Source organism: Coffea eugenioides, chromosome 4 (genome assembly GCF_003713205.1).
Source record: "Coffea eugenioides isolate CCC68of chromosome 4, Ceug_1.0, whole genome shotgun sequence".
NCBI classification, from domain to species: domain Eukaryota; kingdom Viridiplantae; phylum Streptophyta; class Magnoliopsida; order Gentianales; family Rubiaceae; genus Coffea; species Coffea eugenioides.
The window spans coordinates 2,009,183-2,139,935 of NC_040038.1; the positions used below are offsets into that span (position 1 = coordinate 2,009,183).

Genomic DNA, 130,753 nt, shown 5'->3' on the forward strand with positions numbered 1-130,753 from the left:
TCCTAAGGTTTGTAGTATTGATGTCTTGACATCCAGAAAAGAGAAGCTAAAGGCTTGTCTTAGATCATGCCATTTGTGCTGCGGGTTCCAAACTCGCAGGAAAAGGAACTATAAGAGAGGTTGCACGTTTTTGCATGCATTTCAAGAAATCAATTTTCTGCAGTAATCAGGAATAAATTGGATTGCAACAGAAGTCTGTGTAATGTATCAAGCATATGGGGAACAGATGTTATCATCTCGTCTTAGGAACATATTAGCCATGAATTATGGGAAACATAAAAAGATAGGGAAAGGATCTTAGAGCCAAGTGAATTGTCACTGAAGCATATATTAATATTGTTGTACAAGTTACAGCCTGCTTTGCAATGACTAGTTCCTAAGACAGCTAGCTTCCCTTGTAATTTGTTTAAAGAGAAGGCTAGCTGCTGAAACAACAAAGAGCTGTTTCATTAAGGGAAAAGAAGATAGAAAGCATCTATCTGTAACTAAATTCAAGGGCATGTGGCTGAAAGGTTCCGAATTCGGCTTGATCTCCTCACTGGAGTTGTTATTGCCTTCACATTTCCCTCTCTGCCTCCCTGTTTCAGCCAAAAATAGAGATTGAATACTTGCTCTTGTATCAAATTTTGCATCATCTGAAGTGTCTAAGAGATGCTTCAAAAACAGCTATGACAACTTCTCCCAGTATATATATATAAGCCTCATGGAGGCGATTTCCTTTTCGTAGTTGTTTTTAAGAATTTTTGTATTAGCAAATGAAGCAGTTATCTAAGCTCTCATGGGATCAAGATACATAGGAAACCAAAGTGACTGACTCATCCAGAAAGAAAATTGTAAAAAGAAACGAAACTTAGTATAAATAAATATGTTCAGATTTACCTCTTTCTTCTTGAGCATGATCTTTTCAGCTGTAAAGCTTCCATATGAAGGAGAACCTGTACTTGAAACATTGAGTGTCTGAGCTCGAGCAACTGGCTGAGCTCGTGACTGCCCATGAGAAATGGAATAAATGGTCTCTCCAGTTTCAATCGTTCTGCCTTTCCGATCCAAACTCCGCCTAACAGTGCTGAATTCTCCAATCACAAACTCTCCAAGCAACTCGACATCTGGTGCATGGATGTATGTTTCCTTGTGAGCTTTTTCAAATGAAAAAGTCACGGATGAAGGTTTCAAAATAGACTCAGCTCTCTCTTCCGCATGCTCAACTTGACCACAAACTTGTGCTTGAATCAGTTTCTCTTTTCTGTCAGCCGCTTCAAGCTGAGAATCATGCAGAGGAGCTGGTATTGCCCTTAAGCGATATCTGTAAACTAGACATGCCAAAAAAATGGAAAATATAGAGAACATTATCATAGCTATGGCAATCGGTTCAAGGTCCAGGAAGTTAAGATCCTTTATTGACTTGCCACCTATTTCAAACCTGCGGGCATGAGCTTCTGTGTCATCATCAATTTCTATCTTCGCAGGCAGAAAAATTTCATCTCCTACACTGCTAGTAGTAGCTTCAGATAACTGCAGTTCAGTCTCATTTGTTTCCTCTTCGACATAAATTCTGTCTAGTTCTTCAGCCTTGTCATAATTTTCACCATCCCTAATAGTTGTAGCATCTTCAATTCTCTCTGGTCTATTCCTTGTCATTTCCTCTCCTGCTTTAGCCCCCTCAATTTGATCAGCCTTGTAATCATTTTCCAATTGATCAGCCCTGTAAATTAGATTAGCAGGCTTTCTCTCCAAACTTGCACACTGCTGCAGCCCTTCAGAATCCTTCTCTACTTCATTCAGTTCTTGGTCAGTTGCTGCATCAGTTTGAGCATTTTCAAACACTGGAAACTGATCAGACGCCTCATTTGTTTCTTTCACCTTATCATTTATAATTTCAGCACTTTTCCAGTCTGGGCAAATCAATTCCTCATCTCTTTCATCATCCTCGCTGATATCTTCAAATTCACCAGTTGGCGGCTCAGGGATTTCAATTATCTCATCAGTGCTTTCATCCCATTCCTCCTCATCATCTAAATCTATCTGATATCTTCCAAGTTCATGATCATCATCCAGAGTAAATCCTAAAGTTCGCTCTGATCCATTTTGCCATGGACTACCATGCACATTTGTGTGGCACCCTTCATCATCCTCGCTGATATCTTCAAATTCACCAGTTGGCGGCTCAGGGATTTCAATTATCTCATCAGTGCTTTCATCCCATTCCTCCTCATCATCTAAATCTATCTGATATCTTCCAAGTTCATGATCATCATCCAGAGTAAATCCTAAAGTTCGCTCTGATCCATTTTGCCATGGACTACCATGCACATTTGTGTAGACAGCTTCAAATAGATGTTTCTGTATTCTGTGGTACCCTTCCATAAGACCTCCAGTAGCTTGTACAACTGGTGAAGGTCTAGGATTGTTCATAGACGATATGTAAGAAGTTGATAGCCCTATGACAACCAACAAAACTAGAAATTTCGCCAATCCTTTCAAACACCAGCAATTTGGCACCTCATCTTCCTCGCTTTCTTCATCCTCGTCACCATCAGCATCTTGACCATCATGATGGTTATCCTCTGCCTTAATCATCATTATCTGTGAAGAACCTTCTTGAGGAGAAGAATCCAAGAGCTCTTCTTGATCACATTCTGAAGATTTTTGTTCATCAACAATTTTCTGGTTCCGGGAAGTAAAAATTCCACTTCTTTGGAGTATCTCACGCCTCCTATTTGGTTTGTAACGCAGAAACTTAGGCCTTGGGGAGAGATAGTTAGTCAAAGGGTCATAAGGCCTCACAGAAGAATCAGCAAAACAATTATTCACCTCACCATCATAGAAAACAGAGGCATTAACACAAGCCGAATTAGCCCAGCTCGATGTTTGATCACAGTGAGGAGAGGCACCCAAACCTGTGTAGTGGAGGCCATTTTTTGCTTCAAGGATCAGAGATTTTGGGTAATGGGCATTATCACAAGAAGTTGTGGATTCAATTTTCTCAGCCAGAATTTTTGTTCTTGGAACAGTAACCTTAGATGTTGCAGAAATCGTAGGTGACATGAAGTGTTTGGTCACAGGTTTCTTGGGGTTCTGAGACTTGAAATTAGATCCCAAATTGTCATGGTTTACATCATTCTCTTTAGTTTCCCCTGCATTTAGTTAAAGAAAGCACTCGCGGTTACCCAAAATACAAGAAAACTGACGATTGAAGAAATTTTAACATCAAAGATCCTACTTTTTGCAGGCAGAGTGGACCAAAACAAGTTTGATTAACACAATAACTCCAAGAATTTCTCAGTTATACCCAAAATATACGAACAATCAAACAGATTAAAGGAAAAAAAACAACTCATATTACAAAATGCAAGTTCCGTAAATTAGTAAGAGAAAAAAGGGGAAAAGGGCTTACCTGATATCGAGAGTTTTGGGGATGCAGGAGGTTGTGATGAAAAACCCTTTCCAAAGCTGTCCATCAATGGCTTCAAGCTTGTTTTCCCTGAAATTCTATGCTCGTCTTGGAGAAATTTTCTCTCTCTTTTGGTGATCTTCTTCTTTGTAAGATTGAGCGGTTCTCTGATTTTTTGAACTGTTAGCACCAGGTGCTTTCTTGGAGGCAGTTGCACAGGCGGTATTAACTATCAACTATCAAGGAGGGAAAGAAAGGTGGTTTGTCTGGTTTTGGCAGTTGGGGATTTGAATTTTCAGTCTCTCTCTCTTTTTGACCGTTGGGAGCTGGAAGTTTGTAACGGCTATAAGGAAGGGTCATCCTTCGGATCTTGGGGATATCTGGGCGGGCTCTAAGTCCCATGATTGCATTGGCCTTGATCCATATCTATTAGGGAGGAGTATTCGTTCCCTCTGAGATGATGGGGACCCAAGGCCCATACGCTCTCAAGTATGTCCAATTTCAAGATTCAGCATTAGTGGGAACGTTAGTTAAATAAGTTTTACGGACATTCGTCGGAAAAAATTACGGCTTTCAAATTCTTTTAAAAAAAAATGGTAATTATGATAAAGGGAATTCAATCCTCAAACCTTCTCTTTACTCTTTGCCCTTGCAACGTTCGAAATTTTCCATGGACCAAAAAAATGAATAAAAAGGATTTCCCTTATAATAGACTAATAGTTAGTACTATTTTGGATTGAGAATATATGAAATTCACCATCAAACAGCAATTCTTTAATGAACAAAATATTTTAAACTTGCAAAAAAAAAAAATTCCTAAGAGCCCATTTAGATTATAATTTATTTTTTATTATACGTAATGTATATTGAGTCGTTGTTATGGTCCCTATACACCAGTTTTGTCTAGGATGAGTCCATGTCAAAGGGGCACATGGACAAAGTGGGTGGCATTCGGCTTTGTTTGTAAATTGTAATTGTACCTTTTCACTAGTTAGTTCACTCGAAAAGTTTTCACAAAATCAAAAGTTGAAAGTTTTACGAAGCTCACTTGATATTATTATTGGTATCGGATGCAGAAACTTTCACAAAAAGTTTGTATTGGTCAAATGGTTGATTATGGTATACTTTAATTTTTGGGTGAATAATTGGTTTATAAATGCAAAGTCTTTTTTATGTTTCAAAGTAACTTTTTTTTAAGTGGATAAGAAACAGTTTTGTTTGGATAGAAGATTATTTGAAATAATTACTGTATCACTTTTTTTGTAATGAATGTAATGTATGTGAAATAAAAAAATGATTGAAAATATACAAAAGTATGTTAGAAATTGTGTTTATGATGCAAGTACATAATTTGAAACCAAAATAATGGCTATTCAGACGGAATAGTTAAAAAGTAAGTAGCCTAATTGGGGAGGATGTTTGGATATACTACTATTGTTTGCCAAAAAAATATATATATATTTTTTGCATTATAAACACGTTTCTCAATTATCTATTTATTATTCACGATCATCACTTTATTTCACGTATATTGCATCACGAAAAGTACTGCAATGCAATGATATTCAAATTTAAAAAAACACGCAAATAATCTCCTACCCAATTATTTGCACAATAGTGAATGGCTTCAAAAGGTCAAAGTGACGATTTTAATTCAGCAAACTTACCGTTTGAATTGACCCACAAAGATGGTACTGCTACCGAGTACAATGAAGCAAACATTGGACTTAGACATAAATGCAAGCATTTTCTTTGACTTGAGGATAGGATGGTGAGCAAGAAGACGTCTTCAACATGTTGGGACTAGTAAATTAGCAAGTACCGTTAACTAAGAACAGCAAACCCATTACTTTGAAAAAAAAAAAAATTGACTAATTTTTTTTAGTGTATCTGTTAAGCAATTAATAAATCCCACTCACTCTCCCGCTTTTCAAAATTCAAAGTTTCAAACCCCATTAGCAGCCCTCCACTCTATAAGTTCATGGGCCTAATCAAATTGGAGCTCCTCGATTTGCATTAACAAATTAACCTCGTTTCTTGCGTTAATTAATCCCTAACAAACCTCCCTAGATCATTAGATGGTGTACTTATAATAGTAATTTTAAGTATTTTAGTGGTATTAGTACATCAGAGAAGGGGTATGATGACGCCGGCCATAGCCGTTGGACCAACCACAAAACACCTCCCATGTTCTCTCGTGAACAGAGATATCCACAGGAAAGTGTAAGACGAGTTCATATTTTCACACACTGTGTTTGAATCAGTAGAGACATGCCAGTTAATTAGGGTTAATGCTTCTCTAATCTTGCAAAAATTTTTTAAATACTAATAACTCTCTCTCTCTCTCTCTACGTTCAAATTTTGGCCCTTTATTTTAATGTCTTCCTTTTCTTGAGGGAAGGATTAGCAATGCAAATAGAAAATGTCAACTAATCAATTGTTCCTCTGTCCCATTTGCCCCATGGTTTTATAATCAAATGCGGATTAGCGAGGCTATATTATTATTTACAATGACGCTAAGGTGGCACACGCTATAGCAGCTGATATATAATACTTATGAAGATATTTAAAATGTAGGGATAAAGAAATAGGGCAATGATAGATTTCTTTAGCTCTCAAAGTCACTGAATTTGTCATTTTCATATTTTCCTATTTATAATTAGTTGGTTTAATGTGTTTATTTTAAGCTTTCATGTAAGAAAGGACTAAAATACATCCCATCAAATCTCTTAAATACATTTTTAATCACCATTTTATCTCATATATATCATATAAAACAAACACCACAGTATTTTTTCAAAAATTTATCCTAAATAATTTACCATCTAAACAGATTTAGAATTTAATACGCTGTATCCTGATAACTGATAGCAGTAAATAGTTGATAGTGTTCATTGGAGATTCTGTAATACATCGTATTAATATATTTTATGCTCGAATTTTTGCTTATATCATCTCATTAGCCATTGCTTAAATGAGCCAAGGACCATGCATGACTAGAGAACTCTTTTATGAAATTTTAAATACTAAAATATGAACGAATGAATTTACTGAAATAGTCATAAAAGAAAAAATATGAATGAATGAATTTACTGAAATAGTCAAAAGAGATAAAAGAGAAAAGAGGCATTTCTTTTTTACCTACAAATATGTTATTATCTTATTCTAACCAGTAGTAATCAAACTTAAACTCAGATATATGACGGTTAATAATTATAATTCAAAAGTCAATTCTTAGAGAATTATTAATCTAACAATATTGTGAAAAAAGAAAGAAGAATAAAATTTCCAATCTTTTGATCTTGGCTTTCCAAGTTGTGTTCCTCTTATGGGCAATGTGAAAGTTGACATTCATGAGGTTCGTGCAATATGCATATATATATATATATATATACATATATATATTTTTAAAAAAAAGAACTCTTTTGCATGTTATTTTCGCGTAGGAGTAAGTACCTTTTTTTTTCTTGTTATAAAAGACATAAATTCATTATTATAAATCTGCATTAGCGAGAGAAAATGCTTCAATATGTCACAGGTACATGAGATCAGAAAATCATAAGAGACAACAGTGAAAAAGCAAGAATCATAAGATAACATTATTGTAAGCTTAGTTTTGTTTAATACAAACAATTAATTCTCACACACTTATTTTTCAATTTAACTCTACTCTTTCTAAAATGTGTCATACATCATAATTTTCCAACACCAACTAAGCCATCCGAGATGATCATCAAGTGTTGTGTTGTGGTAAACATCTTGTGCTTGAATTCCTGTCAAGCCTTCAAAGATGCTTTGCGTCAATAACGAGCCAAAAGAAATAATCTGCATGAAAAATTGTGCCGTTATCCTTAACATTTCAAAACCTGTGTGAAAAGTACTACTACAACAATGCAGCAAAGGAAGGATGTTTCTCCTTTGACCTTTCCACCAGAGACGGTGGCACTTGTGTTGGGATAAGATACTAGGAGCAAGGGCAATTACGGGAATCAAATAATTGTCCAAGAGCAGGGCAGAGTAGAATCTTATCGTCACACTGCACGAAATATCTAATATGACGTCAGCGGAACGGAAGCTGATACAGTTAAAAAATTCTGAAATTACCGAACCAACCCTGAACCTGTGTCTTTTCTGGCTTCTTACAGGCGAATGAGTGATGCAAAGCAGCTTTCGATTTTCAAGAGATCCCCCAACACATCAATCAAATCAAATACTAATCATTACTGATAAGAAATTTAAGATTCATTAGCATATTGCAGTGACACCACCTTAATCACGTGCCTCCCACCTGAATAAAAATCAACCAATTTATTTTTTTTTATCCCTGTTCGTGTTTTTGGTTATGGAGTTGAGTCCCCATTTGAGATTAGAAAACCGCAAGTGTTTCTGATTTTGGATTTATTTAGATTTAGAATAAACAAAAGTTGAGAGAAAAATACGGTTGAAAATATAACTGGACGTGTACTGTGTATCCAAAAGCTAAAAGCATATCAAAAAAAAAGAAAAGAAAAGAAATCAATGGAAACATGTTCTATAACTTCAATTAAGTGATATTGTAAAAAGGCTGTTGTCCATTATCAAATACTTTAGATTTGGTGGGGTGGGAGGTTAAGGGTTTAAACCTTGCCTCCCAACAATTGTTATAATATGTGATTTCTTTAAAAAATTCATTCAGGTACGTAGTGTACCCGTCTGGTCCAATAGTAATTAAATCTCTATTGATCCCTGTAAGTCCAGTTGGATTTCTTTCTTAGATTAAGAAAAAAAATTAAGTGGTATTTTAGGTTGTTGTGGGATAGACGTAGACAAAACTACAATATCAACACTCGTGCCCCTTTAATAATTTGTTAAGACAACAAGGAATCAAATTTATGGGACTAATGCTTTATAATTCTTGCACTTTGCAAACTTCTTCATGGGACTAGTGTTCATATCTTTTGCTTAGCCGATTGAGCGAGCATACCCTCTCTAATAGCTAGTTTGGGAGGATGGAAATGAAAAGAAAAGAAAGGTTTTGAAGGGATAAGAAAGTTTTTCCATTGTTTGGGAGTTAAAATGAGAAGGAAAATAAAAGAATAGGAAAGATTCCACGGCCCTCCACCTTTTGGAAAACTTTCCGCCCAATGTTGGGCGGAAAGGTAAGGAACGGATAGAAGTTTAAGTAAATTTTTCAATATGACCAAATTACCCTTAAAATCTTGATACAAAACATTTTAATACCTGATGAATCCCTCTCACATTTGTTTATAGAAATAGCATATTTGTAAAATAATTTGTTTAAGTATCTTTTTCTTTCCTTTGCATTCAACTCCCAAACAAAAGAAAACTACTCACTTTCTTTTCTCTTTTAAAACTCTCAAACAACTTAGATAGAAACTTTGATCCTTTCTTTTCTTTTCTAACTTATCATTTCTCTTCTTTTCTTTTCTATTCTAAACTCCCAAACTAGTTATAAGAGTCAAAGTTTGTGTTGAAGACTAGTTGGAAGTTGGGACTTTGGGGTTTAAAGCCGGGACCCGAAAGGCATCCAGAATTTGAAAAATTTTGAAACAGCAACAGCTTGAGTCCATGCAATTATTATCATTACTCATTTTGCCAAGGAAGAATATTCTCCGACGTATAAATGGAATAATTTCACATTTGTCCTCTCCGGCTGAAAGCTCATTCTGAGCGTCTGTCTTTTGGCTTTAGCAAGAACAAGCATTAATGGGAGGGAAGAAGAGCCCCTCCTCAGCCTTGTGCACCCCCACTTTTCTGGCTTAGACTAACCACTTGCCTGCATGTAAATTTCATAATTCATACCAGAAAGTAAGGAAGGAAAAAGCATTGGGAAGAGGACGCCCACATTCCCCTAACACAAGACGGTCCTCCTCCACATTTATCCCACTTTCTTTCTTTTAAAATCAAGACGTTATCCGATTCCTCTCTCTTTTGGTACTAATTGTTACTTTCGAGCAAGGTGGAAGGCTCATCGATGATCGATCTCACTTTTCTAATAGCAGAAGAATATTTCTACTACGGACTTGCCTTATAAAGACGTGTGTACATGTCTATATTTAATTGTTTGGAAGTCGGAATTATATGCTTTTCTTGACCCGTGAAGAGGGGGTGTTGAACCAAAACCGGTTTTGGGATCTCTGGGATGAATTCATATGGCATGTATTGAAACAAAAAAGAAAAAAGACTATCAAGAAAGCTTGGAAACTAGTGCAAGAACATGACGAATTTGTAAGCACGAGGGGAATATTTACACCAACACTATGACAAGGGACGGAGATAGCTAACTTAATTGATTTCTCATTCATGAAGCATCATCCATCGTTGAGTTGAGTTGAGTCAAACTCTATCGATTAATTTACACCAGCGCTCTCTGTTCTAAGCTAGTAGTATTGCTAAGGAAAATCAAAGCATAGAGAAGTTAATGTTGGTTAGTTCCTCTTCTCTATTCAAAAACTCGTTACCCGTTGCAACACATGAAACTCTGACATCCCAAGATTCATCAGCTTGAATAAGATGGAAAGGAATCAGAAATTCAAATCTTCTTCAACTTGGGCACAGGTTCTCTGCATTCTAATGCCAGTGAAGCTAGTTCTTGATGCCATAATTTCATTCAGCGAAAGCCGCTTTTTTGGCCCTGGCTCTGGTCTTTGCTTTGGAGCACTGTAAGACCTCAACTTTGCTCTGAATGATTGTGTATTTGCCATATAGTTTGGATGGTTGGAGTATGGCCTAAAAAAGCTATCACCACAGACGCTCTTGGATGGCGTTACAGGGACATTGGAACGACCGGAGTTCATAAACCTGGGGGTGCTCTGAGCAGTGGCGAACCGGCATTCATCGCCTAAGAAGCTCCAATCGTAGTCTTGAAAGTGGTGGCAATCAGGGATCGATAAGCGAGCTGGAACTGGACAAGGAAGAGGCGATGACATAGCCTGGTAATGCTGATCATCACCAGAATCAGACATGCAAGTAGTAGTGATTCTGCGAGACCTTGATCTTGGCTTGATCGTATCGATTTCGACTATTTTTGGGCTGTCATCAAATCCAGAGAGCGAAGCATCATATGAAGCTGACAGTCTCTTGCTGTGAAATTCACTTCTGCACTCGTCAAATCTTTCCTGAGAAGGCATCAAAAAATGTTGAGCAAAACCAAGTTAACCTGAATCCATCAAATATAGAGTTCAGTTTAGTCATCATACAATGGATCTCCTAGCTCTCATTTCCGGTGGGTATCTGTAATCACTATTGGTAGAGCGACGAGCCCTCTGGGAGCGGACAGCTGCCTGAGCTCTAATTAGAGCTTGCATACTATGTAGAGTTGCTGCGGCTCTCTTTCGAACAAGGTAACCTCTGACCAGAGCCTGTAGTTTTACCAGTCCTTTCAGAGCTCTCAGAGCTTTTCGCGCCTGTCATAGTACCAAAATCAGTTCACCTTTCAAGAATATGCAGACTCATAAACTACAAGCTTAGAGGACTGATCTTTGGAATCCAGAAACGAACAGAAATAAGTCACAATAAAGATATATGCAAAACTGAAACCCTGCGGAACAAAACAGACACACTGATAATTCAAAACAACAATAATGAGGAGCACCATTTTTTTTACCCAGTTCATGCCATGCGGAAGCAACATTTTCAATTTCAAAATCCTACAAATAAGGGAGAGGCAACATCCCAAGTAACCGAAAAATAAAAAAGCACAAGATTATGATAACTAGATTAAAAAAAAAAAGGAAAGAGAAAATAAGAAAAGCATTTTTAAAAAATCACTGTTCAATCAGAACGTTGGGAGGTGGGACTACTTTGCTTTGCTGACATTCCGAGGCAAACAGTAATTTACACAAAAAAAGATAGCAGCCAAGTATGAAGGGTCGAAAATAGAGCCTGCGATATAAGTCCAGCATCAAACAATCAAGATTCAAGAGTCAACTTTAAAGGCGAAATCCAACTTTCCAAGTAACCTCTGAAGACATTCTCAAACAATCAAGATTCAAGAATCAGCGTTAAGGTGATACCCAACTTACCAAGTAACCTCTGAAGACATTCTGAATCTTGATAGCAGCCCACTTCTCCCTACTTCCTCCATTGAACATAGCTCCTCTGCCCTGGCTGGTAAGTCTCACAACAGCAACGGCAGCCTGAGCTGCGGCTACTGCAGCATCAGCAGCTGCTGCAGTGGCAGCAGCAACAGCAATGGCATGCTTGCTCTGCTCCTTCTCCGTCTGAGAAATGTAAGATCTAAGCCAAGCTGAATCACTAACCGGAATGCTCACCGGCCTCTGACCACCCCCAATCCCAGAATCCTTGCCGGATTTTGCAAAACTCCATCTTTTCTTCTCCTTCTTTTCACTACAATTTGAAGAATTCTCTACATTTTCCTTGTCCTTCTTCATTCTCAACAATCCCCTCAACCATCTTGTAGCTTTTCCCATCTTCCTCTTCTTTTCCTTTTCACTCCAATATGCTCAAAGAAAAGATGCAGTCTTGAGACAATGTAATCCTACAGACATGAAAAGAGAACCTGTCAAGATTGCAATCTTTAGAGCGTACTTGGGTGGCAAATGTTTTATGCAGGGTACTCTCTGTTAAGGGACACTTGAAATCTTTTACGTGTTGCAAACAAGCTGCGGAAGTGATGAGAATAGAACCAGGGGAGTGAACAGGAAAAGGTATTATAGAAGGCATCCGTGCTATAAGAATGGAGAGAGAAAGATTAGTATATTATTTTATTATTTTTGTTATTATCATTATTCTTTTATTTTTTAATTTATAGATTTGGTTATTTGGCCGAATGGCTCTGACACTACCTCGTGAAGAACTGTGTGTTACAAGACAAAAAGGCATCACTGAAAGAAACAGATTCAAAAAACAAAATAATTAAATCTGGGAGAGACTACTGAAACATCCCAACCAAACAAACAAGAAATTACGGACAAAATCAGTAGTGTGAAAAGTTTTGAATTACGCTAAAAGAGAGTAATAATTTCTATGAGAGAGATTGAGACTCGAGAGTGCTTCAAAGCCCCCACAATTGCTACCTCCTAAAATTCGAAAAAGGCATGAAACTTCCACCTTCAACCAATGAGAACTCAAAACAACTGCTTACAGAAAGCACAATCATTTCGCACTTTTCTTAGCCTTCACTCCACCAAAAACAAAAATATGTTTCTCTACCAAAAAGCTAGTCAAAGAAACAGAGAGAAATTACAGACAAAATCTTACTTACTGTATAAGTAGCAATTGCAATCACGAAAACAAGAGACAGAAGGGGAAAAAGCCAAGCTTGAATCTTGCTACTGAAACTGCACCTTCTTCTAAAATTCAAAAAAGCAATCAACTCTTCTACTTCCTCCAATGAGAAACTACTGGAAGAAACCACTCACTCAATCACTTTATCAAACAGTAAACAAACTTTCTGTAATACACTTTACAAAATCTGTCTCCCATCCCATCCCTCCAACTTTCTGGAGCAGCGTGTACCAAAAAGATGAACTATTTTTTAACAAAAAAAAAAAAAAAAAACTTTTACTATCTGGTTCTTCCCATACCCTGCTATAATAACATGCATGAAGTCTTGACCGACTCTATGAGTCTATCCTATCTTTCTTAGCCTTTTCTCATGAGCTTTTCAAGCCAAATAATAATAATGAGACGGGATTCTGATAAAAAAAGTACGTGATGCGAGAGTAATGATTTTTCAGTGTACCGTAGTAACTGTACTATCCTTCCTCTGAATCAACCATTAAAGCTACTATTTTCATTGATAGGTTTCTCTTGTGTAAGATAAGATAAGATGTACCAGAACAAAAGGGCTGATGAAGGAAAGATTTCTTTTGATATTTATTGGGTCCCCGTATCTCAATGGATTTTCGTTGACTTGGAGTTGGTTTGCTTAGAAATCTCTGCCATTTTTAGTGCAGAAAATCTCTCTGGAAACAAGATGATGGCTTTGGCTGAAACTGAAAACAGCAGAATAGTAGTGGGTAGTGAGTGAGCAGATCTCAGGCTGCGTTGAATTCGTATGGACGAGGACAATTTCCAGGACGATATGGTGTAATTAAGAGGACTACAAGAGTTTAGGTAAAGTTCCCGAGGAGGGATTTCGGTTTCGTAAGAGTTGTGGGGAGGGGGTAGTTGAGCAATTAATTAATTTAGCAGCATCCCACCATTACGTGAGCGAAAAATGGTAAGCTGAAAAGGCGCAGCACTCCACCGCTGCTGTGGATGGTCTTATACAAAATCCGACCACAAATGAATGAATGCTCTTTTCTTTTTCTTTTTTTTTTTTTGAAATTCAAATTAGTTGTAATTATTTGGTTCTATTTTTTGAATTCTACGCGTGGATTCCGGGGGAAACAATTATAAGTTGGTGTCGCAGGTTACCAGATGTATATAACTCAGTAACGCATAGCAGATTTTAAGTCAATTCTAACAAACTCCGCCGATCAACACCCAAAACATATACTATAATTAGCATCCTGGGTCTTTCTTCTTTTTTCCTTTCTTTCCTTTCTTTTTTAAAGTAAATAGAAGATTTTAAATCCAAAATTTTTTACTTATTTCCCCTCCCACCTTAACACCAACCCAAATATCGTGCTTGGTGATCGTATCGCATAATTCGCGAATTGCATGCACCCGCGAGAGAAGGGAAAAAAGTGAGAGCGTGAAAGTCGATTTTTTTTTTTTTATCTCATATACAAAATTGTAAAATATCATAATATGACGCTTAAAAATATTGTTTAAATTTTTCACTTGCTACCATGGAAATAATTATCTTTTATCTCAAATATGTCACATAAAAAAAAAGAGTTACAATATTCTTTTAAAAGAATATCCAAACACACTTATAATAAAAGTTGCTATTTCCTGGATATAATTCAATCCAAAAGAAATCCTAACGCACCTACCAAAAACGAACATGGACCACAAATGACACACAGAGGCCCAACTCGGGTGGGGTTTGTTCTTTACTCGCAACTAGTACGCCAACTTCGGGCCACACTATTCTTTGCGAAAAGTGGAAAGGATATGAGCATGAATACAACTACTAAATATAATATAAAAGGGGTCACTGTCAATTACTACTAGGATTAGCAAAAATTGGATTAACATATCTTTGGTAAGAATGAACATATCTTCTTCCTGGATTAAACCAAAAATTGGATTAACAAATAAAGGAAAAGATAGATATACATCCATATTCCAACCTTACCTATAATGTTGTCTGACACGAGGACTATAAACAAGATTTTTTAACACCAAATTCATTCTTACTGACATTCTTAAATTTTCCAAAATTTGATACAAAAGAAGTTCACATTAAATGCTGAATAAAGCTAGCACAGAAACGAAGAAGCTGATTAAAAATTGATAACAGGATTGCATATAGAAATCTATGTATAGTTCAACAATTAGCATAAAATCAACATAAAGGGTGCCAACAGTTGTTAGTAAAGCATTGATTCTCGTAGACACCAAGATTTTATCAATTCAATTTATTTTTATTGTTATCTTTATTTTTTTAAAGTTCTTTAAATGAAGTCATTTTTACTTAATTGGTTTTCTTTTGTAGGAAAGTGAAGAAAGGAAAAGAAAGAAAATGGAAGTGAAAAAAAATTAGATTTTTGGAAAAAAAATCAGAGATGAATTTTGGATAAATGAAATTTTTTGGGAAGATATTTGGGCCTAACGGGTACCCAAGTATTTCCCAACATTTTCCATCAAATAATGGGTACAATTGTGATGCATCCCATTTTAAACCCAATATCAAATTACAATATCCATCACGCCCAAAGTCCTTTTGGACATGAGTAGTCCATTAGGATTTGGGACAAATTGCCACCTCTAGGATTAGGCCAACGGCCGCTAGTTATTCCATGGGATTTTTTTTTTAATCGATTCTTGCTATTCCTCACCTATACTGATTTTTCCCATATAATTGACAGTGTCCCATTTTGTTGGTAAAAGTAAAACCAAAGAAGTGTGCTATCTATGACGGCTATAACATAAATAATATGACTCTTTTACATTTTTGCTAGCTAATATAATAATTTACATAAATACCACTCGTAAGATTGGGGCATTTCGATAATAACAAAAGCATTTTTCAATTTACCCCAAGGAGAATGCGTAACCACATGATAATTAATTAGAGAAAGGCTATATGTCGGGAGTCTGTCACTCTTGATGGGCTAGAAACATGATGTGTAGGCTCACAGTTTTGGCCCAGCTCAATAGACCGAAACCCAACTCTTAACTTGGAGCCCGTAAATCTGCCTATTAATAAATTTAGTTAAGAATAAATGTTTACTTTTTATTCTTTCATTTTCTCCTATAACAAAATAATTAGTCTAGTTATTTTGATCTCCTTCACCATTTAATATTGCGTCACCCGCCCTCATGTACCCTCTATATGTATTCGTGTATGTATGTATGATTTTACTTCTACGTAGAGTCGGATTGAAAGTTTTGGGCCAGGAATAATGGCAAAAGATTAAAGGAAAGTTCTTGCTGCATTTTGGATCATGACGAAAAAAAAAAAGGGAAGAAATTGCGAAATGTGGGTAGTCCGAAATCCGTGGAGCAACAGATTAAGATGCATTCGAAGAACCTTCTAGGTTGACCATCTTTTGATACTGTACGATGAACGAAATGAAATCGGACACGACGACTCCGACCTTCACAACTTTTGTGAGAGTCAATGAATATCCTCTTCAGCACACCGACGAATGCAGCTAGAAATTTCAAAGCACCGCCGACAAATGTTCTGTACACGGAGAATTTTTCACATGCAATGCAGCTAAATTCCAACGAGTTATTGACAACTCATGCGCCTGTACAAAGTTTGGCCAACGTACATTTTCCTTGCAGCTATGGAGTCTTATTTTCCAAGCCAATTTTGTTTGTCGGCAGCAAAGCATCATGAATCAGGCTTGAGTACGTTCCAAATTGGTACTGAATCTTGAAAAATAATAGCCATTTGAATTGTTATTTTTTGGAGTTTTTATAAAAGATTTTTATAATAATTTGATATATGTGAATTAAAATAAAAAATGATTAAGAAATATATTCATGAAAAATATAAAATAATTTTGGAAAAAAACAGCCGTTCAAACAAGGAAGAGGAAATCATCTAAGGTGCCCCTCAAATCACCCATCACACAAATTTGACTAAGTACTATTTCCCCTTTTTTCTTGTGGATTTTATCGTGAAGATATTTTTAAATATATCGCTATAGTAAAATTTTAAAAAAAAACACTCCAAAAAAAATACCTAATTCATATCAAAACCATGATTTGATTGTTACAAGTACTCATAAAACATTTCATTTTATCCCAAAAACTTGAAATTCATACTTAACTGCCCTTTATGGCTTTATCCAAAACAAACACAACGCTCCGTTGGGTCACAAACTTTTGCTATAATCAGAACACGTGTCAAAATGCAAAGATATATTTGTTCACCACGGATATTTTTTGTTAAAATATGGTTCTAATTATTTTGTAAATTAAGAGTAATAATCGATGGGCACGGATGTGCTGATTGGTTAGTTTAATGGCTAATTCATGACAAAAAATTATTGAATTGATGCGGATAATAGTTTAATGGGTGATCAACTATAGTATTGGACTATTGGTATAGTTATGTATACCTTACACAATCTAGTAGATAGTCATATAATAATTTTGTTATACGTTTCAAATCGTATTTGTGTATATAAATTTAATGTACAGCTATACATGTAAGTTACATCTTTTAAGAGAAAAATACAGCAACCCTACTTATCCCAACCCACTATTTTCCCAACTTTTTGCTTGCATGCATGCTCTTTCTCTTCGTGGTAGATTACTACGCACTTCTCCACCTTCACAACTTTTCCACCACCTGTCAATCAACGTTATAAAAAGAAAAGGTTGGATTGGGCGATGAAGTAAAAAAAATCATAAATAAGAGATTTTAAATTTAAAATCCTCTCACATAACAAAAAAAAAAAAAAAGTACAAAACGAAATTCCAATTTTTAATTCCTAGTTCCTCCAAGCACAGACACGTTAAAGAAAGGAATTTTAAAAAAAATTCGCCCGCACAAACAAAGGGATAATTTCATAAACCTTCCCTGAGGTTTGTCATAATATCACCGAACTTCCCTTACTTTTTTAAAATTTCACTTATCTCCATTGTCAGTTTGACAATACTAAATATTCATATCAAAAGTCAAATTGACAACATCACCCTTGCTCTTAATAACTATTTAACAAAAAAGCCAAAATAAAATAAAATTTTAAAAGCAAAAAATTTAAATAAAACAATTTTGCTAGCTAATAATGGTCCAAATTTCTTTACATTGGCGTCATGGTAGAATAGAAATTAAATATAGTCAAGATCAATCACTTAGGAGGATTTTAGAGAGTTAACACCTTAAAAAATTTCCTGCACAATTACAATTAAGGAAATCAAGATATTTTTTGGAAAAATATGTTTTAATTCATGGTGTAGTTTAAGTTGTATTGAAAATTAAAATAATCTCTTCATATGTGTGAATTTTTCAATGTGTAAATTTTGTTTTTTGTCAAATACAACTAAAATAAATAGTTTACCTCAAGAAATTTACACCTTATAAAAATTCAACCTTGTTTTATTTTTTATTGTTGTTATAAATTTCATAAGTAGGATAATATAAGGGTAGTATTGAAACAAAAAAATTATCGTTCTTGTATATCCTTCAAAGGGGTTAAAATGTTACAAAGAATATCAATTTAAGGGAGGTAAGTGAGATTTTAAAAATTTTAAGGGAGCTCAGTGATATTATAAATGTTACAAAAAATTATCCCCACAAACAAAATACTAGCATCATCCATCCCAAATATCCCCGAAGAAAGTACTGTACAATGATCCAACAAAATAATCACCTACACACTGTTGCTTCTAGACGGTCCCAATCCAATTTCGCAACTAAATATCTATTTCCTTTTCCCAATCTCTCTCTCTTTCCAACTCCTGCTCGGTTTAGGATGTGAACGTGCGGCATTCCGTGTCAAAGTCCCCTCCTTTTATCACCCCCCAACCCCAGAGGCCAAAGTTTCGTTGGACTGCTGAGGATTTTTTTTTCCCTTAAATTTTTTTTGTCCTAAAATTCGCAATCCTGGGGGATTCGAGTTTGCTTATGAATTTTCCTCTTATCAGATCCATAAATTGGGTCAACTCAATTCTTCTGTTTTTCGTTTTGCCCAATTTTGACCGGGAAACTTTTTACCAGCCCTTAGCCTTATTTTGTCTCCTGATCTAGGGTTTTGATTCAGCAATTCTCTGTCCAGTTTGAACGATATTTTGAATTCGGGGCCAATTTTGTGATTTTGATTGGGACAGCTTTTGATCTCAATTTTGCTTTTTGATTAAATTGAGCACCAATCCTCGCTGATTCTTTTTTTTTTTTTTTTCAATTTAAGTTTAGATTAGGTTTTTCTCGGATTTAGGCTTAGGGTTAGGGTTAGGTTAGGACTTTTTGTTGGAGATGGTGGGTTCAGATGGTTCGAATGGGTCCATGTCACCTTCGCCGCCGCAGCGGCAAACGCGGGAATCGGCCCCAAAGCAGTATGGCGTCACAAAACCCTTGTCTCAGTCTGGACCCTCAGAGGCGGAAAAATTCAGAACTAAGGAGTTGGAAAAGGTTTGATTCATAACGACAGCCTTGAACTTTTTCTTTTTGTGTTTGATATTTGCACGGTGGCTGAGATTTTGGTTCGGGTTTCTTCAATTTGTTTAGTTTTTGGACGATTCTGGGCTATACGAGAGTGCTGTAGAGGCTGTGAAGAGGGAAGAGGTTCTAACTCGACTCAAACAGGTATTCTCCTTGCAATGGCTCTCAGTAAAGTTAAGATAGGAATCTAAGTTATTTACAAGGTGGCTGTCGCAGTGAAATCATAACTGCATTGCAGCTATTAATTGACACTAAACAAGAGGGGGACAACTAAATGAGAGGAGGATTACAGAACATTAGACTCCTTTGCCGACTGTATATCCATAGACTCTATCCCTTTTGTTCTTAAGATGTGATTTTTATTGAGATCTTTATACTGAATGTGAAGTACAACGAGAACCATCTCAAACTGATAAGTGAATTTTGAGAGAATCCTCTGTTGCTAGTGCAGCATTGGGAAGTGAATTTGTTTAATGTCCTAGTTAGCTGATTATGAAGTGATCACCAGCTTATTATAACGTCATTGGGTACTTAATATCAGAGTCATCTATATTAATTTCAGTAAATTGCGGCTCATTTTGAGAACTTTAGCATCATGTAGATGGGTTGTTAAATGTTATAAAATTTAAGTATCTGTTAAATTAATTTAAGAGTTGGCTGGTGATTTTGTACATTGGCATCTATCCTAAGCTATAAAGTTGGGTTGAATTCTGGTGACATGCTTTTCTTGTTATGATGTTATCAATAGCAATTGATTATATCTTCTATCTGAATAGTTTCAGTGATATTGTCTTTTCCTCTACGTCCTAATTATCTGTGGTAATTTTCATGCCCGTTTAGCAAAATTGTGAGCTCTCTGGGTGGTATTCTTTGGTGCAATGACATAGCTTTCTCATTTTGATGTCTTTGTTAATTAGCCTGTAATCAATAATACCCTCTTTTACATTCTTTTTTCTTTTTTTTTAAACAGATTGTCAAGGATTGGGTGAAAGAGATTACTCGCTTGCGAGGTTATACTGATCAGATGGTTGAGGATGCTAATGCATTGATATTAACTTTTGGTTCTTACCGACTCGGGGTAAACAAACTTTATTTAAATTGGTCCCCTTCCTTCTGGATGATTTCACTATCTTCTTATTGGAAACCGGTGGGTGGTGGGTGGGAAGGGGTGGGAACTTTCAAGGAAAACAAGTTGCCAAGTTTTTGTTAATGTGTCATAGCAATATGTCTTGGTTATATGCCACAATTTTCTGTAAGGATTAAATGTCTTCGGAAAAGTTTGGTGTGCTCGAAAATAGTTATTTCCAGGTCTTAATCTTATTAGATGTTAATAGGGGGTGTTGTGCTTCCTAATCCACGTTATGCGTATGAAAAGAAGCAGCCATTATAAGTGCACTAAAAGATATTAAATATGGCATATATGCTACCTATTTCAGAAAAATCAGACGGATATATTGGTATTTGATAAAATACTGGCCTACCATATTTGCCTACCATCAAGATGAAGTACTTGCCCTTTAATTGAAACAAAGTCGTTTGAAGGAAAGTAGACAAATCTCTCTTTTTGAATGGTTATCACTATCTTCTTTTCTCGTGAAGATCTGGTTTAGTAATTTTTACTCTGGTTGAATGGTCTTTGAGATGGTTAGGGAGTTGGTCTTACATGCTCCCCCTCCCTTATGCTTGAAATCTAGATCTATCTAGATCTAAGTGGGGAAAAGCAAGAAGCAGCTGTCTAATTCAAACTTAATTCTTTTCTTCTGTTATATTAGCTGTAGTGTTATTGTGTTGCCATCTGCTTCAGCTGGCTGGATGCTTCTAGTGTTGCTTCTGCCTCCATGAATCCTTTGACAATTAAATTCTTTCCTTCAGTTCTATTGGAAAACATGGACATGAAGTTCTGTTAGATATACTTGATTGTGCGTACACTTTGTTACTTTTCTGAGATTCACTATCTTCTTATTGGAAATTGGGGGAAAAAAACTTGCAAGGAAAACAAGTTGTCAAGTTTTTGTTAATGTGTAGTTATATGTCTTGGTTATATGCCACAATTTTCTGTAAGCGTTTTATGCCTTCAGAAAAGTTTAACGTGGTTGACAACAGTTATTTCCAGGTCTTAATCTTATTAGATGTTAATAGGGAGAGTTGTGCTTCCTAATCCATGTTATGTGTATGAAAAGAAGCAGCCTTATAAGTGCACTAAAAGATATTAAATATGACATATTTTAGCTATTTTAGAAAAGTTAGATGGATATTTTGGTATTTGACAAAGTACTTGCTACGATACTTGTGCTAATCTTTGCCTCTTGCAATTTTGCCCTCTAAGGGAAACAAAGTCATTGTAGAGGAAAGTAATCAAATCTCACTTTTTAAATGGTTATCACTATCTTCTTTTCTCGTGAAGATCTGGTTTAGTAATTTTTACTCTGGTCGAATGATCTTTGAGATGGTTAGGGAGTCTATCTTACATATATATTATCACTAATTAGTACTTAATCCTTTTCTGCTGTTATGTTAGCTGTAGTGTTATCGTGCTGCCATCTGAATCAGCTGGCTGGATGCTTCTAATGTTGCTTCTGCCTCCAGAAATCCTTTGACCATTAAACTCTTTCCGTCAGTTCTATTGGAAAACAGGGACATGCAATTATGTTAGATGTACTTGGTTGTGCATACACTTTGTTACTTTTCTGAGATTCAATGGCATTGATCGAAACTAGATTGAGTATTCTGATTTTTTTTTAATCTAAAAAATGCAATTTGCATATTCTTGTTGATCAGTTTGTAACTTTATGAGCAGGAGTCATCTAATTCTATTATTTTAGGTACACGGTCCTGGAGCTGACATAGATACATTATGTGTTGGGCCATCATATGTGATGAGGGAGGTAATGTGGGCACTCAGATTCCTTTACAAGTAAGGCTAATAATCTTGCCTCCTAAAATTTAGCTTTATGTGGATGAAGGACTTCTTCTATGTGCTGCATGATATCTTGGCTGAGATGGAAGAAGTTGGTGAATTGCAACCAGTACCAGATGCGCATGTCCCCGTCATGAAGTTCAAGTTTGATGGAATTTCAATTGATCTTCTTTATGCTAGTATTGATCTTTTGGTTGTCCCAGATGTAAGTTTCTGTTAGCTCATTCTACTTGTCATCCTGGTGTCTTCTTGGTTGAAGTTGCTGAAGTCTTGCATCGCACACTGTATTATTTAGCATCTTTCGCTTTACGTTGTTATTTTTTTCTGTTTCTAATGGGACAATTTCCATTTAAAGTGGGACTGGACTGCCTATTGATTAATTTTTGTCTTTTCCCTTCTGACACTTTCTTCCGTCTGCTCTGGCCCTATCTTTGCCCCTCATCTTACTATTTAGCCTAGCCATTTCTGCCAGAAGTTATGGGTGATCTATATACCTTGTTTTCACTTTTTTTTTTTTGGGTTATTCAACAAAGATGATTGCAAATTGATTCTGATGGGTGTACCTGCTGTTCTCAATGCAGCAAAGCTAATGTTGTGATTTTCATTAATCAATTTCTTAACATTATCATTTTAAAAAGTTAAGAAACTATTGAGTCAATTCCTTTAGCTCTTGCTGATGTCAGTTAATAGTCCTCAATCTGAAGGTTGCCTGTTTCTGTTGGATCTTAGTGTATTCACTATACATAGCCCAAAATTCAATTAAGTTCTGTATGAATAGTCTGGTATTCATGAATAACTCCTGTTATGCTTTGATTGAATCTTCTAATACTTTTAGTTGCATTCATTTTTTTTGAGTCATGTAGTTAATTTTTGGAGCATCATTATCAATAGTCAGCTTGTTAGGGGATGAGATTGCTTTCCATATATTGACTTCATGGCTAATTTTATCAGGATTTGGACATCTCTGACGTCTCAGTTTTGCATAATGTTGACGAGGCAACTGGACGGAGTCTGAATGGATGCAGGGTAGCGGATCATATACTTAAGCTAGTTCCTAATGTTAAGGTAACTGTTTAGCTTTATGCATATTGCTGTGTTTATATTCTTAAGAGAAACTACGTTTTCTTTTTTTTGAAATGTCTGAGTGGTGTTTACTAGAATTTCCGGACGGCTCTTCGATGCTTAAAATTTTGGGCAAAAAGGCGTGGTGTTTATTCAAATGTAAGTCTGGTTTTAATTGCAGATTAATTTTTTTCATCTTTGTCTGGATTTGTTATTGACTTGTGTTGTTTTCTCTACCTAAGGTGACTGGGTTTCTTGGTGGTGTAAATTGGGCTCTTCTTGTGGCTCGTGTATGTCAGCTTTATCCAAATGCAGTACCAAGCATGCTGGTTTCCCGTTTTTTCCGAGTTTACACTCAATGGCGCTGGCCAAATCCAGTTATGCTTTGTGAAATAGAGGACAACGAACTTGGATTCTCTGTTTGGGATCCTCGAAAAAATCATTGGGATCGTGGTCATCATATGCCAATAATAACTCCTGCTTACCCATGCATGAACTCAAGCTACAATGTGTCAGCTAGTACTCTGAGAGTTATGATGGAGCAGTTCCAATTCGGTAACAAGACATGCGAGGTATATCAAAACTTCCACTATTTTGGTGTCTGTTGAGCATGCTGTTTGACAGCTTTTTGCTAAGTTCCTCCACCCTTCTCCCTCCAATTTTCAGGAGATCGAGCTGAATAAAGCCCAGTGGAGTGCTCTCTTTGAGCCGTATTTGTTTTTTGAAAGCTATAAAAACTACTTGCAGGTTGATATTATTGCAGCTGATGTTGATGACCTGCGGGCCTGGAAGGGTTGGGTTGAATCTCGACTAAGGCAGTTGACTCTGATGGTAATATCTGTTGGTTCTAAAAATGTTATCTGTGAACGAGGCTTCAGTAACTTTTAATTGTAGGCGCTATTCACCTGAAACTTGACAATTTAACTGAAGACTTTTGAAGCAAAATTAAATGTTCTTTTATGCTTTTTACTCAACTTTTTTGCAGATAGAACGAGACACATTTGGGAAATTACAATGTCATCCATATCCCCATGACTATGTTGATTCTTCAAAGCAGCGTGCGCATTGTGCGTTTTTTATGGGTTTGCAGAGGAAGCCAGGAGAGGTGATTCAGGAAGGTCAGCAATTTGATATACGTGGAACAGTTGATGAGTTTAGGCATCAGATCACTATGTATAATTTCTGGAAACCGGGCATGGAAATATATGTGTATCATGTGCGTAGAAAACAGATTCCTTCTTATGTATTTCCTGAGGGTTACAAACGAAGTCGACCTTCAAGGCTTACAAATCAGCAGCTGGGTGATAAATCATCTGAAGAAAATGGAGAGATTTACAGGTCTGGATCTACTGAAAGATGTCTAAGAAGGAAAAGGGAACTTGAAGGGTCGGAGAACAATCAATCGAGTCCCGAGAAAAGGCAGTCAATTAGTCCTTGGGAGAGGGATTCAATATCTCCTGAAAACGGAGATATTTACAGGTCAGGATCTACTGAAAGATGTCTAAACAGGAAAAGGGAACTTGAAGGATCAGAGAACAATCAAGTGAGTCCCGAGAAAAGGCAGTCAATTAGACCTCAGCGGCGGGATTCGATGTCTCCTGATCTCCTTGGTGTAAAAAATGGCATTGCACTGAATGAGTGCTCGTCGACAGTGCTTGTGAGGGGGATGGAAGGTGCTGAAGCCAATGGACTCTGCCTGAGTGGAAGCACCTCAGAATTGCTTTCAGACAATTTGACAAATGGAGGCACTGGCATACAAAGGAATGAGAGGCAACAGGTTGAGCAGCAGAAAGAGGTCTCTGAAGAGTTGAATAAGCTGAATGGTGATATGCTTTTAGTGGAGAATGGTAAAGCTGGATATATCTTAGACACCAGTGTATTAGCCCATGTAAACAGTGAACTCACCAGCAAGGATGTTGGATCTGTGTCTCTTGCAGGTAACTATGACAACAACCATGGAAGTCGTGATGGGTTTAAACTCCAGGAATCTTCATGGGTTGATTCTCACAAATCAGATACCAAGTTGCTTGTGAACTATAATGGGGAAAATAGTGCACAGTTATATGGAGATGAATTGCAGGAGTTAGAGGTTTTGGATTTAAGTTTTCTTTGCTTATGCGCTTGAGATATTTTATTTTTTTTTACCATACTTTCTATTCACTCTTATCCATATCCCCGACTTTGAGAGCAGGACCCTTTTTTTTTTTTTTTTTTTTCTTTTCTGGTGAGGCCTTTTTTTCCCCCATTTTTGGTTGGTGGATAATTTTTGTGCTTCAGCTTGTATTTTGTGCATTTGTTTACCTGCATGGGCTTCATTTCCTGTGTTTATTGATTTGTGTCTTTCCTCTCTATGAAGCCAAATGCTGCCCATCATGAAGTGGTGCTGAAGTCCAGGGATGCAGTCAGCTCGGAGTCTGTTCAGAAAACAGTGATGAGGCATGTTCATCAGTTTTTGTTACTTGATTCCATTATGTTTATATGTTTTCTGGGCCATTTTTGTCTTTATGCTGCTGTTTGTCGGTTGTTTTATGGCCATTTTGTAGCCGGTTGAGTCTTACATCAACAGCTTGAAAGATGGTATGGTAGACCTGCTAATAGCCAAGATGGTAAACAAGATTTGATCATGGATGAAGAGGGAAAGCCAGCACGTCGGGTAAGTCTAATGTACATTGCTGGCTTTCATTTTCTTCTTTTTTTCCAGGCGTGCGTTTTCTTCTCGCCCTGTGGAAGGAAAATGGAGGCAGGAATACGAAGAGCTGGGTTGAATTTCAGTTTCAGTGGCTTGTGTACAGTTTCATCTTTAGTCTCCTCTAAACACCCTTACAAAGATTTCACTGCCGGTTGAGCAGGCGTAGTAGCTATAATATAGGTTCTCTTCCACCTGGGTATTTAGGGAAATGATACAATATGTTGGATCAAAGTACCGGGTTGTCTGTCTAGTGGACTTTGTTTAAGGTTAGGAAGTTGTAGCCCTCATCCCTGTGTAATCTTTAGCTAGAACTGATACTGTACATGAATGATTGACAGCAGTGATTGATATTATTAGGTGAATTAGAGATTTCTCCCATCTCTGCTTGCTTGCGCGCGCTCTTCATTTACTTTTTATATGTTATCGCAAGTACTAATAAATAGTGACGACTTACAATTCATGCATGTACAGCCGTAGGAATTCCTAACACGTTTAATTCTCTCGCGTGGTTTCTGATGCTAAGCTTTTGTCGATCCTTTTTTTATTTTGGCAACTCGGGAGAGAGGGTGGCCGATGGAGAGTAACTTTTCATATTGGAATTTGATATACCGTTGTTAGTAGTTATATTGACTGAAGTGGTTTTGTCGACTAAAAACTTTACCTGCACTTTGGCTTTGGAAAGTTCGTTTCTTCGGCTCGATTCGTTCGTGGAGTTGCCGAGTCAAATCATTTTTAAGCAAACTTGGATTTGGTTGTAATAATTCTCGAGTCAACCTTGATCAGGACGCCGGAACTATCATCGATTCAATTAACTGAATTTGATTGACCGTGCATGTGCATATATCGCCAGCTAGAAAGAATTGAACCCAATATCGCCGACAGATGCATTTTATCAACTGGAATTGACTCAAATAAAATACACTATTTATCGCAGTGAACTCTACCAGATGACAAAAAAAAGGGAGAGGTTGGTTGAAAGTTGGAGGCTTCTTTTGTAGGGAACGTACTGTAGGGATTTTAGTACAAATCGGAAGAAACGTAAAGCCGAAACTTGACACCTCATCAAGTTTCTTTCCTCGTTACACCGGACTCTCAGCTACACTTCAACCAAGAATCGGATTTTACCTTCTAATCTTTTTTATCGATAACCATATCCTACCCAAACTATTAGAAGAAGATTCTTTTTAAAAGAAAAAGGAAGAAGAAGAAGAAGAAGATTGAAACAGGATCAATTCCCCCATCCCAATCCCACTTTTCCTCAAAAACTTTCAGTAGCGTACATATAATAAATGTGTGTAGAATAACGAAGTCAAAAAATCCACTTTCTAAAACTGGTCCATCTTAAAAATTTCCTCTTTTTCCGTTCTTGATTTTATCCTCCTCCTCCTCCTCCTCCTCTTTCTTTCTTCTGCGCATTTAACATTCACAATATCAGATCCCGTTTCTGTTAATATCTGAATTCGACAATTGGGGCGAATAGAAAAGCGTTAGGGACCAAAGGCAATAATTAATTGTAAATGGGAAAAGTTGCTGTGGGAGTGGCGGTGATAGGCGCCGCGGCAGTTTGCGCAGCCGCGGCGTTGATAGTGAGGCATCGGATGCGATGCTCCAGCCGGTGGGCCAGGGCTATGGCCATCGTCCGGGAGCTGGAGGAGAAGTGTGGCTCGCCCGAGGCCAAGCTTAAGCAAGTTGCCGATGCCATGACGGTGGAGATGCATGCCGGCCTTGCCTCCGAGGGTGGCAGTAAGCTGAAGATGCTCATCAGCTACGTCGACAATCTCCCTACTGGGTCTGTAAATTTTTTTCAACCCATTTTGCTTGTTTAAATCTGTAAAAATGTGATCTTTTTTTTTTTTTTTTTTTTAATTTCAAGTTTTACATCGCTTTTAATTAGTGTTGTTCTTGTTTCCATCCCTTTTACTCTATCAAGAATATTGATGCATGAAGGATGAAGGATGAAATAGTATCTATCCCCTGGACATGTTTTTGACGAGATGCATTATTTGACCAAATTTGACGACATGCATTTTTTGTTACCAAATTCTTGGTTCGGAGAAAATGAAAGCTTTTTGTCATGCATCGTTCTTTTCTGTGTTGAAATTAGATAAGATTTTTGAATGTTTAGGAACGTTTTTATTAGTTTTTAAGTTTTTGTCATTCTTCAGTGATGAGGAAGGAGTTTATTATGCACTGGATCTTGGAGGCACAAATTTTAGAGTTTTGCGGGTTGAATTAGGCGGGAAAACTGGTGGCATTGTCAGTCAAGAATTTGCTGAGGCATCAATACCTCCTGAATTGATGGTTGGGACTTCAGAGGTGAGCACTTTGTGCGAGTTCTGCTGTTGGTTGATTGTTTATCTTGCTTTATGATGGTTTGCGCAGATATGTTGTCTGAACTGTTGACATTGATTTGTTTTCAGGCTCTTTTTGACTACATTGCAGCAGAGCTTGCAAAATTTATTACTGAAGAAGAAGAAAAGTATCATCCGCCTCCTGGTAGACAGAGAGAATTGGGATTTACTTTCTCTTTTCCTGTAATGCAGAATTCTATAAATTCTGGTACCCTTATGAGGTGGACAAAGGGATTCTCAATTGATGACATGGTAATTTTTTCCCCGTTGTATTTGTGTGGACCATTCTTCTAGAAAACAAGTTGGTATCATCCTAAGATGCTATAGGAAGTCAATCTTTAATAATGCCTCAATTGCTGGACAAACAATGCGATCTACATTTAGGAAATTATTGTAGCAGGCTACATAATCACTAATTTGTACATCAAAGATCAAGTTTTGTTGAATGAAATCTGGAATTATAACCGATCTACTGTTTTCTGCTAACATACCATGTTTCTTTTATTGTGTGCCTTAGTATTATTTTCCTGGACTTTCATGCCAGTCTTAGTATTTCATTCCTTATGGAAGATCTTGATTCTGATCCTGAGTTCTTGCATTTTCTGGAAGAAAGGTTGGCAATGATGTTGTCGCTGAATTGTCAAAGGCTATGCACAGACAAGGTGTTGATGTTAATGTGTCCGCTCTAGTAAGTCATATGATGACACATAAGCTCATTTATCATTTTTAATCGGGGCACGATGAGTTCAACTTTAGGGTTATATTGCAGGCTGCAGTAGTATTGAAGTCTACCCTATGATTTCTAAGCTTGTGGTGTATAATCATGATTGCAGGTTAATGACACAATTGGAACGCTAGCTGGAGGTAGATTTTCTAACAAGGATGTGGCTATTGCTGTAATCATGGGTACTGGGACCAATGCAGCATACGTGGAACGTGCTCAGGCAATCCCAAAGTGGCATGGTCCCCTGCCTAACTCTGGAGAGATGGTCAGAAAAGCTCTCAATAGTTAATATGTTCATTAGTTAGTCTTCCTCGTCTTGCAAAATATATCACACTCAACACTGTAATCTGAATTTGGATCTCTACTAAGCGAATATCGATTAAAATTAAGCTAGTTTTTGGTCCAACCCTACAACTTCTGAAAAGGGTTAATAAAGTGCTATTCTATTCAACTGTAGGTCATAAATATGGAGTGGGGGAACTTTAAGTCTTCACATCTTCCCTTAACAGAGTATGACCATGCATTAGATGCAGAAAGTTTAAATGCTGGTGAACAGGTAGGTATCTTCCTAAGTGCTATTGCCCATAAACACGTGGTAAAACCATCTGAGAAACATACTATTCATTCTTACAGGTGTTTGAAAAGCTAATTTCTGGCATGTACTTGGGAGAAATCTTGCGCAGAGTTTTACTTAGAATGGCTGAAGAAGCTGCTTTCTTTGGTGATGAGGTTCCACCTAAACTGAAGACTCCATTTGTATTAAGGTATTCCTTGAAGTTTTTTGTGGCATTCTGTATTTTAAGGTATCATGTCTAGGTTTGGTTATACATTTTTTTGTGGATTCAATTAATAGCCTTCTTGTTAATTCTATGCATTGGAGTTCTACCCTTCATGATAAATCTTAATTCATATGTTGAATAAATAAGATAATTAGGCTAATTTGATATTTAATGGAAAATTATCATATTTTGTCTATTGAAAATCGACTCACTACCAGTTTTGAATACCTTGTCTGATTGGGAATAGAAATCCATGAAATGGTAAGCCCTTTTCAGTTGGCTATGTTGCGTATTCCTGATATCCCTAGGAGCAGATTATGTCACTTGAGACAGCTTTTAGAACTTGCATAAAGCTATAATCCTTGTGAATGCAATACTGTCGGTGTTTAATGCACTTGGATCAGGTTTTTCAACTTCAGATGGTCCTATTCTGTCCTCATCTTGTCTGTAAAACTTAACCAGTTCCTGTATATGTACATCTCTTTCTTTTCAGTTTGACTTTTGTTTAATAAATTCCTCTTGCTCTTTAGACTCTTCTCCTTCTTTGTGTTGTCTCTTTTTTGCCTTTTTCTCTAACGTTTTACTTGCCTTCCCATCCACATGTAATTATCCAACGCATTCATTTTTAGCTCAGAGACTTGGACTACTGTTAGCCTCTAAAATTGCTGCCAAGATTATTTGATGGAGGTTTTTTTTCCCTTTTTCAGTTGATAAGCCATATATTCTGATAATCATTATATTCTTTTCTTGTGAGTGATGAATTATATTGTCTAATAAGTAGTAATGCAGGAATTTAGAGAAATAGATAGAACAACTCAAACATTACAACTGGAATCTTGGAATGTAGGAATTGATGCAAGTGGTTCAAACAACATAATATGGGATAAAGACTATTTGAGTGTGTCCTATCTCGGTGCAGTGTACAATTATTTTCCCACTGTTCACTTTCCTACCTATTCTCAGTGTAAAAAAACATGTTAATGCAACATGACTAATTTTTTGCATTGTTTTCGAATTTTATATTTAAGGGTACTAGAACAAACTTATAGCTAAAGATTAACTAACTATTATGGTTCATTTGTTACTAATGTAAAATTATGGCATTAATAACAATTATGCACGAGTTTTTTTCTCTAATTTATTGCTTCTACTTCTGTTGATCTTTTCAAGTCTTACATTTTAGCGCTGTAATTTCTGGATTGTTCCATGTCTCTTTTAGACTATCTGTCATGTTTATTGCATCCCATTGATCTTCCTGAACGATGCTCATTAGTGAGCTTATGATATGCAGGACACCTGATATGTCAGCAATGCATCATGACACATCTGCTGATTTGAGGGTGGTGAGCAACAAATTGAAGGACATATTTGAGGTATATCTATTTAAATGAAAATTTGGCTGTTGTAAAATTCTGAGTTTGTATTTTGAATAGCATGTTTTCCTCTCAATCAGGTGCATATGTGTAAAATTTTTGCTGGATTGCTTAAGAAAAGAAATTTCAAATAGACCAGGCATCTTTAAGACTAATGACCCTACAGCTTGATGACTCGTATAGAACAAACTACGATTCTGACAATTATAGGCTTTTTAGAAAGCTATTTCCTCTGAAGTGAAGTAGGGCCCTTGCTCCAGTATTGGGGAATAGCAGTGACATCCTTGTATAGAGGAAATGGCAGTATGTTTTGTACAGTTAAATTTAATGGAGGGCGAATTGTATGTTCCTCCACAACTCCCCTGATGTATATCTCATTTTTATCTTCTTCTTGTGCCTCAGGTGTCCAATACCACCCTGAAAACAAGGAGAGCTGTGGTTGAACTCTGCAACATAATTGCTACACGTGGTGCCCGACTTGCAGCTGCTGGGATCTTCGGTGTCCTTAAGAAAATGGGAAAGGACACTTCAACAGGAGCGGAGAAGACTGTAATAGCTATGGATGGTGGATTGTACGAGCATTATACTGAATACAGGAAGTGTTTAGAGAACACTCTGATCGAATTGCTTGGAGGGGATAGTTCAAGCAGCATTGCTTTTGAGCACTCAAACGATGGTTCGGGCATTGGTGCTGCCCTTCTTGCTGCCTCACACTCCCAGTATCGAAACGAGAGCTCATAATTAATGGTATAGGCAAGTTAGTCCTCCTTAACCTTGTTTAGCCTCAATTACCCCATATACATTATTCTGGGCTATTTTTCATCCTTTTTGCTCGATACTAGGAAGATGTTACTTGGAATTCTGCATCTTTGCCCATAATTACCGGGAAACAAATTCTGAGGATTTGCGCGGTATAATGAGGACCTGCAACTTCCTCTTTCTTCCACGCTGCCCAGCCAAATTGGCCCCTTGCAAACCTTCTGCGAGCTAGTGCAACGGTAATAAAGACTCAGAATCTGTCCTCCTCAAGCCTATTTTAGTTGCTATAATGCTGAGATTTGTGGTTATTTGCTAGTCAATCTTCTTATTGTTGATTTTTGGCTATCGGGAACTACGCTGTAATTGACATACGGTTACTTCTCAAACTGCTTTGTTCTGTAACCAATAAGATGCTAAATAATCATGGTGGAGTCTCAAATTTTCAGATGCAGTATCAATGAAGCTATCATAAACTTTTTTAACTATTGCACCCCTATTTTTAAATTATAAGTGGACGTCTCGAACTCGAGACTTCTCACTTACAGTCACTCCTCCATACCACCCAACCCTCCGTCCCTCCTCTCATGAAACTGTTATTACCTTGTTCATGAAACAATCCTAATACGACTAAGGAAGCTTAAATATCAAAGTAGTAGGTAGTTGATAATTGAATTTCACGATAGATATTAATATTGCTAGTTTCACTAGTTTATGTATTGTTCCCAAATTGGTTACTGCTTTCAGTCGCACAAGTACACACTGCATGAAGAGAGTGCAGTCTTGTTTTTGACCAAGGCACGGGTGAGATATCAACTATGCATTACGGAATATACACACTTTGATTAGACCAAGAGATTGCCACTTTTTTCTGGGTCAGAGATATGATCCAGAATAAAAATTACACGTTCCATTTCCATGACCAGAAAATAAGATAGAAAGATACACGCAAAGATACAAAAGTCAATCCCAGCAGGAAAAAAAACACAATTGATTAAGCTTCAGAAGGGCCTTCCTTCATTTCTACAGAATCCAAGAAGGCAATAGCAACAATTTACAGGAAAGGAAGTTCATTTGTCCTTCCTAACACAACCACCACCTGGAATTGTAATAATTACAAAAATCAACTTCTTCTTCTTCTTCTTCCTTTTTTTCTTCAATTAATGACGTAAACGTTAATAGTAGTAGCTGTTCCACCATCCTTATCAAGTCTGCAAAATGATTTGATCCCTTCATTTCAATGAAACATCAAGCGAGAGCTTTCCTTGCTTGCTCCCACCTGCAAAGACAAAAGGAATATATCCGCATTTAATCACCTAGCACTAGTAGCAGAGGCTTGAACAGAACAGCAACCTAAGAGAACAGCCCCATAAATTAAAGCTTACGGCAGAGTGTTGCGATCTCAGAGCTTTTCAAGACTCGCAGCCTCTTCACAGTAGACACAAACATACTGCACAATTAAGAAAGAAAGAGGAGTTTAGCTAACGCTCTCGAGTAATTCTACCAAAGTATTCTAAGAACAAGCTAAAAGCTTCAAGATGGCACTTAATTATTTCTAGTATATCAAGTACTAAGAACAAGCTAAAAAGTATACCACCTGCACTTGTGGTTTTTTTTTTTTTTAACTTATCAGAGTTGGTTGAGAATAATAACATGTTCTCAACAGGAAAACATCAATTTCTTGGATCTCAGGAGGGGTTATAGTAAACATGAAAGAATAACGCCATTACCACATGGGGTTACAAGCGGTCAAAGAAGAAAGCATATAATATGCGAAAAGTATGCAACTGATTAATTCTTTCCTTCTTTCTTTAAATTACTAGTGACAAACATGCAAGAATATAATAGTGCAATTGATAATAACAACATCAGATCCAGAGTCAAAAGAAAAAAATGCTTACTGCCACGGAACATCCCCAACAAGCATCCTGTCTCCTTCATTATCTTCATATACGAGGGTATATTCTCCACTTCCATCCAATAAACCACTTATCACTTTCTCTCCCTCTCCCTTGTTCTGAATTCCACCAGCAGAGGAATCCCCTTGAGCTAAGCAGAGAAACAAATGACAAAACGAATTCAGACAATTTTCTACATAAATATTTACATGCAACAAACTCGCACGATGCAGATAGTTATTTATTAAGGATGAGAAGCCACTATAGCAGCCAAATAGCCCTGCCCCCTTCTCAAAGAAGCTTTATACTCAAATTATTGCAAAATAAACTTCTAAAAAGCTGAGTAAAATACACCTATATTAGCAACAAGTCGCCATTTTTCACTCTAATGATCAACTTTAGCGCATCTTTTATGTACTAACAGAGTGTATACGATATTAAAGATTCCTTTAGCATACTCCTGGAATAGTTCAATCATGTTCCACCCTCATTCAAACAGAAACAATCCAAAAGCAGAAATTGGTAAGCAATGAAACCTGCAAGAAGGCCTCTGAAAAGTTCATCAACAGCAGAGGACAGCTTCTCATAACTGTCATATGCTTTGAGGTCCACTTTTCTTCCGATAGGAACTCCATCCATATTGATCTTCACGAACAAACCCTTCTGGCAAATTTCAACAGCTTTTTCATTTGCAGTCTTTCCAGAGATCCCATTTTGTGATCCAGAAGTTGACTTCAAATGGCTGCCGCTAGCAATATTTTTCCTGAATGAACGAATTGGAGGCCAGCCCACAACTGCAGCAGGAGCGGTTCTGTTTTCCAATCACAAATTTTAGTGGGACCATCTACGAGGAGATGATAACACATGCAATTACGTAGAATACAATAATCGGTGAATGTCAAAGATGATTAAAACGTAAAAAAGAAGAAGAAAGCAAGTTGAAATTCATGTATCAAATCCATCCAGCTATTTTTTCCAGTATCTGTGTTATACTCTACAGGACAAATTCATTCTTCAAGGAAACAGGGGCTATCAGAACTTACCAAGCCACACGTCTGCAAATTTGCTGCATTCCACCACATATACAAGCATTATTGCTATTTCCGAGAAACTCTATTAATTAACCACGATTTTAATAGTGAAATGTTTATGTACAAGTGGTGAAATGGACAGTTGCAGAAAAGTAATTTAAATTTTTATTAGTAAGATTAATGAGATAAACTTCAGGACTAACACGTAAAAGGAGAGGATAAGGCTCAAGACACAACCTGCCAAAGAAACGCCAGCCATGACTTTTCGTTTACAGCAATGAGCAGGTGAATTATAAAATACAAAACTAATATGAAAGAAGTATAAGAGCCAGAAAAAACCAGTCGAGGACGTACTTAAAAGAAAAACTAACAAAGTTTGTACTTTCACCAAAACAGATGGAAACTCCCAAACAATAAAGACTGGACCCTGCATGAATCCATTTCACAGGACAGACATCAAAAAAGTGAAAACAATATGCCGCAATTCATGGACCACAAACATGTAGTAACAATGTGTAAAGTATAACACAGACTCGAGAAGATCATGTGAAATAGTGAATATCCTCTGTCCAAAAGAAAAACAAAACATACAACAAGGGAACAATAACCAAAGGCTGAGGGTACCTTTTCTGAGCATTAGTAGAGCTGTTGGGCACAGCTGTAGTTGTGGCAGCAGCAGCAGAAGGCGGTGAAAATGCCTTCTTTTCTGCGGTATTCTGCAAGTCTACTGCTTTGGTGCTGCAACAGTGCTGTGAAGAATCCTTTGACATAACTTCTGCAGGCAGAGGACGCTGTGTAGAAGTTGACTGAAGCTGAAGAAATGGAGTAGCCTTTGTTTGCTGTTGCAGTAGTTGTTGGCCTTTTCCTTGGTAATTAGCTGATGAAGATGACCATGGACATGGTTTTAATAAAACATGGGCTTGATTTCCATTCGCAGTGGTATCCGTAAAACCTCTCTTTGTACCAGCACTAGTACTGTTAGAGAAGCAACCACGAGAGAGATTAGAAGACTCAGGTCCTCCGGGAGGACCAAGCCTTAGCTCAAGTTTCTGCTCCTCTGAACAAGCTCCATGGCCTGTATCTTGCTCCATTTTCACAACCCACTGTCTTTCTTGTGGGATCAAATCAAGTAATTTAGGACATCCCTCATCCTTTCCAGGATATCCCTCCATTTCTTCTTTATCGAATATGTATATATATACAGCCTTTTCTCACACCAGAAGAGAGTAGTAACGAAGACAAAATATATATACTGCTGCAGAAACAAGAAAATGAAGATAACGTCCTGGTTAGGGGAACTGCTAACACAGAACAATCTGGACGTGGGGGGAAACAACACAAGGGACTAAACAGAGTAAAGAGTCAAACTTTACCTTGAATGCCTAACCGAAGCTCAAAAACATGGAAGCCCGCATCATAAATACACCTCAAAAAAGAAGCCCTTTTCCTCTAAGGCGGCCAAGCTAAAGGAGCAAAGAAAAACACCGGAAGGAACAATACAGCTTCAAGACAACTATACTAGTAGTAAAGCTCCAAGCTTGGACTCATGCGGAGGACATATCATCCCTCAAGAACCAACCCCACGAAAGCAAAAGAAAAGGAGAGGTAATAATAGCTGTGGGAATTGCAAATCTACTAGTACTGGCCTTATTTAATAGATATAGGATGTGGGATGAGGAGTCCTAGCCAGTTGGGATGGGGTCTGTTGTTTTTTTGCCTTTTCTAAAGCACGCTGAGTATGTGTTTCTGCTCGTCTTCTATTTTTTTTTCTCTCAGTTATCACTCTCAAATTTTCCTATCTGGTGTTGCAACCTGGCTTGTGTAAACGGACGGAAGCAGAAAAGGGGTAAATAAAGAGCAGTAGTAGCAGGAGTATAATGGAGTAGCTAGAAGCCAGTCGACAGATTCCCTTCACTCGACAGAGCCTAGCAGAGCAAACTATCCCAAAAGAAGGAAAGAAGCGAAGAACGTAAATTAGATGACAACGCACGCAACCTCACAAATCCCAAATGCCAAATATATGATGGTTGGTTGGTTGAGGAAGCAAAGCGTGCTGACCTTTCTCTTCTCTCTCTGAAATAAAAGGAGAGATGCTTTGAGTTGAGCAGCTGCTGCTGCTGCAGCTGTAGGGGGGCTATATACTTTATATGCTGCTACTTCCAGCAGACTACGACGGGTTCCACACATCCAGCCCCCACAGGCTACTGCTAATATAGTGTAGTTTTTGCTGTGGGAATGGACCGCTGGAGTGGATCATGGATGGACTTAAATTAGCACGGTACCCCAAATTTTCGCTCTAATTTATGTGAGTTGTTTTTCAAGAGACAAATAAGTCAAGAAAATGAAAAGGACATCTCTGTTTAGATAAAGTAACTATTGTGCCCAGTTTAATTTATTCGTTATTCAATAGCAGACCATTCATATTTATAAGTTTGTATCAGTCGGATAAAATTGGACAAAGCAGAGACTTCACTTCATTGACAGATAGAAGAAGGCTCTCAAGGACAACATCACATGCTAAACTAAAGGGGCTGTTAAAATCAAAGAGAGTTGGTAGTTTTAGTATTGCTCAGCACAGAGTTTTGGCAATTGGCCGATTACTTCCCGAGTGTTATTCTAATTAGGTGTGTGTGTGTGTGTTTATTCCTTGGAAGAAACAGAAGAGTTTTGGCAATTGGCATCTACAAAGCGTGAAAGTTTTTAGAAGTTTTTTTTTGTTTTCTTTCCTTTCTTTTTTTTGACCTTCCATCCCTCTTTACAAGTTACAACCCTCCAGTTGCCGAGAGAGAAGATAAAAGAGAAGACTTGAGGCTAACTAAACTCAATTGCTGCAACTAAAGAAAGAACTCAGTATATGATTGCATTAATTTAAAGGGGAGAGAGAGAGAGAGAGGATTTGCATGATCCGTTCTTGCAGGTTGGGGGGGACAGGGGATGTGCAATAAAAACATGCAGATCCCATGATCTTGTCTGCTTCCTTCTCTACTCTCAATCTTCAATCTTGCCGTCCACAGTGAGTCCACGACAGATCTATCTACCCTGCCCACACCTGAGTTGGAGAAATAAGAAAAAGATTCCCTGTAAACACTTCCTCCTCCGCATGATTCAGCTACAGTTGCTGAATCTTCACGTAACATGATGAAAATGAGGTTGCTTCTACTGTGCAAAGTGCGAATTTCTTCCTACCATGGGCAGAACCACTACAATCACAACAACTCAGCCTGGGACCATTGTGAAAAGCTTACGAGTCCACATAGGCTTTGGCAACCGGCAATCATAGGTGAATTACGTAGCAGAGGAACGTGGGCCTTTCTAAAGGACTTTTTTTTTTGAAGGACTTTCTAAAAGATTAAAAGGGGGGAGAGAGAGAGAGAGAGAGAGGTCATTTTTTTTTCAAAAAATAAAAATAAGAAAGAATTAAATATTTTTATTATTTTAAAATCATTTTACTTTTTTGTTTATCACTCAATTCCAATCCTAATACCGACAATTTTAAAGTAATACGATAATGTTAGAATCTTCTTTATTTTTTTTCTTTGCAAAATCTAATTTTCTGTTTTCTTCTTTCCTATCTCTTTTTCTTTTCATAATATTAATAAGTGTAAAAAATAAATTTGAAAAATTTTAGTTTTATGTTTTGGGATCTTTTAAAGTGAAAAAAAATGATGACTAACCATTCCAACTTTTTTATTTTTAATTATATATAAAAAAAGGTAAATGCATTTAAAATTTTTTTTACTATACTAGTTAGATTAACAACGAGGTAAAATACCTAGAAAATAATGTTAGGAATTAAAGCGACTGTATCACTATAATTTAAAGAAATAAAGTAACAATAATAATTAATAATGCTATAGAATAAAAGGGTATTTTTGTTCAAGATTTATTGACATGTTGAGTTGAATTATTTATGGGGTTAAATGACCAAAAGATCACGTTAAGGGGTAAACTGATAATAGTGATATAGTTTAAGGGAGGTAAAGTGATAATAACCCTTTTAATTACTTGCATACACTTATAAATGTCATGTACACCAGTATAATATGAAATTAAAAAAAATACTAGAACAAATTGAAAGAGAAGAAAATTTTGAAGAAAAAGAAGTAGGAAAAAGGGAAAAAATGTAAAAGGTATACGTGTATTTTTTTAGTTACTACCAAACATTTCATGGGTTCAACAAAAACCCATTATCATTAACTAATAATAGTGAGAGTGAATAATAAACTTTCAGTAAATAATTAGTTTTAGATTAGTTTTAGTTACTTGGTTCAGCAATAAAGTTGGCCATCATAAGAGAAATTGAAGGAATTTTTCACAATCATATGCACAGAAATTAAATATTATTAAAATTAGAAAATGATGGCATCGGATTCATGTTTTGAGAAAAGAAATTTGGCATTTAATGTCTTATTGTCTCTTGATTCTTTATGTTCCCCTAATTGAGCATTTACCTAGATGATGATTAATTTATCAACCCAATCTAATGCATAGACATATATGCAATTTAGTCCTTTAGAAAGTCCTTCAAAAAAAAAGTCCTTTAGAAGGTCCCATGTTCCTTGCTACGTAATTCACCTATGATTGCCTACCGGTTGCCAAAGCCTATGTGGACTCGTAAGCTTTTCACAATGGTCCCAGGCTGAGTTGTTGTGATTGTAGTGGTTCTGCCCACCGTGCATAGGCAGGTCAGCTTTCCACCATAGATGGAACCATGAAAATGAAGGGTGGTTCGAAGACAAATCGAAAATCAGAACTAGATACGCATGAGATGAGAGTACAGACATGCGGGAATTTCACAAAAATGTTGCACTCTAGTTTTGGGATTATCTTTTGTACTTTTAAGGTATATCATCTTTGTGATAAGTCGTTTTTATTTAGGAAATGGAAATTCATGTCTCTGAAAACAGCTAGCGTTCTTGTTGGGATAACCATATACTAAATGGAGTGGTTAAATTGACTAATCCGATTGTTCTAAACAGGTGCTACAAAACAAAAGTGCTCGTTCCTACACTGCACCATGTTGTTATTCTCCTTCCTAATGACTATATGATTATGTATTATTATGTTCTGTAATGAGACTCGAATGATAAGCAACGAACATTAACTTTGACTTTCCAAAACTGAACACCATCATCAATGGAGACCAACAAATGTCTGTCTACAATCTCTTTTATCGCCATTGAGGAATTGAAAGCTGAAACCGTTTTTCCCTCGACAAGATTGTCATTCTTTGACTAAGATCGGGAGTGTTGCTGCAAAAGGTGCACCTAACAAGCAAGCTATTTTTGGTCCATTTGGTGGTTTCTGTATTGTTTCCCGGAAGTCAAGCATCTTAGGACTAAATATCCCGCAATCAGAGTCAAAAGAATGCATTAGGGCCCCAATTATTATCCTTAATTATGTGCTAATAACACACGCACACACACAGTAGTACGTTGGAAATTTCTCTTCTCCCGCATTAAAAGAGGTGTTTCAAGGTCAAAGAAGGTTGTTTTCCTGAATGAATCAACCGAGGACGACAACATTCACTAGACTGCCTCACGTGTGCTTGCCAACCTTTTCACGTATTGGTGAAAATGATACCTGTATTTGGTCCTCGATCAATCTTGGAATTCTTTGTAATTTGTAGGAGAGTAGGTGACATTTCCTTCTTGCATTGCCCACAGATTCCATGCATGGGTTTGTTTTGTCCAATTTAGTAGGTAACATTTCATTTTTAAGGGGGGGTATACTTCTTTAGAAAGTTCATAAAGACTGTTCATAGAGACCATCATAGTCTCATATATGAAGTGCATTATTGAATCTTGATATGTGTCATTTACAGTCTAGTCAAAAGTGCTTTAAGTTACATTCTTAGGTGATGTTTGGATTGCTAGTTTACGTTGAATTTTTTTTAGATATAATTCTTGATACTCCCTCCCTTTTTTTATAACTGACGTTTAAGAAATTTGCTCTTAAGTACTTTTATTTGTCGTTGTATTATCCCATGCAGCATTAATTATTTTTTCACAATTTTACCCTTTTATCTCTCTTTTCCAATACATGATTCTTAATTACTACTCCTAGTAATTATTGCTTCTCTCTTTGCTTTTGGCCTAGTAAAACAGCACCATTTAGTACTCTAGTGAGAGAAAACATGGGTGAATTGGACAATTGATGAGGGTACAAAAGAAAAGTAGTGTATAGATTTAAACAATGAAAAACTTTTCTTAATTGGTGTGCAAAACCTTAAACGTCAGGTATAAAAAAAGGGAGGGAGTATGTTTTATAGTTATTTTTTTAACTCACGTACATCAAATTACTATGACACTTTTTTTAATAAAAATTCTAATAAAATTAGCAATTAAAACTAGGCCTAATTACTAGAGTCATTTCTATGTAATGGCAGGCCTTAATTAGAGTTAGCGCCATTATTCTCATATTTTCATTTATAAAGAATAATTAATTTTTCTTACACTGACAGTGCATACACTATCAGCAGCGTTGGATGAATAAAATCATGCAAAATTAGAATTTAGAATTTAATTTATATATATATATCATGAATCAATCGATGATAGTGTATATAAGGTTTACTCTTATAATAAACAGAAAAGGAGAAAATGGAAAAGAAGGGAGCGAACCAAAATACTAGTAGGAAAACCATGGGGCCTGCCAAATCAGGAATTGCGGAAATCAAAAGAGTATCAAGATTTTTCCAATTTGGCTTTTTTTTTTGTATGGATTTAATTGGACGATCACACGAACAAAGGGCGATGGAACTCAACAGCTAAACACGTGAAATGGGGTGCAGTTTGGAAGTTTGTGATTGGGTTACTGCGGTACGCTATTCCCATTCCCCATTTCAACAGCCCGCTTTACAAACACTAACGCGTGTCTAAATAGGGTCACTTTTGGGTCTGGGACCACTTTAGCCAACCTCGCGCGTGATGATAAGTAGCCAACCTCACACACCTAATTAGATTAGAAACACTCAAGAAGTTAGCGGCTAAACGATCCAGTTAAAAGTAATTTAAAGAAGATTCACAAAAAATTCACGTCCGGCCAATTAATAACTAAGCGAGATTTTTATGGACCTTAAACCCAGGTTAAAAAACTCACATCTAGTCGATATGGGAGGGATGCCCCTTCCCTCCTCCCTCCCCCTAGCACACCCTCACCAACGAAATGATTTTTGTTTGTCAAGAGATAGAAACTCACACATCCAATTAGATTAGAAACACTCAAGAGGTTAGCGGCTAAATACCCAGCGTTGCTTCACTTATGGAGTACCAATTATGACTAGTGCCCCAGTTGCTCATTTTTTTTTGCCCCATTTCTCCGGCCTCCAACCAACCCAACATGCTCTACCTGCGAAGCCACCCTGCCCAAGTGGGCGGAATTATGACAAACAGCCCCTCTGATTCATACGCAAACCACCACTCGCGCATTGACGCGTCAGGTTCAATAATTACCGCTTCTTCTGTTTGCTTCGTTGTTTTAGCGTTTTAATCGATGGTGTGTACTGGACGTGTGGTCGTTTCGGTAGGAAATAAATTGGCGTCTCAAATCAAGTTACACATTTAGAGAGTTTAGTGAATAGAAGAAAATATGACCCTGCATTTCTAGTATGAGTAAGTTCACATAATTCACAGCTTGTGAAACTCTAAATTAGTGTAAAGATTTCAAGCTCTTAAAGTCAATTTGTCAAAAGCAAGCTGTGAGAACACTCGAGATATTAATGCATATTACTTCTGTAGATAAATACTCCCTCCGTCCCACCTTGATAGTCATGTTTTCCTTTTTCGTCTGTCCCAAATTGTAGTCCACTTTTCAATTGAAGAATGTAGTTGTATTTTAATTTTCCTAAAATGCTCTTATTCAATGTAAGTAGTTGTTACTATAAACCTACCCCATTTAATGAGAGTTGATTCTTTTTTTACCATCAATTTAAGTTCCCATAAAGTTGTACTCTATTTAATGTGAGGGTATTTTAGGAAAATAGCAATCTAAATTTACTTTTCCAACAAAGTTAACTACTTTTTCTTAAACTGTGTGAAAAAAGAGCCAGGACTATCAAAGTGGGACGGAGGGAGTAACATAAGTCCAGTATTTGCTCCTCAAGAGTGCACTTGAGCACATCATGGATTAACTGCAAAGGCCGGAGATTTGATTCTCGGACGTGCATTTTGCAACAACTGAAAAAAAGTAAGACCAAATCGATCTGGATAGTTCAGTTAAATGAATCGAACTACGCATCTCTAAATTGATTTAAGTGCTTGATCAAGTCAACTTGAGTGATATGCGTCTGACAGGTCACTTTTACGATCGTCGAGATCTCAAGAGATAGAATATTATCACCACTCGACCTGTTAAAATGAGATGGGATGAACTGTGTTTGTCCGAACCAACGTAAAAGAGGTTGAATGAACTAATGTCTTGATGAGCTGTTGAATACAAAAGGAATTTAAGGTTTCTATGGTGGCCAATTGCCTGGACGTGTTGGTTGCATAAACTCTAGCAAGAGCCGTGTGAAAATTTTGAGATGCTCCCAGAGTATACGAGGGGATGTCCTTGGCGAGGAAAGGGCTACATGGTGGTGCTGCAATAGGTAGTCGGGCGTAGAGAATTTGGGGGAACAACTCGTGATAAAGAGGTCAAATCAAGAAAGCACTTTGGGGAGATGTAATGTAAGAAGAGCCGAAGAGGAGGGAATCCTACATGTAATGATGCGTTTTTCTATCGCACTGGGGACGTGAATGCATATTGGAATTTGGACATGGCGCACTAGACCAAAGTAAAGCTACCATTCCCGTCACATTAAGAATGAACTCCAATTTTGCACACCGGATGTGACACCATATTTCATTTCGGAAAAATGATTCTCTTTTTTTTTTTTTTTTGGGGTAACTATGCATCACCGTAATTGTCGCCTTAATCTTTAACCGAAAATTAACAGTAGTCTCTCATATGACTCATCAAATAAACTCCAAAAATTCTGGATATGTGGCTAAGTATATGGGGTAGGAGGTTACGTGCTTTGCACCATTTAACAAACTCTAAGATATAATAATATAGGACTGAAAAGTTCCTTATGACGACATGCTGATTACTGAATTACACGCTTGGGCTGGGGTGGATTTGATGTACGAGTGCAAGGAGAAGGTTTACATAATGTGTTGAAGAATTAACTTTTAATATATCTTTATCTTATACATGTTATTATATCCCAAAAATATTACAGCATTTATTCTAAATATTATTTCAAATAATCTGCTATTCAAACACACTCCATCTATACTCATTATGGTATTCACTTCCCTTTCAGAGTAACAAATCATAGCTCCAACCGAAAATGTTGACAAGCAAACCTTCCAATTGAAGAATCTTATAAGAGCATGTCCCGTTTGAGTTTTAGTGAAATTGTCGACTCCTTGTTTCAACTTTTGGAAATTATGAATATGGCTTGTAAAAATTCTTAATTTGATTACTTTGCATCCCATTTACATCGCCTAAATTTTTTTGACAATTACCTTTACTTTTAACATCGCCCCCTAAATTATTTCAAAAATTTTGTCATTCTTTATATCGCCCCTCAAAGAAATAAAAACTCTTTTACTTTCATCATATTGAAGGCTTACCAGAAGTAGACAACTAAAATTGTAGTGATATGCACTCACTAGAATGTTTGTTCTGAACTTCTAGTTTTGTCTTGGCCACGGGCTTTTGGAGTTGTCTGCTGTGAAATGGCCATTGGCCAATAGATAGCCCACGATGAACATTTACTAATTATTATTTTAGGAGTCTCCGCTGTTTCCATGGAGGCTGCTCCATCCCTTTTCCCTTTGGTGGAAGAATTTTCCACGTTTTCAATAACACGATCTAATTAGCAAGACATCAATTAATTGAGAAAACACTACTGCTACTATCCTTTGTTGGGGGGGACTTCGCACTTTGGTTCGTAGGTCCCTCCCTCCACTGATGTAGACTGCTAGTACTACTTGTTTTGATGCTGTCCATTCTTATCTCACTTTTGATTCCAATGCTCATCCTTCTGCTCATTCAATTCACTTCACCTCACCTGCCCTGCATTATGGTCCGAAACCTTTTCAGATTTCCCCCTCTTGAGTTCTCTTTTTCAAGAAATTTCTTCATTCCACTGATTGCCTCCATCAAAATGTCTTGTGCAGATAAAGAGCTTGGTGTCCCTTCTCTTTTTCCCTTTTTTTTTTTTTTTACTCCTTTTTGGTGCTACATTTTGGTGTTACACAACACTCTGGCCCGCATACCGTCTATATGTGTTAATGCTCTGCCCTACTTGCAATCTGGGATGGCAGTAACGTTCATATCTGGAACTAGATTCATGAGAACTAAACTAATTTAAGATGTTACTGCTTCTAGAAAGTTGGTGAAAGTGCATAATTCATCGCTTGTTTTGTTCTCATTCTCACGTTAAGTTCATGAGTAGGATTGGTTTAAGAGATAGAGACAAAGCAGAAAGTGCTTAATATCTAAAGCAAGGATCCGGAACATATCATCCTAAACTTTTATGTTGAAATACTCTCTTGGGATTTTCCGCCCAAACATATTATTGTCTCTGTCAAATTACCAAGAGAGTTTGGAACTTTAAATAAACGTGCTATCAATGTGATGCATCCGTCTGATCTGATGGTGATTCAGCCTCCGTTAGGTTTCCCTGATTCAGTTGGGCCTTCCTATAAAGTAAATTCTCCCCTCCCCCACCCGGAAAAAAAAAAAAAAAAAAAAGAGGCCCTTTAATGGTGTCCTTCGTCGGAGTCCTTCTCTTTGGCAGGGTACGAATAATATCCTGCCCTAAAAGGAGCATGCAAATTACTACTGTAAAACATATGCAGGTTTGCAACTGGCTAGAGTGTTTGGCCCAGGGGAGCTTAGGCGTCGGTAGTTGTGTCGCCACGACGAAGGCTAAAGCAAATACGCAATTTCTTCCTTTTCCATTTTCCCACTTTCGAATGCCACGTCGATTTAAAAAGAAACAAAAAGTTGTGATAGAAAATGGAAGCTAGGGCACGAAGTAATCATGGGATCTTTGAAGGGGAGATACAGATGCAGGCATTGTGATAATTAGAAGCATGGGTTGCTTAATAAAGAAAGGCGTTGATAAGAACCACTCTTAAGACTCTTTTTCCACTTCTTCAAAAAGTTCATTACTTCCACCCAGGTAGGATTAATGCAATGTATCTGGAAAAAAAAAGAAAGAAAAACAGTTGGGCAATATTTTGTAGGCACAAGGTGTTGTTGCCTGTGTATCTTTTGTGGGTCTTGCCAAGTCTACTTCTTTCTTTACCACTGATTATGATTATTATTTCTAGAGAGCGTGTCAGGATTATGCACTCAATCATATCTTCAGTTCAACTTCTTAATTAGCTTTTTAGTCTCCTTCAAAATTCAAGCTCAAAATGCTGCATGTTTCAACTCAAATTCGGCTTTGCTTGACTATAGGCTTCTATTCACACAGGTCAAATTTTCCTGCCTTAAAATCACGCGTAATCCTTTTGAAGTTCCATCTTAAAGTTTCCCAGAAGCCAATTTCATAATTCGTTTAGGTTGGATTTAGCGAGCGATTGCTCGGTAGGGCATTTGTTAACCTACTTTCAAATCACGTTCTCACTCTATCTCATTGAAAGTGTCATGCTTTCTATTTTAGAATGTTTCAATAATAATTGTCATGTAAGAAAAGTCAAAATACCATTTAGTCTTTTTTTTTTCAATATAACCCTTCTTTCTGATCATATGCACGTTACCAATCAAATTTATATTTTAAATTTGTGGGAGTAAAATTAAAAAGAGAAACATAAACATTACAATCAAATCATTATTTTTAAAAAGTTTAATTCTCCGAACATGACTAAATAAATGGGACGGAGAGAGTATAACCTATTCCATAAATGTACAGACAAGGTATTACGTACTCTATTTTGTATTTATAAGTTTTCCTAATTAGCTCTACATTTTCTAAATATTAACACCTGAACTATGTATTGACACAGCGGACGCTCCTTGGACCATAGTTCTATTTCGATCGAGTCAAGTGAGTTAGCTAGTGAAGGTTAAAATTGGAAAGTAGAACTCGTGAGGGGTGAGCAACATGATTCTCCGTTCTTGAATAGCTGCTATGTCGAACTTCCTGGACTTGAATAGCTTGCTTAATAACCGTTGAGCTTGGCTCAGTGGCCACCGGGGAGGGATTAAATCCCCCCTTGGACTGTAGATGAGGATTCAAACTTTACCTGCAGTAAAAAAAATTTAAGGATCGTGATATAGCACTCTCTTGATTTAGTTGGGTCTGTATACCCACTAATTCCTAATACACAAGCCTCCTTAGGCTCCCCCTCCCCCTAGATTATGATAGAATAGGTTATACAATGTATCGTTGCTAAAAAAAAAAAAAAAAGCTTGCTTAATTATTCAATTGCCTACCAACTCATGACGGCATCGATGATGATCAGTGTGGCGTTCTTCATGGTGCCACCATAAAGATAGAATATCTATTGACTGAAACGGCTATAATCTGCACAAAAGTAGAAGTAGGTCATCATCAAAATATGATTTTCTTTCATTTTCTGACGAGTGCTTTTTTTTTTTCCTTTCATTTTCTGACGAGTACTACTCCAACCTAATAATAAACGACGAAAAAGATACACTTACATTGCATGAACGGATTTTATAGGGTCCCATTTCAATTCTTTTTGAAACGTGGGAAATTAATTTTGGGCAAGAGTCAAGAAACCAAAAATATTAACAAAAAAAAATAAAAAAATTCAATTCTTTCTGCTCTTGCAAAACCCAACCATCCATATCCAGAGATGAGAGAATTTTTATTTTTATTTTTTTTAAAGGAAAGAGATGAGAGAACTAAAGCAAGTTCGTTCCCCACATTCCACCCCCCAGAAAATAATCAAATATGACATTCATAGCTCATGGAGTCTAAAAGTTAGTTTATGCCTTTTTATGGACCAACCAACACAAAAGCAAAAGCCAAAAGGTTCCACCAAATGCGTTGACCTCCATCTTAACTTAACCCTTCCTCCCTCCTTCCCGGCAAGGGAAAATTATGCAGTGCAACGACTGGTTTACTACAAAGTCTGGGTCAATTACCCGCCCTTGAGCTCATGTCTCTCTGGTGTTAAGAGTAGTAGTGTTTCTGTGGCCAAATCACTCAATCTCAACCATGAACTGTAATCTACATATTGTTTTCACTCTTCTGAGGAAAAAGGTATATCAAGGCTAAGCCAAAGTCATTATTATTTAGAAAGGATCTACCCCCCAGCTCACCAGTATGACTTCTATTACTTTTCAACTTAATTTTCTTGGAGATATTCAAGAAATTCACCAGTTCTGCGTTTTATCTTGAGAACTGAGAAGGTTACTCCCATAATTAGGAGGTATGCAATCCCAGGCACGAAAACTCCAGATGAAGACCGTATTATCAGTTTTAAAACACAAAGCCCACCAGCAATGTTTTGAAAACCGGACCGGACCGGCCGGTTCGACCTTTGTAATAAAAGACCAATGTATTAACCGTTGCACCATCACATCTTATTAGTTTTTTTTTATAATTTATTTATATAAAGCAAACACTCATATTTCTTTTTTCCATTTTTCTTACAAAATCTCATCCTCTCATGGCTCTTTCTTTTTAATTTTCAACTCTCTCTCTATCCTCTTTTCTTTTGTCACTCCCTTTTTAATCAAACCTCTTTATTTTTAATTTATTGATGTTTTCTTCCATCTTTTAATTTTGTTTTTGTCCATTAAATTGAAAAAAGTTAAAAAAGAATTTTTTTTAACCCAAATTATTTAACCCAAATTAAAAAAGCCTTTCTTTTGTTTGTTATTTGACTTAGGAACAGCACGATCACGATCATTCCTTGGATGATCACTGCCCGACTCTTTGTTGTTGCCACAAATTTGCCTTTTATAGAAAAACGAACGTAAATTACAACACTGTGGGCTTTTTGTCATCATACATAAAATTGGCCTGGACCAGGGAAACCCAATTTAGTGGGCAAGTTCAATACAATCAAACAACGGGGCCCCAATATGCTACAACTCACGGAAAATGTTTCTATCAACAAAATTCGTGTGCTGTTAGCTGATCTGCAACACATAATTATATACAAAAATAAATTTTGGCCCAATGACAAAAGTTAGTTCTGTAAAATTGAGAAAGCCCAGACCTCCTTCTTGGACAGCAGCTGGAGGGCTTAAATGGGAGAAGAGGTGTGGGCTTTTGGATTTTAACCGGAGAGGTGTGGGCTTATGAAATCTTGAATACATTCATTATACACAGACCTATTTCCACGGCCAAAAACTGTATACAATCCATAAACTCATCTGAGTAATATGGTTGGGGCTTTTGGATTTTAACCGAAATGGTGGTGGCAACTGTCAAGAGAAAAAGTTGCTGCAGCCACATTGTACTAATGCAAAGTGGTAATAAAAACCCCTGCAAAAAAATGCGGAATAAGGTTAAGCGGGCAAAATGGAGATCGTAGCTAGCTAGCATAGCATAGCACGAAGATGGATATGGGGCAGGAACATTTGCAGGAAGCAACCATTTTGAAAGGTTGATGGCCAAGATTTGATAAAAAAAAAAAAAAAAGATACATTTTATCATCCCAACCATGTGAGAGTCGGAACAAACACGATTGGGGTTGTGGGGCCTTGTGCAAGGAAAGCAAGTTTAGCACATTCTGTACTATGGAAATAGAATCCAGTCTGGATAATTATTTTAATTTTGTGTGCTAAAGCGGGAAGATTGAACTACTACTGTCTCACATCACACATGATCCAACAAAAATCCAAAACATGATTAATTTTTGGATAGCCAATGTGACGTTTTGCGTTTTATTTGCTGGTGTCACACTACCTTAAGCCCTTACATGTTTGCCAGCAAAATTCCACATGCAAGATTGGTCCCACAAATGCTGCTTCAAAATTTCTATGAATTTGGATCAATTCCACATGCAAAATTCCATCTGTGATTGCCTAATTCGTTTTTCTTTTGATTTCTTATGTCGTGTTCCATCCTCCCCGAGGTTTTTCTTTTTTTCCCGCTTTTCTCGTGCAGCGTTTGCCTTTTTTAAGATGCTAACCGGTCTTTCTGTACTTCCCCTTTTCGGTTTTCTTTTTTTAGAATAAAAAATTCGGGTGATTTCGATTCTAATTATCATAACGAGTTAGGATATGCATGCATAATCGTATGTCACTTATAAGAATTCTTATAAATTGTCCTCCTCTTTCTTTTGTCTGGACAAATTTTACTTCGATCATCATTATCGATTAGCATATATTTCCAAAATCATAAGTCACTTATAAATATTTTTATAGAGCATAACACCAGCATAACTCTCATATCAACGGTATTTAAACACATGATTTTTTGTGAAAAAATGACTCATACCTGGCGTGTTGTTCAAGACATTTTCTATGCCTGTTTGTTTCATCTCCATTAACCCATTTTCAAGATGAATCAATGGTGCAAAATTCTTGTTCGAGATTTATATGTCATGTGAACAAGAAAGATTTTCACAAAAGTTGTTGCGTGACATATAAGTTGGGCCCTCTGAGGCAAGTAAAAATTTCTTCCAGGAGAATTGAATCAAACTTTCTCCTGTGATTTACCTAATGCTTTCATCAGCCTTTTGAAATGCCATACTGGACTGCATATTTTTACAGTTGTCTTCAGTCCACGTGCGGACCTACATGGTCAAACGAGCTCCGCACTATTTTATATGCACCAAACACAGACGATTTTTCCTCGGCTGAATATGACTCGGAGCTTGTCTGTTTCTGTTTCTTCTTGGGTTAACTTTGACTTTCCAGTCAACGTTTATTTTGTTATTGAGGTTCAGGTCGTCTATTTCCTCGCCAAGCCATCGGCGATTTTTTAAGCTATTGGCGCCATACCGCGCCACAACGTGGGTCCCAAACCAACTGTCGTTTCCATTTCTTCTCTCAACCTAGGCCATCAAGAGAACTTTAAATCTCTATTTAGATTTGGACGTAGGTTAAAAGATCAAATTTATTAACTTGCATTCTATTATTCAGAATTTTTGAAAATATTTCTCTAATGAGTGCATAGACATCTATTTGGATCGATGATGATTCATCGTGTTTCCCTTAATCTATTTAGATCGCCCTCCTCCCAGTGTAGAGTAGAAGTAGTTGTTACATAGAATTTATTGTGCCGACAAATATTTCATAAGCGGGTACATAGGCACTCGTCTGGATCGATGATGGTTCACTGGATTTTCCTTGACCTATTTAGGTCCTTCTGCCCCTAATGCAGAGTAAGAGTAGTTATAGCATATGATTTATTGCGTGTACAAAAAAGAAAAGACAGTCTCGCAATTGGCAACTCCCAACTCGTGCTTTGCTTTTCCCAAAATTTATGATCCAAAATTCCCAATTATGGTCCCCTTAGCCCTTAGGTCATTAAATTTCCTTCAATAGGATCTTTTTATTTTCTTAACAACTCCACAAATAGTTAAACAAGACTCATCAAGATTATAAGATTGTATAGTAGTAAGATTTTCAGCTCGACTTACAGTTTATTAGTTATGTTTCAAGTATTATGGGTCTTTTTTTTACTGTTGACATTTTTTGGATCGTGATGATTCAGGTAATGTGGTATTTGGCAGCATAAAGGGCATATAAGTTACTATTTAAGGAAAATCTTGAAAAAATATATATCCACCCCTCCAAAGTCCAAACTATTGCCCCTTGCCCTCGGGCAAGCCAGACGCATAGAGATGTCCCTACTACACGTGCTTGGGTCTTCAATAATGGTTGCTTATCAAACTAAACCATTTTATTTTAAGCAAAAACCTGCAGTTTGGCCATGGCATGAAATATTAAAGAAGACAAGTATTTCATCCAATCCAATTTTACCATCATAAATTTTGGAATGATTGGTACATAATTTGAAATTTGAGTAAATCTTTTATATATATATATATAGTTACAGTGCATATATTATTATTGTTGAATCTATGGTACATGTATAAAAGTTAAATATGAAATTTAAATTTTACATAACTATCGTTCATTCAAAACAGATAAGTCATACACAGTTAATATATAGAAAATTAATCCTTAAAATTTTAGCTTTATATCTCATTGGTTTGGTAACTTTTCTCTCAAAAAAAATTTAAACATTTCTTATGCATATACAAACGGTATATATATTGCCATCTTTACATGCAAGACAACTTACTATGTATATATAAATAAGATATATTCAGACATTCAACAGTCACATTTCAACATCAAGAGTTATTCATTTGCAACTTCTGTAAAGCGTAATTCCTTATGGTGATTTTTTGAGAGATTCTTTATGGTAATTATCAACAATCCTTTTCTCTAACAGCCAAAAAGAACTAGAAGGCAACAAAGATTATTTATCTAAAGCAAAAGCTCTAAATATCTATGGATGATTTTGTGTGTCTCCTTGATCACAAATGTAGCCATCCCTTGCCCTTTTTTACTGTCCTAGCAGTTACCGCTCAGTCAGTCCCCCCTCCCTCTAGCCCAAAAGGAACAATCCAAAATGCTCTGTACCCAGTCCCCTAGTTCCTTCCTTCCCTGCTTCTTCAAGCCTCCTTAGCTTCAGCATTACCATTAACAACACCCCTTCTTCCAACTACACAAAGGCTTAGTCAATATAATTAGCAGAATTATCATGTTTTTGAACAATTCTGCATTTTTAGCTTACTCTTGATTGAATATACTGCTATTCCATCAATATCTTGAACCTGGATTGATCAAAGATTCAATCTTTTTAGTAAATGGATTGTCTAAATCAAAGAACTCTGATCATTTTAGCACTGGCATTCATATCACGATTAGTCCCTCTTTGCTCGGCATATCCAGTTCCTCTCAACTGCTCGGACCCCATTAGGCTATGTACCTCCTTCCTAGCCTTTAAGCCCGCCTCAGACCAGACTCTGCCGGTGATCCAGAGCATGTTTGATGTATTGCCTCAAGATATAACCATTGAAGGTAATGGTAGAGACTACATATTCATTAGAAAGAACTGTTCTTGTCCTCCTACTATCAAGAAGTACTTGAGCAATACTACATTCACTGTGAGACAGAACAATGGATCTGTTTATGATATGGTGGTGGAGGCCTATAATGGGCTGGCCTATTTCTCTTCTAATTTCACTAGGGAGGCAAGGAAAGGTGCAGTTGTGTCCTTGAGGCTTATTTGTGGCTGCTCCAATGGTTTGTGGAATTACTTGATGAGTTATATGTTGAGAGATGGGGATAGTGTGGAATCTCTAGCTAGTAGATTTGGGGTCAGCATGGATAGTATTGTGACTGCTAATGGGCTGGATAATCCTGATAATGTCACTGTTGGACAACTTTACTTCATACCCTTGAATTCAGGTATGCTAATTGCCTTTTCTTTTCTTTTTTTGTGTTGGTGATGTCAGTTACTTAATTTGAAAAAGTGTTTTTCGTTACAGGGTTTTAGTGTTGTCGCTTCATCGATTTCAATGATCTCTTGAATTTTAAGTTGGTGAAACGAATTGTCCTGTATGATTGTGTGGATAACTTGTGCAAAGTGGCATTGAATTTTGTGCTCGAGTTCCTTTTAATGCCTATTTCTAAAACATATAGGGGCTGCATGATTCAAAGTATTTTGTACCAGTTATTGTAGTCTTGTACCAAAATTAATCGTTTATTGCCAACAATATCTGTCTAATAAGGTAGGATTAAGCTGAGGTTACTTGTAGAATTTGCTGCATGTGGCAGTGTATAATATGAACTCTGCATTTAGTCATACTAGCTAGAGTGATATGACAACTGGTTGAGAGATGTGACATTTTGGAGTTTGAATGCCTTAGGATGTGCATTTTTGAGTCTGAATGCCTTAAAATTGTCTATCCGTTACTGTCCCTTTCCCCTCGAGCAACCTATCTTGGCCATTTGATGCTTCTGACTTTCTATCGCAGTGGGGGATACGGTGGACATTACTTGTAATCCCCTTCTAGCACCAAAACTCGTGCAGTTATTGTTGTTGGAAAATCAAGCTTTCTGATATGCGTTATTGTTAAAAGCAAGTTTAAGAGAGAATGGATTACAATTGCTTCGTGATTTCATGGGTTTCTTACGATTCCAAGTATAAGGTTAGGGATCCTGAAGTTTCGGAAGGCATGCACATTTGGACATAAATTAGCACTTTGAATTCCAAATTGGTAAAACTCATATAGCAGAGACTCTCTCTGTCCATCAGTAATTATGGACCTGAGGTTCTTGTTTTACCTGTAGCATCTTGTGTTACTCGTGATGATGCAATATCTTGTAGGATATGGAAATTATTATCACATTAGAACAATACATCTCAACTATGCTGAATAATTTTTCAACAGTCTTCCTAGAACACAAGTATTGATCTTCCTCTGGCAACTACTGTCCATCTCTTCTGATGCTTTTGACAAGAACAAGAGTTACATGAATGAAGCATCTCAATTTAATGATTCTGCATCCAAAGTTCATTTAGAGCAAACCCCCTCGGAGAGCACCAACATCTCCCTCATCTCCTTTTGATGTGCATACCAATTTAGAATATTATGACTAACCTGCACCGGTAGAGTGTAAATGTATCTAGAGTCTGGTATATTCTGAATCTGCAAAGTCTATGTAGCATGCTTGGAAGTCTACATTATTGTGGTGTAACTTCATGAACAATATTTAGTGGATCAGTCTTGGCTTGTATACAAATGCACATTAGACATCCATCAGGATATCTGTCTTTCTTGGAAACATTGGAGAGTTTTGTATGCTGAAGCAAGTGAATAACTTCTAAATGAGGACTATGCATGCTAGTTTGTGAAAAAGCTGTACTGGTGCAGTTTGCATGTAATTGTATAGTCTCTTCTCAAAATTAGCTTTGTAATGTGTCAGTTTGTTTTCTATCTTGGTTTCCTATTTTGATAAGTTAGAGGTCAAATATTTTACCTTGAACACATATTTATGAAATTATTTGGACAGTGTGTTTCTATTCATCTTGAAACGGAAATGGGATTAGTACCATCTTCTTGTAATTGGTCTTTTTTTTTTTTTTCCAATTCTATTGTCTCTTAGTTCCTGGTGAGCCTTATCATGTGGAGAATCCCATCACTCCAGCTCCAGTCCCAGAACCATCTGATAGTGATATTGCAGGTACAGTTTTTATTCACAGTAATTCCCATACTTTCAAGGAAGTCTTCAGGTTCCTTAACTCCATTGATATGATTGATTAGCATGGTTAACTATTCTCATTCAATATGTCTTCTATTAATTGGTGGCTGTTGATGAAGAAGTCAAGAATGAGTGAAATGGAATTCTCTTGGGATTTTAGCAACAATGCATTCTTGGTATATGCATGCATTAATGATCGTTTGATACATGTCAAGACGGAAATTCTAGCTGTGGTTATGCTTGTTTACTAGCTGATTGGAGGGAAGTGCCTTTTATAAAGGGCTGTGTCTGGTCCCTTTTATAAGTTAAAAGCTTCCAAACACAGTCTCCTGGTGAAAAGACTACTTTTGACCAATCAATTCTTTCTTGTATTAAAGCCCCTTATTTGGGATTTTGGGAAAACTAGTTACTAGTTAAATTTACTTTTGGCAGCTACACAGGTAAATCACAAGACTCATGTGCCATATTGGTGGATAATTGGAAGTTTGGCAGTTGGTCTGGTGCTTGTCGTCATCCTTGTAGCTGTTTTTATTTCCTTAAGGTCGTCAAGCTGTTTTTCTGGAGCTCTAGTAGGTCATCCTAAAAATTCTAATGAAAAAAATTCTCATAAATTTCATATTCTGCGGAATACGAGTTTCTGTTGTGGTTCGGGGAGGTATATCTGTTGCAAATCAGGGGACTGGAAACAGCCTAATGGTGAAGCTACTGACCGCCAGATGAATATTCCTAAAGGTTAGTCTTGCAAGTGGCTCCATTACTTATGTTACAACTAGGTCTTCAGTTAGTAAGAATTTTGTAAGTCTATTGTGCAAAGTTTTTTTTTTCCTGCTAGAGGATTTTTTCACTTCATTAGCTCACATGGCCTGAAGTAACTTCCTCTCAAATTGGTTTTCAATTGGGAGCAGAGATCTAGTTTGCATCTCATGCACTCACATAATGACATCTGTGACATTTTCTTCATGAAATTTTGCAAATTCGATTTGCCTTCTTCTCTTGATTTCTGCAGTTATAGGCACCGATGTCTTTGACATGGAAAAGCCCGTAGTTTTTACATATGATGAAATTTTCTCTTCCACTGATGGATTCTCGGACTCTAATCTTCTTGGGCATGGAAGATATGGTCCTGTGTACTACGGCCTTCTTCGCGACCAGGTTCTTGACTCTTTTATAGTGCTTCTGCTAAAGTTCAATTCCAGTTGTGAGAATATTTTCCTAGTCCCTCTATTTCATGCTACAAATTTTCAGGAAGTTGCAATCAAAAGGATGACAACCACAAAGACTAAGGAATTTACAGCAGAAATGAAAGTGCTGTGCAAGGTTCATCATACCAATTTGGTAATGATTTTGCGGATTATTTTCCTAAGAAGTGTAATTTTTGGCCTTTTCTAAATGATCTTTTGGCATCATCTTGACCTTCTTTTTTTTTGGGGGTATCAATTTGTATTGTGAAGGTAGAACTGATTGGTTATGCGGCCACGGATGATGAACTCTTCCTAATCTATGAGCATGCCCAAAAGGGTTCTCTCAACAGCCACTTGCATGATCCCCAGAACAAGGGTGGGATTCCATTTTATGTAGTCTTTCCTTTTTTTATTTTGGTTTTTCGCTTGTAATTCCTAGATCATGCATTATCCATATGTCTTTCCAAACAAAGAAGTTAATACAGTTGTAGTAACTTCTTAACTTCTTAGGTAATTGAAATCCCTTTTGTCTTCTGTGTAGTATATGGTCATTAGCATTATGCGTAAAGAAAGTTTGGTATGATTCTGATCAAACAGCTGAATATTATTTCTTCATAATGTCTGAAACTCATACCTCAATGTTCCATTGGTATTTAGAGTCTCCGGCAGGATGTCATTATTGTTCTTATTATATCTAGTCACTTGCTGCTACTGTTGTTGGAGCTGGCTGGTCTGGAGACAATATTTTCTTGCAAACCCATTCTGTTTATATGGCAGTTCTTCATTGACTGGACAGGTCATACTGCACTTTCTTGGAACATGAGGGTTCAGATTGCTGTTGATGCTGCTAGAGGCCTGGAGTATATACATGAGCACACAAAGCCTCATTATGTGCATCGAGATATCAAGACAAGTAACATCCTGCTGGATGGATCCTTTAGGGCAAAGGTTTTCAATCATTGCCCTTATCATTTCATTTTGTTTTATGTCCACTTTCTTCAGTTGTTGAATTCCTTCCTCAAATTTAGATCTCAGATTTTGGTTTGGCAAAACTTGTTGGGAAAACCAATGATGGAGAAGCATCAGCGACAACTGTTGTTGGAACTTTTGGTTATCTAGCCCCAGAGTAAGTTGATATGCCATGACTGTAAATCACTTATAACAAGTTTTAACAATATTGTTTCAATGTTGTCACTGCTGCTTCTTTTGCTTCTGCAGATACTTAAGGGATGGACTAGCAACTAATAAGAGTGATGTGTATGCATTTGGTGTTGTACTTTTCGAGATGATATCAGGAAAGGAAGCCATTACCCGCACCCAAGGCATTGCACCAAAAAGTGCCGATAGGAGGTCATTGGCATCTATTGTAAGTTCTGCTATTCCACTATTAAACATATTGGTCTTATAAGTTGGTGAACACAATCATGTGAAAATTGCTTCTCCCAGGAAGAAAGCATTCTCAAATTTGAGTAATGTAGTGCACTATACTGCAACATTGGAAAAAGACCACTAATGTACTGTGCAAGAGAGAAAAAAATATGGCTCCGTTTGGATTTGAGAGTTTTTCATCTACAATGCTACAGTAAAAATTTTACAAAAACAACTTCAAAAACACCATATCCAAAAAAATATTTTAAAAACAACTCCAAATATATATAAAATATATTAATATATAAATATTGTATAAAAAAATATATTTTGTTTAATAAATATATAAATACATATATAAATATTAATACAAAAATTAATATACAAAAATATTTATATATATAAATATTATATACAAAAAATATATTTTGTTTAATAAATATATATTTATATAAAATATTAATACAAAATATAAAAATATATAATTAAATATATTTACATATATTTTATAAATATATTTATATTTATTTATTTATATTTATATATTTATATAAATAATATATTTATACATATTTATATAAATTTATAAATATTTTTATTTCAAATATTTTTATAATATGCAAATTAATATATATATTAATATGTATATTTTGATATTTATATTTCAAGTATGAATATAAGATATATATAAATTATAGTAATATTAATATATTTCAATTATGTATATTAATATGTATAATATATATATATTATTCCAATTGAAATAAATATTATATTTTTATATATAAATATTAATATTTTGTTTAAAATATATTTATATATATTTATATAAATATGTAAATATATTTATTTCAACTTTGTTTTATAATATGTATATTAATATATATTAATTTGTATATTTCAATTATGTATATTTTATTATATATATAAATTATATTAATATTAATATGTAATTTAAATTATGCATATTAATATGTATATTATATATATTATAACAATTGAAATAAATATATCTATTGATATATAAATATTAATATTTGTTTAAAATATATTTATATATATTTATATAAATATATAAATATATACATATCAATTTTGTTTTATAATATGTATATTAATATATATATTTTTATATGTATATTAAATATATAATAATATACATATTAAAAAACAAAATTGAAATAAAAATATAATATATATAAATAAATAAACATTAATATATAGAAACAGAGCCAGTATATATTTAAAAAGAATCTCAACAAAATTCTAAATTATAAAAGTATTCAAAAATATATTTTAAAAATACCTCTAAAAACAATCCAAAAACATCTACAGTAAAAGTTTTTCATATACAAAGCTACAGTAAAGTTTTTAAAAAACACCTCCAAAAACAGCTAATCCAAGCGGAGCCGATACATTTCTTTCTGTCTATTCATGTCTTCTTCATCAAGCTGTTTCTTTTTCCTGAAAAGATTAATATGATTTACTAATTGACATGCACATAAAAGCAGCATATTCTTTGCTTAATATGCTTGACACTCTGTGTAAATATGGTGTAGTACATATTTAACGGATCAACCACTTAGTTTAATAAGAGAGGAAAAGTTGCTTCTCTCCTTCCTATTCTGGAAACGATGACTTAGTTGCATGGATGTTGGCAGCTACAGGAGAACCTGGTCTGTATTATGCATGTTTGCATATCTATGGCTGGAAAGACAGCTGCCCAATATAATTTCTTAAACTTGTTCAGTGATAACAACTTTCCTGCTTGCAACTAAGCTTTTAAACTTAAATTGATTTTGAATCGCCTTTGTTAATTTCTTTACATTTATATCTGTTATGCATAACATGGTCCTAAGGTGCTGAGAGACAAGTTATGCATGAAACTTCATAACAAAAGCTACTGCATTCCCCTAAATCTTCTTAAACTGCAGATGCTGGCAGCTCTGAGGAACTCACCTGACTCCATGAGTATGTCAAGTTTAAGAGAACATGTTGATCCCAATCTCATGGATTTGTATCCACATGACTGCCTTTTTAAGGTAAATGACCAACATATTAACCTAAAAATGCTGTCTTTTGGGTTCAAAAATTTTAGACAATGACACTAGAGACAACTTTCAGTGAAATTTGTTTAGAGTTGGGGGAAACTAAAGCTGTCTCCTCCTTGGAAGAAAAGTCCCGACAGATTATAACAAAATGAATATGAATACATATTTTACTTGAGGGTGTATTTGATGGACCATAGTCGTACTGTGCAAACCAGTATAACTCACCTTGTTATTTGATCCCAATGTTGTTTAGATGGCTATGCTGGCAAAACAATGTGTGGATGATGATCCCGTTCTTAGACCAGACATGAAGCAAGTTGTGATATCACTATCTCACATCCAGTTGTCCTCTGTTGAATGGGAAGCAACTCTTTCTGGAAATAGCCAAGTGTTTAGCGGCCTTGTTCAAGGTAGATAGGCAGCAGAAGCAGAGTTCCAATATTCCAGTTGTGCTACTCAAAAACATTTTCCTGCATAGTCTCTTCTCTGCTACTCGCTGCTTTGGTTTGTATAGCTGCACAGTTCATCCGCCTCAATTATATATGGACGGACCCTCGTGCTCTTTTTCCTGTTTTCAAATCCCTTTTCATTGTAGCATTCTTTTGTAACTTTGCCTCTGAAAAGGAAAGTTTTGTATGTATAAATGGGAAACTGAAGAGGAATGCGGCTTCTGTTGGTTTTGAAAAACGAGTGACATGAACAAATGGTTATCAGTTTGAACACCTCCTCCTGTGGTCATTGGTGTTATATTAGTTAAATCCATTAATCAGCTTCTGTTACGAAGGTTTTATGGATCTGAAATAAAGTAAGACCCCGATTGTGACTCGACTTTCTAAGACTTTTTTCAGAATTGCTTTATTAGATGGCAAAGCAGGTTCAGACGCGAAAGTCTTCATCTGCGCTTTGTGCTTTGTCTTGCTTTTCCTGGCCGCTCCGTTGATTTATATCCTGAAATCGTGCTCTTTTGACTGCTATTGCTTATTCTTCTTTCCATTTTAACCAAACTCATCAGTAAAATATCGACTTATAGAGGTTAACATGGTCTTAGAAAAGTGGTTCGTATTTGCAGTCGATACTTATTGGTGATTCGCTCACACATCAACTTGGGCCATCTTAATTCCTCCCTTTAATAGGAACAAATCAAAAAAAGTCAAAAAAAAAAAAGAAAGAAGAAAGAAGAAAGTGGCCGCCTTTTTCAAGAAAACTAGGTGACAGGACCAAAGTTCGGAAATGGGGCAGGAACGGTTGTCAGATAACAGCAATTTATGAAGGTTCACGGCCACGATGTAGCCTCAGAAATTTGTGCGGCTCAGATAACAGCATGTAACTCGATTTTCACGCCATGTATGGGACCCATAAAAATTTGTTCTAAAGTTACTCCGTCTGTAAAGAAAGTTACGCGACGTGCAAAAAATGTTACGCGCTGTTGGAAAATGCACAAACCGCCACAAACGGTTGCAGGCCCCTTGTCCACCAAAGTTCATATCTTTCGGTGGTGCTATTCAAACATCGTGATCTTTGCCTTTTACGGCCTAGCTTCCTCTGTTACTTGACATTTAAACATACGATGACGGGGGTGCAAGCAAGCAAGCCAATGTAAATGCAACATGCATGGCGTTTATTTTTTTTCAGGTTATATAAGAGCTACTAACAATTATCCATAGTGCTTGATGATACAGCAGGAATTGCACTATTAATAATAGGTCATATAAAGCTAATTCTCCCTAACTGTTGAAGCTAGTGTGCTTCAGAGCTGTTTGTATTTTGTTATCTATCTACAAAGGCAGAGCAGCTTCAGCAAGAGAAATAGTACTTCTTACTGTTGTATAATAGCAAGAGAAATAGGTATCTCCAAAAAAAAAGCAAAAGCTCGTTGTTCTGCGAGGACATAGAGCAAGCACTCTTACTTGTACAATTAGGCACCTGCAAACCACAAGAAAGACTCTTTCTGCAAGTCTTACTTGCATAATGAAGCAAGTATGCGGCGAGGAGGATTGAATGGTCTTCGAGAGTGAAGAACAGCTAAGTTATCAATTAGTAACACATCCCCTTTCTGCCATGGTATGGCAACACTTTCCTCATCTAGGATTCTCAGGCAGTCATAGATGATATGAGCCGGCAAAGGTTTCCCATCCCCAAAAGTGACTGCCTTTACAGGATCATTTCGCTTATCTTCCCAACCTGTATAAGCAGCTACCATGCTGTTGAACCATATCTTGCGCTCTCTTGTTTTGTCCAATTTAATAGCAGGAATAGGGCCCATTATTGTCTTCACACCATCCTCTGTCCATTCCAGCTTCATTCCCAGCTTAGCAGCCCTGTCAAATATGAGCTATTTGTTGACTTCCAGATCAAATTCAAGAGTTCAACGACACAAAATATAGATGAAGATGAGATAGTAGAGGAACTTTGTAATTATACTAACTCATTTGAACTTTAAGGAGATTAAAGATGCAAGCCTTTGATGGTGGGAAGAGCAGATATTGCATTGTTAACAACCAAAAGGAGTAAACTTAGCATTATCAGCAACAAGCAAAATTCGCGTTGTTGACGGTTACTTCCGCAATATGTACTTCAACTGAGGTTCTGTAAGACGTATGAATGTGTTGAATTGTATCCATTGATACACCACTGTTGGCACTTAATCCACTCCAAAATACACCGAAGATCGCATGCCAGCTCCTTCTGCTCTCTAATGAGAGATAATTCTAGTTGCATAAACTGTCGTTTTCAGAATTAACAAGATATGCAATAGGACGCCTTTATTACATGGCAGTGCATCTGCTACCTGATGTTTCATCTATCAGTCATGACCACAAATAACTAGCCGGCAACAGCAATAGTCTATGAGATGTTCCTTTTATCTCTACACTTTCAGCTCCCCGGGTGTGTTTTTTTGGACTTAACTAGATTTTGCAATATGTGCTTGCGGGGGAAGATTGGCTTGATCCAATCTTTACGCTTTCATCCAATCACAAGCAAAATAAAGAAAGTGCAGCAAGATACCTAAGCAGAACAAGTGATTTTTACATCCAAACAAGAGACAAAACACAAACCTTTCCTCAGCAACAGACTTGTCCTTGGTCAAAAATGTAGACTTCCAACCGCGACCAATTGGAGATGATGGATCATCCTCCTCTCCTAAAACACGTATATATATCAACCCGTGTTCTTCTAATTTCTCAACAAATTCTGGATGCTTCTCTTTCATTCTCTCATATACAATATGACTAAGAACTATTGGAGTTTCTCCCCCAGTTCCAGGCTCAACTTCACAAAAGAAGAACAATTTGGATGGATACTCGGGAACCTGGCATACCAAAACAACATGAATATTAGAAGGGAATACCAAACTTAAGTCCACCCCACCAGTGTCCATGCAAGTTCACTAAACCACATGTGAAAATGGAAAAAAAAGAAAAAGAAAAAAGAAAAAAGAAGCACCTGGAACAAGCTCAATATATGCTTAAAAATCCAACCTTTACCTTGTAAAACAAGGTCAAATCATTACAGAGAAAATTTCGAGAAAAAATAAAGATCACCAGATACCAAATTGACTAATCAGACCGAAAAAGTTGAAGCAAAATAAAAAACAATAATATCTCAAATAATGGCCTAATAAGAGAAATTTTGACAATAATCTTCTTCAAAGAGTAAAATTTAGTGAAAGTAGTAACCTGGGCCATTTCATGATGAAAAGGGATTTTCTGATCAGGAGGGGATTCATTAGCCGTGAAAACTCTGCCAACAACATTAGTCCTGGGGGCAGCACCACCAACGTAGGGCAATTCATCAAAGCCAAAGGCTTCAACACCGTTGTTGAAGTCTGAAGCAGTGGTCAGAGGAAACCCCCTGAAAAGAAGAGCCCCGGATTGGTGGAGAAGTGACTCTAGCCATGGCTTGCTTTCTTTGATGGCATCAGTCAATAGTGGAAGAGTAGGAGATGAGGATGGTAGTCCATTTGGGTTCGGGGATAGAACTCTTGGAAAAATGATTTCTTTGTAATTTTTCTGTTGAGGGACTTCAACTTCTTTGAACAAGCTTTCTACAGGCATGGTGGAGCTCAGATAATTGCTGATAAAAATCCTTCCTTGTTTTCTTACTTTTTCGGAGTCATTGATGAATCCTACGGTTAACAGTGTTGAATATAAATATCTGTAAGAGTACACACGGCACATGCAAACAAACTATGGTGGCACTACAATCACAAACTGATTTTTGTCTGTCTCGGGATTACTAAGGGGAGTTTATGATTATCTTGTCCTTTGACACTGGATTGCGTCCAGGTTCAGAGGATTAAATTAATAAGAGTTTTTTTTTTTTAATGGATGGGAGTGGTTTTTAAATACAATAAAAGTTTTTAAAATGTACTTTAAAAAATAATTTAAATTTTTTTAAAATTTTAAAAAATATTTCAAAATATATTGTAGAAACTCTTCTACTCTTAAATATTTTAAAATATTTTTTAAAAATATCTCAAAATATAATCTAAAAATTTTGTTACTGTATATCTTCAAAAACAGCTAATCCAAACGGAGGTCGAGCATCTGCGCATTATTTAGGGGGAAGGAGACCCGTCTTTCTTTCCAATTAATGGTTCTTTCAAACATTTTACACAAAGTTAAAGCTGGGCTAGCTTGAGAAATTGTAGGCGGGCTTTGGAGTGGATAGACTTGCAACGTAAAATGAGGCGGGCCAGCCAATGCAAGAGAGAATTGATTGATTAGTTCTATACACTAAAGTACTAACAGGGACGTCACTTAAAACTCACGAAAATAATTGAATGAAAAAACTAATAATTTGGTGTCGTATTTTAAAAGATGATAAAAAAAATAAATTTAGCGTATTGAACAATTCATGGTTGAAGTTAGCATGTCAAGTACGCCGTTGAGATTAGAACGAATTGTAAATTGGAATCCTTTTGACGTCCTTAGTTGGCGAACAAAGTGTCAAAAGAGAAAAAAAAAGATACACATAGACAAGCAAAGGAATTGTACCCTTGATAGTTTGGACCATAATAATAAATTAATTTATTCTGAGTTCATGTTCTTTTTTGCCTTAATAATAGTTTAAAAATGGTAATGTTTAGGATGTTTTTAAGTTGTTAATCACGTGTAATTTAAAAGAAGTACATTATGATGAGAATATCAAAATAAAAGATGAGAAAGAACTAAGTATTTTTATTTCATTTCAAGGAAAAAACACGAGAGAGTACAATACAGAAAAGAAAAAATATGAAAAGATGTCTATTTTTTCTCTCCATTATGCAGGCTATTAAATCCCACGGGTTTATTGGAATTATCTTTTTCTTCCCACCCAAAAACACCCTTATTGCAGGGGTATTGAAAAAGAAAGGACAGAAGTCAAAATTATTTTTCTTCCAAGAAAAATAAGAGGGCTTGTGCTCTAGAAAGTTGATAATTCGAAATTCGAGGCTATATATATTTTTTTGAAATTCGAGGCTATATGAAAAATAAAAAATATTACGTGCCACACTCTGGTGAGAAAATTCAAATTCAGAGGAAGAGAGGCAGCAGCAGTGACCGTTAAGAGGTAGAAAGCACCGAGAGAGAGAGAGACGAGACGAGAATGCCGAAGAACAATAGCGGCCTGACCACAAAATCGAAGCCGAGACCGAAATCAACTGCTCGGAAGCCGCTGCGAGATGTCTCTAACGCTGTTAAAACCTTCTCTACTTCAATTGCGACGAAACTCCCCGTCAAATACCAGGAAGATGAAGAAGGGAATCAACTCCGACAAGTCGGAGACCATGACGGGGCCCTTGACCGACTCCTTCTCATCCATTCCGACATCTCATCCATCATTCATCAGGTAATTAACTAGTATATCGTAAGTAATAACTCCAATCTGTGGAATTATTTTATTATAAAAAATTTCCCTTTTTGTTCGTAGTAATTGATTGGTTACTTTTCTCGACATTGGAAGTTTGCTTGAATAATTTGATCGGCTAACCTAGGTTTTCAAATTCTTTTGATAGCCTCGTTAGAATAATGAAACCCCCCCCCCCCCTTCTCTCCACACCCTCCCCGGTGGTGGTTTCTGGCTGTACTTTACTGAATTTCTTTGAATATTTCCATGATATTTTTTATATTACTTTTTCCATTCATATTATAATTCCTAGTAAGACTTAAATCACCTTTGTTTCAGATTCCTAGATAATATAGTTAGGAAACCTATGTGGAATTTTTTTGTTACTGGATTAAATGGAACAGATATACTAGTATACTAATATTTCTTGAAAACCTTCGTTATTTCTATGGTTAGAGTAGGTGGTAAGGTGAAAATGCGAAAAAAAAAGCCAAAATTTTGTGAGTATAAATGGCTATGTTTGGATAGCAAATTTTTCCAAAAAATTTTTTCGCTTGCATCATAAACACATTTCCCAATTCACCTTTTTATATTCCCAATTACCTTTTTATCTCACATACATTACGTCACAAAAAGTGCCTTCGTTAAACCTTCGTTGGATGTTTCTTAATATCTGAAAGTGCTCGTTTACTGCTTCTTTGTATTGATGCCTGAGTTTGTTTTGTTGTCTTCTGCTTTTGGATGTATAGTGAAGAATTTCGAAAGCATAAAGATCTCAAATCTTGGTAGTTCATTCTATTGGGAAAGTGTGAAAGCAGCATTGTCCACAATGCAATTGGACATACAAATGAGGAAATGCTTTGAAAGACATTTTCCCATTGATGTTGTAGTAACCTTGCTATACTACTTGACTGTTCTGTCCTCTCTTCTTCTTGGTGTCTCGGAGGAAGTCTTGTTCACGGGGCAATTTCTTAGTAATGTACCTCAGTTTAACATGGTTTTGAACACTTATTTGTTTACAGATTGATGGACTTGTAGCCCAAGCACAGAAATTTCCAAGCAAGCAAAGGATGAAGGAAATTGAATTGTTTGCCAACGTTTTGTCTGAAATGCAAACTTCTTTGCAGGTTGATCTCAAACTTCATTGTGTAATAGTGTGAAAATTTTTTGACCTTTGTACTTTTCATTTGTTGAATTTTATGTCTTTCTAATCTTTAAACCTGCAGCCATGGATTCCTAGATTCCAAGAAGTACTCTCCACAGAGCCTGTTAATCAGTTGGAAGAGCCTTCCACCAGTAGGAATGTTACCTATGTCAAGAAGGATACGAGCCATGTTGTTGAGAGCCCTCGACCAACCAAGTTGGATTCACTAGTCTCCCCATCCCCCCTAGTCTCCTGGCGTGCTGGCTGCACTACGGAGGGCGGAAGACAACTATTTTTACTCACCCCTCTGCCAAGACCAAAAGCATTTTCAGTGAAATATCAGGAAGAACCCAAATCAGTCTTGGAAAAGACTACGTCAAGCACAATGGTACAAGCCCCAGTTATTTTTGATGCAGTTGGAGAGAAAAATGATGATTTGCTTGAGGGTATTGCGGTAAAGCAAACTCCAAGGAAAGTTTCTGATGATATTCTCAAACGAAGATGTTCTTCTCCTGAAAATTTGTTGGGAAGGGAAGGGTCCATGCTTCTCATGACCCCTTATTTGAAATTATCCCCTCCCAAGTCCTGTGTGTTACTTGAACCTGTTCCTGAGTTTCGGCAAAATGTTACTCGTGGAGTCTATCAATCAACGCCCTACCCAACCAGAGTTAAGATTTCTGAGGGATCTCAAGATTCTGAATCATCTTTGTGTCAAAGTTCAGAAAAAATGTCTTTTCAGTATACTGAACACCCAGGAATAAAACTTAGTAACAACTATGGCAGCAGAAGTAAGGTGGTTGAAGAATCACCTTATAGGATGATATCGCCTCCTAAAACATGTGTCTTAATGGAGCCACCAGATGACAAGTTGTCGCTACCTGATGAAGCAGGTTCTGTCCTTGATCACGGAGCAAACCTATTGTCAGTGACTGAAGTTGATCTTCAAGGTGGTCATTCATTGGCCCATGAAACTTGCAAGCAAGGTTGATTGTTTTTGCTGTTATTTAATTGACTTGATTAAAGAGATCGTCTCATTTGAAGATTTCTCATTCTCCAATTCTTCTGACAGGACTCTATAGGAGCTTCAAAATTGTTGAAAGTACTCCTATCCAAATTGGAAAGCACCCCGGAGAAAACACTTTGAAGAAAGAACTTTGGGAAAAGTTTGAAGCAGCATCCATTGATGGGATTGATTTTGATGTTGCTGTTGTGCAGCAGAGTGCTCAGAAAGGATTCCTTGACAGATTAGACGAGGTTTCTTGAATTGAGAAAATCGCTGCGGGAATAGTTTTGAGACGGGAAGAAGCATTTTCAAGGTCTGTAAAGTGTAAAAATTCAGATATTCTGATGCAGGTGTCTGTGAAGTGCCCATATGAAGTATACTCCTTTTAACTGGTATTCCCTTTGATTTTTTTGGGGGGGATCGCGAAAGTTGGTTGAAAGAAGGCTTTTTGACATTTGTTCTCTCTGTTTTGTACAACATTTGTACATGACAATGGGTAAAGTTTTGACCTTTGTATCAAGCATGTATTCTGTTTCTTTTGGTGAGGCATGGGATTTAGAATGTGTCTTCCCGTACTAAGAACATTAAAAGCTAAAATAGGGCCGTTGGCGCTTGCTTATTCTCATTTACCAAGAGCGTGCGTATACGTTACATAGGTCTACGGAAATTAACTGAAATCTCTTATCCTGTGTTTTAGTGCAATCAGTAGTATTTCTACATACTGAAATAGTTAAGCAAAATATGATGATTTCTTAGTTCTTCATAGATCATGTGAATAATCATTAATTACAACGTCAAACGCAATTGAATTAGTAATTTAGTGAATTTCATCTTGCTAGTTCAGGAACAACTAGCTATTTGGGTCCGCCAGAGGCCATAGTTTTTCATTGCCCTAAATTATTTTTTAGGGCTGTATTACTTGAATGATTAAAAGGAAAAAAAAAACACAAACACACACGCACTTGAATTGACAAAGTTATAGTATAGAGCTACGGCGTCGTTTCATTGGGTTCTTCGGTTCTTCAATCTTCCACAAAAGAACTAGAAACTTATTACAAAACCCTTGGCCATGGGGTAACTATATATAAAACCCCAAAAACACAGCTGCAAAACACCGCAACCTCTTCTGGCGTTCTCTCTCTCTAAAACAATGGCTAAGCCGACGGAGTACGTTAAGCATATCGAGTCGTACGTCGACTCGTCCAGCTCTCCCTCCCAACAGGTCCACTTACTACTACCAAAAGCTCTTTTCTTTTTCTTTTCTTGTCATTTTTTTCCTTCTTAATGATCAACAAGAACTGTTGCACCATGAATTCAATCTTTTCGCCGTTTTTATCTAGCCCCAACAATGAATTAGCAAAACAATGTCTTAGCACAAATAGATTACCATTTTTTTTAGGATATTCGTGCTGAATTTGAACTTTCATTGGTTGCAGGCTGCCAGTGTGGATGCACTTGCTATTCTTTTGAAGAATGACTTATTAACCTTAGAAGCTTTAGTAAGTTCTAGTAGAAAAAGTTGGAATTTTTATCAACGCAGGATTGGCTATTTGGAGTGTCATGTGATTGTTTATTTCCTAATTGTATAATATTGTAGGTTAGAGAATTGGACTTGTATTTGACTACTACGGATAGCATCATTCGCTCAAGAGGTACTTTTCTTTTTCCCCCTTACAATTCTTCAGAGTTGGCCTTTCTTAAGAATGTATTTCGGAGATTCGCATGAACCAGTCCAAAAATTGGACTATCTCATACTGGTTAATGACGAGCTATGAAACGTTCTAATAAGCATTGCCTATTTAATGTGTCCACTTTTTGGCAGGCATACTTCTCCTCGGGGAACTATTGACACAATTAGAGTTGAAGCCTTTAAGTGATGCTGCGATACATTCCTTGATAGGATTCCTTACAGAAAGACTGGTAAGAGCCTACTGCAACAGAAATGCACAAAAGAAAATGAACTGATTTTCTTCTGACCGTAATCCTGTTCTCTCTGTTGCAGCTTAAGACATTACCTGCGATACATGTTTTGCTTTTTACTCTTATCAAAGTTCAAGTTTTTTGAGTAATTTAAGGATGCTGGTGTTTGCACACTGATAAATGTTAATTTTGATGTTCTTGGAATTGTCCAGTTAGAGTTAACGTGTGGTCCGTTAGTGATGCTTCGGCTACTTTCACAGTTGTACAATGTTTACTAGTTATCTCGGCAAAACTCTCTTGCTTCTCCATTTTTCCTTTGTTTAACTCCAAAAAATCCAATCCCGTAAGTGGATCAAGAAAGACTGAACTCTAAGGACGCTTTGAAGTCGTTTCTGCTGTCATACATAGATGTTAAATTGCAGCTTCCAGTAATAGTAGGTCTACATTTGGGTGAATTGTTGTTTAGTTGGTTTTCTCTGGCTTTAGAGTCCTATTATACTTTCTTGAAATTCTGTAAGTGTAAGAATTTCAGAAGGGAACATAGATATTGTTTAATAATTTTCAGGAAGACTGGAGAGCTTTGCGTGGTGCACTTGTTGGTTGTTTGGCACTGTTGAGGAGAAAAACTGATGTTGGTGTGGTAACTGAAAATGATGCAGAAGCTGTGATGAAATCATATATGCAATATCTGCAAGTGCAGTCCATGGGACAGCATGACCGGAAGGTAAGATTAAACGTGATCCCAATGTTAATGATGTTATATGACAAATTGTGTAATGCTGGAAAATGAGCTATTTAGTAGACTAGTTTTAGGAAGGTTAATCAGATATTTGGAGCTATGGATATAAAGATACACATTGGTATTTCCTTGCAGCTCTGCTTTGAACTTCTGGAATGCCTATTGGAGCGGTACCCTAATGCTGTTCAGCCACTGGTATTTAGTTTCTATCAATCTTACTCCATTTTTGTTTTCTTACTTCTATATTCTTCATGTATAATTTATGGATTTGGGTATCAAATATATGAGGTAGAATAAGTGCTTCCTAAAATCCATCATTTGATTCCTGACTTCAATTGCTGTTTGTGGTTTGAAATTTTTGATCCTTGAATTAGAATTTGCAAACTTTATATGATCAGGTTTAGTAGGTCTTATTCGGCTAACCTCTCAACTAGTGTCATTTTGGACCTTTCCTCGTGTCATGTGTGTTTAGTTGTAGGTTGTGCATAATGTTCCTTGCTTAATTTGTTAAGAGATGAGTACATATGGATTTTGGGTAGCTCAAACTTCAATTTTGGACATTGTTATTGCTAAATAACGTGCTTTCAGTTAAACTTTTGCACTTCTATCTATTTCCTCATGTTGTGTTTGGCTGTTTGCTATGTCATGGCAATGGGTTAGCTCCTCTGCTCTGGCCTTGTTATTTGAATCTCTATATTATTGAGTCACGCCTGAATATGTTGTTCTTCATTTGTAGGGCAATGAACTTTTCTATTCAATCTGTGAAGGTATTGATGAAGAAAAGGATCCTCAATGCTTGATCCTCGCATTTCATATTGTTGAAGTTGCTGCAAAGTTGTTTCCTGATCCCTCTGGTCCATTTGCTAGTTATGCTGCAGATATTTTTGAAATTTTGGGCCGTTACTTCCCCATTCATTTTACACATGTAAGCTCACTTAGCGCTGCACCTGCATTTTTCTGCTATGTTTAATATAGTGTATACTAGACCAACTTTCTAGACTATTCTTTTTTTGTCCTTTAAATAGTTTCTGAACTTGATATTGCATGGGTGGTATTTTTAGAGCTGACTGATTAAGCATAAAGATTAAAAATACCAGAAAATCAAACACTTGGGGCATTCTTGTTGTTTAAAATACGCTGATTCTAGCTTTTTCCTGTGCTAAGTTGCGTTGAGGTGTTTTCCATTGCTTTGCTCATCTATCTTGTGACAAATAAATTTTCTTTTCAAAAATTGTTCTGAAGAAATGCCAATTAAAATTTCTTAAACCTTTCGAAGAATAACTTTTTAAGCACATTTGGATAGCTTAAGAACACTAGAGTAGGCCATTAACAGTAAGCATGAAGCCTGATTTTAAACTTCAAACTTATTAGTGCATATAGATGCTTGGTAAGCTTTCACCAAGTTGATTCAATGTGGTTGTCTCCCTTTAGAACCTATTATCGGCAAAACAGAACTTGTAAACCTAAGATTCTGTAATAGATGCTATTCTGTTATACTACTTTTTTCTCTGAAGCTTCTGAATGTTTGTGGAGTTTTTAGTTGTGTATAACCTCATGGATAAAAAGATAAAAAAAAAAAAAAAAAAGCCTCACATTTGGGATTTTCTGATGATAAGAGTCTTGCATCAGCACGAAAAATTGTGATACTGACTTTTTAAAGAAGGACCTGGAGGATGGGGGAAGGCTATATATTGGCTCTATTTTTAGCAAATTTTTTATAAGTTTTTGTAGATGTTAGTTTTCTTCTGAAACTACTTCCTTGCTAGTTGCTGATGTTGCTAATACTATAGAATAATGTAGTTGGATAGGTGTATATATTTGTTCTTGTGTTTGATCTTTTTCTGAATCTGTCTTCCATTTGACTTTTTTTGGGTTATAATGTCCAGCCAAAAAGTGAAGATATTGGGGTCAGCAGGGATGAGCTCTCCAGGGCATTACTGGTGCGTGGCATTTTTAGGCCTTAACTACTATGTTTGTGGAATCTCTTATAAGAGAACATTCTGTTTTGATGGGTGATTTTCACCTTCTTTTGTCTGGATAGTTGATGTAACATAGAATATACTGACACATAATACAAAACAATTAGTTTCATGGATCTTCCCTAGGATTTAGTTTCTTCTCTTAAACCATAGAGTTGAGAGAGATTTCTCTTGGAATTTGATGAATGTTGAATAGTGCATAAGCTGCTTGAAACATGCCATCAGGCTAATTGAAACATCTCAATGGGAATGCTTCTTTTGGTGTATCTTTCAGTTAATAAATGGAATTGCTGTGTATAATATATGGTTGTTTGTATTTTATCAGACATTAGCTGGAAATTAATTACATGTTGGATGTTTTGGTGGAGGATCCAGCAAAAAAGCTACTGTTCTCCTAATAATCGAAAGTTATTTATCTTAATAAATGCCCAACAGTTGAAGAGAAGACACCATTTACTAAAAGTACAACCAAATTCTTTGTCACCTTCTGAGTGGTGAACTCTTTAAGCTTTTAATCCAATAATAACCTTTTTGTATTTTTAAAGTGTACCTGTCGAAAATCAATGCGTTAAATGTGGAATGAATCATCCGTCATAGCATTTTCTTAAACTTTGTGCCAAATGCAATGCTGACAATGTTCATGAGTTGGTGAGATCTAGGGGAAGACATGTTAACTGGTAACAATTAACCTTTTCAGCTGATGCAGCTTATCTTTTGTGTCTTCCAGCTGGCATTTGCTGCAACACCACTTTTCGAGCCATTTGCTATTCCATTGCTGCTTGATAAACTCTCTTCTTCTCTGCCATCAGCAAAGGTTTGCTTTATGTAATATAGTTCCCTTTCTACTTTCGTTTACACTGACAGTCTCTATTTCTGAATTATCACATTGGCTGATATTGCTTACAGGTTGAATCCTTTAAGTATCTTGGTTACTGTGCTCCGATGTATGGATCAGACAGGATGGCCAAACATGGTGGAGCTCTTTGGTCTTCGGTGAAAGATGTTCTGTATACCTCACCACAGTCTGCTTTGTCTGTGGAGTCAGAGTCAGATGGTGGTATGATTTTTGAGGAGAGTGATATTATGGTTGAAGCCCTGATCCTTTTGGAGGGGCTTATCGAGCAAAATAGTGATTTGCTCTTAGATATGATCCTTGGAGATGAGGACATCAATAACTTCATCTGCTCATTTCCTAAACCTTGGGATATTCATGATACTCCATTGCAACTAAGACAACAACTTCATTCAGTAGGTCGCCTTCTTGCTGTCTCTGCCAAATCTTCCATGGCTTCCTGCAATAGAGTGTTTGAAAAATTCTTTCCCCAAATTATGGAGGCTTTGGGCTGTTCAGTTGGAAATCATTCTGATGAGAGTTTTGCAACTGAAGATCGTGCTCTTTCTTCTAGATTTAATTATGGTACCTTATACCTTTGTGTCGAACTCCTTGATGCATGTAGATGTTTGGTTTTGGGTTTCAAAGAATCTACATCCTTTCCTGATTTTATACACGAGAAGTGGTGTTGCATGCTGCATGGCCTTTGCAGATCATTAATCAACATCTTCTTTTCTAACTTAGAAGTTGTTTCTGGAAATGCTCAAAGCTCTTTCGCTTATACTGGAGGTGAGATTTGCTTGCTAAAAGAGTTAATAGTGCTGTGTTAGATATTTGTCCAAAAACTTCAAACTTGTGTTAGGGTTCCTGTGTGCTTGTTTTTAGTTTGCGATATTACATAGTCCGAGAATGTTATCCAAGATAAACTAAATACACTGATATCAACAAGAACTCAGCTTAGCAAGAAGTTAAGCATGAGAGGAGGTTTGAACTCCAACCCATTTGGAGCACAAGTAAACAAATGCTTTTCTCGCACTTGTGTGCATCCAGGGACGTCAGCCTGGCTGCTGACAACCCTAAATGGATTCTTATGATTGGGTTTGAAGGATAATATATATATATATAACCATGTTAATCATTTGCTGTGAAATTCGTAGATTCAGATTGTTTAAACTTCATAAATCTCCATTTTGGTTACAGCTGTTGATGCAAGCTGCAGTTAAGCTGCAGTTATTCAGGGGGATCTATTATGGAACCTTAACAAAATGCTTAATCCACATTGAAAGAGTTAACTTTTGCTGCAAACTCAATTAACCCCTTTTTAGACTACTAGGATCAAATTCCAAATCTTTGAATGGAGACTTCTAATTTGACTTGTCTACATCATCAAATCCTACTTATTGAGATAATGGAAGAGTTGTTGACCTCTAGTTCGTTACCATCATTTGTACATGGTTTTCTAGCTACTCTTGGATGTGTAAACAAGAAGGATAAAGTTGAATGCAAAAGAAAAGGAAGACAATTGTTGTACTTTTGAGCAGTGTCTGTGTTTTCAACTGAGTAACATTTTCTTTCCTAACAAAGAAATCTTTATTGTTTCAGGAAAAAGGTGGGTGGGGGGATTGTGGGTTTTATGGGCTGACATTTATTCTTACCAAATTAGAAAAGTTTCAATTAGAATGCTGAATGCAGTAGATTTTTGCTTTTTGATAACTACCAATTGCATAAGTTGTACTGTACTGTTACAAGAATTATTTCAGTCACTATTAGCTAGTTTTATCATTAAATGGTTTCTTGTAGTTAATCTCAATTTCTCTTTCTTTTTAATGTTCGAATTGCAGTAAAGGGTTTGCAGCTTTTGGCTACATTTCCTAGGAGCTTCGCTCCTGTCTCATTGTTGCTGTTTGAGAACATTCTGTTGAAGTTGGTGTCAGCCATCACTTCTAACTTCGACAAGAAATTCTCATGGGGGCTGGAATTAAAGGCATTAGTGGAGATTGGCTTATATATTGAAGGGTATCAAGAGTCTGAAAAAGCAGCAACTTTTGCTAGGATTGTTGTAGACAAGTTTGTGTCTTGGATATCTTCTGATGAGCCTGCTATGCCGCTATCTCTCAAAATGCAAGCAATTTGTGAAACTGGAATGACAGGAATTAGCAATATGCTGAGAATTGTCCAAGGGATGGAAAAGGCTATATCTGCCAAATTCACTCAGGCTTATGTATGTAATTGGCTCGATTCCTTTGGTAGTATCTTTTTGTGGTTAAGGTGTTTTAAGGAAATTCTCTTTAATATGGATGCTGCAGTGCATTGTGCTACTTTTTGTTCTGTTGTTTCTATACTTGTAGTGCCATTAAATTGGACATAGTAACAGTTTTGCTTAGTCGTTGTGGATTACAAAGTATTCATCTTGCCTTCATACAGGTTGATGGTAATTTTGAGTCAGTGGAATTGGTAATCAAGGTTCTGGAGTGCTATAGTGCTAGGGTACTCCCATGGTATGTCTCTAAATTGAATTGCCTCCAATCTCTTAATTACTTGGTTTCTGCTGTCTTGCAAAATTTTGTTTTTATTAAACAGCATTCTAGATGAAGCTATACATTTCACTTGACTATATTTTAATGATTTGATAAGTTAAGATAATGAACCTATCTCTTCATGTTATGTTTGATTTCCGTACCAATTGGATTTATATTGTGGTTGCTGAATTTAATTTCATGATCAGCACATCCAAGACCATGTTGGGGAACTTGACTCTTGAATTCACAACTAATTGCTGGTGGTTGAGATAGTGGTGACCTTCCATAATGAGTTAGGAGCTCTTTTGAAAGCAAAGAAGGATGAGACTTTTTCCTTTATCTTTTTATTTTTAAGCACACCAGATTTTGCTCTTTGAATCTTTCTAATTTTCTTGGCTTAGGAATGGGATATTACTTACAACTTCAGCTTTTTTAGTTGTTATTATGTTAAATGTATGCCGGTCCTTAAGATTAATCATTTGTTATGATTGATAAATGCATCTTATTTCATTTTCTCACTGACTTTGATTTAAGTTCGTAGTTTATTTTGTTTACTAGGCTAAATCTCCTGCAGGAGGAAATATTGGAAGTGGGATTAAGAAGCTGTTTTCTTGTATATTGCCACATTCTGATATTTTAAGTTTAAGCTACCAACAATTATTTCCATGCAGATAGAAACACAAGCTTACAATGGTGGTCATGACTCCTGAATATAATTACAGTAGCAGTTCCAAGTCGAATGCTACTGTAGCTGGGTCCTATGCTTAGCTTGCTAAACTTCATTGATTGTAGTCATAAATGGACATATTTAAGGTTATTCAAACATTTAAGTGGAAAAATCTGTTAAAATCACCTGATACCTTTGTTCAGAAATACTCACTCACTCATTTATTTTGTCAGACTGCAACTATGTGTTGATCTCATTGGCAGATATTTGTCTCAAATGCTTGTTTGCGTTCCAGGTTTGAAATGAATGGAGGTTCTGAGGAAGTTGCTTGGAATTTGGCAGCTATTATTTGGGACAAGATTGACAATTCTAGTTCTGTCAATCTCACTGTTCAAAATTACGTAAGAATGACTGGCATATTTACTAATGATTGATGGTTCTCATTGACATCCGTTCAGTGTTTGAATAAAGAATTGCCTTTTTGGTTCCATAATCATATGTAAAAGTTTAGGAAGTTAATTTAAATAAAGCACTTCCTGATCCTGACTAATGAAAATTCCTGTTTGAAAAATAACAAGAAAACATGTGTGTGTACTCAGGAACTTCTTGGTGCAGCTATGACAGCAATGAAACAAGCAGTTCGATGCTGTTCACAGGAAAGTCAGGAAAAGATTGTCAATAGAGCCTTTAGGGTACTATCAGCAAGCACCTTGTTTCCTCTGAAAGATTCACCATTTGCCACTTCCTTGTCCAATTCAGAAGACTTATACCTTAATCATCATGTTGACAGAGTTTCATGTAGAGATGAATGGATCATTTCACTGTATGCTTCAGTTGTTATTGCACTCCGTCCTCAAACACACGTCCAAAATTTAAAGGTGGTTTTACAGTTATTCATATTGGCCCTTACAAAAGGTCATATTCCTTCGGCTCAGGCATTGGGTTCTTTGGTTAACAAATTGCCTTCAAAAACCAATGAAAGGCATTTGTCACAAGAATATGGTGTGGAAGAGGCAATAGATGTGATACTAACAAGTAGCATATGGAATTTCTGCCAGAGTAATACTCTCAGAAAATGCTCTTTGTTTGGTGGTGGCAATGAGATACATAATACCAAGTGCCTTGCTGGTTTAAATCATACCTCGGTTCACATTTCTGCAATTGTTGGACTGGCTTGGATAGGAAAGGGATTGATTATGCGAGGTCATGAAGGGATAAAGGACATCACAATGACTTTTTTAGGTGTCTTACTTGAGAACACCAATAATGGGGATTTTCCAGAGTCATGTGATCCAATTGAAGGCAAAGAGCAAGAAGTGATCCCTCTAATGAAATCTGCTGCTGATGCATTTCATATTCTCCTGAGTGATTCCGAAGATTGTTTGAATAGGAACTATCATTCAGTGATACGGCCACTTTACAAGCAACGGTTTTACAACTCTGTTATGCCCCTTTTATTATCTTCGACAAGGCAATCTAATTCAATAATAACTAGGTACATACGGATATACCTCCAAATTTCCTCTCCTTAGTAGTCCAATGTTCTGATTTCTTCTAGGTAAATGTTGCCTCAAGCCCCTTCTGTTCTTATTCCTTCGTGGATCTAAAGCCATGTATTGTTGGCATTGTACTCCTTGATTTAATTTTTCTGGTTTAAGTTTGAAACTACGAAGCCTGCTACTTCTCCGTTGTCCACCTTAATAGCTTTTTATGCCTGCTGTAAGCATCACTAGTAGAAGATTTTCCTCTCTCCGGTATGGTGATACTAGCATGAGCTCAACTTTCTTCGTAGTTAAATGTCATGTTTCGAACAGTGAGATTTTGCTCAAGCACCATTCACCAGTTCCCCCCAAGATTTTGTGTTTTGCCCCCTTTTGTTCAGTAGCAGTTGCATGCTTTTTCTCTTCTCTCTACTTTCATGTGCTTGAATCCTTCTTCCTTCAGGGTTGTTAATTCTAAGCATTCCAGCAGGCGAGGTACAGGCTGGCAACATGTAGTGTTCAAGTGTGCATTGCAGTGTCTAGATTGGTAGCATCAGTTAGGACTTGAAGAGTACTGCAGGCTTGTAATTTTGTTGTATTTATACCTATCAGAGAGAACCACGTTGGTCCCCGAAGGAACTAGAAGATATTCATCATAACTTTTCTTTAAGTACTTTGGAGCCATGGTCTTAAATGTCTATCGCTAAACTCTTAAATCGTCATTTTGGATGATGGAACTGTCCTGTCAATACTTTTGTGAATTGTGGCTTAACAAAAGCTACTGTTCAAATGTTTAGAAGCATAATACAGTAACCTTGTTTGTGACTGATATTGGAATTGATGGAATAGAGTAATGGAATAGAATGTGCTCTTCATCAATCTTAAACATATGTATGCACTCAAGTACTAAAGATTGTGGTAAACAACCTGTTACAGATCCATGCTATTCCGATCATTTGCACATGTAATATCAGAGACCCCTCTGTCTGCTATGATAAGTGAAGCTAATAAGGTTAGTATCCTAGAACTTCCTGCCAATTCTATTTTGTTCTTGTTTGGGTTTGGGTTGATAAATCTACTGCAAAATTGGGCCCTTGTCTGCAGCTCATTCCCTTGCTTCTAGATAGCTTGTCCACCTTGACTGAGGATGTTATGCATAAAGATGTCATCTACAATGTCATTCTAGTCCTATCTGCAATTTTGATGGACAAAAATGGTAAGGGTGTTGTTCCATTGTCTGATAGAATTTAATGTCCCTACTGAACGATATTACAGATTTTCTTTCATGAATCTGCAAGTTCTTTGATTTATGAACCAAGTTTAACCTCTTGGTCCAGGACAAGTAGCTGTTTTGGAAAATGCACAAGCCATAATTAACCAGCTTATTGGGCTTGCGGCGTATCCTCATATGATGGTACAAAGAATTTTTTAATTGATATCTAGCTTTTTCTTCATGATGGACAAATCCAAAAACTAATTTGGTACACAATTAATGTGGGTAACAAACACTTGTGCATATTTATGTCTAAGCAAAAATGAATTTGATCAGATGTGCTTCCTTTATGAATTCTGTAAAATTGTTCTCGTAATGTTTTAGGTAATTCGAGAGACAGCAATTCAGTGCCTTGTTGCAATGTCTGAACTGCCTTATGCGAGGATTTATCCATTGAGAACAAAGGTAGCAGTTAGTTATGTTGCATGTCTACGTGAACTCAATTATGTGTAACCAATGATATATAAACATTATTTTCGTGATTTCAAATATTTTGCCATATTGTCTTTGTCAATTATCAATTACTAGGAAAGCTGCTTTTGTTGATGCACTCTCTCATTTCTCTACTTTTTGCGCAACCCAATTCTGTCCATGTGCATGAATATGCAGTTACATCATTTCATGCATACTAAAGAATGTTCTCTATATCCTTATAAGGTTTTACAAGCTATATCAAAAGCCTTGGATGATCCAAAGAGGGCTGTCAGACAAGAAGCAGTCAGATGTCGCCAAGCTTGGTTTGGGCAATCAAATAAATGATGATGTTCTTTTCCTTCTTCAATAGTGAAGGTTATAATTAGATTTTGCTCACTGGCAGCTGATGTTTTTGGACAGGGCATCAATTGCCTCAAGAAGCCTTCACTTTTGAAATACTAAATAACATCGAGTTCCAAGGCTTGTGAGATAAGGTTTACTATATTGCATCAGAATTAATGGTATTAGAAGTACTGCAGATGGGAAATAATGATGATCTTTGCTCATTTGTTGCTCTCAGGGAAGATGAAGAAGTACCATTGTCATGCTATACTAATCTTTCTTGGTAGCTGAAACTGGAAACTACTCAGTCATGCATCTCAAATTGCAGGCATGCCCCTTCTATCTCGTAGTATTGCATTGTGTAACAATAAAATGTTACCTAAAAAGTTTGCAGGTTTACTTTAGAGAAGCTACCTAGATACCTGGAAAGAAGGGATAGATTTCCAATGTGTTATTGTGATCACTTAACTGCAATATAAAGATCCATTGAGGCATATTTACCATAAGTACACGAAATGATATATCAGCAAATTGAGTAAAACTAGTGGCACAATAAATTATCATGGAATTGGGTGTTTTCTATTTTAAAGCGATGAAATAAATCATGTTACTGAACCATTTAGCATGTCGCTCTTGATGACTCAATTGTGTGTTCCTTTTCAGCTTTCTTAAGCAAGTTGGAGTACCTTCTAGTCAACAATAGAGGACTGCAGGGATAACGCATTCTTCATCTTGCCTGCTGTTCGGAAGTGTAGATGATTTTTTGCTTTCAATTGAGGCAGACAAGTGATTGTCCTAAATTGTTAGCTAGTGTCAACATTGCCATTTCTTGGTCACCCTTCGGAGTAATTGGAGGATTTACCATGTCCTTGTAGTTTGAGACTGACATATATTGCTCTGATAAAAGTGTTTCAAGAGGTCTCCAAGTTTCTGAAGCCGCTATATATGCAGCTTTGTTGCTGAATAGTTCTATTGGAGAATGATATCTCACCTTAAAATGTGAGTTTGGGAGTTTAGAGCATTGATATGTTTCATTAGGATGTTAATGTATATAGCTTAATTAGTAGAAGTGTGCTAATTGCCTTTTGTTCATGGGGGCATTCTGCTTGCAGTCACACAGGTACAGCAATCATGACCATGTAAACTTATTGCAATTCCTCGACCAAACAGGAAACAGCGAAAGAAGAAAATGACTGCATCTTATTCAGTTATGTTCGCAGTGTCAAAGTTCTTTTCAATATTAACTTTCAGTCGTCCCTCTAGCTTTCCATGGTCTAATATATTGGACATTTTCTCTTGCCTCTGATTTTTTTTTTCTCGTGACGTTATCCAACACGAGGAATTCCAAAGGTGTTATGAAATTATTTTGCTTTTCCTTGGTAGTTCCAAAATGACCGACTTTGAATTTCAATCTCACATTCGATCGTTCTTGTTGATACTTAAATACCTTCCTTCTTGGGTTAGTTATGGAAATTCAAGAACAAATCTTCTATATCCATTTTAATGATAAGGTGAAAATTTGCCCAAATCCAATTAATTTTTGGTTTCATAACTTCTTTTAGTTTTTGTGTGTGTGTTTAATCACGAATACTATAAAAGCCAAGATACAGGTGAATCATGTCCAAATTTCAGGCAAAATTTTGTAAGTTGCAAGCAACATAAAAAGAAACGAGGGAAAAAATCCAAAATTTAGAAGACAGGAAAATTTTCGAGTTATCAAAATTTTCACAAGAAGCAAGGCAAAAATCCTATATCCCATTATATTTCTGCTGTCACTAATTGACTCTTGCACCCTCTGACTCTGTATAGTATCAGTTGGATAATTCTGTATAAACACATTCAATCAGACATATCATATTCGCCTCCACTGGACTGATCTGGCTCCATATCATCCACACTCTTCTGTGATTGACCAAGGCCATCTTCCATGTCCAATCTTGCTCTCTTCGAATTGAAACCACTCCCTTTTGATGCTGAATAACCCTGCAAACACGAGGAACTCAAAGATCAGCTAGATGTTCTTGATATTTTTCAAAAGAAAGAAGAAAAATAAAGGTTAATTGGCATACCCCAACTTCCTTCAATTCTATTGCGGCTACGGTTGATCTCTTCCTTACAGTCAATCTCGAAGGTACAGGAAAATGTTCAACTTCTTCGCTTGATTTCCCTTCTCTAGCTCTCTTTTTTCTCAAAATTAGCTTCGTCGGTAGAGGCTGCATCAAAATATACTGTGTGTTAGCAAAATCCTCATAGAGAGCGTTTGCACCCCTCAACGATAAATGCCAAACTTTAAGTACAAGTAAATAAAGTAACACTAAAGAGCTCAAATAACATACCATATAGTGCGCCTCTGATTCGCCAAAGGTCACAAGATATGTTGCGGGGTCGTCCGCATCATCCCCTCGAACCTGTCCATACATGAAGGATGTCTCAGTCAGCAGATGCAGTAAAAGTATCTATAGAAAAACTAAAGAAAGCATACATACATCCCAATGATATTCACGAATCCAGGAGTATGAAACATCTTCACTTTCGTCATAGATATCCTTTGATAGCTGGAACGATAAACAGATATACATTGACGATCATACAAAACTGAGAGAAAATCAGTCACGCTGAAATTATATTGCCCTTTTTCCTCGAGAAAAAATTCAACTACCTCATTAGGTGAAGGAACCATATAAGCCAAAAATTTATCAGGTTTTGCCATATCAGAGCTGGTAGCCACAAAACTTTTCATAATTGCCTGCAATCATGAACATACTTGTCACAAAACTCTCTCTTACTATGTTTAGTAATTATGATTGAGAAACTGGTAATATAATCTGGAAAAATTACAGTATTCAGTGACAAGATAATCAATCCACTTTTTTTGGGTACATAATCAATCCACTTAGAATTGTTGAGACTTCATAGAAGTAATCAATCCACTTAGGACTGTTGAGACTCACGGCAATCGGTGACAAGATATTCAATCCACTTAGAACTGTTAAGACTTCATATGAAATAAACAATGTGTACAAAAATTAAAGGTGCTAGAAGAATTTATGAATTTCATAAGGGTTAAACAGCAGTAAATTCTTAGTCACATCACAAAATCCCCCCCCCCCCAACACCCTGCAAAAAAAATGATATGAATAAATTAGTATGACAAATGTGGGGGCCAGGAATGAGAAAATCCCCTTGCATCCCTCCCCTCCACACAATCACTAAAGGCTGCGATAATACAACTGAAAAATAGAACATCCATATTAAAATCTCCTCCTTTCCCTCTAACTCTTCAACCTGTAAGAAAAGGTTGTATGATTTGTGTCTCGGATATACTAATCCTCCACGAGGGAACTCAAGAGTAATCAATGGTGGGCCAGTGAACTAACTCTTGACAGTCTGACTTAAATGTGCAAAATGATGTAGTAAATACTTTGATGTATACAAACACGAATTAACAGATTTTACCTGAGATTCATGTGAATCACGGATACATTTATCCAACTTGCTGTAAATTTCTGAGTCAGCAGTAGGAGCGCTATCAAAGTTTGCTACAACAAACTGGTCATCGTACCTGCCAAATCAGCAGTACTACATCAACTTTCACATAAAACCAAAGCCAATTCACTTGAAGAAACAGTCAATCAGCTATAAGAATCAGAGCCCAAAAAGCCATTCTTGCAGGTAATACGACAGTTCTTGTTTCCTTATGGGGTCAACTAAAAATATTTGAGACCTTAAACAGGTAATGTGAATCTAAAATCATGCCTGCGCATGAATGAAATTTCTAATTAGACTCCAACATTATATCCCATAAACAGATGTACCACTTCTGGACAACTGTCCAGTTTCAGCAAGACATTTTTTTAAAGTGAATTTACTAAAACATCATATCCTTCCAGTTCTCTTCAAACTCCCAACAAGAGAATAAAATTTGTTTCCAGAACTCCAGAAGAAGACAAAAGAGCATTATTTAGTATGTTTTCTCTTCTCATCTTTTCTTTTCTTCCCTGCACTCCCAAAGAAGGCCTAAATGACTTTGTTCCCAACTGAGTCTTAGATACAAGTAGAACTACAGTATACAGTAACTAGACAGACCTTTTAATAACCCAAGGACTTCAAAGGGTTGTATAGTTACCCATACAAGTAGAAAAAAAAATAAACCCTAAAAGACTGTGTTTAGAATACAAATTCTAACCAAAAGCAAGGGTGCAATATGTAGACACTTCCCCTCTTCCTGTACATAACTGCAAATATAAGTGCTAATAGACAATTACTGGCTTAAAAATTATGCAATGAAGATGAAAAATGAAGAGATCTACCGATCAAAATCAGGAAAAAGCGGGAGAATATCAACAGCTTGTAATCTAGAATTAGTTGCATGAATAGGCCTGGCCTTGCATGCCTCAAATGAAGCCTGAATTTCCTGGATCTGTCTTTCCCTGAAAATTACAATTTATCATTTTATATGGCCCCAACAATCAGAATGTTTTTATATGCACCTCTTCACATGGAAAATAGTATTTAAGCTCACAACTAACCTGCTATTAAGATTCTCCAAAAGATTGCGACCTTCTCGCAATTCTTTTGCCTGCTTTTCAGTGAGAGACTACAAAGAGAATCCAAGTTGTAACTTCCACCCCCGCAGTTCACATTAAAATAAACATCTTCAGACCAAATCATGCTGAATGGTACCTGTTTAGACGACTCCATGCTAAGAGGAGAAATATATTGGGTTTTGACCAGCCAAGAAACACCTTGGTCGGTGGGCCTTTCTTTCCTTTTTATGCCATCTTTCTTAATTGGGGTTACAGGATCATCATCACGTAATAATTCCTCATCCTCGGGATCTAGTTGCAGGCTTCTGCCTTTGGGTGGACTAATCGAGAAAGAAATTATGAAAGATCACCATTTTCATGCTTTAAAGATTTGTAATTAATTTTGGGGGAAAAGAATTGTCAAGGACATACTTATACACGCTGAGATCAAGCAAATCCAGTGGTATTCCAAGATCCGGTTCAACATATAGTTCAGGTTTGTGCATTTTCTCCAGAGAAGTGATGGCATATTTTGTAAACCTGCAGACTTGGTTACCAATCTAACAAAGGAACTAAAAACTAGAAACATTGAATGGAAGGCAAATATGAGGCAGAATCAAGTAAGGGATAGATATTTTCTTAGTTATTACTGCACAAGTTTTCTGCAAAATCAGAATCAAAATTTTGCAGAAGTGAAATAAAAGCACCTCCGATCATATCTAGTAAGCTGGGCAGGCGTACATTCAGTAAAATTGTATACATAGTAATTATTCATGGTTGCAATTTATAATGCATGAATATGATGTGTGAAAAGTACTTGACACATTCCAAATAGATCTAAATCTTGAGGTTCTAATGGTAGAACTGTTATCAAGGGTTGATGACACATTAAGCGACACAAGTGCTAGAAAGATTAAATTTCCCAAGAAAAAGGTTAGTATTGGAAATTGGAAATATAGAACCCAGCCATGCAGTGACTCTCATTGCAAGTAAATCGAGCATGACACACAACTATGCTGGAACTCAAAGCAAACATCAACCGTTCTAATGAATAAACGGAATAGAGAAAGGGAAGAGAGGCAGATGTTTCCACTTTCATTGAAGTTGCAGGCTGCTTATTGGATGATTCACTTCTGTCATAAGTCATCTTCATAACAACTTTTTTTATAAAACTTCAAACGGCTTGACATGTCATGTAGAACCGTGTTCCATGCTTCCAATTAAATGAGCAATTTTGTTAAAGTTCTCCACCAATTAAACAGAAAAACTTGATGGTATTCCTGAGAAAGGTTTAATCTCACTCTAAATGGTAAAGAGTAAATGATCACGTCCAATTTCTACAAAGTTTTGTTTTCATAATCAGTTTCCTGGACAAGGCTACAATTTCGATTGATTGATGATCATCTGCGACAATCCTACATTTCCCTTTACAATTAATCTGTTAGGAAATTATGCTGCATAGCCTGAATAAGGCTCACATTCACTCCCCATCAAACCACAATCTCTTTAATAAAATCAGTACTCAAGCCAGCCATTTCCATCCTTCAAGGTAATATGCCAAAACTTAGTTCTCTCACATCAAGACCATTAAATTTTTCAAGGAAAAAGAACAAAAAACTTCTTGCCCTACAGGTCACATTATCGTGAATTAAGATTTTAATTTATTGACAAGCTTATGATTAGTTAGCATACCGACTATATAAACAGAGCCACTATTACATAATTCATTAAAAGGAGGAGAAGTGAGTGGCAGGAAGAAAAGCAGGAAAAGGTTTCTTACCGATCTTTATCTCTCCTTAAAGAGGTAAGCTTTGGTTGTGCTGTCTGATCAGGTAATTCATTCCGGAATCTGCAAAGATTACAAAATCAAATCAATGATATTCACACAGCAAAAAGTGAAGAGCAAAAGGAAAGCTTTTTCTTTTCGTGGGAAAATATAACACAATTAGCAAAAACGACAAAAGTGAAACATCAATTGAAACAGGAAGTGATGTGTAGCATCATCAGATACAGAAAGCCCTGCAACTTGTTCTTCCTTTGATCATAAAAAATGCACGACCACATTCTCTTCAAGGAAATGAAATGTTCTTTGCAAGTTCAGAATTCTTATAACAGTTTCTTTTTTCCAGAGAGGAAATAATTCCCTTAAAGTGGTGACCTTGGCCAGAGACTGGAGGCAGGAATGAATAAATCTCAATATCTTTAAGTTTACGTGCAGCAGATATGCAGCTAGGGCTAGGTTGGATTGTATTTGGGTTGGATCTACTGTTTATGGATCGTTAGCATGGCAAAAGATGACAAGCAGTTTTAAGTTTGAGATGGGTCTCCAGGAGTGGGCCGGTGAAAGTAGGCTAGGCTTGATGCAGAAGAGAAAGTAGAACTCTTAGCATCATGATTTTTCACTTCTTTGAAGTCACCCTTATGGGTTAGGTCAACAGCTATATTTTTAACTTACAAATCCAACACAATAGCGAATTTATTTCAGTAAAATGCATTTCTCAAGAAAAATAATAAACAGAAAGTTATCTGCTTGTTGGAACTTATTATTTTGTATATGTCCATGGTATTCTTTTAAAGACATCATAGCTTAGTGACCATTGACAACCCAATTTAAGAAGACACTAATGGATTTTGTTAGCTTTAGAGAAAGGATGCCACCTGTCAAACTATTGATACTACAAATCCACAATCTACCTTGCTAATTCAAAGTTGGATGCACACCAAAATTAACTTTTAACTTGTTTGAAAATTTTTAATGCCATTCTTATGATCATCCTCCAATCACAATCAACAAGTGTTTAAGGGAAAAACAAAGAATAAACTTTTAAGCAATTGAATAGCATGGTATATGTTTTGTGTAATATGTTCTCTCTCGAACGTTAACTCAAAATGGTCAAAAGGAAGATTACTGCTCAATAGGTAATAATTTGCTCTATATCAGTAAAAATTTCACTAACATGCGCACACAGAATTCACATATGCACGCAATAAATGCTTTACCAAAATCTAAAGTGCACCACTCATATCGCTAGTGTAAGAACAAAACATTTTTAGAAATTACTGTCATAATGGCATGCTATAAACATCCTCATGTTGGTTAACAAGATAATGTCTAACCATCTAAACTTTCAGCACTACAAGTGTGTCACAATCAAATCCACATAAACATGTGCCCTTAGAAGGAAAAGGACAAATCTTTAAGCAACAACACAGATCCAATTGATGTTTCAACATACTCACTTTAACTTGCAAAGAAATGTCGTAGGCTTCTTCAACCGGTTCTCAATCCTCTCACCACTTAACAGAGGAGCAGTCCTCCTGTCGCCAATATGTGAGCCAGTAATTGACCCATGCGCTTTTGTTCCAGAAGATATCATTTGGGTCTTCTGCAGCACTCTACTCTGTGATTCTTTAATGTGCTGCCTATGTTTTTCTTCCTGCCGTTGCTTCTCGTATTCTCTCTTCTTCCTCAACCTCCTCTCCTCCTCTGTCTCAACCCTCCCTGGAGGCCCACTGGGCTTTCTAGCTGGAACTTGAGGAACAGGAACCTTCTGCTGCTTAGCGTTCCCCAAATCACGCCACCCAGAATCTCTTCCTTCCCTTGATGGCCTTCTCTCCTCTGCATTCCTGTTTTCCTTGCTCTGACCAGGAGGAAGTGACGAAGGTGGTGGCGGAGGCGATAACGGTGGCGGAGGAGGAGGTGGAGCGACAGAATTAGGGGGAGGAGAGGAAGGGGGCGGCGGAGGTGGTGGTGGCTGCAAGGGTTGCAAAGGCTGGTGCTGACTGTACTGGGAGTACTGACCAGATGGATAATACCCTGGAGCAGGCGGGGCAGGGCCAGGCTGCGGGGGCAAGGAAGTCGGAGGAGGAGGAGGTGGGAAGGACTTATCCTGGAGAGGCGGCGGAGGAGGATACTGATATTGTTGCTGTGCTGGCTGCGGCGGAATTTGATTCCGCGGAGGAGGATTGTATGGCTGCGGATAATTCGAATTTGGCGGCATTTGAGAATAACCCCAATTCTGAGAATACTGATTCCCTTGAGATTGTTGCTGCTGATGAGGGGGCAAGGCAGGAGGTTGCAAAGGATTCTGATTCGCGGGCCCCGGCGGCGGCGGCGGCGGCGGTGGAGGTGGCCGAGGAGCAAAAGTTGACTGAGGTGGCGGAGGAAATGGCCTATACGACGCCATTACAACTACTCCCCTTGCGCAACTCTGCGTTAACTACTGAACTGAAACCCTAAGTAACATAAATGACAGAAATTTGCAGTAACTCACAAATTTACCGAGTTTTAGTTGTATGCATTGCATTCATAGCCCCGTATTAGCACGAATTTATATGTATACTAAATCGAAAAAAAAAACCTAGCAATTACAAAACAGAACGAACAAAACTTCACAAAAGTTGACAGCTAAGTGCGATTAAATTTGGAGAAAATTCTCCGTCCGAGGATCGAAGAAGTTAAATTCAATTGCATATAATTCGAGATTGAGCTGAAAGGACAGCTAAATTCCAACCCTAGAGCCAAAAAATTTTTATTATTAGAAGGAGATTGTTTATTTCGGGAATCTAATCAAAACTGAATCATCAAAGAAAAAAGAATGTAGGAGAAGGAGGAATCGAACAGCGAAAGTTAAATCAGAAATACACGAAAAATGTTATGAAACAGAGCATCTGTACGAACAAGTGTTTGATCGGAGAAGACGGTCGGAGAAAAAGGGAGCGGTGGAGAGGGACGCTGGGTATTGGGAGTAAAAGGGCGGGGGTATTACTTGAAGTTTAACTCGCTGGCGACTGCTACTTAAGAACTAGTGCAGGTGCACGTGATAAAAATCTATAACGCACAGCCTTTTTTCGGCTGTGACTGACCGCCTTGTTTGGACTTTGGATTGTTAGTTTTCACAGATAAATTTTTATATTTTTTATAAATACATCTTTTAACCATCTTTTTGTTCGTATACATTAAATCGCTCTGATATATTTTTTATTATCGATGACAAGTGCTTTCTCTGTGAATTAACCATTGAGGTTGGGGAAAGGGTAAAAAAAAAAGTGTATTTAGTTAATGCTGACTCAAACCTGTGCAGGAAATCCAACCTTTTGAATTTGTTAGATTCTTAAAAGATATTTTAATGCTAAAGTGGGAAATATAAATTGTAGTATATGGTAAAAGTGAAGTACTGGACAATATGAGCAGCTGTGTACTAGGTGGGGTTTCATGTTTATAAAACAAATTTTGGTTGAGGAATTTAATTTAGAGGATTATAAGATGATCTAGAATAGGAACGTTTGAATTTTCATTAAGAAAGTTGCCTAAATATAATGTTGTCATGTACCCAAATTGATACTAACATCATGCATCCTTAGAATCTCCAAACTGTGGTGGCAAGTGGAAATTGAAAAGATTTATTGTATAAAAATGTATTGTAATGATTTGATTTATGTGAATTAAAAAAATGATCAGAAAATGAGTTTAGGAGAAAAGGTAAAATTTTTTAGTTGAAAATTTTGCAATCCAAACAAAGCAGGAGCTGTAACCAAAGAAAATAAAATATAGCAGCTGTTAGATACTTTCTAAGATTTATTTGCAAACACCAATTTTCTAAAATTTATTTGGGTGATAAATATAATGGAGCAAATTTAGAACTAAAAAACTTTGCATCGGGTGTAAGAATTAATAATGTTTATAGCAGAGCATTTTTGCTTTTATAATGGCTTTAGTCAATGACAAAGCATAATTTAGCTGGTCCCAAACATATTCGAATTCTCATTTTGGTCCTTAAACTTTAATATAGAATACTCTAATATTTAAAATATAGATTTTATCGTATTTAAGTAAAACAATTAACGAAAATGTGCCAGATTTTAAATAGAAATAAGACAAATTTTATACTTTAGAAACTAAGGTTTTACATATTTTATATTTTAGAAACCATAGTCGAATAAATTATGTATTTTAGGAACTATACTATTCTACTTTGAAATCAAGTAAAAAAATTTAGGTATAGTTAAAGGATACAAAATGAAATTAACTCACCAAAAAAAAAAAAAAAGAGGAGTTGACGTGGCTACAACAGTCATTTAGCATTAACACTTACTATTAGAGCTCACATTAGTAAATGACAATGATCTTTAGAAAAGAATAACTTTTTTACACATTATCAGTAGCCATAAAACGTGCCTAATATAGTAATATGTAAGGAATCATTCACCTAACAAGCAGTCTTCATCTTCTTGGCATTTTATTGTCCATTGAATCATGGTACGTAATTGCTTTCTACTATATAGTTTCTATACAACAGTACAACACTACACTCTTTTTTTTTTTTCCATTTTATCTTAAACATTGAATAAGATGTTTTATGTTTACTGATGACTCAAATTTTACTAGGTGAAATGAAAACAACCCGTGGGGAGCCGGAAAGCACGAAGCGCAACTTGCTTCGATGGGCTTTTACATGTGGTCTGAGTGAACATGTTCAAAGAAATCTTCTTCGGCCTTGTCCACTAGTTAGGCCTTGTCACAGTTCGATGTACGGCAGCACTCTATTGATTTTGCACGCAGAATCATTACAACATGAAATCTAGTAGTAGTACATTCTAGTTTTGTTAATTGGCATTAAACTCTGTTCTAGAATTGAAGGCCTGCGGCCGGATGGGGAGCACCGATATGTTGTCAAGGGAAAAAGGCTATTCATACAAATCAGAGGTTGCGGCAAATAATAATAAATGCAAGCCACAGACAAGAGTACGAGAACCAGCAATGACTGCTGAATATATCAAAAGCAATTATTTGACAGAGCAGAAGTAGCAGTAGTAGTAGTAGTGTCTTCTTCCTTTTAAGGCGTCTGGAATATTATAGCAAAAGGGGCGCATAATATATCCACGATAGTGCAATGCATCATGCACGCATACAGACTATTACAGACTACAGAGATCATACTCCAACAATTTGCCTGAACACTCTCCTGATCACCAGCTAGCTAACTTATATATTTGTCCGCCCACTTCTGCTAAGATTCTTCACAGATTACTTTGGGCGACACGCTGTCTCATCTGGTCCAGCTTGTCTTGCATACTGGAAATTTTTTTTTTTAAAAAAAAAAGAAAAAGGAAAGAGGAATAAGATTGAGGGAATACTCGACGTATTGCTGTGGGCTTGTGGCATATCAACGAACAAGTTTAAATGGTAAAGTAAGTTTAGGACCTGAAAATAAAGCTCCAGCTTCTTTTTGAGTGCAGCATATTCTTTCTTTAGCTGGTGGAAAGTTCTCCTGCATCTGCTTGTGTTCATGCAGAGTTTTTGAAGGATAAAATATACGTGTATATAATAGTTTTATGTAAATCTAGGGAGTAATAGTGTACAGTAGAAGTGTTGGAGGAGATGACTAATTACCCTTCTGCATTTCCTTCTTTGCAGTAATTCCTGAATTGCGTGCTTTCACTTTTAACCTTCACGGCTCCAATGCTGCATGCGTGAGAGATCGAGGGATAGAGGTGATTTTGAAGCCAAAAGAACATATACTAGTACTACTTTTTGCATCCCAAAAACCAACACTAGAGCCACTTATGTTACGTCTTTTTTAGCGTAAAACGTTACAAAGAGCTAAAATTTTAAGTTATTTGCAGCCAAAATGAGGGAAGCATGAATAATTAACTCTTCTCTTACATCTTCGGGTCATTGTTTTACCTTGAACAGCTTCCTTTGAACTGGTGCATGTAGCTATCCAGTTGAGCGAAATCAAGAGGGTTCTTCTCCCTGTACATATACAGATGATGAAAATAGAAAATTTAGTACTCTGTACCCGGAGATGGACCCTCCATTTCTTTTTCTCAAAGTCAATTACATGCATGACAACAATTACTAAATGAGCTACTTTTATACTATATGTATTAACAAGCAAGCTGTAGAATTGACTCACAGTGCTTGCTCAATATTTTGGATTGTTCGGGCTGAATCCCTATAGAACAATGTGACAACTTCTTCTACAAAGTTAGGATTAGCATCATCCTGCAGCTCCTCCAGCTGAGTGAATTGTTCGTCTAGATACCCCTGCAGGCAGGATGCCACAAAAAATGCACAAAATTGTTCAACAGAACAGAAGAACGCGATTAACAAGGGGTGAGACTTCAGATTTCATATTCAATGCACTTAGGAATCTTCCTTATTCCTCGATAGCGTGTTTTCCAAATTTCCATGCAATATGTGGCGCTGCTGCTGAGATAGTGATGTGGGAATAACTCCAAGAGGGCAACATGTTAGTTTGTATTCCCAAGAAAGTTTTTGAGATGGCAACATGTAACAGAAATACTTAAAAAATATAACAAGGAGCTAGGTTCTAAAAGAACTGAAACAAAATTTGAAGTATTTAACTTCACAATTGGAAATGAAAGGAGAAAATCAGAAAAACCTGTTCAAAGAGAGATTGTCTCATATTAGCAAGTTTTCGTCGCAGTTGATTGCGTTCCATATTCGGCCCTAAGATGTGCTGAAGGTGATATTAAACGGGAGGGGCGGCTGTTTTCTCCTTCTTTCTTTAATATGAAGAGCCGAAGGGGAGAAGGAGAAGGGAATTTAATTGGGATGGAACCATGCAATACATCATTACCAAGGAGGGTATATATAGCTGAATCCGGCTCAATTTTCAAGGGGAGAGGGGGGGGGGGGGGGCGAAGGTTAACGTGGGAAAGCTAAAGGACAAGGTAAGGAGCCAAAAAGAGGTTCATCCTAACAAAAAAAATTCCAATGCACTTTCAGTGACATTATCAGATTTTTTTGGTAAAAAATGATTGAATGGATTAGATTTCGATCATCACTACCGTCAAAACATGTTCTCGAGACCCAATTGCCCATAAATATAATCCTCGCATCTACAATGAGACTTGATGACATTTTCAGATGAGTTTTAGTGATGCTTTAATTGGAAGCCCAACCATATGTTTGGTAGCACATTTTTTAGTTAAAACAAACTATACCTATTTCACTTTATCTACAAAATGGTAAGTTTACTATCATTGACGTGGCAGAGAATATCTATTTACCAAGGCATTTGGTTCTCATAAGTGGGTTGAAATCGCGAAGATAGCTGTTAACTTCATAAAACAATTTCCAACATGCGAACTTGATCCTCATTAGTTTACTCGTTGAAATAGAAAGATCAAGGAAAGAAAAGCATTGATAGGTTGTACAGGAAAGTTGAGATATACATTCCTCCACATTATTGAGGTTATGGTCTTCTTTTGTTTTGTTAGGAAAAAAGAAAGAGTTTTTTTTTAAAAAAAAAAAATTAAGAGCTAGGAGCCATATGGTAAAAGTTCATCAATCATTATCACTTATCATTCATCAATAATTATCACTATTACTATCATTAACTGATTATTGATATTAGATTTTTGTTGAAGCTGATAGAGCGTTTGATAACTAGAATTTAGGTATAGGTTTTTACATTTTTTTTTCTTTTTTCCTACTCTTTTTTCTTCTAAATTTTCTTTTCTCTCTCAATTTTTTCTAGTATTTTTTAGCACATACAGTAGGTCTAGTATACTTATTAACTCATTATGATTGACTTTAATCAAATGATATGTATCATTATGATTAATTTTCAAATCCATTCTATAGTATGAAAACACACTTACCAAATACCCCTTATTTTGACAAGTGTCACGAGACATATTAATTTTTTTGAAAAAAGTAAAATTGAATAGAGAAAAAAAAGGCGAGTAAATGCAAAAGAAAAGCATTTTCATTGCCTTTTAGAGTTACTATTTTCAAATGGGTTAATTCCCCTTTGCACCCAATAATCATATTTAGATTCTCACTATGGTCTCTAAATTTCAAAGCGAGGTACTTCAATTCTTAAATTATAAAAATCTATTCCACTTAAGTAAAATTTCCCCCATTTTCATCCTCAAAATATAAAATCTATCCCACTTAATTATAAAATCTGTGTCCCACTTTAGGGGTTAAAGTATAAAAAGTTTTATAATTAAGGGAGTAAAATGGGATGAATTTTACTTAAGTATAATGAACTTTACACTTTAGAAACTAAAATGTCACACATTAAAGTTTAAAGATTAAAGTGAGAACGTGAGGATAGCTAAAGGGTGCAAAGCAGAATTAACCCTTTTAAAATTGTGGCGGCTTATGGAACCAAGAGCTCCTTCTATAGTCCGAAAGCAACAAAGTTCTAGTCAAGGATCACTGAAATGGAACGTACGGTGAAGCCGCAGGAAGAAAAAGAGAATGCAAAGGATGAGATTTTCTTAAAAGTAAATCCAATCCTGCTTTTCTTGATCAATGACTCCAAGAATAAAGATATCCTTCGAGATATGCTGATCAAATGTTCATTATCTATTTGGTGCTACATGTTTGAATAGAACTTTCCTGAATTTCATCTGTTTAATTTCTTGATTTGGCAAGATCATTTCGATAGTAAAAATGGAGAGGCATGCATGTGGAGAGGTAAGACATAGATAATTAAAACTGAAAATGTTGACGAAAAAGAAAACTTACACAACTGATTTAAGTTATAGGGAGGACATGTGCACCTTTTTTTCCTTCATCCAAGTCTGAAGAGGATATTGAATTGTTATTGTAAATGAAAAATGGCAAACCATGTATCTAAATTCGCGTTCAAATATCCAGTCTGTGATTAAAATTCGAGTCTAGAGTTTCAAATTTTGCTGATGACATTACCCACATCGATTTCGTTGTTGCTTTCCATTAGCATATTACACAGCGAAATGCAATGGCTGCCCTCAAATTAATATACTATTCGATGAATGAAGACTCTGATAACTTAAAATCTCCAAAAGAAAAAAAAAGGTATATATCTGTATGCTTTTTCGGCTGCAACCCTATTCCCCTTTTGGCAAACAAAGCATTTCTTCAGGACAGTAATGACGTGGTAACGCAAACAGTTCTGTATGCAGCAGCAGACAGAATCTGTTCAAAACAGCGAAAAGTGGGATGGAATGGTGAAATGATGGAAACTTGGCCGCCGAACAAAAGAGTTCAGATAACAACGTTATCTCATTCTAATTAATTAGTCTGGCGTTTATCGATCATTGGAGCTTGTAATCCTCAAATCGCCCGAGTCTCGTATTCTAGAAAAGACAGGCCACTCATGGAACTTAATATATCGATAAATGGTCTCCCATGAAGAGAATACGATTACACATCCTTTTTTTTTTTTTTTGTGAGTTACAAAAGAGTGGTTCTTCCATAATTTTGCTTGATCCCTAGGCTCTTATCATAGCAAGACAGGCATATATATGTATAACACCAAAAACTACTTGTCATACATAAATAATGATGCATCATTTCAATAAATAAACATTAGCTGAAGTGTAAAAAATTGAAGGCCGTACAATCTCATTGCGTTCCACAAATTGGATTCTGGTGCATGGACGATTGTGTGCGGATAAAACACGCAGAGGGTTACTGTTTTAATTTCCTGAGTCAGCGAGGCCTTTCATTTTACAAGCTTTTTTGTGGAGATTACAGGGTGTTATTCCTGATTTTTCAGTGACAGCGCCCATGATTTCACTTTCAGAGGTCCATACTCTCGCACTCATGCTGAAGATGACAAATTTTAATTTCATGGATCGCTGGCCACGCCAAAAAAAAAAAGCTCTTTCATGCATCATGCAATGGGATAATACAGGCTTCGGCTTGAAACTTATTCTTGTTGAATGGTTAAAAAATCTGTTCCTCTTTTGTGGAACATATATGCCTGGTGAATATCTATCTATAAACACCAAAACATTACTATCATTTGTAAATCAGACACAAAACAAATCTTGTATGTTAAACAAATCGAATAATTCGTGCTTGAACCCAAAAGAAATAAAAGGATAAAAAAAGAATTTCTTTGATCATTTGATCGAAAGAATTTTGCCGGTGGGGAAGGGAAGTACGAGTATCTTTAAAATTAGAGCACCTATCCGTAACGGGCGTGACATGGAGCAACCAATTAAGGAAAAGGGAAAAAGAGCAACTGAGACGAGAGAATCTGTAACATGATCGACAAACGATGTTTAAACTTTGCTATGCTGCCGTTCTTGCGGTTGTGTTTCTCTATCATTCGTTCATCCTCCCAGCTACAGCTGTGGCAAAAATTGCAAGGAGGAATATGACAGGAATGATTAACTGTTGGAGAAGGGATTCTCTTTTTATTCTTCTGCCCTGCCCTGCCCAAGTGACATTGGAGGAACTTTACATCTATCCATCTCACCAATGATTTTGTTTTTCACGTCTTGATGTGCAGTCACATCTGCTCTCTGTTGCAAGTTAAGGGATCAGAATAAGTTTTTACCACAAAGCGTAGCGTTTTTTCTGGCCCAAATATTGATGCTCTTGACCTATCACTATCTATCCATATCCTTTGTTGATAAGAATCTCGACCCATGATCACTTAATCAAGCATGGACGATAGTGGAAAAACCCTTCTAGTGCTCTCTCTTAATTTGTGGAAGAATTTTTCGCATCAGCAACATGAATGAGCAAAATGGTCAGACTGGTTGTTTTCTTTTTCTCTGATCCAAAGAGAAGAATAACATTAAAGAACAATATTTTTTTCAACGTATTACAATATTTTTTTCTCTGTTCTTCTGATGTTGGCTATCACTTTCACATCTTTATAAACTTCAAACCATTCCTCAGGAGCTTTATTTTCGGCCTTGACATGAATGCTGTTAATCCCATCTAAACAATAATACCGATTTATTCTTTTTTGGGATATGACAATACCCATTTTTATAATACAATTATAGATTTCATGAAATTTCAATGCGACCTCTCCGTTTCTTTCCAATCTGCAAAGGTGGGCTAAGCTGAAGATAATAAATAAGCAACTCCAGAGTAATTCAAAGCACATCGAGACGAAAAGCATCGACTTGAATGGAATCCTGTCCGGTTTAGTGATTAATTTCTCGAGAGGATCCAGCTTTCCTGATTACGGCTTCTAGAAAATCGCCAATTTTCCTTTAACATGGATCGCAAAGGAAAAAAGGTAGACTTTTATTTTGTATTCTCCATCATTTTCTGACTTTAAAGAGAGCCAGACAAGACGAATTATGAATCTTCCAAAGGCAAAATTGTGCCGAGCTACGATTAATTATGTAGTGGTTCTACTTTTGGTCCTTCCATCCCTGTGTTTTGATATTCCCGTACTAAACAAGTTTTGCCAAGATATTAATTATTTCAATGATACACTTCTATTAATCCTCTAAACAAGTTTTCAACCCATGGTATTTTTTTAAGTCTAGCTCTATAAAGTCCTGCATTCGGCCTGTTTAAGAAATCCCGCATATAGGCCTAAACCTAATCATCAGAAGCACTCAAAGAAATGAACCCAAAAAAGAAAAAAGGAAAAAAAAGAAATCCTCCATTTTTACAAGCGATAGGATTTGATCCTTCCAAATTGGTACATAATTTCGATCAAACAGAGTCAATGATATGGAGATGCATGGTAGCAGCACCGTAGCAGCCGTGCAGGAGCATGCTCAAATTGAAACGACGCACTTGTGTTAAAGGCAAAATTCGGAGGACAAAATGCCTTTTGTGAATTGATAGCATTGCCGGACTTGGGTTCAAACATATCCCTTTCCTCCTCCTCCTCCTCATCCGCAGTCCTCCCATCCATAATGCGCTCACGAGACGAGAATAAATCCATATAATTGTGATCGCCAAGGCAACCAAACAAATGTTGGCTTTTAAGGTCGCTCTTCCTTTCCAGACGCCTTTTTAACTCAGATATTCTCCTCGCATGGCAGCAGCATCTATTCTGATCATCTTCGAAAAAGTCCCTGACTCGTTAGACTATTCAACAGGTTTTATCAACACATGTAAGCGTTGAGATGCACTAGTGCCTCGTACGTGGGTTAAGTGATTTTTTCCCCTTTTTCTTTGAGATATTACTTTTAAGAAATTGTGTTGTCCGTTTGAATTAGCTATTTTTAGGGGTGTTTTTGAAAAATTTTATTGTAGCAGAGTTTTTATAGTATATTTTGGGATATTTTTAGAAAATATTTTGGGATATTTAAGAGTAGAAGAGTTTTTAGAATATATTTTGGGATATTTTTTAAAAAATTTAGACTACTTTTATATTTTAGAGTACTTTTTAAAAATTTTAATATAATATTTAAAAAACTAATTTTTGAAAAACTCTTGAATCCAAACAAAGCTGTGGGTTTTCCTGATATTTCGTGATAGAGTAATGTTGAACCCAAGCTGAATGTGGCTAAATAGTAAATAGTGGCCAGTCTTCATCCCGACCGTCGAGCATAGTTATTAAATCTGGTCTGGAAATTAACTTGGAGAGATGACCGGATAATCGAGTCATTGGTTCAACTACTGATTAAGCAGTTCAATCGCGGATTGCACAATAGTTATATTATATACTATAATACTATAGTTTAAATTATAAAATAGTCTTTATTTGGATTGCATTTTTCTGGATTTTTTGTAAAAAAATTATTGTAACGATATGATATATGTGAGATAAAAAGATGATTGGAAAATATGTTCACAGAAAATGTAACAATTGCTTTCCAAACAAAGCCTTTTAAGTTAGTGGTTCAACTGGCCATTTAACAGACAACTTTTTTTTTTTTTTGATTTGTTGATTGAACCGTCGAGTCATTAACGGATCAATGAGTTTGTTGCTTAATTGGTTTAATTAGCAATTCAATCCAATCCTACGACCGATTCATTGAGTTAACCGATTCGACCATTGAACCAGCCCAAGTTTTATAGCTGTGCCTGTTGAGTCATGTGAATTTATGCACCTTGTATAAACGCAGAAGGAGAGAATAATGGAATTGAATGTTGTAGACATAGATTCTCGTTAGCAATGGACGGTTGCAGATCAACGAGTTTGTTCCTTAATTGGTTTAATTAGTAATCCAATCTAATCCTACGACCGATTCATTGAGTTGACCGATTCGACCATCGAACCAGATCAAGTTTTATAACTATGTCCGTCGAGTCATGTGAATTTATGCACCTTGTATAAACGCATAACAACAGAAGAAAAGGAGAGAATAATGGAATTGAATGTTGTAGACATAGATTCTCGTTAGCAATGGACGGTTTCGGTGGATCTGGAGAGTGATCGGAGTCGAAACTACTCAAAAACCAAAAGAATTCTCATCTGCCTTTCTTAATACCAGCAGGTAGTTTCTTCATAATCATAGCCCACTACCTACTCTTCACACGAGCTAAGGGCCCTATCAGGGCTATGAAAGTTTTATGCGACGGGCTTTTGAGAACTGGGCGTGAACTATAAATTGGTAATCTGGTTTATATTTGACGGTCCTTCAGGTTGAACCTGCTCATGGTAGATGGTGCACTACACACTTTCAAGATTACAGAGGCGTTTTTCCTGCATCCAAAAAAACGAAAAAAAGGAGATTGCGGTGGTGTTTTAACGTTTGCAATTGGTACTATTATGATCTATCCATGTCAAAGATTTCTTTGGTTCAACATTATTGTTAACAAGGAACCTCAAAAACCTTGAAACCAGGATCAGGATGTATACAGATTGCGAATGCAATTTTGTCTGCTAATAATAATTGCAACCCGCATGGTAACCTTTTAATTTTCGTCAATCATGTCAAGAAATTGGAGCCAGAATTCCTGCTTGCGGCCTCTTCTTTTCATGAATCATTTCGAATGAAAGCTGACGATGCACATGTATTGTCTTGTAGCCCATTTGATTAAATCGGTTGGCAGAAAAAAAAAAAAAAAAACCTTCTTTTTTTCCGAGGGCACAAATCAAAGGACAAGACAAGATGTGACATGCAATTGTTTAATGGTCATTATGTCAATCCCTCTACGACTGTACGGCTACTCGATTGGATTAGATGAGATTAGATTAGATTAGATCAGGAACCCCGGAAAAGAAGCCGTAAAGCAAGATGGAGATTGGAGATGCAGCTGCCAGTCCTCCAATTATTCTCTATCCATCCATCCTGAAACCTCAATCTCACCAAAAGCAAATCTAAAGATGACCACCATCAGCATCCCGCATCATGATCCACATTTTTTTTTTTTGTTTTTTTACATCATGATCCACGTTAATAACTCGGAAGGAAGAAAAACTTGCCCACCGGCCGCGGCACCGCCCGGTAGTGTACGGTGTCAAAGACAAAAGGGGAAAAATGCCGCAAGGAAGCAAGGGAGACTTGCCTAAACTCCAAATTTACGCCACGTGAGCAGGACGCTATCCAGTTCATGACTAAAATGGTCATTTCACTCAAGGAGAAAATTGAACCGCGTGATCCTATTCCTACTACGGTCAAGTAATCATCTCCTCTGACTGAAAGGCTTAAACCGAAAACCTTATCCGGTCCCTTTGATTTGCCTAAACTAAGCATAGGAAACTAATCTTGATCTTAGATTGTGCTCTCACTATTTTCAGCTTCCTAGAATTTCTCAATTAAGAACTGACACATGCAACCCCACAACTCTTCCTTTTCATCACCTCCACAAATTTCATCTCTCCTTCCCTCTCTCTGCCTGTAACTCCGTATATTTATCTGTTTATCTTCTTCTAATTCTCTTTTAGATAAAAGTTATCTCAAAAAAGAAAAGATTGGATTTTTTTTTTCCAATTGAGTTGAGAAGGCCGAGTCAGCAAGATGACTCGGCGGTGTTCTCATTGCAGCAACAATGGCCATAACTCCCGGACGTGTCCCACGAGAGGTGGCGGTGGTGGAAGCGGCGGCTGTGCCGGTGGTGGGGTGAAGCTTTTTGGAGTCAGATTAACAGATGGGTCCATCATGAAGAAGAGTGCCAGCATGGGAAATCTATCCCATTACCATTCTTCCTCGTCCGCCGCCGCGTCGCCCAACCCCAGCTCGCCTTCCTCCGACCCCTTTCATGACCCGGTTCATTTGCCGGATGGGTATCTCTCCGATGATCCCAATGATGCATCTTGCTCTGCTAATCGTAGAGCTGAAAGAAAGAAAGGTTTTAATCTTTTAGTCATTTAATTTGATTATGATTGATTTTTATGTGGATTTAGGCTCTTGCTGATTTATGAAGTGAGATTTTAGTTTTACGTATTTTGTGCACGGTGCTAATTATCTTCTCTTCGATGAGTTTTCTGTAAATTAGTACTCCTAGCTTTCGTCTCTCTCTCTTTTCTTTTTTGGAGTGGAGAAATTGATATAATGTGGCGCTGGTGGCCTTGTTTTCTCATTACCTTCCTTCTGGATGGGTGGCTATAGTTTGATTGGGGACTTTGACTTGGTCTAGTTGTGTTTTTGTCCCATGTCTACCCTTGCTAATTGCTAAGAATATTCACTTGATCTTTATTGGCTTCTGAGATTTCTTATGAGCCTGCAGATTCCTCCTTCCAGCTAGTGGCACTTACCCCTGTTTCTAACAAGCAAGCTAGTTTACTGTGCCAAAATTTAGCCTTTCGACCTACATCTCTTGAAAGTGCTGGGAGGGGTTGATAATTGTTATCTTTTTCCTTCCCCAGAAGTAATAAATAGCTAAATTAAACAAGGTCAAGCTAATTTAGTATAAAAATTTAAACTTTATGAGTCTCAGTTCTTTAATGCTATTGTTGCCCTGTTAGCTTGTACATCCCGAAGCTTACTGTGACCATCCTGTGACTTGGGTTTGTGTTTTCTGGTGTAGCCTCTGCATATATTTATTCTATTTTAAATGAGAGCTTGATGTGATACTACCACTAAGATGGTCACTGGGATATGTGGCTTTTCTTATATACAAGGCTATATTACCTGTCCTCTGCTTGCAAGGACAATGCTATTTTGAAAACTAATACTCACTTTCCCTTTGCAGGTGTTCCATGGACTGAAGAAGAGCACAGGCTCTTCCTTCTTGGTCTTCAGAAGTTGGGCAAAGGTGATTGGCGCGGTATCTCCCGCAATTTTGTGACATCAAGGACTCCAACACAGGTGGCAAGCCATGCACAGAAGTATTTTATCCGGCAGAGCAATGCTAATCGGAGAAAGAGAAGATCCAGTCTCTTTGACATGGTTCCAGATATGGTAGGTCTTATTTTGCTTAAAATCAACGATTCTCTTAGTTGCATCATTATTGAGTGGAAAATGCTATATGGATTTCTGGACAAGCAAATGCAGAAATGCAGCTCCTGTGAGCAAAATATGACACTTGTGTTGGGTCTAGGTCCCCTCTCATCCGGTAATCCATGCTTAATAAGGGGTTGATATGTCTTATTTCTAGAAGTTTCCTGACTTTTCTTGATGATGCAATCAGAATAATGAGCCATCCATTCTGCACATTCCCACTGACTCATTTCAATTGGCATCATCCTTTTTTGAAGGCCAAAAGGCATCTTTTTATTTTTAAATAACCAGACTGATCTGTAACATGTATAATATGATTCTTGCATGCAATGTGTCTTTTTCATTGTGTAGCCAATTATTTTGTGGTTTATTAGTCTACAGATCCACTAGCTCCGCCGGAAGAACAATTTGTGCTCCCACCACAAGTTGTTGATAGCAGCAAGGAACAACTTGCAAGTCCGCATCCTCTAGCAATTGGAGATGATAATGAAAAGTCTTTGCCTTCTTTAGATCTTTCCCTAAAGCAAGAGTATGAGCCCATGGAAGCTACCCTCAGTGAAGTAGTTGAAGAAACCGAAGAAAATGTTAAATCTCCACCCGAAATTCCTTCATTGTTCCCATCATTTTTTCCAGCATTTATACCTATTTCATATCCACTATGGCCGTCCAATATAGCCCCTCAAGAGGAAGGTAGAGGAGCAGAGGCATCTCATCATCAGATCCTCAAGCCAATTCCAGTTATTCCAAAGGAACCTGTCAATGTGGATGAACTTGTGGGCATGTCTCAGCTTAGCTTAGGTGATACTAGTTCTGGCCTTGTAGAATCTTCCCGACTTTCTCTCAAATTGACAGGGGAGCCATCGAGGCAATCGGCATTTCATGCAAGCACACCAATCAAAGGATCGGGCATAACCAAGAGTGAAAATAGTTCATTTCAAGCAGTATGAGATAAAGGGTGCTACTTGATTAACATCTTAGCAGATGCCTTACTCAAGCATCTGGAAGGAAGCAAGGCCTATTTTCCTTCATTTCTGTCCTCATAGCTTTTGTTGTATTCCTTATTTATCTAATTTTTTCAATGTAATATAGTGCAGGGCCCCTCCAGGTTTAGGTTATGGGTTAAGCTAGTGAAAATTCTGATTCTTTTTAACTGTAAATACTAGGATGTTTAGTACGTGGAGGATTTGGCAAATAGCCTGAAATAATTTGTCCTGCATTTCACTGTTCTTGAGGGGGGGGGGGTGGTGGGACTGCTTTTTTTTACGCCTTGAATGCAATTTTGTTGATCAATGTTTAGGGTTCTTGAAAGGTTCTTATTGTAGGGAGATGCACCATAGTGCGAGGAGGTTCCATGTATGCATGAGGCACCATCTTCAAGGGGAACCCACAATTAAAATGGTGCAAAGGGGGGTTTCGTAAGTCTCGATGACTCGCCCTACTTGTTCAGGGCCTTCAAACGAAGGAGACGCAGGCGCTGCTTTTAACAGTTCAAAAGTTAGCAAATTTACGCCTTTTAAAACTTAAACCGGAATATTAGTGAGGTTTTCCCGCAGCAGGAATTTGAAGGCGTTCGTTCACTTGGTCAGGCAGCAGCCAAAACCAAGCCTCAATGGTAGGACAATAAAAGGCTCAACATTCACTCACAGGCTAACGGCCAAATCACAGTTTTATTGTACGGGCCCCAGAATTGAAGATAACCTCGTATTCTAATTTCCTCTTATGCATATTATTCTTTCAAATTTAGTAGGCTTCTTCTACTACAATTACATTCCTTTCGCAGTCCAAAGGGAATGCAAACACTTCCTTCCCCTGCAATATTATGTGCCCTCGCGTCACCTGAATGTCCAGACGCTTCTAGCTGAGGCTGAAATCACAATCACTTTCACCATCCCCCGGGCAAAATGTAACATATTAAGGTTCAAAAGAGGAAATAACAAAATAGTAATTCAACAATCTGGTCTTGGGCATGGTTTTAAGCAGAACTTTTGATTTCATTTCTTGTAACGCACAACATTTAGCAAACTACATTTATACCGTGATACAACATTACAGAACGCTTCCCTTCTAATCACCCTACTTGCATCTACCTGCCTGCTGTGACTGGCAGGAAGAAGTAAACAATAAACAATTGAAATAGGAAAACAAAAACATAAAAAGTGGTAAAACGTTAGGTGAAGAATGACAACAAAAATTTAGTGATCTACTCAAATCATGGATTATAGAACATTTCACTGGTTCAGCGATAGCATCTATAAGCGGGACTATACATACAGCTCTCAGCATATGCAACTAAATTTTCTGGTTGAGGCAGACGAGTAGCCAAACCTGTACAGCAACCAAGAGTCAAGCTATAGATCGCAGAAAATGCACTCAAGCTAAAACATATGGTCCCATGGCAGGAAATCTTACCTAGCTCATATGCTTTTGCAGCTACATCAGCAGCAATTTTGGCAGAAATTTTTCTAATATTAGAGAATGGGGGATAAATGAGACCGCTCTCAAGATTTTCTTCAGTGACCTGTGCAGCCAGAGCTTCAGCTGTTTCAAGAAAGCAGAAATACCAGAGATTTTGAGTAACAAATAATTTTTTTTTCAAAACAAGTAATGTTCAAACTATTCAAAGACAAACTAACAGAGATGCTGGATGATCCTATGACTATAACATCTGCATTTCAATATGGTTTTCATACATGAACTTTAGCTATCGTCCAACTTAGGTCCTAGAGAGTGAGAGAATTGGTATCAAAATCCCGAAATATGTAATAAAAAAACACACAAAGCATCTGAAAAAATTTAAAGAATTGGTATCAAAATGAACTTTAGACAGTGTGGAAAGACAAGTACGCAAAAGTGCAGCATTTCCATCCCATTAAAACTCATGTTGCTCTCAGATTTATTTTAAGGTTCTCTCTTTTGGCTGACCCCAAGCTGGGAGAGAGACACACACATTAAAATTGAATACTTACAAACAAATGGCATGGTGGTTAGAATTATGACTAATAATTACATATGCAACAACTTACAGGCTGCCAGGAGCATATCATCATGGACACGGATGGCACCAGAAATTATCAGACCCAGACCAAGACCAGGGAAGATGTACGCATTATTTGCCTAAAAGATATGTATGTATTATAGTTAGTCCAAAAAGGCACATATCCTGAGGATAAGATTGTGTCAGATAGATTATTATGAGGATTAACACCTGGCCAGATGCATAGACCTTCCCATCATATTCAACTGGATCAAATGGACTACCACTAGCAAAAATAGCACGACCCTGAAGTAGACATAGAACAAAGAAGAGATGTAACAGTGTCATGCAGTGATAGAGATGAAGATTCACCAAAAAGTCAGCATGGCAGAAGACTACATGAAACAAAGATGTATGATAACATCACCTCACTCCACATGTAGGCTTCTTCAGCAGTACACTCTGACTGTGAAGTTGGGTTGGAGAGGGCAAGTACAACGGGTTTCTGCATTAAGAACAATGTCAGTGTTTTGATCTATATAAAATGTTTTATGCAAACATAAACTGAACAAAATCCCAGCAAGGAAGGGAGGGAGGATGCATCACCTCGTTGAAGGTTGCCATAGCTTCAACAACTTCTTTGGTAAATGTTCTTCCAGCTCCTGATGATCCAATCAACACGGTTGGCTTGATTGCCTGGCAAAAGAAGAAAGAAAGATAAAGATGACAAAAACACACAAGCTTAAAAACATGCACTCGACAGAGGACTTCTCAGACCTTGACAGCATCCACCAGGTTTGTAACAGGTTCATGCTCATGAGCCCAGGGTCTCTTAAAATGCTGAAGTCCTTCCATGCGAGACCGCGTAATTAAACCCTACAGTGAAAATAATTTGAGTATTATGACAGTTCTATTTCTTCTTTCTTTTCCTTTTTTTTCTGGTAGGAAGATGGGTTAGGAGAAGGTTTAACACCTTTGAGTCCACCATCCAAATTTTCTTACGAGTTTCGTCTACTGGAGCTCCAGTCTGCAAAAGAAGGTTGAATTTTCACCTCTTGCTATGTACTTCTCAAGGAGCTTCTTCAAAAGAAACTAAGCGCATACAGCACATAGAAGGCAACACATTCAATTAGTTTTCACCTGCTTTGACATCTCAAGAGCAATGAGCTCAGCAATACCAGTGCCAGCCTGCATTACCAGAAGGATAGGAGCAAATGTTGTACCTTAAGACTAAAAGCAGAAAACAAGAACTTGTAGGAAATTTGGCCGGAAAACGGACAAAGTTGCATAAGTTATACATGCAGTCTCAAACCACTGGCAGACCAGAAGATTGAAACATTCAATTGATGGTATAAACACTATGCATTTTTTCTTTTTTCTTTTTTTTTTTTTGGAGACAGGAAACAAGAACTACCTCCCCTGCTCCAAGAAATAGGAAAGTATGCTCAGCTAAGGTCCCTCCAACTAACTTCAGTGCTGCAATAAGCCCAGCAAGGACCACAGATGCTGTCCCCTGAAAAATGTGTGAAATGTTTATATCAATTCTTGGGAGAGAACCAAGACCATGGTGGCTAAAGGCCCAACATTTAGTGGAACAGTAAACGACTTGTTGTACCTGAATATCATCATTGAAAACAAGGTGTGTAGGGCCATATTTTGCAAGAAGATCGAAAGCATTGTGATTTGCAAAATCTTCAAACTGCAAAATGCAGACAGACAGTGACAATTTGAGCACATTGACTTAATAGCTCCATATAATGGAATCTCAGAAATGTGCATAACCTGAATGAGGACTTTCTCCCCATAGGTCTGCTTGACAGCAGACATAAATTCATCTATCAGCTCCGCATATTCCTGATGACGGCAAAACAATCTAACTTAATTAAGAAATGAATGACCAGGTAATATATCTCATGTCAAGCAGTTTGAAGGTCAAATTTCTAACCTTCCCTGTTGCTCGTCTTTGCCTGAGCCCAATGTAAAATTCATCATTCAGTAACTTCTCATTGTTTGTACCCACATCAATTGTTACAGGTAAACACTGTAAAAACAGTAAAAACCGTTTACTATATTTTGCCACTATTGTGCATAGCCAAAAGTGAAGCAGGTCATGTCATGAAACCATTCCACAGGAAAATCTATCATGATATTTTAATACAGCAATAAAAGATAAAATAAAATAAAATCTATCTTTTCTACGAAAAGATAAAAAAAAATAAAATCATACAGCAATAAACAAAGTTTGCCATTATTGGCAGTACACGAACATATTTTTGCCCTTGGACGTTGTACCAATTGGAGGTTGGAGCATATGTCTTCTATTAAGCCACAAGTCCAAATGAAAAACAAGATTAAATCTCTGAGCATAGAACAATTTCCAGTGGTTAACTAATGCTCTTAGGTATGATTAAAAAAAGGGCCCATAAAATAACACACCAACAGCAAAGAAAAGGTTATTAACGACCACAGTTAAAACCTTTATTTGCAGCATGATAGCTATTCAAGGAAAGCAGTGCTGCTAAAGTTTCTTTACCAGCCAATTGAAACAAATGAACAAAGTAAAGGTCTTGCATATACTTACAGCTGAAGGACGAATACCACCAAGAGCTGTGTACAGAGAGAGCTTCCCTACAGGTATGCCCATTCCCTGGTAACAAGCAAAGATGGATAAGAAAAAGATCATATGCTAATTAATAGAAGCCCATATCTGCATGCCTACTAAGGTATGACCAAATGCAAAGAATTCTTCCTTGAAAACCCTCTTCCTGCCGTGATAACATCAAAGAAGTAAAAGACATGGAAACCAAAAGGTGATGACGTGCCTGGCAACCCAGGTCTCCAAGCCCCAAAATGCGTTCACCATCTGTGACAACAATAACTTGAATCTTCTGCTGGGGCCAATTTTTCAGCACCTCAAGAATTTTTCCTCTGACAAATGTTAAACAGCCAAGTCTTAAAATGTGAGAAAAAGAACTCCAGGTAAAACTGCTGTCAAATGCAAAACACAAAACATACTTTTCCTTCAAACTGATAAAGAGACCCTGTGGCTGTCTGAAGATGGTCCCATATTTCTGGCAAGCCTCGCCCACAGTTGGAGTGTAAACAACTGGAAGCAGCTCCTCAACATGGTCAATGAGAAGCTTGTAGAACAACCTTTCATTCCTTTCCTGTGTAAACCAGAAGAAAACAAATCCAAATATTAAGTATTCAGACTATTTAAGACCACATAAATATTAGATGAATCGGTTTTGTAATATTCTCAGACTTCACTGTATAGTATCACGTGCTTATTTATTAAGTCAAACTATACATATTTTACACTGACACTGTGTTATGCTTAAGATTTATTCCGAGTGTAGACGCTATCAAACTATCTGCAAAATGATAAAACTCAAAGCAGAGAAAAATTACAGAACTAAATTGGTTTAGAAAACACTTCTAAAAATGCAGATAACAACTTAATTGTTCAACAACCTGAAGATCCATCATGGCCATATATCGCTGCAGGGGTACTTGATACTGACGAATATTTGCCATCATTTTTTTCACCTGTTCGGTAGAATGATAGAAGAGAATGATTGAGTTAGCAGCAGCAAAATGAGTGAATTAGACAGACAAATTGAATATTGAAAGATTACAAAACCTGAAGTTCTTGGCTGACAACCACAGGTGGAAGAAGACCACGCAAGTAATGTGCATCCTTCTCCTTCTCAGTAAATGCAAGCCCCTTATTATAGTGTGGATCACGCAACAATGGATATCCACTGCAGCACGAAATTAAAATACAAGAATCATGTTTCAGAACATGCCCGAAAAACATCCATCATGTACCAGAATATTAGAAGATTTAGAGACCAGAGCATGAAACTTAAGAGCTGACAAATTCACAAAATAAACAGAAGAACAAAAACCTTTGGAGTCTATTACTCAAAATACACTCTGTTAATTGAAAGGGTAAAACAGAGTGAACTTGCACCGTATTTTCAATTAACTAGAAATTAGCTAAAGAGTTCCAACTAGATTTAGATTAAACTTCAAAAGAAATAAAAAATCTAATATTTTGGCCCAATTGAACAGTTAAAATGAAAACAACATGATTAAAAAGCGCGCGGGCATGCACACGCATAAATATTGCATCTTTATTAACAACCACACCTACAAGCAGTGAGATTTTCACTAATAAACTAAAGACATTTCTAATTCCCTTGCAAACAAAAAGTAACGATCATAACATTGGAATCATCGAAAAATCATTAAAAGCTGATATAACAAGTGATCTCTCACCTAGCAACAGAGACAGTCCAAGGCGTAATGGACTGATCCTCGGTGGCAGTATCCTCACCGTACACGTCACCAATTCCGCCAGTAACCTTTGATTTGGAGTCCTTGTCAGCCGGTGGTGCTGGTGAAGCATCTCTAATCTCCTTCAGACTAGTCTCCACCAAAACGCTCACGTTTCGATCCCCTGCTCTCCCATTTGAGCGGACCGACGCCACCACCACCATAGGAGGTGCAACTCTTCTGTGTTGCTGCACCACGCCTCTGGACACCCCATAAAGCGAATTATCCTGTAAAACAAAATCAATTAGCATAATCAACAAACTAAATCAAAATCAAACGTGTTAGCTTTGCGTCTTTTTTCCCAAAACAGGGGATACCCATTGGCGCAAAAGTTTGAATCTTTAATTTGGAAGATTTGCTCAGATACAAAAATCAAAATGGGATTGGTTTGAGACTTTTTTTTTTCTTTTTCTTGTAAAATCTTTATTTGGTGAAGTAAGCTAGCTTGGATCAAAAAATTAGATGGCAAAGTTGGGAAAATTAAGAAGTAGGATAGCTTTAAAATGTGCAAACATAAGTGGGTTTAGGGCGAATTACCAGAAAACTAGTGCCATTTAAGGATAACATGGTGAATGAAATGGAGGAAAAGAAAGACGGTGAGGAGAAAAAGAGATTGGGAAAGAAAAGAAAAGAAGGGAGAAGTGTCTGTTGTAGCTTGAGCTGATTATATATATGTATCTGCTCCAACTACCTCCCCCTCTACGCCTCCTTCTCTCTCTTTCCCTCTTCCTAATTGTCCTCCTCTTGAGTAGAGAGAGTATGGTTTTGATCTGATCAGCGGCTTTATACAGGCGGCAACATCCAAGCAAAAATGTCAAGAGACTTTCCTCTCTTTCCTCGTCGTTGCTCACGTGTTTCGGTTCCAAACATTACCCTCCGACATTTTCCTACGCAATACCGTTTGTCCGCTGTTTGCTTACTTTCTTCTTCTCTTTTCTGTTTTTAGGGGTTTACTTTTTTTTTTTTTAGGGGTTTACGTTTGAGGAAATTCTCAAATAGTAGTATAGGAGTGTTTGGATACCTCAATTATTTTAAATAATATCTTACTTGCATCACAAACACATTTTTCAACCTACATTTTTATATTCCCAATCACCTTTTTATCTCACATACATCACATCACAAAAAGTGCTACAGTAATTATTCCAAATAATATTTCAAATAATACACTATCCAAACATGTCTAATTCAGAAATTGTTCTATAGTAAGAGTTGTGAAATCCAGTGAAGGGATCTTTTAGGGAAATAATGCATTTACTGAATAAGTTTTTCACCCTTTAAATAGAAATAAGTTTTTTGAGAATTAATTTAAGAAAGTTTCATTTTTTAAAATTTACCTGTTTACTATTATACAAGTTCTTACAGCTTCCACGACCAACCTTCCCCCACCCCACAAAAAAAAAACCAAAATAAATGTTGCCACTTAGGACAAGTAAGAGAATTTTGGGTTAAGAACGCTCAAGGTCTTTGAGATAATAAATTATCTTAAATGCTACATAAACAAATTTTTGTTTTGAAGTGTAAGTAAGACTAATTTATAGATCATATTTGTCACTTTTTATGTACGTGATGCGTTATTGTTATATACTAAATTATGCAACGCAAAAAAAAGTCCAAGATGGTAAGTTATTTATAATTTAACGTGTGTAATGTGATATATACGAGATAAAATATAATTATGAAGGTGATTGAAAAATATACTTGAGATGCAGGTAAATAACTTTTTTTGAATAGATCAATCCAAACACACTCACTTGAACAGTAGTATATTTGTTCTCTCAATGCAAAGAATCAAAAACTTCAAAATATATTTTTTACTTGATCACTTTAAGACACGTTGTTTTATTATTTTCTAGTTAGCGATTTTCAAGTTTTACATGTCTCATTTTTTCTTATTACTTTGACACTTAATAATACAAAATTTTCAACAATCATTAGGGAGCGAAAGGCAAACAATCATGCGTTGATAAGATCGTGTTGGGGGTTACATTTAGTTTTGATTAAAAACAATTTTCTTATTAATTTTGTTAGAGAAATAAATTTATTTTCCAATTAAAGAAACTAGGAGCCCCTTTGGATTACTATAAGTTTTCAGAATTTTTACAAAAAAAATTATTATAATAATATAATATATGTAAAATAAAATAAATTTAATTAAAAATATATATAAAGAGAATTTTTAGAAAAGAGTGTGAACTTTTTAACTTAAATTTCATCAATGGCATCTCGGATATTATGTTCGACTCCTAGTGTATATATGTCTAAAACAGGACAAGCACCTGGTAAATACCGACAGAGAGTATTAGGTGCGGAAATCTCGTATTGTCATGATGTCATCTGATGAAGGAGATGGCTGTGAAAACCGACGGCTTGACCTGTAAAGAAGAGCAAGGCAAAAGGTTGAGGGAACAAGGGGCTGTCCTTCTCGTTGAAAATTGCTTCCACATTTGTCTCTTCGGTTACTGTTCGCATTTGGTACTTCAATTACAAGACGACTGATTTAGGTTGTGTTTGGATTGCATTTTCTGTCATTTTTCATGGAAAAATTACTGTAGCGATTTGATATATGTGAGGGAAAAAGGTGATAGGGAAATGTGATCACGAAAAACGACAAATATTTTCCGACGAAAACAAGCAATCCAAGCATTTCCGTAAGGAATAACCTAATTCTTATATTGGTCCCAAAATATATTATTATGTCAAATCATTTCCCGATAACCTTTTACTTTTGCAAACTAGTTTATAATAATGTTTTACGTAATTGCCAAAAAAAAGAAAAAACACTACTGGTCTCGTGGCAATGGAAGGTGATGGCAATCTATTTGTAAAGCATTGAGGTTTAGGAGTGTATTCGCATAGACATAGCCATCCATGTTAGCAATTTTGAGATGTTTCCTTATTTGTTTTATAGACTGTTTATTGCTTTCTTAAACTGTGATAATAGATTAATAGTTAATGTGCCTAATCAGTCTCATTTCTAAACGATTTTGTATATCAGTTATTCTGCTGTCACAGTGCCACTCTACGTGCAATGAACATCATAAACACATTTCCCAATCTGCTTTTTTATATTTTTAACCATTTTTTTATTTCACATACACCACATCACAAAAAGTGATACTGGAGTAATCAAAAGATAATGTACATCAATCCTGGTTGTTTATCGGTTTATAGTTTAATTTTGAAGAAAGATGAAAAAGTTAATACTAATAAACATCAATCTTGGCCCATAATTAAGCTTCCTCAATGTGCAATAATAATTGAGAATGCAATCCGGACCTATCTTTGGATTTTTTTTGAGTTACGTACTATAATATAACTGGTTGCTAAAGTTATTTACCTACTTATTGTTGTCAAGTATAAGAGGTCGATCTCTTCTGTCCTTTCCACATGCATGAATAATAATTAGAAGTTATAGTAGGCAAAGAAAGCAAAATGATGAATGCTATAATTGGCTAGGTAACTCATAATTACTACTGCTAGGTTTAATGACTAAGCTGTCGCCAATTTGCTCAACTAAAAATGTGGTAGCATTAAACAGATTTCGACAGCTACCACCATGCATATACCATATTCGATACCCAAAATCCTTTTCTTTTTTTTTTGCTTTTCTTCTTGAATAAGATCAAAACCACACGAAAGGAGGTTTTAATCCAGCTCCTCCACGATTTTTAGTTTTTTTTTTCTTAATATGGGTCACTGTTTTGAAATGGATATAATACTGCACAACTTAATATGGGATAGGGATGTAAATACCCCATTAATTAACCTTCATTGAACCGGCGGATATGCAACCACAAAAGCAGCCACAGCCAACTAATTAATGGGAAGTCGGAATTTATTTCAGCGCTCTCGATAGAATCCTATACTAAGGGATGGGAGGACCTGAAGAGGTTCAAAATTAACTTGAAAGAGACTGAATCATCATCGGAGCAGACGAACATTATACACCTGTCTGAATTTCATAAGCAGAGCCACTTTTTAATGTGACGAATTGGTAACAGGCAATGGCTCACTCCTATCGTTTTTCCGCAAGCCTATAAAGTAGTACTACTACTTTCTGCTTGTGGCCGTGGGAGAATTCAATTGAGAAGCATGCAAATAAGGGCAGGGACTTGGGAGACCTGGGAGTAGGGACTCCCTTTCATGCATCGATCCTATTCTCCAATGGCGTGATGTGACTACCCAGGATGAAGCAATAATTCCATTCGGTCCATCATCATCATCCTCCTCATCCTCATCCTGGCCAGGGGTTTGGTTCCCCAACAACTTTTTTGCCAGTGGTTGCATGTTTACCAAAACCTAGCACACAACCATGACCATGGATTTCTTGACGCCCCAAACATTTGGCCACGTACACATTGGGTTGTGTCAAAATATTGCCGCACAAGAACACGTTTTAATTGCAAAAACTTGCGTGCCTATTGAACAAGAAATTGATGTAGAGATAAGAGAGTCGATTTGATTATTTTATATAAGCATCTGTAACGTGTTATGAACGCATGAGAAGGTTTGAATATATATATATATATATATATTGGACACGAGGGTTAGATTTCGAAAAGCATAAATGGAAGCATACTAATATTGCAGCATACGTACGTGTATAATTTCACATCTTTTCAGAAAACGAAAAAAATGATTTGGGTCTCTCTCCATCTGATTTAGGCAACGTCTGTTTGGATTGTGAATTATTAGAGATATTTTTACTGTAGCACTTTTTGTGATGTGATGTATGTGAAATAAAAAGATAATTGGGAAGACAAAAAGGTGTAATGGAAATTGTAATAATGATGTAAACAAATAAATTTGGGGAAATAAAGCTCAATCCAAACAAACCCTATAGTTAAAACATTTCTAATCTAAATCCCTGTAAATGTCATCCTATGTTGACTATCATTGAGATCCAAACAAACAATTTTTTTAAGAGGCAAATGGATGCCACGCTCTTTGCATGGTTGATGAGTTAGGTGGCGTTTTATAGGCAAAGGGATGTTGATGTTGGCGACTCAAAAAAAGGTCGAGTTTCTTTTCAGCTTTTAGGCAATAGGTTTTAATTAGCTTATTCAAATTCCAGTGGGGCAAATCTTGATGCTATGTTAATTGGGTTTGACAACCTGGTAATCAAATAATCTATTAGTGTGGTTTTTTTTGAATTATGTATCCAAATCCAATGGCCTCTGTGTGTTGATTAGAGAATGGATCTTCCAAGCTCCAAACTCGATTTGAAAGCGCAAGTAGTTTATATACTAAGTATGAAGGCGTAAATTCGCATGGTAAATGAAATAAAACTTAAATGTACTAATAATCAACTGTTAAGCGCACTAATACGTAGAATAGGATTTACTAATTATTTCCAATTTCCAGCCCTTTTCAATTCAATGGTAGACGAGAAACCGCGTCGACTCGCTGCCTCCAGCAAGCAACAACCCCCGGCCCGGCCCGGCCCACCCGAATAATTGGTGGTGGGCTATCTGTCTGGTGAATAGCTGCCACACGCAATTTGACCGATGCGTTTAGCCGTTTTCTCAACCATTCATTTACAGGGGCTGCACTTCCCCCACTTTTCATCTCTAGCTACCTCCGCAGTTCTGGGGTCCAATTCCAGTAGACACAGTGCATTAACGCCTCCCTTGGATTGGATTTTCTAATTTTCTCGTTTTACTCGTTCATTCTAGCGCAGGAGCAATCAAAATATTGGAAGCCTCCTAATAATCTGTGTAATTAATAAAGAAATGAATAAAAATCCTGGGGTCCACAGCTTACAGTGCTACACTTCTCGCATTTGCTAGGGACGAGGGGTCTGGACGGTTTGTCAGAGGCAGTTCACGGTCTGGATGAAGCTAAAAAAATTTGTGCGGCTCAGATCACGTCTTGTAACTCGATTTTCACGCCGTGTGGGATCCACAAAAATATTGTTCTATTTTACTCGCTGTTGTTCAATTGTTACACATTGTACAGATGATGTTACACCATGTATAAATGGTGTTACACCTTCCGGAGCGGTTACAGGTCTGAGGAGGGCTGAACCGTTCGGGTAAAACAAAAAAATTTTAAAATTTTTTAATCGCAACCATAATAATTATATAATTTAATTTAGAAAAAGAAGAGCGAACCGGCATTTCCGTCCGAAGAAACTATTTGAAAGTAATAAAGTAACAAGTATACGGTGATTCATCACCGCCCACTTGGACAAAAGGTCTCATGCGGGCTAAAATTTTGGACTAGCTATAATAGTTACAGTAACACACAAAATTGGAGTGACTGGCTGACCGCCTTCAAACGGCCAAACTCAGAGGGCCAAGGGCCACCGGAGTGGGCTTGGGAGTTGTGACCAGAGTGGATTCATACCCAAGCCGGCTTTAGTCCATTCGAGTTGAGTCGAATTCGAGTTAATCTCAGATAAGAATATTTAGCTTGCAAGCTCATTGAATTCAATTAATTCTTAAGAAGTAAGCTTGATATTATTTTGAATTTTTTAAATGAAAGTATTGACTTAGGTGGATGTACTTTAATAGTAGCAGACCCACCTTCTTTGTGCGTATTTGAAGGTTACCAAATAGACAGACACACAGTGCATTAAATCTTAAATTGTGATATAGTGTATGCATGATTATGCGGAATTATTACTCAAGTAAAAGATCCAATTAACTAGGCTTCAACTTGAGTTCGGACCTGAACTCTAGTGGGCTTGAGTAGTAATCTAGTTTGTACGGGCCCTGAGCTAAAACTTACTCATCTAATTAGTGATATTAGAGGGGCTACACCTTTTAGTGAGGTTAGAATTCAACATTACATATCCGTCCAAGACCCAGCAACTACACCTAGACCCAGCAGCTACCAGTTTCACGAGAGGAAAAAGAACGGGAACTAATGTAATGGAGGCAATCGAAGATCGTCTGGGCGCGTGACTCTAGAGTCTGGCACGTGCTGGATTTCTTGCAATAAGTGAGTGAAGACGGTCAATTCTGTCGCTATCCCTCGGACTCCAAACTCTTGCTTTCGTTATGTATTTTTTTTACCCAATAATAACCGTATAAATTTAACTGGGAAATATAAACAGAAATCAGTAATAATTAATCTTATATGCACTTTCAGTGTATAGACTATCACCGACTTTATTTGGATTAGCTATTTTTTGGGGTACTTTTCAAAAACTTTACTGTAATTGTGTATATGAAAAACTTTCAGTATAGATATTTTTTGGATTATTTTTAGAGGTATTTTTAAAATATATTTTTGAGTATTTTTATAATTTACAATTTTTTTGAGATATTTTTTTAAAAAAATTTTACACTACCCACCATCATCCCATCCCCTCCCCTCCCTTCTCCCCCCTCTCCTACTTCCCCCCAACCCCAAACCCCTCTCCCGCTGGAGGGTGGTGGCTGCAATTTTAGCCACTACTCTAACCACGACCATCTTGGTCAAAGTTTTTGGTCGCGATCAGATTTGATCGTGACTAGAAGGGTTGCGGTCAGTGAAGGGGAAGGAAATTGAGGGACGGGGAAAGGGAAAGAATAAAGAATGAAGGAGAAGGAGAGAGAGGAGGAAGAAAAATGGAGAAGTAGGAGGAGAGATGGAGGAAAGATGGGCGGAGAGAGAGAGAGTTGTGGGTGTGGGTGTGGGTGTGGTGACGGTAAGGTGGTGAAGAGTGATGGATAGTGGTGTATTTTTTTTGTATATTTGGAGTTATTTTTGATATATTATATAGATATATGTTTTTTGAGTTATTTTTATTTGTGTATTACTGTAACATTGTATATGAAAAAATTATTTTTCAAAAATTGAAGAATCCAAACAAAGTCACCATTAAATATATAATACATGCACAAAATTTGAATTTAAAATTTAAAATTTAAAATTTACTCATATGTCATCTATCCAACTATAATAGTATATACACCGACTCTGACAGAGTATATAAAATTTACTCAATTAGTTATAGTAGCGTCGTCTCTATTTCACCTTGTGAATAAAGTCTGCAGCGTTAGTGCTCTCGAATCCTTCAGGAGCTTTTTCCCTGCTTGCAAGCTCCGCCGGTAGTTCTAGTTAAGATTCATTCACCCAATATCAAGAACTAATTATGATTGTTAAATTAAATTAATAGAACTTGCGATAGTATTTAATTAATAACTCTTTATACCTTATTTTTCTCTTTTTTTTTGTTTTTATTTTCTTTGGTTCAGATAAATAATCGCATATCAGCGTCTAGTCCAAAAAAGATTTTGAGAATATCAGAATGATAAAAGTGATTAAAAAATCTAAATTCTATTCAAAATTTGATTAAAGAAAAAAAAAAAGGCATCCAATTACCTTGGACTGTAACCATTGAAGTTGGTTTAATAGTCGGAGCAAAATTCTTCCCACCGTTAGGTTTAGTTTTTAGACTTTGTGTCTAGTAGGGTTTGGAAAGAGTTGAGGGTAGGGTTGCAAATGAGTCGAGTCGAGTCGAGTTTTGATCTAATCGAGCCGAGTCTTGACATAATTTTAGTGAACTCGAACTCGAGCTCGAGTTCGACGAGCTGACAATTTCAAGTTCGAGGTCGAGCTCGAAAAAAATAAAAAATAATTATTTTTATTTTTTAAAAAATAAATAAAATAATATATTTTGTCTTAATAAATAATAAAATATTAAGGATATATATGTAATTTTACTATTAAAATAAAAATGAAATATATATATTTAAAATAAAAAATAAAAAATAAAAAAAATATATATATACTCGAACTCGCGAGTTAACGAGCTTAATATCTTGAGCTCGAGTTCGAGCTCAATTTCGACTCGAGCCAGCTCGAACTCGACTCACGCGCGGCTCGGTTCGTTTGCAGCCCTAGTTGTGGGGAGGGGTAAGAAGTTAGGAAAAAAAAAAGGAAAAGAAAAAACTACATTGGGCTGCGGAGCATCGGCCAGAGTGGGTCGTTCAGCTGCATCTGTCTTTGACGATGGTTAGGCCAGGCTGATCAAATCCAGCCCAGATCAGCTAAATTTACAGCTCTAAGAGAATCGCATTAATCCATGATCCGGGGCCCTCCATTGAATTGAACTGCGAAATAGTTAAGGCAGCCGGCCCATGGAGGCCAGCGAACCGGAGTACTCCTGCGGTACGAGCACAGCCTCTTCCGCCACCGTTCCGGCTTCATATTCCGGCAGTTGAAGCCCATGGCTATCAGGTCTCTCCCCTCATATTTCTTTTTCTTTTTTTTTTTGGTAGAAAATAATTCCTTCTAATTTTAAGCTAAATCCTTACTTGAGACTGTAGTGGAGTGTAAAATTGCGCGCAAGATTAAAAGAGATTGAGAAGCTAGAGAGAGTTGCGGAATGCTGAATCCTTCCTTTTACGAATGATAGAAGTTACGGGTGCAATTTTGATGTAAGATTAAAAAAGCATGAGCCATACTGATCCTGTTGAGGATTTCTCTTGTTCTGGAACTATTGTTTAGTATAACTCGGCAATGGAATATTTGTTACCTCAGAGACATTGGGCTTACAATTTTGTTTCCTTAGGAAATGCAGTTTATTTTCTAATTAATACACATATATCCCTCTACCTTAAATACACAACTCTCATATAGGAGGATTTTTGTAGATGTAATGAGTATTTACAATTCAACTACAGTTCATACCATAGGCTATTTTTTTTTTTTTTTACCGCATTTGGAAGTTCAAGTTTTTAATGCAGTAAGCATACATGAATGCGAAGAAGACAGTGAAACCAATCAAAACTGCAGCCACTGGTCCCATGAAGTCTGGTTCATATCCGAAATGATCCTGGATATAATCTTTGATTTTTGGTGTAAAGTTCATCCCAGGGACACTAATTGTGTCCTCTACATCACCGTATTGTGATATGATTAGTCCATAGACAGTCCATGCCACCGGGCAAATCCAGTAGTACCATATCCACCACTTAGGAATCCTCTGAAATTTTGAACCCACAAGAAATTAGCAAACAAGAGATTCTGAATGACAACCAAATGCAAAGCAAGTATAAAAGATTGACTTACTGGTTTTGGGATGAAGAATCCAGAGAAAAGATTGAAAAGTGCGTAAAATGCTGCTGCAAAGATTGCTGCAACTTGGTGGTTTGGTGTGATGGCAACAGTCATCATTCCATAGTATGTGAAGTAGCAAAAGGAGAAGAAGTTGATGAAGTAGAACCAGAAAAATTTTGCTGCAGTCCATTCGAAGCCCACCATGGCATACACTATAAGTGTATAGTATGATGTTTGAACAAGTATGTACGGTATTTCCGCAAACACCTGTTTTTAAGTTAAACAGTTTCATTAGTCTTGGTGGCAAGAAGTAATATACAGAAAACAGGGCTCTTTTTGTTGTAAACTAGGCGTGGATATTAATTTCGAAATAGGAGTTTTTAGAGCTTAAGAGTTGTGTTTCTTTTCCTGAGCTTAAGAATTAAAGAGAGAGAAATTTGGTAGAAAATTTTGTAAACAGTAGAACTTCCAGAAATTAGAGTTGGTGATTTAACTGTTCTGACTTAAAAGTTGACACAAGCCTCACCTGTGCCATTGCATAAGGCAATGCAGAGTACATCCCTGCAGCTTTTTCCCGGTAAAATACAGTTCTTTCTACGGCAACAATTGGCTGTACAGTTAAACAATTGTTGATCCCAACAAAAAGAACAGCACCGTACATAGCCCCAACGATGGTCATCAGATCACCACTGCTTTCCCTGGTGTATGGAAATAATAAAAAAGACGGAATTAGCACATGAAACTTCAGCCCCGTGTCTGTACTCATTCTAACCTGAAAAAAATAAAAAATAAAAAAAAAGCTTTTTGTGAAGTACTAGGGATAAGACCTTTTGGTTCCAACTCTCCAAAAGATTGTCCCGACCATGAGTGCTGCAGCTAAACAGTAGAAGTATCTGACAAGATTATAATCTGGACTCCTCCAATAAGTCATCCATTGCTTCCACAGACAGGATTTGAATTGCCCAAATGTAGATTGAGAATATTGTGTCAGAAAATGAAGGTCTTTTGCTCCCGGAGGATGCATGCTCAACTCTTTCACTAGATCCTTATTTCGTCTGTTGTTCATTTAGAAATATCCTTATCAGACTCAGTTCTGTAGTTTCTACAATCTAAGTTATAAAGTTACCCATTTTACTTACTGGTATAGTGACGATGATTTATACTTTTCAGCAAAATCAATTCCAAGTCTAACTTCAGTTGCAACTGAGCTTACTTCTAGCATCCACGTTGCTGGGTTGTACTTCTCTTTAATTTTTGGGACTCCGGGAATTGCCTGCATTATTTGGAGGACCAGTTATTTTTGTCCTTTCAAGTAGAAGTTCACAAGAAGTTTGAAAATATTAAGTACCTCGAAGTATTCCACGATTTTTTGCGAATGCCGCCCTAGAGGGCCAGCATAAATGACTTGCCCTCCTCTTTTCATCAAAAGAAGCTGCAGCACAAAATAAAGCTATACATTAGCGAGAGAGCAGGATGTTGAATACAGTTCATAAATGAATGAAACATAGTTAAGTCTTATAGAGCCTACCTCGTCAAATGCTTCAAAAATATCAATGCTAGGCTGATGAATTGTGCAAACAACTGTTCTCCCTGTATCCACTGTGTTTCTCACAGTCCTCATAACAATAGCTGCTGCTCTTGCATCAAGGCCTGAAGTTGGTTCATCCATAAATATGATCGAGGGGTTGGCAACTAGTTCAACTGCTATGGTCAATCTCTTTCTCTGCTCTGTTGACAAACCACTTATTCCAGGAAGTCCCACAATAGCATCCTTTAGGTTGTTTAGTTCAACCAGGTCCATCACTTCATTGACAAAAATCTGTAGAAAGTACAATTAAAGCGTAAGATGTTAAGTATATTATCTTCAAGCTTGATTGATAATACTGCTTGATTGATAATACTGCTTCTGACCATCTTTTGCTCCTTGCTGACTTCTTCAGGAAGACGAAGGAAAGCTGAATAAATCAATGATTCACGGACAGTTACTTGAGGTGAGTGGATATCGGTTTGTTCACAGTACCCTGCAACTCTAGCAAACGTTTCTTGTTTCTTTGTGAATCCAGATATTCTTATGTCACCTTCGATGTAACCACCTGTTTTGCGTCCAGCCAGAACATCCATTAGGGTAGTCTTTCCTGCTCCACTGACCCCCATTAATGCAGTTAAGACTCCTGGTCTAAATGCACCAGTTACACTACGAAGTAATTGGAGCTTGTCCTCTGTGATTCCTTGGTCTCTCATTTCCTGTTAAAGTGGAAATAAGTTTGTTGTTGACAAAGTAATTTAGCATGGAAAACTGCTTCAAGTTAAGCCTATTGCATGGTTTTTAAAGAGTTATATAAGGATTTCGATCCTTACAGGAGGCATGTCCACAAAATAATTGACGTTGTCGAATGACATGGCAAGTGGGGTGAATGGAAGAACCATTCCTCTCTTGGGAGCAACACCACTTGCTGCCTCAAGACTTGTATCTTCTTTTCTACTGCTCAAATTTCTACTTGGTTGGGTGTTCACGGGCAGGACAGCCATTTCTCCTGAAAGCGTTACATAAAGGTGTGTATAGTTTTCAATTTTCACATTTACTGGTTATTGACATAACGTTAGGATAGACTGAGCAAACCTTTCTTTGACTTGGTTGTTATCAGTCTTGGTTCTCCCATTGCTTCCCTTTGATCATCCTCCATCTCCCTTGCCTGCTCTTTGGAGATGATAGCTTGTGGTTTTCCAGGAGCTGTTGTTGTTATATACAGGACATAAGATCAATACACCATTGTGACTACATATCCATAGTATATAGTTTGAATTGTGTTAGAATTCTCACGGCTAAGGTACATGAGGGCAAACGTGAAAAGGATGTTGAAAAGAAATATAAAACCCAAGAGAGCTGCTGCACCAATCCAATACCAATTTCTTTCAGGAAAGACGTCAAAGTTCTTTAATACTTCCAGTCCCAATTTTGTTGCATTGTCGGAAGCCTGTAAATAGATAAATATCTTTCTTTATCTTGAACATTGGTAAATTACCTGTAACATTTAATCTGTAGTATGATCCATTCAACTGTGTGTGTGTGTGTTTTTTTTTTGGCTACCTGCCTTCATCAAACATTGAAACTAAAGTAAGAGTAATAGTTTGAGCAGGCATACCCATTTGTTCATCCACCTTGGAGCAAACATCTCATTTACAGTCATGGCATTGAAACTGTACATTAGAGGTGAAATCCAGTATCCCCACCCCCACCAATCGGGAATTTTATCTGTCAGAAAGCAAACAATTATATAAACAATAAATTTGTGTTATAATGAAGTTTAATTGATAGACAATAACATGTATCATATCTTATAACATGATTTTTGTACTTAGGAATACTTGTGCAGTTGCTTCTTGTGGCAATGCTGATGCAACTGTGGATGTATCAACTTTTAGCATCTTCTTTGAAAGGAATATGAAGTTCATATGATCATTTCTACAACTACATAGAGTAGTAAAATGAAGTACATGTGTTAGCCTCATTACTATTTAGTCTTCATAACTTGTTCAGAGATGCTTGATGTTCTTAAGCTATAATATTTTGCCATTTCGTTTTTCCTCTTATGTTTATTGATTCTATGCTTATTTTGTCAGGCATCCTTTTATACTAACCTTTAGGAAGAATGAAACCACCCAAGAGAAAAACAAGGAGAAGAGCTAGAGTTCCTCCAGTGTTTGCAATTATCATTGTTCTGCAGGCTGCTGCAATTAGCCGAAATAACCCAGCAGCCATCTGCTGAGTCAGAAATATTAATAGTAGCTGTTTGAAGAACCTGGAAATGGAAGGAAGCACCAAACAGTTAAGTTTATTGCACGTGCTTAGGTGAGAAACCCACATGCTTTTGATTGATAAGCCTTCTGCATAGAAATTGCATAATTTACCTGCTAGCTTCAGGGGCAAATCCAATAGTGTAGTATGTAACAACCATCCACACAATAGACTCAAACACAGATATCGGTATCCTTAGCAGGAATGTGGGCAGTGTAAAAGCCCAAGGTGGGTGAAAGAGAAGATCTCTTTGCTTGTAAAACACAGGAAGTCTCTGTATGGTAAGTGAGAGTTCAGAAAAACCATTGAACATGTTGATGATCAAGCCAAACAACAATGCACCAACATAATGTGCCCCGTCATCTTCGTTTCTGGTGTGCATTTTAGTCCTTAAAAACACTGTTGATGCAATAAGTGCTACAATTATGATTTGGACGGTCTTGAAAATGTAGACAAAAGAGTTTCTCTTAATTAGCAGCCACTCCTTGTCAAAATTTGCTTTCAGAAGCTCTCTCATTGGGACTGAGTACTTTTTGAACACTAGAGCTGCTCTGTGACTCCGTGCCTTGTCATAAGGGACTGAGAGCTCATTCTCTAACCGCAGACCCACATGGAAACGTTTGAACATTTTTGCAAATTCAGCAACTGATATGTATCTGTATGGCTTGTTTCGGTCAGCCCAGTACTGCTCCTGGTCCTTTCTTGATGTAACCTTTTATCAACAAGGCAAAAGATTAAGATTAAGTCTGACCTGGTTTTGTGTAATGTTGCTAAATTTTGCTTGTTTGTTTACTGATTTTCATTATCTAAGAGTGCGTTTGATAAAACTGAAACCTGAAAACTAAAATATGAAATCTGAAGTCTAAATCGATTAAGCTACTTAATTGCTAAGTACCAAGGGTGTGTTTTATGAAACTGAAGTCTAAAAACTGAAATCTGTAAGTTTGAATCTATTAAGTTACTGAATTGAAGTACTAAATTTGATACATTTGAGTGTATATAGCATTAAGTGATAAGTGAACTATAATTGTTATGGATGGCATCATTTGTAATTACCTCTTGCAGGAAATCAGCAGTTCCTTTTCTCTCTGGACATCTGAACCCGCAGCTCTCGAAGAATTCTAGGACATGCACTCTTGGACCCTGATATACAATTTGGCCTTCTGACAAGAGAATGATATCATCAAATAGGTCATAAGTCTCTGGAGCAGGTTGTAGGAGGGACATTAGAACGGTAGCCTCTGTCAAGTGGACAATCTGTTGTAAGCACTTCACAATTTGAAAGGTTGTGGAGCTGTCTAGACCTGTTGATATCTCATCCATAAACAGTGTCTTGGTTGGCCCGACGATCATCTCTCCTGTTTAAGGAAGGGAAGAACAGAGAACAGTTAAGACACTATTTTTACAGCTGAGGGAAATGTCAATAACCTTCTAATGAAGCCAGTTATCGTAGCTGCGTTCGAAGAATGAAAAAGGAAGATTAACGAGGCTTTCTAGCACTGCATCACATCTATTATGGTCAAATAGAAATTGATATTACTCATTAGTTTAACCTTGCATTCACGATGAACTATTTTCCAAAATGTCTTCATCCTTTTTCTGCAAAATTGGCAGGTGGCCACGCCTCTGGGGGCCTGTGATAATCCCCTTGGAAGTCATGGACGCTTCCATGCTTCCTTATGTTCCTGAGTCCATGCCCTTTTAAGTTTAAACCACTTGGACAAAATTCATATTTTCTGCCATTTTTATCCAGCTCTATGTATTGATTCTCGTCAGTTACTCGCATATGATAAAGCCAAGCCAAAAATAAATTGATTCATTTGGTTCTTTCTTCAGTTTTGCCTTGTATTTTCGGTTTCTTAATTCAACTGACAGACCTAACGGCTGGCTTGACACTTGGGTTTTTCCTCCCTTTTTTTTTTTCCTCTGCTTAAAGTGGGGAGACCTGGTCGTCAAAGTGATGGTTGCTTTGGTAAATCGTACCAGTAAAGAAGTTAGGAAGGAATGCCTATTTTCGCTATCTTCCGGATATGACGTGATAACAAGTATTTAAAGTACGGCCAGTCGGTCATCCCCCATGTGACTATTGGATTTGTTAGTTCAACTTTTGCATTTGATCGACTTGTTCATTTTGCCAACTCGGAACCCAAAAGAAGAGACACTGCTGTCAATTCTTAGACATTGGATGAAGGCGTTGGATGACTTGCTATTTTATTGCGCTTTCACCAATATTACTCAACAGTGAGAAAAACCTACACCATTTTATCTCAGAAAAAAAAAAAGAAGGATTAACCTGTTGTGACACGCTTCTTTTGGCCTCCTGAGATTCCTCGCAGCATTTCATCCCCAACAATGGTATCTCTGCAAACGTCGAGTCCCAATATCTGCATTTTCAAAATTTGCAAGCACAACATGTTAACTAATTTGCCAATTCAATATGATGCAAATGGAACTCGTTTACTCGCTTGGCGTTCTAATGGTGCCTAACAAGAATTCTTTCTTTAGGTTGCTTAACTATCTTTTTATCTTTGTTCCATTGAATCAGATAAAAGTTGTCGACTGGTATGTGTTTTTTTGTTTATTAACGAGATCAGGATCTCTCCAGACCAAAAGTAACCAATTGGATGGGATGAGTGGGGTAGGTAAGCAGAGATCCTTGACCCAGAATAGGAAGTTGCAGAAAGTGGAAAGAGGGACGTGAGAAGCTCAGGGCGTGTTTGGTTTGGTGGGGACTTGGTCATGAGCCACCTACTCACTGAAGAAAGTCAACATAATAGCGGTAGTGCTGGCTCACCAGTCGCACCTTGGTTTTTGTGACTTCTTTCGTGGAATGAATAACTAAAAAGTAGTTCATTGTTCTTTATTAGGAAACCTTATAGTTGGAATTGAAGTATTTGTAGTTTGATCATCATCATCATACCCTGAGAGTGTAGTCGGTAATGAGACTGCTTTCAACACCTTCCATTGCTGTTGCCTAAATACATTTACACACAAAAAAGAAAAAAATTAATATGCTGTTGTGTTGTTGAAACATTTCATAATTTGAAGTGTTAGGCTTCACCTTCATAAAAAGATCAACTTCAGCCTCAGGAAAAATTCCAGCATCCCTTTCCCTCCTTGCAAGCTCCGCCAAAAGTTCTAAAGGATTGATGCATTTATGGTCAAGAACAGGTCCAAATATATTGGCTAAATCTTACCTCTAAAACGTAACGAAGTACAAATAATTCTTAGTACCATAACGCGAGCCGACCCCTTGGCATCTTGCAGAGAAGTCTAGCGTTTCTTTAACTGTCATTTCTCCGACATGGACGTCGTTTTGGCTAATGTATGCCGACGTCTTTTGTGGCACGAATTCGTTTAGCCTGTGCCCGTTGTAAGAAATACCTCCTTTAACCTGTTGCACAGTATATGATTTCGTTTATTTGTATTATTTTAGGAACATGATCAATTTGTTCACATGGTTACAAACTCGCAGTTTTGACTACCTTCAAGCTAGGGTCTAGTTTTCCAGCCAGCGCCAATAAGAGGGTTGTTTTTCCAGAAGATGGAGGTCCTAACAGAAGAGTCATCCTGTGAGAAAGAGGAAGGCAATTAATGACAATTAATGATTAGCAGAGTGTTTTTTTTGGTCAAATCACAATTTTTGCCTTTAAGCTAATTGGAATATTTAGTGGTTGAAAAAACAGCTATTGATGTTTGTTTACGCGTAGTGCTCGAGCATGCAATGCATGATAAAACAATTGCAAATTTAAGTCACGTACCTAACCCGAGTCATTCATAATGTTGCATTAAAAAAGGGTACTGGTCATTTTTTTGGTCTTTCAATATTAAACTTGTAATAAAAAGTATATATTAAACTTGACCAATCGATTTACCTTGATGGTTTTATGATACCAGAAGCGTCTTTGAGTATGGTAATTTTTGCTCTTTCAGCCAATCGGATGCCGACACAGCTCAATGACGATTCAGCAACGTTCCTTATGGCATTTGGCAGCGTAGGAAGCGCTCTATCCCCGATATAGCACTCGGCTTCCATGGTTAAATTTTCGAACCTAACCTCCACCGTTGGAAGAGAAATCCCCACTCTGTATATATATATATATATACACACACAAAATAAGATTAGAGCATTCAATTAGTAATAATACTTCATAAAATATTACAAGGCTGTTAATGAATGCTTAGTGCATGGCACAGAAGAACACGGTAAAATATTCTATCCAGTGACGAAAATTTTTACTGCATAACAATGTGATTTTCCATATCGGTGACCTACTTAATGGTTGACTATACGGTTGGTTTGGCTCACTAGCTGGTATAACATATAATTAGGAGTCTGTAATGTAAATCATTGACATAAGTTAATAATGTCCAGGGAGAATAAAATAAATTATATATAGGACTAGCGTGTAATTACTTAGCTCTTCAGCATTTATTCTTTTGGTTGTTTACTTGTTCTTAGTGTAAGAATGATATATTAGTACAATAGAAAGTTGGTTGCTGTAAGCATCAAACAGTTGAACAAGAGATGGCCAAATACACGGAGTGGAACCAACTGCTGCTTTCTACTCGATGATCTTCAGGAGTTGCTATTAATTTGACGTTGGAACATGTTCATCAAGACAAACAATTTACCTAATCTGCAAGTTTGTCTTTTTATTTATTTTTATCAAATTAAAGTGACTAGCTAGGATGAAAAGGGTATGTTTACTAGACAACAGTAGAGACGACAAGAGCAACTATTGCAACTTGATAAACCTTGTGTCAAACAGGCTAATTAACTAACTTCATTTTTTTCATTCCTTCAAACAAAAAAACAAAAAAATCAAATACTATGTGAAAAGCAAAATCAAGGTAAATGTTTTTGGTGGCTAGCAAATGATGAAGGAAAAATAAAAAATTTCGCGTAAGAAAGATTAGGTGCAAGAATGTTTAACCGGCAATTTAAAATCTAAAAACCTCTTACTTTGGACACTTGCGAAGTAAGTTTTGACTAGAAGAACAGAAGAAATTCACTATCGTTTCTTGCAAGTGCAAAAGTCAGTAGATGGATAAAGGTTCACATTTTCATTTTCATGCGTTCACGTATACTCTTGTGACAATTAAAAGGTAAAAAAAAAAAAAGGTGAAGAACTAGAACAACTTACTTATCAATTCTGTTTCTAAGCTTTTTCAAGAACTTCTCATTATCTTCCTCTGCAACCTTAAAGAGCCTGTCGATGAATTCTTGACGTTCATCCAGGCCAAGCTTTCGGACATCAACTTCTTTGTGCACTATTTTGTTGCCGTGACTATCATTTTCAATAAAAGATTTGATGACAGTCTTCCTCAGTCGATCATATGTGGGTAGCTTTTCTAGAGCAGCCCATCTGAGGGCTTCCTCATCGTCCTCAGCTCCGCCACTTTTCTGGCTTCCAAAAACATCCTCCACGCCCCAACCTCTCCTGCTCGGCGCCCCAGTTAAGCTCCTGTTTCGGCTTGCATTGCGGCTTGCCTGCCTTATTACGGCCGCAGCAGCTCGCGCTTTCTCTATCTCCATTTCCCCCCTCTTTATGGATTTATAAAACTAGTTAGATGAGAAATTTGGAAAACAGAAATGATTAAACTCTGGCAATGGAGGCTGAACTAGTATGGATTCTTTTGAAATGTATCCCAACAGGGCAGAGGAAATGGTTGGTGGAGGGTTGAAGTTGTCTAAGCGTACAAATAGAGGTCAAGTTTAAGCTGATACTCGATCACCAACCAGTTCTTGAAAAATGTCACTCTCTTTTCTCTCGGTGAAGAGAAGTGGAAGTTGTCCAAAGAACTGGTTTGGTTTGAGTTCATTTGTGGAGAGAGTTTATGGCTATTTATACAACAATAAGGTGGGGCATTGAAGAGTGGAAATTTCATGCATTGGATTAAAATGACGTATTAAATTTATGTGTGATTTTTCCAGAGGGCCATCCAATTAGATCAATACCGATAGCGCAGTACTGATAAACTTGTGTGTGCTTAGTAAAGGAACAAAATTGACTTCAGAGATGATCAGCCGAACCCACTCGAGGTTCATGACGTGGACTTTTTGGGGTTGTTGAGCCAAGGGATTAACGTATTCAAATTCAAGGATGATCGTAAAAAAAAAAAATATTGTACTACAATTCCATTTCGACCCCAAATTAACACGCGGGTTGACAGGAGTCTTCATCCCGTGTTCCTGGAAAATGTCTTGCTTTATCTAACTACTAGTACTATATTATGGGCGATTGGACATATTCTAATTTATTGCATGCATGTTTGAATGTAAATTATAACTAATTAGACAATGACAATGTAGCTCCAAAAAAAAAAAAGGTTCTAATCTAGACGGGAGAAAGAAATGCTTTTGTATACCAGTAATCAAACTAGTTATAATTATGTCATGTTTGAAGAGCATCATTTTTAATTCACAGGTTTCCTTGCAAGTTTTGTAGAGTATTTCATAGTGGGCACGCACTTAATCAATACAAAATGTTTTTCTTAGGGGCCAAAGTAACATATTCCTGTGCCTATGGATTGATAAAAAGTCCAAGAATTATTGTTAACTCATAAGAGTATTAAAGATATCGGCTCGCAATTAATTATTAATGAATGGGACGGGTTCAAATGAATGTGGATAGGTAGCATGACTTTTCTGATTGGATGGTGAAGACGGGTTAACTTTCTTGATTCAAGAAAGCTTGCTCTAGATCAGTTGCCGGATCAACCTTCCATCCAACTTACGCAAACCTTCAAACACAAAAAAAGTGTGCATCCAATCAATTATATAGCACCTCGTACGTGCAAAGACTTCTCAATTATTAAAATTTTGGTGTGACATCTGTACAATTTTAGAGAGGAACCAAAAAAAAAAAAAATCAAAGTATTAAACGCTGAATTAATATTCGGTCTAGTACTTCTTCCTTTTGTCACGCAGCACAAATATTCTCATGAAGCATCTGTCACGTAAAATTTGGTCTGATGAATGAAGAAGGTTTTGAACGTGGTCAGTTGTTGATGTTATTGTGATCTTTTTACTCGGCGACTGAATCTCGAGACTTGTTCATGCTGGTGCCTAATAGCTAAGGTTGGTGTCGCAGAAGTAGGAGTGAAAGTTCAAATTGAAGGTTGTTGAGAAGGAAAGTCCAGGTAGTCGGCGGAGGCTGAACTCTATCTCTATGCTACCCTCCCCACAGCCTCGTGTCGACAATGTCATTTTTTCATCCTGTTGGTGGGCAAGCCTAGGCAACCTATATGTATGTTCTTTTCTCATTTGTGCAAATGGCCAACAAAAAATATTACCAATGAAACATATATATTTTCAATTAATTTCTCCAGAGGAAGAGCACTACTTATGTGTTTTTTTTTGACCGACGATCGTAGCGGCTCCTCTCAAATTAAAAAACGTGGGAGCAGTCGTGACACCAACTAAGGATTTC

General features: G+C 36.9%; 14 protein-coding genes and 1 long non-coding RNA gene across 31 annotated transcripts; 7 read left to right on the forward strand and 8 right to left on the reverse strand.

The window, feature by feature from the left end:
- Positions 1-316: 316 nt before the first annotated feature.
- Positions 317-3,597, reverse strand: LOC113768307. The gene is made up of 3 exons (XM_027312601.1): positions 3,395-3,597; positions 880-3,134; positions 317-578 (listed from the first exon to the last, which is right to left on the reverse strand). The coding sequence occupies exons 1-3, from the start codon at positions 3,456-3,458 to the stop codon at positions 492-494; spliced, it is 2,406 nt and encodes an 801-aa protein (XP_027168402.1). The 5' UTR covers positions 3,459-3,597; the 3' UTR covers positions 317-491.
- A 6,055-nt stretch (positions 3,598-9,652) lies between these two features.
- LOC113767320 (protein IQ-DOMAIN 14-like) lies at positions 9,653-13,517 on the reverse strand. 3 transcript variants are annotated; one of them, XM_027311370.1, is made up of 4 exons: positions 13,191-13,517; positions 11,416-11,891; positions 10,591-10,797; positions 9,653-10,509 (listed from the first exon to the last, which is right to left on the reverse strand). In XM_027311370.1, the coding sequence occupies exons 2-4, from the start codon at positions 11,821-11,823 to the stop codon at positions 9,916-9,918; spliced, it is 1,209 nt and encodes a 402-aa protein (XP_027167171.1). In that variant the 5' UTR covers positions 11,824-11,891; positions 13,191-13,517; the 3' UTR covers positions 9,653-9,915. The 3 variants fall into 3 exon arrangements, with proteins under 3 accessions (XP_027167171.1, XP_027167170.1, XP_027167172.1); XM_027311369.1 differs by having other exon boundaries at positions 13,098-13,517; XM_027311371.1 differs by lacking the exon at positions 13,191-13,517 and adding an exon at positions 12,618-13,062.
- A 4,807-nt stretch (positions 13,518-18,324) lies between these two features.
- Positions 18,325-26,136, forward strand: LOC113767554 (nuclear poly(A) polymerase 4-like). 8 transcript variants are annotated; one of them, XR_003468025.1, is made up of 12 exons: positions 18,326-19,058; positions 19,155-19,232; positions 20,059-20,166; positions 21,911-21,973; positions 22,052-22,210; positions 22,957-23,070; positions 23,164-23,226; positions 23,310-23,639; positions 23,734-23,898; positions 24,053-25,004; positions 25,424-25,503; positions 25,611-26,136. XR_003468025.1 is itself a non-coding variant. In XM_027311687.1 (12 exons), the coding sequence occupies exons 1-12, from the start codon at positions 18,903-18,905 to the stop codon at positions 25,636-25,638; spliced, it is 2,448 nt and encodes an 815-aa protein (XP_027167488.1). In that variant the 5' UTR covers positions 18,327-18,902; the 3' UTR covers positions 25,639-26,136. The 8 variants fall into 8 exon arrangements, 6 of the variants coding, with proteins under 6 accessions (XP_027167487.1, XP_027167485.1, XP_027167490.1 ...); XR_003468026.1 differs by having other exon boundaries at positions 25,769-26,136; XM_027311687.1 differs by having other exon boundaries at positions 18,327-19,058; positions 24,053-25,156.
- Positions 26,137-26,795: 659 nt separating this feature from the next.
- LOC113767556 (hexokinase-1-like) lies at positions 26,796-32,224 on the forward strand. Of its 4 annotated transcripts, none has more exons than XM_027311693.1 (10): positions 26,796-27,545; positions 27,922-28,072; positions 28,177-28,359; positions 28,721-28,795; positions 28,941-29,096; positions 29,289-29,387; positions 29,465-29,595; positions 30,902-30,983; positions 31,386-31,740; positions 31,826-32,224. In XM_027311693.1, exons 1-9 carry the CDS (start codon positions 27,274-27,276, stop codon positions 31,722-31,724), a joined length of 1,488 nt encoding a protein of 495 aa, XP_027167494.1. In that variant the 5' UTR covers positions 26,796-27,273; the 3' UTR covers positions 31,725-31,740; positions 31,826-32,224. The 4 variants fall into 4 exon arrangements, with proteins under 4 accessions (XP_027167494.1, XP_027167493.1, XP_027167492.1 ...); XM_027311692.1 differs by having other exon boundaries at positions 26,797-27,545; positions 31,386-31,736; XM_027311691.1 differs by having other exon boundaries at positions 26,797-27,545; positions 31,386-31,730.
- A 400-nt stretch (positions 32,225-32,624) lies between these two features.
- Positions 32,625-36,961, reverse strand: LOC113767557 (auxin-responsive protein IAA26-like). Of its 2 annotated transcripts, none has more exons than XM_027311695.1 (6): positions 36,042-36,961; positions 35,293-35,920; positions 34,174-34,448; positions 33,641-33,788; positions 33,125-33,189; positions 32,625-33,018 (listed from the first exon to the last, which is right to left on the reverse strand). In XM_027311695.1, exons 2-6 carry the CDS (start codon positions 35,838-35,840, stop codon positions 32,972-32,974), a joined length of 1,083 nt encoding a protein of 360 aa, XP_027167496.1. In that variant the 5' UTR covers positions 35,841-35,920; positions 36,042-36,961; the 3' UTR covers positions 32,625-32,971. The 2 variants fall into 2 exon arrangements, with proteins under 2 accessions (XP_027167496.1, XP_027167495.1); XM_027311694.1 differs by having other exon boundaries at positions 35,293-35,923.
- Positions 36,962-52,223: 15,262 nt separating this feature from the next.
- Positions 52,224-60,307, forward strand: LOC113769491 (lysM domain receptor-like kinase 3). Its single transcript, XM_027313947.1, has 11 exons — positions 52,224-53,082; positions 54,784-54,861; positions 55,312-55,611; positions 55,886-56,031; positions 56,125-56,214; positions 56,331-56,436; positions 56,857-57,008; positions 57,089-57,186; positions 57,279-57,426; positions 59,363-59,470; positions 59,733-60,307. Exons 1-11 carry the CDS (start codon positions 52,479-52,481, stop codon positions 59,895-59,897), a joined length of 1,995 nt encoding a protein of 664 aa, XP_027169748.1. The 5' UTR covers positions 52,224-52,478; the 3' UTR covers positions 59,898-60,307.
- Positions 60,308-61,076: 769 nt separating this feature from the next.
- LOC113768514 (clavaminate synthase-like protein At3g21360) lies at positions 61,077-63,675 on the reverse strand. The gene is made up of 3 exons (XM_027312907.1): positions 63,157-63,675; positions 62,536-62,789; positions 61,077-61,797 (listed from the first exon to the last, which is right to left on the reverse strand). The coding sequence occupies exons 1-3, from the start codon at positions 63,655-63,657 to the stop codon at positions 61,437-61,439; spliced, it is 1,116 nt and encodes a 371-aa protein (XP_027168708.1). The 5' UTR covers positions 63,658-63,675; the 3' UTR covers positions 61,077-61,436.
- A 1,378-nt stretch (positions 63,676-65,053) lies between these two features.
- Positions 65,054-68,020, forward strand: LOC113768589. The gene is made up of 4 exons (XM_027313008.1): positions 65,054-65,311; positions 66,331-66,435; positions 66,535-67,435; positions 67,522-68,020. The coding sequence occupies exons 1-4, from the start codon at positions 65,069-65,071 to the stop codon at positions 67,713-67,715; spliced, it is 1,443 nt and encodes a 480-aa protein (XP_027168809.1). The 5' UTR covers positions 65,054-65,068; the 3' UTR covers positions 67,716-68,020.
- Positions 68,021-68,567: 547 nt separating this feature from the next.
- On the forward strand, positions 68,568-79,949 carry LOC113768535 (MMS19 nucleotide excision repair protein homolog). Of its 4 annotated transcripts, none has more exons than XM_027312935.1 (21): positions 68,568-68,677; positions 68,892-68,954; positions 69,053-69,107; positions 69,278-69,375; positions 69,941-70,099; positions 70,250-70,309; positions 70,851-71,039; positions 72,001-72,054; positions 72,821-72,907; positions 73,000-73,714; positions 74,767-75,146; positions 75,350-75,423; positions 76,407-76,512; positions 76,711-77,606; positions 78,529-78,604; positions 78,697-78,808; positions 78,930-79,006; positions 79,190-79,270; positions 79,523-79,602; positions 79,700-79,773; positions 79,860-79,949. In XM_027312935.1, the coding sequence occupies exons 1-20, from the start codon at positions 68,606-68,608 to the stop codon at positions 79,731-79,733; spliced, it is 3,468 nt and encodes a 1,155-aa protein (XP_027168736.1). In that variant the 5' UTR covers positions 68,568-68,605; the 3' UTR covers positions 79,734-79,773; positions 79,860-79,949. The 4 variants fall into 4 exon arrangements, with proteins under 4 accessions (XP_027168736.1, XP_027168739.1, XP_027168737.1 ...); XM_027312938.1 differs by having other exon boundaries at positions 73,000-73,510; XM_027312936.1 differs by having other exon boundaries at positions 79,700-79,763; positions 79,860-79,943.
- A 335-nt stretch (positions 79,950-80,284) lies between these two features.
- On the forward strand, positions 80,285-80,918 carry LOC113768536. Its single transcript, XR_003468087.1, has 2 exons — positions 80,285-80,620; positions 80,734-80,918. It is a non-coding gene; the product is annotated as an uncharacterized LOC113768536 (long non-coding RNA).
- Positions 80,919-81,291: 373 nt separating this feature from the next.
- Positions 81,292-88,937, reverse strand: LOC113768196 (protein PAF1 homolog). The gene is made up of 12 exons (XM_027312461.1): positions 87,388-88,937; positions 85,928-85,996; positions 84,580-84,687; positions 84,305-84,488; positions 84,151-84,218; positions 83,932-84,051; positions 83,078-83,183; positions 82,281-82,367; positions 82,108-82,176; positions 81,958-82,029; positions 81,691-81,834; positions 81,292-81,604 (listed from the first exon to the last, which is right to left on the reverse strand). The coding sequence occupies exons 1-12, from the start codon at positions 88,332-88,334 to the stop codon at positions 81,461-81,463; spliced, it is 2,118 nt and encodes a 705-aa protein (XP_027168262.1). The 5' UTR covers positions 88,335-88,937; the 3' UTR covers positions 81,292-81,460.
- Positions 88,938-91,118: 2,181 nt separating this feature from the next.
- Positions 91,119-92,615, reverse strand: LOC113767343 (histidine-containing phosphotransfer protein 4). The gene is made up of 6 exons (XM_027311405.1): positions 92,556-92,615; positions 92,067-92,197; positions 91,835-91,903; positions 91,541-91,612; positions 91,352-91,424; positions 91,119-91,222 (listed from the first exon to the last, which is right to left on the reverse strand). Exons 1-6 carry the CDS (start codon positions 92,613-92,615, stop codon positions 91,175-91,177), a joined length of 453 nt encoding a protein of 150 aa, XP_027167206.1. The 3' UTR covers positions 91,119-91,174.
- Positions 92,616-100,503: 7,888 nt separating this feature from the next.
- Positions 100,504-103,426, forward strand: LOC113769521 (transcription factor MYBS3). Its single transcript, XM_027313984.1, has 3 exons — positions 100,504-101,119; positions 101,963-102,171; positions 102,585-103,426. The coding sequence occupies exons 1-3, from the start codon at positions 100,789-100,791 to the stop codon at positions 103,155-103,157; spliced, it is 1,113 nt and encodes a 370-aa protein (XP_027169785.1). The 5' UTR covers positions 100,504-100,788; the 3' UTR covers positions 103,158-103,426.
- A 729-nt stretch (positions 103,427-104,155) lies between these two features.
- On the reverse strand, positions 104,156-110,364 carry LOC113767464 (NADP-dependent malic enzyme, chloroplastic-like). The gene is made up of 20 exons (XM_027311571.1): positions 110,063-110,364; positions 109,469-109,752; positions 108,828-108,948; positions 108,659-108,733; positions 108,200-108,351; positions 108,007-108,112; positions 107,766-107,831; positions 107,130-107,225; positions 106,967-107,038; positions 106,800-106,883; positions 106,599-106,697; positions 106,325-106,372; positions 106,158-106,211; positions 105,962-106,060; positions 105,791-105,880; positions 105,612-105,689; positions 105,416-105,490; positions 105,234-105,324; positions 104,620-104,748; positions 104,156-104,535 (listed from the first exon to the last, which is right to left on the reverse strand). The coding sequence occupies exons 1-20, from the start codon at positions 110,090-110,092 to the stop codon at positions 104,447-104,449; spliced, it is 1,938 nt and encodes a 645-aa protein (XP_027167372.1). The 5' UTR covers positions 110,093-110,364; the 3' UTR covers positions 104,156-104,446.
- Positions 110,365-119,098: 8,734 nt separating this feature from the next.
- LOC113767860 (ABC transporter G family member 29-like) lies at positions 119,099-128,856 on the reverse strand. The gene is made up of 22 exons (XM_027312063.1): positions 128,465-128,856; positions 127,193-127,402; positions 126,803-126,887; positions 126,552-126,711; positions 126,379-126,455; positions 126,238-126,291; positions 125,611-125,701; positions 124,374-124,675; positions 123,431-124,029; positions 123,161-123,321; positions 122,665-122,774; positions 122,343-122,496; positions 122,142-122,252; positions 121,880-122,055; positions 121,433-121,765; positions 121,050-121,340; positions 120,870-120,953; positions 120,661-120,794; positions 120,349-120,576; positions 120,048-120,219; positions 119,534-119,788; positions 119,099-119,447 (listed from the first exon to the last, which is right to left on the reverse strand). The coding sequence occupies exons 1-22, from the start codon at positions 128,854-128,856 to the stop codon at positions 119,175-119,177; spliced, it is 4,452 nt and encodes a 1,483-aa protein (XP_027167864.1). The 3' UTR covers positions 119,099-119,174.
- Between the last annotated feature and the right edge of the window lie 1,897 nt (positions 128,857-130,753).

Bases quoted from the DNA above. Each gene is read 5' to 3' on its own strand.
- LOC113768307 (XM_027312601.1), bottom strand. From the start codon at position 3,458: ATGGACAGCTTTGGAAAGGGTTTTTCATCACAACCTCCTGCATCCCCA. The intron at 3,135-3,394 runs GTAAGCCCTTTT...AACTAAATGCAG, and splicing joins CCCAAAACTCTCGATATCAG to GGGAAACTAAAGAGAATGAT. The intron at 579-879 runs GTAAATCTGAAC...TGGCTGAAACAG, and splicing joins TCATGCTCAAGAAGAAAGAG to GGAGGCAGAGAGGGAAATGT.
- LOC113767320 (XM_027311370.1), bottom strand. From the start codon at position 11,823: ATGGGAAAAGCTACAAGATGGTTGAGGGGATTGTTGAGAATGAAGAAG. The intron at 10,798-11,415 runs GTAAGTTGGGTA...GTACTATGACAG, and splicing joins ATGTCTTCAGAGGTTACTTG to GCGCGAAAAGCTCTGAGAGC. The intron at 10,510-10,590 runs GTATGATGACTA...ATGCCTTCTCAG, and splicing joins TGAGAGCTAGGAGATCCATT to GAAAGATTTGACGAGTGCAG.
- LOC113767554 (XM_027311684.1), top strand. From the start codon at position 18,903: ATGGTGGGTTCAGATGGTTCGAATGGGTCCATGTCACCTTCGCCGCCG. The intron at 19,059-19,154 runs GTTTGATTCATA...CAATTTGTTTAG, and splicing joins GAACTAAGGAGTTGGAAAAG to TTTTTGGACGATTCTGGGCT. The intron at 23,640-23,733 runs GTATATCAAAAC...TCCAATTTTCAG, and splicing joins TCGGTAACAAGACATGCGAG to GAGATCGAGCTGAATAAAGC.
- LOC113767556 (XM_027311693.1), top strand. From the start codon at position 27,274: ATGGGAAAAGTTGCTGTGGGAGTGGCGGTGATAGGCGCCGCGGCAGTT. The intron at 28,073-28,176 runs GTGAGCACTTTG...ATTTGTTTTCAG, and splicing joins TGATGGTTGGGACTTCAGAG to GCTCTTTTTGACTACATTGC. The intron at 28,360-28,720 runs GTAATTTTTTCC...TCTGGAAGAAAG, and splicing joins GATTCTCAATTGATGACATG to GTTGGCAATGATGTTGTCGC.
- LOC113767557 (XM_027311695.1), bottom strand. From the start codon at position 35,840: ATGGAGGGATATCCTGGAAAGGATGAGGGATGTCCTAAATTACTTGAT. The intron at 34,449-35,292 runs GTACCCTCAGCC...ATTGGAAAACAG, and splicing joins TCTACTAATGCTCAGAAAAG to AACCGCTCCTGCTGCAGTTG. The intron at 33,190-33,640 runs GTAAGCATTTTT...TTAATTGTGCAG, and splicing joins GTTGGGGATGTTCCGTGGCA to TATGTTTGTGTCTACTGTGA.
- LOC113769491 (XM_027313947.1), top strand. From the start codon at position 52,479: ATGGATTGTCTAAATCAAAGAACTCTGATCATTTTAGCACTGGCATTC. The intron at 54,862-55,311 runs GTACAGTTTTTA...TACTTTTGGCAG, and splicing joins ATCTGATAGTGATATTGCAG to CTACACAGGTAAATCACAAG. The intron at 59,471-59,732 runs GTAAATGACCAA...AATGTTGTTTAG, and splicing joins CACATGACTGCCTTTTTAAG to ATGGCTATGCTGGCAAAACA.
- LOC113768514 (XM_027312907.1), bottom strand. From the start codon at position 63,657: ATGTGCCGTGTGTACTCTTACAGATATTTATATTCAACACTGTTAACC. The intron at 62,790-63,156 runs GTTACTACTTTC...TTGGTATGCCAG, and splicing joins TTCATCATGAAATGGCCCAG to GTTCCCGAGTATCCATCCAA. The intron at 61,798-62,535 runs GTTTGTGTTTTG...CATATTTGACAG, and splicing joins AAGTCTGTTGCTGAGGAAAG to GGCTGCTAAGCTGGGAATGA.
- LOC113768589 (XM_027313008.1), top strand. From the start codon at position 65,069: ATGCCGAAGAACAATAGCGGCCTGACCACAAAATCGAAGCCGAGACCG. The intron at 66,436-66,534 runs GTTGATCTCAAA...TTAAACCTGCAG, and splicing joins AAATGCAAACTTCTTTGCAG to CCATGGATTCCTAGATTCCA. The intron at 67,436-67,521 runs GTTGATTGTTTT...TTCTTCTGACAG, and splicing joins CCATGAAACTTGCAAGCAAG to GACTCTATAGGAGCTTCAAA.
- LOC113768535 (XM_027312935.1), top strand. From the start codon at position 68,606: ATGGCTAAGCCGACGGAGTACGTTAAGCATATCGAGTCGTACGTCGAC. The intron at 71,040-72,000 runs GTAAGCTCACTT...TATAATGTCCAG, and splicing joins TCCCCATTCATTTTACACAT to CCAAAAAGTGAAGATATTGG. The intron at 72,908-72,999 runs GTTTGCTTTATG...TATTGCTTACAG, and splicing joins CTTCTCTGCCATCAGCAAAG to GTTGAATCCTTTAAGTATCT.
- LOC113768196 (XM_027312461.1), bottom strand. From the start codon at position 88,334: ATGGCGTCGTATAGGCCATTTCCTCCGCCACCTCAGTCAACTTTTGCT. The intron at 84,219-84,304 runs GTACCATTCAGC...TTCTCTTTGTAG, and splicing joins GCATGGAGTCGTCTAAACAG to TCTCTCACTGAAAAGCAGGC. The intron at 82,030-82,107 runs GTATGTATGCTT...ATGTATGGACAG, and splicing joins TTCGTGAATATCATTGGGAT to GTTCGAGGGGATGATGCGGA.
- LOC113767343 (XM_027311405.1), bottom strand. From the start codon at position 92,615: ATGGAACGCAATCAACTGCGACGAAAACTTGCTAATATGAGACAATCT. The intron at 91,904-92,066 runs GTGAGTCAATTC...GTATATGTACAG, and splicing joins CAAAATATTGAGCAAGCACT to GGAGAAGAACCCTCTTGATT. The intron at 91,223-91,351 runs GTCCTAAACTTA...AAAAATTTCCAG, and splicing joins AGCTGGAGCTTTATTTTCAG to TATGCAAGACAAGCTGGACC.
- LOC113769521 (XM_027313984.1), top strand. From the start codon at position 100,789: ATGACTCGGCGGTGTTCTCATTGCAGCAACAATGGCCATAACTCCCGG. The intron at 101,120-101,962 runs GTTTTAATCTTT...TTCCCTTTGCAG, and splicing joins TAGAGCTGAAAGAAAGAAAG to GTGTTCCATGGACTGAAGAA. The intron at 102,172-102,584 runs GTAGGTCTTATT...GTGGTTTATTAG, and splicing joins TTGACATGGTTCCAGATATG to TCTACAGATCCACTAGCTCC.
- LOC113767464 (XM_027311571.1), bottom strand. From the start codon at position 110,092: ATGTTATCCTTAAATGGCACTAGTTTTCTG. The intron at 108,352-108,658 runs GTTGTTGAACAA...TGGTTTACACAG, and splicing joins TGGCCATGATGGATCTTCAG to GAAAGGAATGAAAGGTTGTT. The intron at 105,325-105,415 runs GTGTTAATCCTC...CATATCTTTTAG, and splicing joins AGGTCTATGCATCTGGCCAG to GCAAATAATGCGTACATCTT.
- LOC113767860 (XM_027312063.1), bottom strand. From the start codon at position 128,856: ATGGAGATAGAGAAAGCGCGAGCTGCTGCGGCCGTAATAAGGCAGGCA. The intron at 121,766-121,879 runs GTAAGGATCGAA...CCACTTTAACAG, and splicing joins ATTTTGTGGACATGCCTCCT to GAAATGAGAGACCAAGGAAT. The intron at 120,220-120,348 runs GTCTTATCCCTA...TCCATACACCAG, and splicing joins TGGAGAGTTGGAACCAAAAG to GGAAAGCAGTGGTGATCTGA.